At 37.5% G+C, this 126,794-nt stretch overlaps 4 protein-coding genes across 7 annotated transcripts; all 4 read left to right on the top strand.

Annotated features, from left to right (window-relative positions):
• Positions 1-3,563: 3,563 nt before the first annotated feature.
• On the top strand, positions 3,564-38,572 carry LOC306850067 (prospero homeobox protein 1-like). Of its 3 annotated transcripts, none has more exons than XM_079385495.1 (5): positions 3,564-3,655; positions 6,941-8,735; positions 12,350-12,458; positions 18,753-18,947; positions 34,466-38,572. In XM_079385495.1, the coding sequence occupies exons 2-5, from the start codon at positions 7,009-7,011 to the stop codon at positions 34,652-34,654; spliced, it is 2,220 nt and encodes a 739-aa protein (XP_079241621.1). In that variant the 5' UTR covers positions 3,564-3,655; positions 6,941-7,008; the 3' UTR covers positions 34,655-38,572. The 3 variants fall into 3 exon arrangements, with proteins under 3 accessions (XP_079241621.1, XP_079241620.1, XP_079241622.1); XM_079385494.1 differs by lacking the exon at positions 3,564-3,655 and adding an exon at positions 4,194-4,397; XM_079385496.1 differs by lacking the exon at positions 3,564-3,655 and adding an exon at positions 4,194-4,397 and having other exon boundaries at positions 34,469-38,572.
• A 17,003-nt stretch (positions 38,573-55,575) lies between these two features.
• Positions 55,576-68,376, top strand: LOC306850230 (N-lysine methyltransferase SMYD2-A). 2 transcript variants are annotated; one of them, XM_079385742.1, is made up of 12 exons: positions 55,625-55,943; positions 57,649-57,712; positions 61,766-61,876; positions 63,891-63,951; positions 64,359-64,483; positions 65,285-65,352; positions 65,447-65,549; positions 65,943-66,053; positions 66,283-66,406; positions 67,124-67,298; positions 67,425-67,533; positions 67,679-68,376. In XM_079385742.1, exons 1-12 carry the CDS (start codon positions 55,771-55,773, stop codon positions 67,760-67,762), a joined length of 1,308 nt encoding a protein of 435 aa, XP_079241868.1. In that variant the 5' UTR covers positions 55,625-55,770; the 3' UTR covers positions 67,763-68,376. The 2 variants fall into 2 exon arrangements, with proteins under 2 accessions (XP_079241869.1, XP_079241868.1); XM_079385743.1 differs by lacking the exon at positions 57,649-57,712 and having other exon boundaries at positions 55,576-55,943.
• A 697-nt stretch (positions 68,377-69,073) lies between these two features.
• On the top strand, positions 69,074-84,505 carry LOC306850534 (uncharacterized protein). The gene is made up of 20 exons (XM_079386210.1): positions 69,074-69,191; positions 70,120-70,325; positions 70,418-70,614; positions 70,774-70,886; positions 70,968-71,059; positions 71,151-71,415; positions 71,561-71,763; positions 72,180-72,305; positions 72,407-72,535; positions 72,681-72,803; positions 72,938-73,073; positions 73,182-76,324; positions 76,638-78,644; positions 78,734-78,886; positions 78,971-79,105; positions 79,333-79,494; positions 79,613-79,787; positions 79,935-80,372; positions 80,524-80,699; positions 83,751-84,505. Exons 2-20 carry the CDS (start codon positions 70,164-70,166, stop codon positions 83,952-83,954), a joined length of 8,139 nt encoding a protein of 2,712 aa, XP_079242336.1. The 5' UTR covers positions 69,074-69,191; positions 70,120-70,163; the 3' UTR covers positions 83,955-84,505.
• A 12,726-nt stretch (positions 84,506-97,231) lies between these two features.
• LOC306850657 (potassium channel subfamily K member 2-like) lies at positions 97,232-119,318 on the top strand (the record flags this gene model as incomplete). The annotated part of the gene is made up of 7 exons (XM_079386404.1): positions 97,232-97,271; positions 98,848-99,158; positions 103,002-103,119; positions 113,362-113,522; positions 115,135-115,321; positions 115,479-115,618; positions 118,995-119,318. 7 exons carry the CDS (start codon positions 97,232-97,234, stop codon positions 119,316-119,318), a joined length of 1,281 nt encoding a protein of 426 aa, XP_079242530.1.
• Between the last annotated feature and the right edge of the window lie 7,476 nt (positions 119,319-126,794).

Here is a 126,794-nt window from a genome sequence, read left to right on the forward strand (position 1 = left end):
CCACTGATCCTCTCTTTACCACTAGCCCCCAGGACATCTGTAATCCACAGAAGTGACATATGAAGCCCAGTTGATTTCTTTTTTCGCCTTGTTTGTTGATATTGCATCTGAATTGCTAATTTATTTGGGCTATCAACTTTGGTCCTTTGAATAAATGTATGCTCTAACTGCAGGATGGATTAAAGTTATACAAACCCTCTCTCAGTCAGTTATGCAAACCGCACCAGTTTACTATGAATAACTGAAGCATCTTGGAAACACCACAGCACAAATTTATCCTGAGCAAAACACAAAATAGAATAGAAATCTACTCTGTGTCAGCTGTGTTTCCGGATGGCCTTTAGACAACTACCCACAAAAGTGCCATGTTGCCACAAAAAAAAATAGAAGGATAGATTGAGCTGTTTATTAAAAAAAAACTGTTTCCACTGCAATTAAACAATTGAAAATACACCTCTTATAAAAAGAGATAAAAATACGTCAGAGTGGGGCTCAAATCATAAAATCTGGTTCAAAAGTAAATATCTGTCTACATTAATAATTACATAAACAAATAAAGCCTCAAATCTCACTCAGTTTTATTTTACTAAAATAATTAGGCCTACTGAAAGAATTACTAGCCTAACAAAAGTATGGTCCGAATTATGGGGGGGGGGGGGGGGGGGGGATGGGGGGGGGGTGTTCAGGAAGTGACAACAAAAGGTATTTTTTGTGCTTTTATATTTTTCAATAGCGTTTTAAACACCGTACAATTAACCACAACAATTTGATCACAAGTTAAGATTCGCTAAATGTAAACGTTCTAACTCGAGTAGTAACCATAGCAACAGCTGTTCATCGCTGTCAGTATCGGAGTGTACATCAACAAATTAAGTAGGCTACTGTTATCATTTATCGCGTTACTACATAACAAAATCGTTATTGTTTTGTTTAGAACATGGCTGTCCAAACTCGGTCCTGGAGGGCCGGTGTCCTACAGAGTTTAGCTCCAACTTGCCTCAACACACCTGCATGGAAGCTTCTAGTATGCCTACTAAGAGCTTGATTAGCTGCTTCAGGTGTGTTTAATTAGGTTTGAAGCTAAACTCTGCAGGACACCGGCCCTCCAGGGCCGAGTTTGGACACCCCTGGTTTAGAACATTTTAGAATACTTGGCGTTGCTCCTGAATATGCGCTAGGGGCGCCAAAAAACAATTCGGATTGTGCGAGACGAAATTCATCCGATCATTACTGACAGAATTTACCTTAAAAAAAATCTCACCCTCCTTAAAACCATTAAATAATTCGCACAGTGGAGAGATGCAGCCTGTACACCGAGTGAAGTCTAACTCTGTGTTCAGTGCAGTGTTGAAGCAGGAGAATGGATGCTGAAACCCAGACGCAGAAAGCAAATAAAGTTGCAATGCTCGGAATTTAACTCATGTCCTGCTCCAAATAGGCTACAAAAAAAAAATCTAAATTAAAATAAGTAATTTATATCGATGTCTTTAAGTACTTATTTTCTCCTAATATCTGTGGGCTGAGTGGGTAAAAAGAGGTCTGTGGAAGAGCAGGTGAGCACATTGTCTGAAACCGGTGTAGGCTAAAGATAAAGTTTCGTTCATTTTTTTTTTTTTTCCAGTCTCTTTGTAAATGTATTCTTATTGTCTTTCTAACTACAGTTTAATGCATGAATAGTCAAACTTAGCAATGGCATTGACAACTACTGAATTGTTGCGTAAAATGAAATCAACCACTTTCCGCACACATCTAACATTTATTATGATATTCGATATGACATTTAAGTGCTTAGTCTTTATCCCTCGCGAAATGCAAGCGAGTTCAAGACATCTAGTGACTGAGTGTCCAGCAGAAAGGTGACAGAGAGATCAGAGGTGGCCGTGTTAATAAACAGGTTTCCTCTACACCTAAGAGGCGTTTTCCTTCTCCAAACACTATTGCTTTAATGTTGGCATGTATTTTTCCACTAAGCTCGCACTCCGAGCGTGCCTTTGGGGAAAGATGCTAACAAAATAAGTTGGAACACCTGTTTTGGAAAAGAAATTCATTGCAGCTAAAATCCTGCCTTCCCAGTCGTTTATTCACTCACAATAACATTTGCTTGCGACATGGAAACTGAGTGAACAACACGCCTTTCCTTTTGTCCTCGTTCAAGGAAAAGAAAAGGGCTTGTTGCTGTGAGAGTGAATCCTGTTCTAAACTCGAAGGAAAGTTTTTTTTTTTTTTAAGTTATGAACAAAAATAAAAACACATAATCCAGTCAATGCTTGTACGTACTGAAGAAGGAAGACTGTCGGGCAAAAATACTCACCATCAGGTAAAAATCTCGAGGGATGCATGTTATTAAAAATAGGTAACATAGTAAAATCGTTAATATAGATAACATATGTGAATAATAATCGAAAATAATAATAATGCAAATAATAATTTGTATAATAATACAAAGTTTTGTTTTAAATGCATTTGCAGATGGCTTTTCTAACCCAAATTTGCTAAAGAATTTTGATCAACACGTACAGTAAATAATCTCATTAATAGGTCAAACAGCTGCGCTGCTGTCATTTGCTCTGACAGCCCAAGAATGCTTTGGAATGAATGAGACCACTGAAATGTGCTTTGGAGGATTTTTCAATAGCGGATTTTTTTAGGATACCACAATTAATTACGTCTTGTATCACATTAACTGCTTGATTTATTTTACATGTAGGCTGGCATAATATAATTTGTGTTGTATCAATAAAGATGTTTTAATCATTCCTCACGACACTGTGCAGGGTCACTTCACATTTCGTTCAAACGAGCTGTCACACAACAAAATGCAGTGGCTTTAAACCACAAAAAAGAAGAGGGGAAATCTTTACATTTACTGAGGAAAACCAGTAATGTGCTGCGTTCTAAATACACTTTTTAATTTCAACAAAGAGCAGGAACAGCGACTACAGAAAAGCAGGTTAAGGCTTTGAGAAATCTGCTTACATGCTGAAGCACCTGATAGGATGGTGAGAAATCAACATTTGATTGGCTAATGGCTCTCTAAATAATGTGTCCAAATAATCCTATGGTTTTTTCTTCCATAAAGCAGATCTTTATTTTAGCGTGTTAATTTAAATCTATGAGCAAGACAGCTGTACATGCAAGTTAATTGGTAGCCCAATGTTCACATGTTCTACACAGAAACAGTGTAAATTTTCTGTGCGTAAATCAAATTTAGGATAGACAATATATTTCTGTTCTCTTCTATTACAGATACTGTTTTACATCAGTCAAATGTTCATTAAGATAGGGACTGATTATAAAATGCTGGTTATTTATATATCCTTGCCTTGGTCATAAAAGCACACATGATTGATACATGCCTTATTTTACAATAAGAACTTCCCATGCGTTTTGGGGATAATCTAACGGTTTTGTCCTAATAGGAAGAAGTCTATTTAACAGTATTCAGATGACAATAAGAACATGTCAAAGATTCTTCATCTGTTGACTGTGGAGGCTAGGAGGTGGGATCTAAAGTAAGAGCAAGGTCTTAAGTAGAAAGAACCCCATAGCTAAAAGACAACCTTGGCAAGCGAAACTATTTTCACGAACCCAGGCACGCACGAGGTCGAGGCTGCGGTCACTTCTCGGGGCCTGCATACCACATACAATGAATGTTGTGAGTTGGGTCTTATTTTTAAACATGGTGATGAAATATACTATGCGCATTTATGAATTGCATGATATTATAATATAGAAATAATACGAGAGTAATTAGAAATATATATATATATATATCGTATTTAATTTTCTGGAAAAAAATTAAAGTTGCATTGCAAGTGCACTTAATAGCACACATTGATGCGATTTATATTTTAAATGCATCATGCTGAGCATGCATCTACACTGAAGGAGTGTATACATTTCAGTCAGCACAAACAGCGCTTGTATATAATGTAAAGAATAACTTTAACAAAATCCACACAGAGAACATATTTTTGAAAAAGTGCATATCCTTACAGATATCCCACAAAGGTCCCCGTATCATTCGTTTTTGCTCGAGCGGAGTCTTCAACTTCACTTGTTTTGTATTCCTCTAAATCCAGCGGACTGCTCTTATTGGTAGGTGCGAGCGTTACATCACAATGATTATGACGCGCCGTCTTCCTGCTTCCTTCAGCCGCGTCTTAAAGTGAATCTTGTTGGTGCGAGCGCGCGCTCTCAGCCTCCTCCTGGCCGCGTGCGCTGAGACATACAGTTTTCATGCAGAGAGAGGAGCGGCGCACAAGAGCTCTTTCGCTATCTCACTCTCTTCGCTCTTGCTTGTCCCGAGAAATTACAATATTCATCACAGGGCGAACAACCCTCTGTATTTTCTGTTACACTACCGCGAAGAAGCTCAATTCGCTCTCATCTTCAGAGTAAGTAACCTTGTCATTTGCGCTGGCGCTGAGTTTTGTTCTACTACTGATGACTTTTCGTGTGATGCGCTGTATCGCTTTATCCTTCACGCTCTTCGGTTGCTGTTAACTTTATCATAAACCCGTGTCATTTTGAAGGGACTGTATCATTACGTTTGCCTTAAAGTAAGTATAAATACGCTCTTGTGATATTGCTTGAAGACTTTAGAGAGGCGACGCGCGTTCAGTTCTGAACTTGCCGTTTATTCCTCGCAATAGGACAGTCCGTTTCGTGTGGTGTTAATGCCGTTTTTACATTTTCTGTATCTTTATTACTTCCGTTTGCGTTTTGTCAGTCGTCTGTTGTTTATGACAATAACAAATTACCGCGTCATTTACATAGATGCGCTCGCAGAATCTGGCAAAATTAAAGGTTTCGATAGAATAGGATTTCCAAACTCTTGTCATAGGAGAATCTTTTAAGTTTCACGAAGAGCTTATTATTCATTAGCTGTTTAGAAAGCCTGTTATAGCTACTGCTTTAAAGAGCCGAGAAACAACGACAGTGAAGTGGAGAACCTATAATGTAATATCAATAACTTTTTTGATCTTCCAAACTGCCGACTTCAAAATAATGGTTCTTGATAAAACGATAGCTATTTGCTGAAACCAAGGTGTTACCAAGAACCATTAATGAACCTTTATTTTTAGGAGCGTTAGCTTATACTGAGCCTCTGACTTTTACTGCCACTCCAGCTTGACGCGTTACTTCATCATCATCATCATCCTCGTTTTCTGACGTGAAAGCCAGCTACATCAAAGCTTTGCTTCAGTTTACGGGTACATTGAAATCGTATGTTTAGGAAAGAATTGCCGGCGAATATAAATCCGTAAAGTCTGTTTCAGATGTTTAGTGTCAAAATGAATGTCACGCACGTGGTTGTTTCTAAAATATTTTAGGTTTGAGGTGCAGCGTATTACCATATTCCTCTTAGGGCAGGATTTTCGATAAGGGCTCCGAGGAGAAAAATATAGCCTATAAAACATAATTTTCTTAAAATTTTATGACATTTATGACTAGAACTAATCTTGAACTTTCTAACTAAGGATATTTAAAACAATATATAAATGTTAATGTTTCTGGAAAAAAAATTACTAAAGGTGTTACTCAAATCTAGCCTTTTTAGGGGTCTCTAGGTTGGGTGGGGGATTCTTGGGTCTTTAAAGGTTCAAAACGGCGATATCCGAGAACTTGCTGGTGACTAAATGTTTTGGCTATTTAATACAGCAACCGAATCGTGTGCGTTAACATATATAGCCTGTACGTTTTGAATTGAAGTTGAACAGCTTGAAATTTTTGGAGAGAAGAGGTGCGCATTGGAAGCAATGGCCGTGTGAGGTGAAAGACGTTTAAAACGAACAGATTTTGTGGTCTTTTTTAGCTTGTCAGGTTTTGTGACAGCAAAAGCAGCATTTCCGATTTGTTTCATATTGTTAATGTAAACTTATGACTATGTTAATCGGTGCGTCTTGAAGCATGTTTTTTAAGTTATAGGCTCTTATATGGTGTATATCAGAATATTAGATATTTGTTGTAGATATTTGCAAGCGGATAGCCTATTTGTCATGGGCGTGCTGGTCAATATGAAGACACTATCACATTAAATTACTGGACTTTTTCTTTTCCTTATAACATTTTATTTGTATGTCTGGAGGAAGTAGTCGCGTTATTTAATACCTGCTTAGCAAAGCTGTGCACTTTATGCTCAGTGTGAGATGAAATACTCTAGTCTATTTAAAGTGCGTTACATTCATAACGAGCAAAGTTACATGTTTGCCTTTTTAATATGCACGGAGAACTCATACTTATTATCATCTAATATCAGCGCCATGCATAATGTTGGCCAAACTTAAATCATCGTCAACTTGTAAAACTAGCTGTTATTATACTATATTATCCACAAAAGGGGTTTGCTTTGAATTCATTTGATCAACCGTAAACCAATTGTTTTTGTAAACCCAGAATTTAATTAATGAGGTGTATTATAGCCTACTTGTTGTATTATGATTGTTTTAATTAGATGAGGGAACATATATGCCTGCTAATCTCCAAAAGATAATATTAAGGCCGCTAAGTGAGCATACCTCAAAACTTACCAAAGTGAACAAAGCCTGCAAGTTGGCTGTGTGAGCACAATAGTGGCAGGACGTCTGGCTAAACAGAGCAGAGTGATTTTTAACTGGTTCTTACATGAGAATTAGTTTTGGTGTGCAACTCTGCACAGATTTGGGTATGACTTCCATTTTTTTTTTTTTTTTTTTTTTGAATAGATTATTCAAATAATTTGAATGACAAGTTTGTAACTGATTCTTATTATACTTTTTGCGGTCAACTTCTTTGTCAATTTTTATTTAGTATACTATAGACTGACTTCAAATATTTTTAATACATTCTGTGTTGTTCTCTAGAACATTAGTCTATTTCAAATTGCATTAAGCATTGGCCACAAGAAACTTGGAGACATATAAAGAAAATTATTCATCAGTCCTTTCTTTTTGGCTAGGTTCCCAGGGTTCTCGAGCTGTGCCCAGCTGACAGGCTTTCAAAGATGGCACAATAACAGTTCCAGTGATGCCTGACCATGACAGCACATCCCTCTTAAGCAGACAAACCAAGAGACGAAGAGTTGACATAGGAGTGAAGAGGACTGTTGGGCAAGCATCTGTGGTTTTCGCCCGAGCAAAAGCAACCTTTCTTAGTGCCATGAATCCCCACGGTTCCGAGCAGGATATTGAGTGTTCTGTGGTGCAGCACGCAGACGGCGAGAAGTCCAACGTGCTTCGCAAGCTGTTGAAGAGGGCAAACTCTTATGAAGACGCTATGATGCCCTTTCCGGGGGCAACCATCATCTCCCAGCTTCTGAAAAACAATTTGACCAAAAATGGAGGCAGTGAGCCTAATTTCCAGGGAAGTGGCCTCTCGAGCACCGGTTCAGAGATCCAGCAGGAGGATGCTTGCAGCAATTCCTCACGGGGCAGCCCTCAGGAGTGCCTTTCACCATTCAACAGGCCCTCCATGACCCAATTTGAAATGGAGAGGCTAACAGATGAGCATCTTAGGGCCAAACGAGCCCGGGTGGAGAACATCATCCGTGGGATGAGCCATTCTCCCAGCGTCACGCTCCGTGTAGGTGATAATGAGCGCGAGGGGGCAGCCCAGCCCCCAAGTCCTCGTGAGAACTACCGGGAAAACAAGCGCAAGCAGAAACTGCCACAGCAGCAGCAACAGAGTTTCCAGCAACTTGTCTCTGCGCGCAAAGAGCAGAAACACGAAGAACGCAGGCAACTGAAACTGCAGCTGGAGGACATGCAGAAGCAGCTCCGGCAACTGCAAGAGAAGTTCTACCAGATTTACGACAGCACTGACTCTGAGAACGATGAAGATGGAAACATCTCTGAAGATAGCATGCGTTCTGACAGAATGGACAATCGTGCCCGTGACTCTGTCCCAGATCGCTCCGACAATGAGATGTCTGATGTGGATCCGGGGCACTTCCTGGATCGAGCATGCGCACTTATTCGGGAGCAGACCATGGCGACAGATGGGGACAAACCCAAGCGTGATGGCTCACGAGGAAAGAACCAGGGACCAAACTCCATGCATGCAGAGGGCAAACAGCTAGCAGAGACACTAAAACAAGAGCTCAATACAGCAATGTCCCAAGTAGTGGACACCGTGGTGAAGGTCTTTGCGAAGCCTCCACGCCCAGTTCCTCAGGTTTTCCCACCCCTGCAGATGCCCCCTGATCGTTTCACAGTCAATGGAGAAAACCCAAACTTCCATACTGCCAACCAGCGCTTGCAATGTTTTGGTGATGTCATCATTCCTAATCCCCTGGACACTTTTTCTAGCATGCAGGTGCCCAACTCGAATGACCAAACGGAGGCCCTGCCTTTGGTAGTGAGAAAGAACTCCTCAGATCAGACTGGGTCTCTTCCCACACCTGGGGCTCACCACCATCACTCCCTGCACCCCTCACCCTTATCTTCCACAATGGGCTTTAGTCCTCCCTCTTTCCGCCATCCTTTCCCCCTTCCTCTAATGGGCTACCCTTTCCAGAGCCCCTTAGGTGCCCCAACAGGGCCTTACCCAGGAAAGGATAGGTCTTCTCCCGAGTCTCTGGATCTGTCCAGAGAGACCACCAGCCTACGGACCAAGATGTCGTCCAACCACCTCAGCCACCATCGTTCCATCTCACCAACACACCCAGGGAATGAAGGCTTGTCCTTGTCCCTCATCAAATCAGAATGCGGAGACCTTCAGGACATGTCTGACATCTCTCCATATTCAGGAAGTACAATATCCTTTCCAAAAAAAAAAGCATTTTATGATTATTGTGTTTTTATTTGTTTAGATAAAAAAAATTGATACAGCTCTGATGAGAGTGCTGATTAAATACCATATGAATGACAGACAGATCTTGAAAGACGTAAACTTAATTTCAATGAATCTCCATTAACTGGCACATTCGCAATCAGTGTTCCTCTAGTAGCCCAAAGATTAAAAAGAGCTCAGTGGATGGAGGCTTTTAAGTGTGCGTTATATGGAGAAGTGCTGAAAGGCCCCGCCGTGGCTAAGATACCTCCCATCTTCTCTGTTCTCACACTATCACAGGGAGACTCACAATAAAACCCTCTCTTTCATCACAGCGCATGCAAGACTTTGTACATAAATGCTCAAAGCAAATCATATTTCAAAGCCAGGAAGTAAAAGGACAAGTGGGATCCTTTGCTTAGAGGCCCTAGAAAGTTGTGTTAGAAGGATGGTAAAAGATCTCTGTCAGTGGAGGAGCGCTTCATTTAGTAGGATTTGTGCTCAGCTGGTGTCAACAGCAACAAGGGTAAAATGTCCCTACTGTTGAGCTTCGTAATTTTAAAAATTAATTCTCCCTTTTATTTCCTTTTATTTTACATTATATGCGAGTTCAAGAAAACAACAAAGCCCATTTCTTATGAACACCACCAGCTTGCTTTAGGTAAAGGTACACTGATAGCTGTTGCCTGGCAGTAGGTCTTTCTTTTTATCCTGTTTCTCTGGTGTGAACAGGTGTTTGCAGGTAGCTGCGTTTCTTTCATCCCTTTCCCTCTTTTTAACCTTTTGCCAAATGGCTACTAGATCTTTGATAAGCTTTGAATCAAGTCAAAATGAACAAAACCAAATCTTCAATATAAAGTATTAAACAGTAATTTTTGAATCTGAAGATTAAATATTAAATGATTTTGTTATTAAATAAATGATTACATTATTTATTACAATTAACTGGCAAAATAGTTCATCCTAACGACGCAAAGAGAATTCACCAAGTAAGCACTCTTCAGCTCAGAGAGAGTCTATTATTACTGTAAGTATACTTGCACACCTGCACAGTTGGGACCTGAACAACAACTTCTCAATATTTGCAAAATAGGGTGTTTAATCAAATATGAATTTCTATTCAAATTCTAGAAGAAACAAGCAGCCAATTATCTTCAGCCATGGGCAGCATGATCTTCCTTGTCACGTGCTCTCTTTGCATCTCAAGAAAAATAGCCTTGTTCAGTTTCCCCCATCATTTGCATATAGAGAGACCGAACAGCTCTGGCACAGGGCTGTTGTAAGAATGGGGTGGGGGTGGGCGGCAGGTGAAGCCAGTTTGCATGTCTAATATAGTAGACGAGGACAGAGGTTCATGGTTGCACTTGTTCCATGCTCAAGTGCTGAGGCAGCTATTGCACGTAGATTCAGGTTTCATCAATTAAAGCGAAGCAGAAAAACGTGCGCTATGAAGACATCACTCAGATCACTTTTCAAACTCGCTTGCCAAAGTGGTTTAATAAAAGACCTTCTCAATTTCAAAATCACTTTGCTGGTGGAATGACACAATTCGAGTCCGTTCTAATTTATATATTTTTATGTCAGAAGATTGTCAAGTGATTCACAAAAGTGTTTTTTTTTCAGCCGACAATCTGAAAACGCTTCCTATTCTAAGTAAGAGCTAAAGTCTCTGCTGTAGTACATTTGTTGCTCTAATCTTTCATATTGCTGAACAGATGTCTAGCATTAATTTATGGATTTAGCATCCCTATGTTCTTTTTCCCTCCTTTCTCTCCTTACACCTGGCTGTTGGATCACGTTTCACTAGTTATTGTCTCCCTTACATGCAACATGCTTAATACAAAACCAGACCTAAAAAAGCCTGATGATGCAGTGCATCTACGGTGGCGTTGTTTATGTAGTATCTCATTTGGCTATAAACCACAGCTGCCCCATTTTTCTCCTCCCCTGAAATACTTCATATTCATGTTTGCATTATGTCCTTCATTCATGTTGACTATGGGCCGGCTTGTCTTACACTGAGTGGGCCAGTGTTTACTCGATCTATTTTGTCATTTCACATATTTACGTATCCTAGAAACAGCTGTATTTTTCTTGGAAGCCAGGTCTACTTGTAGGAAATGTGCGTTAGTTGAGTCAATCCCCGTCGAGTCATCCTCAACACATTGTTCCCAAGATCTGTCACTGTTTGTTTTATTTAAAAGTAAATGTCTTGAATGTTAATGGCACTAAGTAATAAGATACCTGGGATTTATGAATGTTGTTAACAGAGCAGAGGAAGTGCAGAATAAACTGATATAATCATCGCTCTGTAAATACTGCGTAGAGATGGAACAGTAGCAACTGCGAACGCGTCCTAACTGCTTTCAATGTGCGACGCCCATTAGATTAAAGAGCATCTTAATGTGATTAATCTCTCTCTCGGAAAAAAGAAAACTATGAAGGTGTTTATCAGCCCTCTCGTTCCAGACTCCAACACGGCCTATTATTCGCTCCATTTCATGAAGAAGCACTTTTCAGAAGTGGCCCCGCTGCTTGGGCTTTTCCCTTCTCTTGGTTTTTAAATGAGCCTTTAGGTCCTTGAAAAATCTGACTTGTTGTGAAAAAGACATCTTAACTCTCTCTCTCCCTCCCTCTCTGTCATTCACTGCTGTTATTTGCTGTATGCATTATGACAGATGGTAGGAAAGAGAGTAATGCTCTTTTGGTCTTCCCTATCAGCCTAATGGAGGTCACCTAGGGTTCTCCTCCTCTCTTGGCAGAAGGAACACGTCAATCTACATACACACCATTATTAAAGAGGCTCACTGTTGGAAATTGCACAGACAGTAAATTTTTAGTGTTCCTTACATGTAGATGCATTTATTGTTGTTCTTGTAACTTGCGACTGCTCCAGTGCTTATCGTTTTACATAACACACAGTGAGGTACCGTATTCGATGCGAGCTGCCATGACGGTGCCATGCTTTATAGTGAAGGGGGGGCGAGTGCTGGGTGAGCCTCTTAATTGACCTTGTGGGGGCCCATTGATTTAGCCCCACATGCATCTTCATTTTTGATAAATTATAAAGCCGTTAATTTGCAGAGGAAATGGCTGGGCCAGTCTGGAGCGCAGATGTGGCTAAAGCCGGCCTAACTGGCAGAGCGGGGGCCGTGCCAGGAGGCTCAGGGTGGAGGGTTGGGGGTTGGGGCTAATTGTAATGGGTAGATGGCTCTGGTTAGCCACGGTCTCTCCTGGGACCCCCTCAGCTGCCCTCTGTTTACCAATCTAGAGGGCAGTGCCACCTCCAGATAAATAGCGCTTTTATTGGGATAAGCAGACGTTTATTGACTTGCAATGCTACATTGACTGGGACTCTGTAGGTGTTAAAATGAAGTAGTCAGAATACGAGAATAATTAGGGATAGTTTGCAATGGTGTAATTATTAGCTTTTTGATAAATACATGAAAGATTTAATGTTGGCTTATATTATGTTTATATATAGTTTTATATATTTATTTAATATTAAGCCATCGTCAAGAAATACAATTGTGGTTTACTACTGGTGAATGTCTAAAATAATTCTATTTTAAAAAATTTCCTTGACCTTCGAATTTCAAATCCAAGAGGGGCTTTCTCCGAACCATCTAAAGAAGGCCAAGCTGATGTTCTTCTACACACGCTACCCCAGCTCCAACATGCTGAAGATGTTCTTCTCAGACGTGAAGGTGAGTTCACTGTTGACTGTTAACTATGTCGTGTGAAGTAGCGCTGTCCCACTAGTCCAGATGGGTCCTAAACAGACGGCCGGCTCCCCTACCCCTCCAACCCCCAATTAAAATAACTGGCCTTAATCTCCGAGAGGAGAACAACATGGCATAGCACAAGTCCCACTTTCCCTTTTACTCACTTACGCTTTCATTTTAAACACTGATCGTGAGATTAAATTTTTTACCTTTTTTTAGGGGGGGTCACACCACTACAGACAACTAGTCTCTGTTTCTGCTAACTTGTCGGGACGATAATTTCCGAGAGTTCCCATCCCCGACTGATCTGTGGAAGTGGGAGGCAGAGGGTGATAAGAGCTGAGAAAATTAGAGGTTCGGCAAAAACGAACAAACGAAAGCGGGAGGGGAAGGGGAGGAGGAGGGAGACAACAAACAAAATGGAGCACAACAACACAAACAAAACAATGGCAGCGATTGTCTTTTATTTACAACTTAATTTGTTGTTGATGCGTCATACAGGGAGCATACGGAGGAGAAATAATGTGACAGATTCAGGCCACATTATTTAAATGAGGAGAGCAGGGTCCTCTCACTCCCAGCTGCCCCTGTGCCGGGTCCAGGGTGACCACCTCATCCTCACACACATGCTTCTGTTGCATCCATCTAAATCTGCCAGCAGCTTAATACTCATGAGAACGTACTGCCATTCACCGCTCGCTGTTAGCATTTATGCTTTGATAGGGAATGATATAATATCTAGAAAATAATATGAATGTAATATTTGAGAAAGCTGATTTGTTGACAGACAGTCCTTTGTAAATTTGTAACCTAAGAACTTCTTCTAATTTTGTACCTTAATTTTCAGCCACAAAAGAGAAAGTTAATCAAAGCCTTAAATTAAAGACGGCCCAATTATAATTCCCCTTTAGACAAGGCGGTGAAATTCTGTACACATTAAATTAACATTTTGCAAAACAAGGTCAGTGTCCTGGGAGAGATGGTTTTTCAGGGCTGCTTAAGCAGACGGGAACAATGGGTGGCATGTGTTTGTTGGATCAACTAGTATGTATGTAAGGGAATTAAGCATAAATTACTGACTAATTACGGCTGTATAAGCCCACAAAAGTTACAGGAATTAGTGATTAAAGACGTTTAGGCACCATAATGATGGGATCTAAATAGGAAATAATGACTGTGGGAAATAGGTTGATTTGACAACTGTTTTACCTAAATTGTCTGTAATCGGATGAAAAAAAAAAAAACCTTCTGCCTTTATAGAGCAACTATTTAATGGCCTAATTAAGCAAAAATGTAGAATTAACGCTCTCTTTTTGAAAAGTACTGTAAATGTTTAATAAAATACAAATTATTAAAATTTGTTATTAAATAATATTTATAATTTATTTATAATTTAATCAAATACAAATTATTACATTAAAAAATAGCAAAAAATACATCTTACATTAATAGTGAATTGTATATTTGTAATAAGCTTAAGACAAAAAACATAAATGAAAAAAATTGAAAAACATACCTTTTTACTTAAATGTTTTTAATGCTATATACACACACACACAGAGTCAGTGCTGTACAGTCTGCTGTTACAGTACATGTACTAAGGCTAAAAGTGTGAGTCAAAGAGAATTTGACTTTAACCATGATGGTGATGATAGATTGTAACTCAGTCAGGAAGAGGAAGCTGCTTCTTACAGGTAGTGCGGCAGCGAGCAAGAACATTTCCTACTTATGACTTCACAGTGAGCCAGTGGTCATAAAGAGATTAATACAGCCTCCCTTCACAGGAAAGCTACAGGAAACTGTGACAATCCACTGATTTTAGCTCTTATGTAATGGATAATACTTTTGTCTCTCCTCAATATCTCTTTTTCACAGTTGTTCCTTGAATTGTTATCTGTTATCATATTTGTCACACAGAGTATTATAGGGCACACTCACTATGCTTGTGATGGGTCATTATCCTAATGTGATTTACTGCCAAACTACCATGTTCATCCTTTACACCTCGCTCGCCCCCCGTATTTCTTCCCAATTTAATCAACATAAATGTCATATGGCATATTCACATCATGGAGAGGTGGTCCACTGGGCTGGTTACAGTAGCCTTTGAGGGCTAAATAAGTGAGGGACAAAGGTTAAGAGGAGTATTAGCAGGAAGTTTGTGTGACACTGATTATGAGCAGTCAAAGCAAGTATGAGCGGGGGTTATGTCACCCCGAAAGGGTCGAGGCGTATATGTTTCAGCAGGACAGCTCCAGTAAGGTCAACCGTAGGTCAGGGGAATTATTTTAGCTGCTCAGACTTTGTCACCAGGCTGCCTGACTGCCTTTAAACATACAGCATACCATGTACCATTAACAGCAGAATATCAAGTAACCTACTGGGGCACTTAGCTTACTTCCCCCTTTAGAGCTCAACTTTTCCCAGATTCACAATCTAAGTGCATGCTGTGTGTGAGGGGGGAGACTTAAAATGCACAGACCCCCGTATAAGTAGCGTCCCCACCAGGCGTGTGTGAAAGCCTGTATTGTCCATAGCTAACAGAGGAAACGTGCGGAGTGACAGGTCAAGTCTTCCCCCGGTGTCTTGGAAAGAGCGGATCTCTGTCACCAGAGGAATAATCTTTCACAGGCCCGTGAGCAAGAGTGTGTGAAACGCTCTCGCTCCCGTACGCTGTTCTCTGAGTCAACTGCTGCCCGGACACATCACAGGCATCAGGCTGATTTGTTTTATGAATCTTTTGAGCGTGATCATTGAATATATAAGGTTTTTTGTGGGGGTAGAGAATAACAGGATGAGGTGTCCCATGGGAAGCATCGAGTTTGGTGTTCTTAGAACAGCACTGGAAATGATAGAATAATAGATTTTATTTTTTTTAAATGAAACTAGTGTGTTTGTGCGGGTGCAGATTTTTACATATACATACAGAAGCATCTTGCTGGTTCATCTTGCTGATCAAAGCATGTGCAAGTGGATTGTGATTGCAACTAAAAAAAGTAAATAAATCCTAAATAAAATCCTAATAAAGTTGCGCAGTTACTATAGTTAAAAATGACATGCTCAAGTCAAAATTCCTTCTAGACACCTTCATCAAAAAAAGTGACGTTCATTAGTCATCATGCTTGGATTATTTAAAATAAATATTTTATATTTTCATAAAATATTGTAAATATATAAAATTATTTTTTAGAAAAATATTTATAAAAGTAAATATTATAGCTAATATTATTTGACATTTTAATTTATAAAAAAGTATATTTTTTACAATTCAGTATCAAAACAATGTATTTGTTTATAATAATAATAATCTAATAATTAATAATAATTTAATTAATTCAAATTTATATGTATGCCACTTTCATAATACGTTTCATAATATTTTTTATGAAATACCAATGAAAGTCCTCACTCACGTGGTGCTCTAAACAAAATTATTATTATTATTATTTATTTATTTATTTATTTATTCATTTATGACTGTACATTTCATAATACATTTCATAATACATGCTTGTTTCAAAGTAGCTTCACAAAAAATGCATGTTGAAATGTACAGTCATAAATGAATAAATAAATAAATAATAATAATAATAATTTTGTTTAGAGCACCACGTGAGTGAGGACTTTCATTGGTGCTCCTAAAAAAATATAGGTGCATAAAATTATACCATGTCAACACTTTAAAAACTTTTTTAAAAGTTACTTGTAAAATTTAAGAGCTCGACTCAGAATGGAAAAAAAACTTATTGTTCAAAACAACCCGTCTCACTTTCTCTCCCACAATCCCATAGAGACAAATGAGTGTTTGCAAGTGTTTTTTGTGCTACGACGTATCATTTAGTGTTTCGTTCCATGGGGTGGCTGAGAGCTGAGAGAGCTAGACTGGTGATTTTTGTTTGACAAGCAGATGACATGATCCTTAATTGCTGAGTTGTCACGTTCCAGCAACGCGGCTCCATTGTCCCCCGAATCTCTGGTATTTCTATTCGGCAACAATGCTTTTTAAATCTCCCTTTATACAGCGCTGCCAAACGATGTCATGCGGACTTACTTTTCTGCGCTATCCATTATGTCATCCACTAGCCATTCTAGAAAAAAAATCCCCCCCTCTCTCGCCTTTTATCCGTCTCTTCTGCAAGGCCCACTCATATGAGACAATGTCTTATGACAATAGAAGAGCCTAATCTCCATGTCAAAGCAATTTTCATTCCCCAGTGAGCAGTCTGCTATCATTTTGTAATGTTTTGTTTCTTATTCTAAAAGAATTAAGGGGGTGGTGGGGGGCTGGAGTAAGTCGTCATGGGGGCCGGGGGTCCTTATCTCAGTGTCTGGAAATTTGGACAGTGCATTTCGCTCTGCAGATAAAGCGGAAAAAAGAAGCCCCTCGAGTTCAGTAGATCCTAATAGGTTTAACGTCTATTGAAACGGGGGTAAGCGAGAGATCAGATAGCCTTGCTTCTTTGGTTGTTCTTTTTTTCGCCTTTCTTTCTTTCTTTTCAACCCCTGTTCTTGCTCGCTGTTAGGCTGAAAGAAGGCAGAGGCGACAAACAGGCCAAATGGGTAATTCCTGGATAGGTTAAGTACATGTTTGAACTTCTGCAGACTGATGCCTCGGGATGATGACTTAATCATTTTCTGCTGAATTATGGGAGAAGAACTCTCACGGTGGCACGGTAATTATGTTCTTGACTGGCCTTTTGGGGAAACCTATCAGCCCGTCGTGGCTTCTGACTCTTTCTCCGACTCAGATTCCCTGCTATGATTTCTCGTACGCGTCAATATCTTAAATTTGCAAGCATGGAGACAAGTTTCTACACGGTAATTACATCTACCCTCGGAAAACATGGCCTCCCTCCCCCCTCTTTGTTCCTTGTCCTTCCTCTTTTTTTTTTCTCCTCATGCTCGATCTCTCTCTCCTCAGCTGTCATCTAAACAGAGGCCTGCATGTTCTCATGGCCACAGATAGATAAGTGCTCGCTGTTGATTTTTGATTAATGCTCTTTGAGGGTATGGAAGGGGAGGCAAAGGCAATGAAGGCTTGATGAACATCCATAATGACAAAAGGCAGGAGGCTGCATGTCAGAGCAGCCAACAGAAAGCCCGCTGGATTTATAGCTTTTAAGTTGGCTACATTCAACTCAGCTGTCCTGTACATTCACACTCTTGGCAGCCGTAGCTTTCGTGCACACACATGAACATAGACGTAGCTGCGCACACACAGAAAGGACCAAAGGCTGTCGCACAGGTCATTTGCTGAGGTCATGGGGCAAGTACACAGGGCACACAGAGTACTGTGTATTTACTGGTCTAGGTCTAGGCGCTCCAAATATAGCTCCCACAACAGCGTACGAAGGCCAGCTTTGAGCTGCCGAGCTGAACTATTCAACTACTTGTTGCAAGGTTTTTATGTCATTTAGATTTCTTCACTTAATCATTTACTTCACTCGATTATTAATGTGGGAAAAAAAACCTGAGGCATGTCAGAATTAACTCGGCTACTTGATATGTAAATTTGCCATTACTGCATTACGGGCTATTGACACAATTATAATTTCATCTACTCAACCCCGAACTGTTTGCATTTGCGCACAACAGCAAATATCCGCACCGACCGTGTAAGCCTTGTTGGAGGGAAAAAAACACCCCCTGACCAATCTGTCTCGGCTACGGGTTTGTTTGCTTACCCATCATCCTCAAGGACAATGTGAAGTAAACACGTTTGTAGAAACAAATGTCTTATCTGTTGTCCTGACATTTAAGGGTCTCACTGGCTAACCAGATTAGAGGTTAGTCACACCTGATTTTATTAGTTTTCAGTAAAAACAGATTGAAATTGTGGGAACCTTTTGGTATAAGTTTTTCCTGAAGAAAAGAAAAATTTAATAATAACAGATTATATATTCTTTAATTTAATTGTATTTTTCCATAACTTTTTAGTGTGCTTTTTATAAAAACCAATAAAACAAGTGAGACTAACATTAAATCTGGTAAACCAGTGGGTCCCTTAAATGTATTACCTGAAGGAAATTGTTGCTTTTTTATTCTTGTGATATTTTTCATTTAAATAGCTTGAGTATGAGTGTAAGGAAAATGCATATTATCAACAATTATCAAAATCCTTTTTTTTCTTATTAATAAATAAATAATTTATATCTACTGATGAGCACAAAGGCACTATGTAAATATCAAATGCATTTCTCTGTGCTGAACCTACAGCAACAAAAATGACAACAAGTGTTTCTCTTTTTTTCCTCCCACTCTCTCTCTCTCTCAAAGTTCAACCGCTGCATCACATCTCAGCTGATCAAGTGGTTCAGCAACTTCCGTGAGTTCTACTACATCCAGATGGAGAAATTCGCTCGGCAGGCCATCAACGACGGCGTGACAGGGGTAGAAGAGCTGAGCGTGAGCCGGGACTGCGAGCTTTACCGGGCTCTTAACATGCACTACAACAAGGCCAACGATTTTGAGGTGAGCCCTCGTCCGTTACCTCTGTTTCACACTACTGCATTCACCTTATCAGGCCACACTGTATTATGATGTGAAATTCACAGTGATGCATAAGGTATTACTTTGAATCCTTTCCATTAATGTTAGCACAGTTCAAAGCTTTAAAATTAATACAGCTAAATGATCTCTTTATATGATTAGACAATGAATGGCAAGCTGTTCATCCCATAAACCCCACCCCCACACTCCCCCTGCTCGCCGTACTCCTGGGGTAAAGTGAACAAGAATTTTTTTTTTCTCTCTTTTTTTTGGCCGAAACACAGTCATGCATCTGTCTGTTTGATGAGGCAAACAGGGAGCGATGCTTCAGGCCCAAGTGTCCTTGTCAAATACAATTTGCAGAGCTCACATTTACCGCTCAGCTCACTATCAATATCTGCCCACTGGGACTCTGGTCATTCAAACACTATTCTTACAACATCATCATCATTTAGCTGACTATTAGCAAAAATCTGCCCCCGTCCCCCTCCCCTCCCCTCGCTTTCATTTAGATCAGGTCAAAGCCAAGGTTTATTGTGATTGCAGGTACAGAGAACACACGTGCCACACCTTTCGTGACCAGGAAGATATTTAGGGACACGATCCCTATTTTCATATATAAATGCAAAATTTGCATGGCTGTGGAAGAAAGTGCAGGGCACCATGAATAAGACTGTTGTTGGTAGAGAAGTCGAACCGAGGGAGAGATTGTTTTGCATATCAAGAGCCACAAAGGCTGTACAGGTGTACAAGCAGGACGGCCTGAAAGACTTTCCCAAATGCTCATTTTCCATGCAAGGAAAACTCGATCTTTAATGCAAATTTCAGCGCCCTAGTCTGTTCCTTTTTTCCTACCGGCCCGACTCGCCTCACGTCGCGTCTCTTCTAGCGTGCGACGACATCCCACAGCAAGTCTGTGCCGCAGAGAGAGGTCACACAACCTTTAGCGGTGCAAAGGGACACTTCATGCTGAGGCTTTTTTGTACTAAATTTTCTCTTCTCCACCTGTCAGACTGCGAGGCATGAAACTGGAACCCTCGCCGATTCAGCAAGTCGCTCTTTCTGCCAAATTTAGCATCATCAAAGTTCCACCTTGCTAGCTCCTCCTGAATGAATATACCCTCTGTTGTGCTGATCGTTTGATGTTAATCTAGTCTGTCAATGTGCACCAGTAATGTGCTTCCTCCTCCTTTGAGACTTTCTTTTTTGTAGTTGGGCCCTGTCATTTCTCTCTCCCTCTCTTTCATTGCACTTCCTTTCGCTGCCTTGTGTCTTTTATCCTCTTCGAATGTACTCACCCCTCACTTTCCCATTACAAACTTTTTAATGACATAATTGTCACATTCCTCATGGTGGAATGAGCAAAGGCCATAATTAAAGGAGCTTCATTAATTACCTTCAATGCACTTGGTGTGTTTTGCTCACCAAGCTTGCTGTTTTCTTTCAAGTTGTTTATCCTTCATTCGGCTCCTCCTCTATCGCGCTGTCTCGAAACGCCATCGTTTCTCTCCTAATTACTGCTCTGTTTGTCTTAGCTGGACAATGGCACAAATGAACACAATCAAGGACATTTGCATAGACACAGCTTATGATGTCGGGACCCTGAAAGGCTCCAAAAAAAAACAAAAAAAAAACAAGAGAAACCCCCTTTCTCATCTTTTCTCCCAAACAGAGCCGCCAGCAATGTGGTAAGTGTTATCTCTTCGCTGAAGGGGTTTCTCTATGTACAAAGCAGATATGATCAAGCCTAACAGGCCTGCTTAACTGTTGTCTGTGAACATCATTTGTTTATCCTGCGTAGCTAAATGAACACATTAGAATGATATTTTATTAAAAGGGTTGTTCACATGAACATGAAAATTTGGTCACTATTTTCTCTCTCCATATCTTTGCAAACTTGTATACTGTTACTTTTTCCCCATGGAACCCAAATAGAGCAACTACAATTCATTCGTAGGATACAAAAAAAGGCAACATTAAGGTTGTCCATATGGCTTGTCTGATATATTCATAGTCTTCTGAAGTCTCATGATAGCTTTGTGTGGGGAAAAAAAATGAATTTACGGTGCTATTCATGAAAAATCTTAACATTTGCAATTATTAAATCTTAAATTTAAAAAATGAAAATTGTCAGTGCTTAATAATTTAACTCCTCATTTAAAGCTATTTATTGTATGGCTACTAAAGACATGGACTATTACACCAAAACTCGTCTGGACCACTTTATGGTGTTTTTAAAGCTGAACTGATCTTACATGGAAAAGAGCTGCATAAACATTCTACAAAACTTCTTTTTTTGTGGTTCACTAAAAAACAAACAGCATAGGGGTTTGGAAAAACAGGAGTGTGAAAAATATTTGGTGAACAAATCCTTTAAAATTCAAAGAAAAGTTACAGAGCATTTAATCGTTCAAAGTGAACACCTGTTAAATATTGCAGCACAGTTATGCATTGTTAGCCAAAGTGGCGTTTCCTAGCCCTGTAATTGTGGCATCTGGTTCTCAGGAGCCGTCTTCACACTTACTGTATCACATCACAGGCACCATTGAAGAGTTCTAAGAGGGGTGGGGTCCACGGGCTCCACTGGGATAAGGAGACATTTTTATGACAGCTCTGGGAAGGTCTCATCTTTCGGCCACAAAATAGTTCAAGGCTCTTCTGTCAAAACCCCCTGAGTGTCCTCCCCCCCAACTTGCCCCAGACCCGCCTTGTCTTCAGTCCTTGTACCCTCCTCCCACGAACCGGCTGAGGAGAGCATAGAGGAGGCTTAGTCTCTCGCTCTCTTTCTTTGGTCCCTGTGATCTCTGAGCCTTTTTGAAAAAGTGTTGGTGGCCATATCCACAGCACACTCACACAGACCTCCTTTGACTTCAAGAGTTCTCGTCTTGGTATCTTCAGGCTATCAGGTGTCTGTGGCTGTTATCACACTGAGTGAATGAAACTTCGAGACTTTGTTTGTTTCTCACTCACATATGTGTTTTGTTTATGTGGTGAAATTTCAAGGTTAAAAAGATACCGTTATAGTTGAGGGAATACTTAAAGGTGAAGTGTGCAATTTCTGCGCCGCTAGCGTCAACAAATGGAACTGCAAAATTAATGGCTTTAATTAACAAACTCTCTCCTCGCCTGCCATTGGTCGGTCAAACTGATTGTCCCCATCCACAACACATGCTATTGGTTGATCCAACGTTGCTGTTGTCGGGCTGTGCAAACAAACAGAACCAGTGTTTATACTTTTAGAAAAAAAATTAAATTCTAAGGCTTACTTAAAATTTCATATTAAGGTAGAATATTATATTAAAAATTCCACACTTAACATTACAATATCCACAAGTAAAGCACATAATGTAAATGATGCAATATAAGATGTTGTGACCAGCAACACTCTCCCCCTCGAAAAAGATCAATCATCCAACATCCAACACGTCCCCCTCTTCTCCAGGTTTCTCTTCCCTTTTGTTTCTTCTCTCCTCTCCTCTTGTCCATGCCTGGTGTGACCTACCCCAAAGGCCTTCATTATTAATTGTCCTTTGGAGACAGGGAAAAGTTCAAAGACTGTGCGGATGGTCCCTTTACTGCGACCGTCTATTGTCTAACATTCATCTCCCTTTACCCTTGTTCCAGGAGTGTATTATCTCCCCTGCCTCATGAGAAAAGAAGGTTATCAATAAGAGCGTAGAGAGCTGCCATCGTGACTGCCAGGAGGTCCTGGCCTCCCAAGTCCACACACAGCTCCCCCACAGAGGGCTAGTTTACTGTTGTTTATCTTTGAGCTGCTAGCTTGTGCCACGCTACACTAGCACATCTTAGGATCGGGCTCTGGTTTCACTTCTTCCTCTCTGACCTCACACTGACCTGCAGTGTGATCTGCCAGCTCACCTCACGCTCCCATTATAACGACACTCAAAGCTACAGAGGGTGCTATAAGATAGTGGTGGATGTTTAAAGGACACATTATGGATGGTTTAACTTGACCTTACAGTTTTAACCCCTTAACATCATTTTTTTCTGGGGAAAAGCAAAAAAAGTGTTTAGCATTTCATGTTTTTTTCTCTACAGGCCACTAGCATCAACATACTAAAGGACTGTTTTCATCACAGAGCCACTGTGTTTACGCTTTTAGAGGAAATCAACTTACAAATGGCTTACTTATGGTTATCCCTGCAACTTAAAAAAACAATTAACCTCACACATGCACATATAATGCTATTTAATGTTCAAATTAAATTAGTAATACTTCAGTTATATGCGTTTATCATGTATGCCCTGATTTGAAAGCACAGATAACCATGTCCAACAATAGATTAAAATTCTTGTGACATTTAACCTGCATCCAATATGCAGCAAAAGTATATAAAATATCTGCTTGAATGAAACTGAAGACAAAGTCGGACTTGATGCCCCATTGTGTGGCAGGCGCACATGCAGCTGGGATGGCACCCCTCACAATAAGTGTTCTGTGGTAAACCCTTAGCCCGTCATGTGATATCAAGAGTCACTGTGGTCAGATGATGCAGACTATTGTCTTCAAGGGCTCTTGGGTCACAATCATCTTCCTCTGTCTAATTAGATCATACTGTCTGATGGACTGACACTTACAATTACAGGATAAAAACTACTCTTTTTACAAATAAAAGATAATTTGAAAACATGTATTACTAATAATACAAATAGGATATAAAAATACTTCTATGCTTTAATATCAAGTACAATTGGTTAAGCGGTATGCTGCTAACAAGCTCTTATGCTCAGTGTTGAATCAATTCATCACTGGAAAGCTGACAGATAGGAGACTATAATGCATTTCCTCTTTTTTCACTACCGCTTTGCTATAAATGCCACGCTAGGCAGCTCCCCGTCACACTGTACGTCCCCAGCCAAACGTAATAGAGCTCTATGAAAACAAACACCCATCATATTAGCTTAGTTATTACCATGTTTCACGTCAGAGGACCTCCTGTAATCTAGTTATAGGACGACACTTGGGTTCTGTTCCCATTGCGGTCGCTGATAGAATAAGCCTCACACTCTTTATGTCTTTATTGAATGCACTTTAGGCAATATTTTAAAATTAGACTGGCAGATAGTGTGTTTAACAATATTCGGGTTTGACAAAAATATTTTTTTCTTTCACCTGCCATTTAAGGGAATATCCGTTCCCGTATCTCTGTTGATGAGATCACTCGCAGGGGCTGTGTGATTTCTTCTCATGCGGCTCTTGTGGGAACTGAACTTCCTCAGCGTGTTGGTTAATCATTAGTGGAGGTGACTTGGAGAACGCTACAGTACTGCACATTACATCCAATGGCCTTGACTGTACTTACCAAGGGACAGCTTAAGCGCTGCCATCAAATCTGCATTAAAGACTTATCTTTTGTTCGTTACTAGCACAAATAGCAACATCAACAAGGAGATTTAATTTAATAATTCATAATGGAAGGTGCAATGAAAACACACCTACTTTATACTGCTTCGCTTACCAAACACAAAGAGTTTTTTCAGCCTAACTGTCTGGTGATGGCAGTTTAGAGGGACTTAAAGCCAAACTGCTGTAGGCACTCTATATTGTATATTACTCAGAGAAACAGAGACAGAAATTAGATAAGAGTGTGTGATGCTTTCAGGCAATGTTTTTTTTCCAGACAAAATGACTTATTAATGGTCACTAAGTTGCACAGAGGGACCAAGCCCTGCAGTCTTTAGCACCAGCCAAAGAAAACTACTACACACACACACACACACACACACACACACACACACACACGCACATACAGAATAAATCATAGATGTAGTACATACTGTTCAAGTTTAATTCTTCCCCTCATGCAGTAAATCTAATATGAGTGTTTGATTTAACTAAGAATGTATTGACTGCATATCAAACCTGCTCAAGAACATCTTTTACACTACAAAAAATATTTTAGTATCTGTATCTTGTTTTCCAGTAAAAATATGAAAATAGTTTAAAATAGTTACTTTTTGTCTTGTTTTATGCATAAACCTCAAAACATTTAGTTGGATTTATGCTTAAAAGTTGGGATACACAATTTATTGTTACCATATTGATTATTGGCTCAAATTCTACATTTCTTTTATTGGTTTTAGATTATGTTGGATATTTAACTGTAGATGTTCATTTCCAGTACTTTTACATTTTTATTACCTTTGCCACCATCTAACACTTAAAGTTAATCTTTAAAACACAAATAATTTATTTAAAATGTTAAATGTTAACTTTAACAAATTTCACAATGATTATATATTTTTTCAAATTGTACATTAGAAAGTTTTATTTTTAATTTATTTAGGCAAAACAGTAAAGATTTTATTAACCACCATTTATTGGTCATCAGCCATAGAAATAATTATAGGCTTATCGATAACAGCCGCAATTTTACTATCAGTCAGAAACAAAATGATGTTATTTCAATATATGTTCTCTAAAAACAAGTCTTATATAAACTTTGCTTCAAATAACTTTTGTTGTTCAGACATTTTCTTTACTGGAAATCAAGACAAAAACTGATTAAGAGAAAGATTTTTGCAGTATATAAAATACTGTCAAGTGAGGGGTTTTTTTTCGGATTAAGAACATGGGATGAACTTGACCGTGTCCCACCAACAAACATCACATGCTTCCTGCCCTAAAGTGTGACATTGTGGTGCTGAATATCCACTTCCTTTAATTGCCTCTCAGCGTTAAGTGCTGCCTGCCATGGGCTGGAATTCTGTTGTCATGAAGGGACCTGTGACAGAACATAAACAGGGCGTTAAGTAGCTTCTAAAGGGCCTGCAAGCTCGCTGGAACTCCTTCCTCCTACAGATAAGTTCCTGAAGTGGCACAAACTGAGAAACACCTGCCGGTGCCAGTGCCAGTCTTTATGGCTCCCTACAAATAGCTTTTGATGGAAAGTTCTTCCATGGACTAGACAGGCCTTCTTTTTTTCCGCCCAGACTCCTTCCATGTTCTCCCCTGTCACCTTGTGTGCAGTCTGCTCAGTGACACCACTGGTGATTATGTCATTATTTTGCTCCAGGGGGTTCAAACACATCTGTAGCACTCGTGCACAGCTTTCTCCAAACACTGGCACATCTCCCACCCAACTGCCCTGTCTCTGTCTCCCTCCCTCTTCTCTTCATTAGTCTCGGTGCCAGATCCTTTCTTCAGCCAGACAAGAAAGACCCAACTCCAAGCTGCCTTTCTCCTCCTCCTGCCTGCTCCAGTCCTTAGGCCATTCTGTCCTCCCTCTACCCCCTCCTTCTCCTCCAGATGTCCCTCTTTCTCTCTTTCCCTCCCTCAAACACTCTCTTCTTTCATGGGGTTCAACTGCAATTTGAGACAAATGACTTCATAACCTTTAGCCCAAGCAGGTTTGAACCCAGACCCTCCTCTAGGTCAGGGACCTAATGCCCCTGAATTTGAAGTGCACATGTCATTGTGGCATTGTTTGCTTTAGTAAATGCAATGATATAGAAGGGTGAAAGGACATCGTGCTCATATGGCGAATCAGATTTGGCATAATAAACAGTCTTCATTAAAGGAATAGTTCAACAAAAATTATACATTTACTAGTCCCTTTTCAATGAAATCGCAATGCATTCAAGCTGCAAAAAGATATCATAAAAGTGTGAATACAATGCATCTGACAATTCTGTGTGACAAACAGAATAAATTATAAGCCATTGTTCACAGAATAACCATTCTGTAATATGGAGAACCAGACCAGTGCGATTTGAACTGAATCAACTTTACATTGAAAAGATCTGTCCCGAAAGATTTCTTTGTGGTACTTTTTTTTTACTTAAAGTGTTCTCCTTTTGTGTTTCAACAAGAAAAAAGCGAGTAAATAATGGCAGTTTTTTTTTTGTTTTGTTTTTTGGCTGAGCAATTCTTTTTATAATGCTTGTTTCGTATTCTGTGAGAAAAAAACTAACCAGGGAATGACCTTATTTAAAGGTGAGCGCAAATATATCCACTCACGCACACACTCACTATGTGCCAGCGTGCCTTGAGAAATGGGCATATGGTGCTTGCTCAAAGTTTTCTTAAGTATGAAAAATAGTTTTCATCAAGGCCAATGCAGAATCAGCAGCAGTACGCGTATGTTTGTACAGCATTTGCAGTGAGAACCTAGGCCTGCTTCAAGGTTGTCGGGACAGTTTGTGGAGCTCAGTTGCATCACAGTGGGTTTTGAAACAATCTTTATCAGAGAGGGAAACATGCAATCTGTTTGCCTGATTGACACTCCAGCCAAGAGTTTATCAAACTGCAAGGTTTTGCTTTCTATGTGCTATTGATTAGCTGGAGCCGAATGTCCAGCGTTCAGTGTAACGTTTCGCATTCAACGGGATGTTGTTCTTTTGAAGTTCAATCTAGCTCCCGGACAAGCAGTGATAGAGAGAAACTGAGAGCGAGTGGGTGGGAGGCGAGTGGGGTGGACTCTTATGCTTTCAGCCCCCTGGCCTTGAGACTTGTTTGCTCTCTGTCAATCCATTATCTCCTTAAAAAAAACTCCTGAAATAGTCTGAAGTATTTAGATGTTATATTTATTGAGATATGTACCAGTAGTGAAAGGGAAGTGTTCACTTCTCAGATTAAAGTTTGAGATAGGGAAATGATGGTTACGATGAAGCATGTTAAGAGGAGAACAACTGCACACTCACTTAAACATGTTTATTAACCAACGTTTCGGCTAGGAGCCTTTTTCAAGGTATAATTTCACAAACATGGAGACCAGTATAAGTAACAAAGATAATTATACACAGCTGATGAAGAAGTATGAACTGAGAGCGACAGGCAGTCCTTGGAATAGAAATTAGTGAAAAAAAGAGTTATTTACATAGTTTTATTATTATTATGATTATTATTTGTGCTGCATGATCATTAGATTATATATTGACTTAATTTCATTAATAATAATGCTGCATCATTAGCAATGAATGTAAATGTTTTTAGACTTGTGAGACTTGTTTCAACAATCTCTGAGAAATCTTACTGGCCAGCAGGTGAATTTATCACCTTTGACTGGACGGCTTGGCTTGAGCAAATACAAGCAGTGAGATACACCAGCTCCAAACAGAGGCAATATCAAACAGGAGCCGCAAAGAAATGGAAAGTAGACTCTTCCCCTTTAATGATTAACTCTGGTGAGGAAACCAGGACTTTCTTCCCAAGAAGAAACTCTTAGCAGGGACAGAGAGTGGACCTGGGCTTTCAGTTCCCCATGCTGTGGCATTTTGAGATACAGAAGTTTCACAGACCGTGTCTTCATCTGCGGTTCTCATCTATGACATTTCCCACACACGCATTCGCTCAGCCCTCCTCGCCCTCCCCACGCAGTCCTTGATTTGTATGGCAGTTATCAGGAGGTAAGTTTCTCCTCAATCAATATTTACCCAACAAACAGAGTCGATTCGGGGGCAGTTTGTATAGAGGGCCCAAGTGCACACGCAGTGGGGTGAATGAATGCTGGTTGAAGTACCGGGGCTGCTGATCAGGACTGCTGTACATGCCCCCCCCCCCTTCACCTCTTGTCTTGTGTTTCTCAGTGGAGGGGCGATATAATATCCCTCTTTTCATAAGACGGTCTCTGTGTCCTCTCATCCTTGGCAACAGCAGCGCTGAGGATGCAGTGCTGCCAGAAAGCTGATCAAGCTGAGGGGCAGGAACCAGTGGCTAGCTAGTCTTATTTGTAATGATACTCAAATAATAAAATCACGCAAAAGTGATTTTTCAATACAAATTGAGCTTAATTAACTGAATTTGTGGCATTTGTCCCTCAAATGTTATGATGAGGCCGTTATAAGAGAAGTGAATGTTCGGACAAATTTTTGGAGGATATAAGCTAGTAATTTTACAAAAAATATTTATGTTAAATCTTGTGCATTTGTCACTTGTATAATTGTCAGTTTAGGCTTTTAGAGTATATGACACTGCTTTGACAAGGCAATGAAGTTGTAAAGTTGCATATAACTTTACACATAAATGGTTTCCAGGCCATTTTCTCACACTTAAATTTTATTAACACTTATATTGATTACATTTTATGGCTATATCGTTAAAACTATGAGTATGTTCATGTTTGCATTGGCCCCATTCACTTCCACTTCTGTAACCCAGATTTCTGCATTAAGTCAACTTTATTTTTTATGGCATCAACATTATGCCACAAACGCTGTCATTTTGAACCCTGGACCCAGAATATTCCTTTAACTGATAATGTTGTTTCAGGGATATTAGTTTATTAATATGACGTATTACCACGTATAGCAAAGAAAATCGGAAGTTGGATCTGCTGGAAGTAATTGAGTAATCACTTACGCTTTTCACACTTTCACATCATCTACAGCCAAGAAGCGAAACACAGCATGACAGCGTGCACAAAACACGGCAGCCACCGTCACACGTAGTGTTTTCTTTATTAGTATTAATTTTCTCCGAGGGCTCTGTGGGCCATTTAAACCGTGCCCGACGTATTTTTCCTCTCAACTTGACTGAATCAGGAGTCCTAAAGAGGGCATATGAAATATTGATGTGGAATTGTCTGCCGTGCAATTCAGCTGTGTTTACCGCACAGCAGAGCGGCCTTAGAGGCTTAGCCTACACAATAGCCGTAACAAAAGAACAACAGCTGATCCGTGTGAGGCGAGGAGGTGACAAAACAGTTAAAGCATGCTGCTGGCTATGGGCAAGCAGTCAGCAGATGCAGACAAAAGGGTTTGTGACAAGAATAACTCTCCCTCTCCCTCTCTCTCTCTTTTCCTCTGTCTCTCTTTTCCTCTGTCTCTCTCTCTCTCTCTCTCTCTCTCTCTCTCTCTCTTTCCAAGGCAAGCAGTCAAGAGGATCCAAAATACCAATACCCTTTTCTCCTTGACATTGTCTTCTTCCCTAGTCAGCATTTTACTGCCCTTTTATGGTAAAAAAAATGAGTTGGAGAAATTCCTCACAGGAATATTCTTAGCAATGCAGCACTCCTGGGCTTTACCCTACGTTAGCGTCAGTGGCTACGCAAAGGAATCAGATTTTATGTGAACATATCTCTCTCACAAATAGGATAAAGACAAATCTATTAGCTATAAAATCTTCACATTAGCACAAAACAGGTGCACACACCTGCTTCATACGATGGTGTCTCAGATATTTTAAAGGGGATCAATGAAAGCCCTGCCTTTCAATTAAAAGAGCCAATCAAGTTTAGGACTTGCATGCGCATTAAATAAAAAAGTAGCTTAAAGAAACTGAGAGATGATTAAACTAATCAGTTAATCATTTTTTGAACCAGTTCACTAAAGTGAATCATCCAAATGAACCAACTTGCTCAAATGAATCAGACTGCCAAGAAATAGTTCCATGAACTGCGTAATGACTTAGAATTAATTAATATTTTTTTAACCGGTTCACTAAAATTGAATCATCCAATTGAACCAAATCACTGAAATGATTCAGACTTCATTATGCAATTCAAGAGAGACATTTTGTCAAGCTACACCACAACTTGTTGAAAACTCTAGCTTTTTTCTGTAAAATATATGCCATTATGCAACTAATTAACTGTAGGAATTGCATGTACATCAAATAATATGTAGCTTTTTAATAGAATTAAGCTTTTTATTGTTGAATCTAAATATTTTATTGGAACGCAGTCTTGACAAATAGATTTGAAAAATTCGGTCATATAGCTAGCCGAAGACATTATCAAGATGGCTGCCAACCAGACTGACTTGCCTTTAAGGGACTATGGTAGCATCCAAAAGAGATAGACTCCCTTCTGAGACCACACAAATTTGAGAAAGGCACCTTTATCACTTTTTTCTTTCTTCCTGTGTGCAATTATCCTGTTGTTTTTTCCAGAAAGCTGCTGGCCATTGTCTGAGGGGGTGGAAGACTTATAAAAGTGTGAAAAAAAATAGGGGAGAGGGTATGTTGTGAGTTGGGGTGTTGGGGAGGTTGGATATCTATAACCTTTGTAATCCCCCCCCCCCACCTCTCTTCTCTTTTTCTTTCTCACCCCCTCCATTCCATGTGACATTCATTCATCAGCCAAGTGCGTTTGGCAAGCCCTTCGCCTATGAGCGCTGTCCCAGTGACCACTAACCTTGGTATGTCCTGACACTCGTGATGAGTATCTGCAGGACACAGAAGGCAAGCAGGCTGCTATGTCAGGCCTTTATTGTGTACTGCCGAGGCTGGGGACAGTCAGCATAATCAAACAAATGACCCCTGAAGGCTGTGCCCCTCGGGGAGGGAGAAGTAGAAGGAGACAGAGCTCTGGCCAAAAGCACTTGGGCAGGATTTTTTTTATCTCCTCTTCTCTTCCCCCTCCCTTCCTATGATCTTGCCCCAGGAGAAAGAGAGGAGGAGGGGAGAAATTACTGTACGGCACTGTACAAAAATGTCACCCGTTTGAGACGGACAGAGTTCAGGCACAGCAGTGTTGCAGAGATACTTTGAAACAGTTGTAAGCTAATTGTAATTTAAAGCAGTCAAGATGTCTGTGAGAAAACATAGCAAGTTACACTACAAGGTGGAAAAGTATATTGATATATTTAAATAATGTAATTTATTGATTATATATATATATATATATATATATATATATATATATATTAGTGCTGTCAAACGATTAATGGTGATTAATCGCATCCAAAATAAAAGTTTTTGTTTACATAATATATGTGTGTGTACTGTGTATATTTATTATGTATATATAAATATACACACATGAATGTATATATTTAAGAAAAATATGTTACGTTTATATATTAAATATATTTATATATGATATAAATTATATGAATACAAATATATAAATGTAAATACATGTAAATATTTTCAAAATATATGCCATGTGTGTGTATTTATATATACATAATAAATATACACAATAAACACATATATTATGTAAACAAAAACTTTTTGAATTTTGTTTTGGATGCGATTAATCGCGGTTAATCGTTTGACAGCACTGATATATATATATATATATATATATATATATATATATATATATATATATATATGATTTATTATTGAAAACTTTAATACACATAAATTTACACTAAACAAATAACAAATACAACTAAACAACAGCCTATATTATCTATATTATCTAAAATGAGGGTGAGTAATTTATGACAGCATTTTCATTTTAGGGTAACCTATCCCTTTAATAATTTTAACCAGTTCATTAAATCATTTGCCAGAAGGAATCAATTCACTAAAATGAGTCAGACTTCCCAATGCTATCTGAGAGAAATAGTTCCATGAAGAAAACTGAGTGATGATTGAAATTAACCAAAAAATAATTTTAACGAGTTTTTAAGTGAATCATCCAAATGAACCAACTGAATCAGACTTCCCAATGCTATTCAAGAGAGGGCTACTTGTTGAAAGCACTAGCTTGTTACTGGAAAAGCTATGATATTTTGTCACACAATTCAGGTAGCAACGTCGCTACTTTTAGCTGTTTACTCCCTAACACCGGAACACATCATAAAAGGGAGGTAGGCTAGGGCACGTTACAGCATATAAACCCAATCAAGCCATCAACTACACTCCGGTGAATCATACCATCTAGTTTAACTGCCATTATAAGTTCAGTATTTATAGCCATGCTATAATTTAATACTGCATCACAACCAAAAGTCAAGCACTTATGATTGTGGCGGCAGAGTGAAACATCTTCCACACCGGTCAAGGCCTTTCAGACAAGGGTATGCCTTTGATGACAGTATATTTAACACACTTAATGGAAAAAAGGGAGCTGGGATGGTGTGGGTCGCATGGATGAGATTCTTTGTCCAGACAACTGCTCACCTGGCAGGGCCTTTGAGGAGCAGTCAGAGTCTGATTGATAGTACTGATGCCAAACTAAGCGCTGATCCCGATCCACGGGGGAGGGCTGCATTGATAAAACCAACTATAGGACTGCAACTTTGACCTTGCAGTGGAGGATGAATATTAGATGGTGTCATGAGCTTTGTTGCCAATACATTGATTCGGGATGGTTGGAGGAAAAACTGCTCTGGATCTTTCTACACACTCAAAAGCTTCTTAAATAGATAAATCAACCAAAAATAAAGAGTGGAACACAAAATAAGATATTTTGAACTGTCCATTCAATAAAAGTCAATGGGGTCCAAAACAACGAAATGAAGGTAAATAAATGTCCGAATGTTTTGGGTGAATTATCCATTTAAGCATTCCTAATGCATCCCTCAAATGCTAGGGCTTTTTCTGTGGCCTGTAGTAACACTTTTAATATGACAGCATTATGTTTTTGCAACCTTTGTGTCTGTTTCTGTGAGCCTGCATGCCTGCTTCCCCATCTGTGTTCGAGCGTGTGGGTGTTTGTGAGTGTGTGTGGCAGTAAGCACCATGTCTGGGAAGTGTCTTGTCTAGCTGTAGGGGAGGTGACTTAGTTCTTTGCCTGGCTAATCATCTCTATAGTGTTAGCGGAGAGGGACTGTCACTGGTGCTAAAGAGATCACAGGGCCAGTCTACAGTACGCCCCCGGTCTTGGCCCTCTCTCACGAACAACAACCTCACGCCAGAAAGGATGTGTTCTGGTTGTAGAGAACAAACTCCTCAGTAGCTCCCTACACGGTACCTGATTGCAGGAAAACACTGCAGTTAGAGGTCCAGACCTTGTCCAAGAGCACCGAGTTCAAGGATAACTTTCCTTGAATTCCTCCGCCTGAGATAGAGGCTACAACTTTGGTTTGAAATTTGTTGCAAAGCAATACGTGTTCGCTACAGAATCTAGTTTCACTGAAACTTGATAAGAAGCAAAGCAGAATTTAGTATTTTATGGACTGCTGTCAGTGGAAGAATCTTCTCCTTCCCCTTCTAGAAGTGGAAGCAAATTGAGACAAAAAGACATTTTATGAGACATTGTTAACAATCTTGTGTCAAATAAAGGGAAGTCAACAAATTATGTTTCGCTCCCTCTAGGAAGTAGACTGTAAAAGAGGAACAGCTCAGGTAATGTTTAACCCAATAAGTTCCTCTTGGTTACAACCTCACAAATTCTGCCACGTTCAAAACATTGACTGTAAGGTGTTGTTATGTGATGGTTTGACCTGTTTCGATGAAAAAAAACAAAAAACGTCTTGTTGCTTTTTTCACTGTAGCCATTCAAAAGCAATCAAGTACTTTCACGTCCCCTCATGGTGCAGTCAGACAAAAAAAGGAAAGACAGTTGATATAAAAGATTTAAAAGACTAAACACACGGGTATTTAAGTCAGCACCGCCAGAATGTTTTCAGAAACTAAAACAAAGAGGAATTAGTGTAATGACGATATTTGGGGCCGTTCTTTATGTCCTCTCAGATTTGGCAGCCCAAAACTCCTCTTTGCATTTTCTTCCCGAAGAGTCTCAGTACAGAATCGTATTTTCTTGTTCCTATTTACTTGTATCTTTTTCTTTTCTTTTCTTAATCAGAGACTTGGGATTGAAACCTAATATGTTTATTAATGTCATTGTCTCCTTGTGTATCAGCAGGTTCCGGAGCGATTCCTGGAAGTGGCACAGATCACGTTACGGGAGTTTTTCAATGCCATTGTGGCAGGCAAAGATGTTGATCCTTCCTGGAAGAAGGCCATTTACAAGGTCATCTGCAAGCTGGACAGTGAGGTCCCAGAGATTTTCAAATCTCCCAATTGTCTGCAGGAGCTTCTGCATGAGTAGTGATTTGAATTGCTTACCAAGTATCATCCCTTCTTTTCCCGAATCTTTACAAAGTAAGAGGTAGCATTTTTAAGTCCCGGCTACTTTTGAATGACTTGGCTGTTCATTTTTTTTTGTGTTTCTTTTTGGGAAAGTCTATAAAATTCTTGATTGTTTTGACTGTATTCAATCCTTACAACCTTTTTCCTTGCCTTTAAAACGGGCGTTACTATGTTTACCACATGGTGGTTAACAAATGGAACTGACACCCTGATTTTCTCTCTTTTATTGGTCATTTTTTGTTGAGGGCTTTGTTTTATCCCCGGATGTTTGCAATGTGTGATGGTTTTACTATTGCTGAAGAAGACTTGCATTTGTAGCTTGTATAGATGTAATTATTATTTATGATTAATATAATTATTACCATTAATGTTATTAATGCTTGCTGCAAAAAAGGAAGAAAGGAAAAAAAGACAAAAAAATGACATGTGGTATTCTTGCTTCTCATGGCAATGCTACAGAAAATAAATTATTCTTTGGACAAAAAAAATAATAATAATAAAGAGGGGTATACATTTTCTATGTGGGAAATTCATATATATAATATATATATATATATATATATATATTTGATGTTATTCTTGAAAGAAACAGCATTAACTGTTTTTTGGTTTAGCCATGCTTCTATGTTGGCTAGGGTCCAATGTTCTTGTGTTTTGTGTCCACATTGATAGCACTGGCTCTAGGGAGGGAGGCCTGCTCATAGGTTTTTTTCTTTTTTTTTCTTCACAGAGCAGCCTCTCCTGTAACTAAGCAACATGGCCATTTCATACTGGGGCAAGCCAGTTCGGCACAAAAAAAATGGACGCCTTCCCACTGAGAAACCATTCTTGCTCATAAAAAGCACACTGTCACAACTGCTCATATAAACACACACACACAGACCACTCTCATACAAACACGGTAATTCACAAACACAAACACGTGCTGTACGGCATCGAGACAAGGAATTGTTGTTGTTGATTTTCTCCACCTGCTAGCTGGGAACACCTCTATAATTGAACCGTAAATTTGGTAGATTATCTCAAGTTTGGTTTACACAGGCTGAAAAGAATTATTTGAACATTTGCGAAAGTAAAACTGTTTTTTCTTTTTTTTCTTTTCTTTCTACGTACTGGATTGTACATAGTTTATTTGTTAGAAATGTACAGATTTGCTTAATATTCACAATCATCTGATTATGCTATGGCAGTGTACAGTTTATCAGTAGTGAAACTTCATGTTAGTGAAAGACTTTGTTTGAGTTCAATTGTACATTTTTATGAATCGTATGAAGTTCTTTGAATTGAATTTTAGAAGCTAAGCCTGCTAAGAGATCCACGCAAATGTAACCAATTACAACGATTAGAGGGGAAAAAGCACAGTTTCTTATCAAAACAGTGTCCACAAAAGAAAAGAGGGCCTTCAGACTCTTTGTGCATCCCTTCCTAGTTCATAAATAAGAGTCGGCAGTAGAGGGCAAGGGCTGGACATGTGATCTGCTCTGGAAGCCTGTGCCGTTTGCATTGGGCAAATCCAGCTGATGAATTGAAACGCAGGCCGGCAATTATTGTCAGCACAATGCCTTAAAAAACCTGCTGACTTCTAGATTAATGGGCACAAAAGAGCATGAGGTGCTGTCATTCTGTCGCCAGGGCTGGCATCATCCACAGCCCCCGGACAACACACAAAACGCCAAGCTATTCACTATGCATTGTAAAGAGAAGGAAAAACAAACCCAAAACAAAGTTAGGAGATGTTTGGCCCTGTTCTATTCTCAAGTCTCTTGTAAGGCTGTGCTGACATACATTCTTCTTTACATGCATTGTGATAAATAAATGATTCTTTCAAATCGTAAGGAATTCTGTTATCACTATTAATTCATTTAAAGGTGATGCTTTGCAACTAAAAGTGAAGGTTGTGTCAATTTGCGCATAAAGTGGTGCTTAGTCGAATTCAGCTGTTCATATTCAGCTATACAAACAGGCATTGTGTGTTTTACACACTTAATGAATCTGATAATTGCCTGTGCCTAATGTTAATTACACCAGCGAATTATTTCTCTTTTTTATATTTGTATAAAGCATAAAATGTAACAGAAATGATACAATTTGACTACTAATCCTAAAAAAAATATTGAACAAAATAGCACAAATTGAAACTGAGGGGTATATTTTCTTTGTTTTGAAACAAAATGCCCTCAGTAATAGGTTCTGGGTAATGAACTACATGCAAAGTCCAGGAAAACACATTTTTACAGCCCATTTGAAGAAGAACAAGCATGACGCTTAGTTCCACATGAATCTGCTGTACTTTAAGCCATTTAACGTAGCACAGAGGCAATACGTGTGCATAAGTGTGTGTGCGTGCTTACCTGTGCATGTGCGTGTTTGCAGGGAGTGTGTGATATACACGCATGGTAGTACGTTAGTTTTAGTTCCCATAAGGACTTCTGTTTATTTTCTTTTATCTATTGTTTCTATTTTTGAACTTTTATTTGTATTTATCACTGTACTGCATCTTTAAGACAAACCAGAGGGAGGTTATGTTCAACATCTCAACTCTTTTTTTTTTCTTGCTATTGTACTGTAAGTGTTATGATGTTTTAAATGTTTCGAGTGGCTCTCAGTTGACTATTTTCTCCCCTTCATCTCACCACCTCTTCAGGTTTGCACGTCAAAGGTGTTCTCGATCGGTCTGCATTAATTTGATATTGAAATGAGATGGATCTGTTTGCGTGGTTACACAGGGTCATTTGATGCTTTGTGTGGAAAATCCTAAATGTAGCCGTGTACATTTCGCACTCCATTAAGGACTCTCTATAGAAGAAGAAAAAAACTCTCTGAATAACCTTGATTCAAAGTTTCATCTCACTTGTGATACACATTTGTGCATTTACATTTGACATAAGAATTTTTTATTTGTTTTCATGCATTGGAAAAAAAAAAAAAACTGTCATGTAGTGATCTGTACAAATCAATTGCCAAACTCAGTTTGGGACTGTTTTTTATTACAAAGAAAAATGTTACAAAGAGAAAAGGAAGAAAGAAACTTTGTATATGACTATATTTCTGGGAAGGGGAACAATTATTTGTACTGAATGCAATGTGTTGTACAAGACTCTTGACTCTTTGTAGATTTGATGCTGTATTTATGAGGTGTGTGCTCCCTGAAGGGTTTTAAACATGATTTCACTGGCTTTGACATGTATGTAAATACAAACCGAAAATGAGAAAACACTGCCTTTCTATGATTTAGCAATATGATGTAAATAGCATTGTTATGCTTTTTTTGTATGAAAGAAATCTTTGATTCTAGTATGGTAATTCCAGCTGAAACTGTTACAATTTTCTTTGATACGTTTTGAAGGATACACATACATTGTTAACGGGATAGCATTGTGGATTTTGTTGTCAATTTGTCATGCAGAAGTTTCATAATTTATTGGTTTAATTTATCATAATTTATTTGGTGATGGTGTACAATTTTTGGGATTTCAGGGGATGTATTGTAATATTATTTGGTAGACAGAGACAATATAAACACCCTCTTAAGCTCCTTAACTCTGTAGAGACATAAAGAGACACTTATGTCCAGGTAGCCATTGTAATTTCAGACACTGTAGTCATAAGAGACGCTTGGAAAAAAAAAAAAAAAAAAAGGAAAGAAAAAAGAAAAAAAAAACCATGTACAACAAAACTTTTCTTCTATCTTGTTTGGAAGGTGAAAAAATTGTGTGTTTTGAAGTTTTTATTTCTAATCACTTAATCAGACTTTTACCTTTGCTTTATACCACCTACACAATACAGTAGTCAAAGTGCCTCGTGTGCCTTCCATCTCCTCGGAACTGAATGTATGTGCAGTATATATGCAAGCTTGTGCAAAATAAAAACTAAGTCCTAGATCAGGTGTTTCCTTTTGCCATTTGTCATCATTTAGATCAGCATGTTAATCAGAGAAAAACCATGGAGATTGGCTGTGATGCCAGAAGAACTGATAGGATGTGAACGTGGAGATACTCTTATAGCCCTGTTTTGGGCTTAAAGTAATATTTTGGGTTCAGGTTTGTTGAATACCACAAAAATTCATTTAAAAAAAAAAAAAAAAAAATCTGGGTTACAATAGAAGTAAATAATGTTAAAATAGTCCAGTACAGCCAATTATACAATACTGTTTCAAAAGTGCAGCCAAGAGACTTTAACAGTGGGGGAAAAAACTCTTTTCTGTGTTGTTGTAGCCTATTAATTTTTTGCATAACACTTAAAACTCTATAAGGACTGCAAAAATCCAGAGAGCGACTTTACTGCTTAAATAAAACTTAAAGTTTTAACAGAATGATTACTGTAAGGTATTTCATAAAATGTACATTTCTGCTTTTAAAAAACATTTTTTTACTTCAATTATACGTGTCTTGCTGAGAAAACAAAGGTCTTTTTTAGATAATCAACATTATGCTTAGAAATGTTTCCTATTTAAATCTAATTCCCAATGAGGGCCTGTTATTTCACCAGTCTTTGATTTAATAGACCCACTGGTGGTTCACTTCATCAAATATCACGGTAGACGTTTCTTGATGAAGTTGTCTTTGTCAAAACACCAGAATAGTGTCATTTCAGCCAGATTAATATGAACAATCTGAAACGGAGATAAAAAAATAAATGCTTCAAACACACATCAACATTCAATCTTAATTGCAAAGAAAGAGGGCGGAAAAAGGTGCGCGTGGGGAGAAAAGTGCAGCGCTCGCGCTATTGTGGCTCGTGCGGCATTGTGGAGGGAAGCGGGGTGGCCGCTGCTGTAATTTATAGTCTGATACAAAGAGGCACTTTAGCGGGCCCGGACCGCTCCAGCGGCTCCACTGAACAGGAGGTGGGGTCAGCCTCCCCCCCACTGTCACCCTCCGCGCCATAATGACGAGCAGAGCCGCTCACCGCTCCCCTTCTGTTTGATTTCATCATCACGCCTTTGAAAAGCACATCTTAACAGCACAACAATAAAACAGCTGTGTTTGTGTTGGCCCATTCATTGTTGAAAATTTTACCACCATCCCCTCTTCTCTCCCCTCCCTAAAGAGATAACACGAGAATAATGTCGCTACCGTGATGCTCTCTCAGAAAAGAGAATGGAAAGATCGCTGTTATTAATTGGTTGTTATTAAGGCGGAGGGGGGATCAAGGTTTTGTTCGATATTCTGGCAAGCCTGTCCATGAGGTAGAATGAATTTTAATCGCTATGTTGTAAGCGTGTGTTATTTTTTCATGAAACATTGGAAAGAATGAAAGGCTTTTCTCTAGTTTAAACATCCTGAAGCTCATGTAGCTAGGCGGCGCACCGGCTGACCTCTGTCAGATTGGGGCATTTTGTTTTGGTTATGTAAAACTAGCACTAACAGGCGTGTGTGACCTTCCCTTTATCAAGAAGACAATGACCTCATGATTCCTTCTGGCTTTACATGCAACTTCAGATGCAGCTGCATCGGTTTGGATCCAGAGCTCATGGCTGAATCCAAAAGACACGGACAGACGCGATCAAAAGCACCAGGCTATCTTCTTCTGGGTTCTTTTTCGGTCTTTTCGTGAACCTCTGGGGCTTCCCGCCTCAGCTCGGAGCCGACAGGCTCCTTGCAGTTGGGCTGAAGCAGCATCCTTGCATTACACGAACAGTCTGCTTCATAATCAAATACCATCTGTCGCTACATCTGAACCCATTTTTAACATCTGTGCTTATGGTCTTAACAAAGCTTAAAAAACCAATTCACAACTTTCACAGCTCACCGAGCTGGATGTGTATATTTACTACCTTTAATACATCTTTTTGCTACTTTTACGAGGGCTCTGCTCTCTCCCAGCTGGGGGGCTGTTAGGAGGGCTGCTGGTGGGATGATTCTGCCTTGCTCAAGTACCAACTGGCCTGCCACGAGCAGCCAAGTGCAGAGCACCGCCGCACACCGGGTCACAGAGGAAAAGGAGCGAGACGGAGGGAGGGAAAACAAGGCGAAATGTGCCCCGATGAGAGAATGAACACCTTTTGCCAAAACAAGTTTTGTCCATTTGCCCCTCCGAAGAGGAGGCTTGGAGTTGATCACGCTTGAAGCCCTATTACTGGAAATGGCACTGCAGGCCGAATGGCAACCAAGGGGAGAATCAGGAGCGTGGAGCAGAAGTGTGTTCGGGGTAAATGGGTAAGTGAAAGGTCCCTCCGAGGACGAGCGGTCTGTCACCTCGCACATGCCGAGGAATCTGCCGAGTGTCTTCTACAACTTCGAACCCATTCGCCGCCAGATGTTACCGGTGAGGGTTCCAGAAAACATGATGGTATGTTCGGTAAAGCCAAAAGTAGATGTTAGGCCGATGTTTTCTATTCGCTACGCCTCATATTTGCTTGAGCTCGAGCAATCTCTCTATTCAGTTTGTGCTCTTATATCATAATGAACCCTTAAAGGATTAGTTCACTTTTAAAAACACTTTTGCTGATAATTTACTCACCCCCATGTCATCCAAGATGTCCATGTCTTTCTTTCTTCAGTCGAAAAGAAATTAAGGTTTTTGATGAAAACATTTCTCCATATAATGGACTTCAGTGGGACCCAAACGGTTCAAGGTCCAAATGACAGTTTCAGTGCAGCTTCAAAGGGCTTTAAACGATACCAGACGATGAATAAGGGTCTTATCTAGCGAAACGATCGGTCATTTCAAAAATAAATTAAAAAGTTTAAGTTTTATAAGCACAAATGCTCGCCTTGCTCTGTTCTGTGATGCGCGTTCGTGACGTCACGTAATACGCAATGACGTTGAAAAGGTCACGGTTGACTTAGGCGGAAGTACCGAGTCAGTAGGGTTTTTAATATTAAAACTCCCAGGATACGCACACGAAATGGGCATTTTAAACGATAAACTGACACAAAGACATTTGAATATGTGTATATGGTCCTCCTTCCGCACATTTGTAAACACTGACTCGGTATTTCCGCCTAAGTCAACCGTGACCTTTTCAACGTAATTGCGTATTACGTGACATCATGAACGCGCATCACAGAACAGAGCAAGGCGAGCATTTGTGCTTATAAAACGTAAACTTTTTAATTTATTTTTTAAATGACCGATCGTTTCGCTAGATAAGACCCTTATTCATCGTCTGGTATCGTTTAAAGCCCTTTGAAGCTGCACTGAAACTGTCATTTGGACCTTGAACCGTTTGGGTCCCAATGAAGTCCATTATATGGAGAAATGTTTTCATCAAAAACCTTAATTTCTTTTCGACTGATGAAAGAAAGACATGGACATCTTGGATGACATGGGGGTGAGTAAATTATCAGCAAAGGTTTTTTTAAAAGTGAACTAATCCTTTAAATGAGATTATATGAAACAAAATGACATTAAAAAGATGTGCTAAAATGCCAATGGTTTTTCAATTTTGTTCTCCAAGTTCTTAAAAAATAGACTATTTCTCTTCATGTTGGTTTCATATGGTTTTTTGAACTTTCAGGGTAATGACTTTATAAAAATGTCATGCGGTGTAACCATCAAGTGAAAAATATTTATTTTTTTAATTTTCCTTGCACCTTGTCAACATACACAGAATCATTATTTTCAAAGCTTTAAAATATTTTTTAAAGGTAAAAGTAAGTTTTTGGGAAGTTGCCCCAAATGACATTTTGACAACTTGAACTAGCCTTTTTTGTCATTAAAAAGGTAAAAAGGGAAAAAAAAAAAATTTAAAGGCTTTATGCCCAGGACACAGTCACGTGGTACTGAATGTACAGCAGGAGTCCTATTTGCAACCTATAAACATTTATAAATTCCTATATAAACTATATTCTCACAATGAACGCATGAATGAATAAACTAACGAACGAACGAATGAATGAATGGCTCACTGTGAGAAATACTGGAGTGCAAACAGAGTGATCCAAATGATAAACAGTTCCTGTCGTGATATTGGTAGAATATAAATGACATTTAATTCAGAAATTAAAAACATGCTCATCATGAAAGAGGTGCATTCAAGTCATTTTATGCACTGTTGAATAAACTAATAGATATGGAAAAAAAATATCATAATATCATTCACCCATATAACAGAATCTGATTCAAATGTTGTTCGGTATCATTTAATGTTACTTAATTTAATTACATAAATGAAGGAAAAAACACCTTTTTCTCCCTCTCTGCCCCTTATAGAAATGTTTCAGATAACTTAGTGACACCTGGTGGCAGATTCATTACCATGATCTCTGCTAATAGTGTCAGTTCCCACTCTTCCAATGTTGGGGGAGGACAGACCACAAGCCCGTCATTAATTAAGAGCCACATAAGATCATTAAAAAGTCAATAGGGCCTTTCAAGTCTGTGAGCGTTTTCAGCATGCCAACTCAAAGCCGGACCTTTTAAATCAGAGAGGCAGAATAGCCACAAGCATTTCACTTTCAACTGGCTTCTGTTTCACTTCCAAGTCCTCCTCCATTAGCATTTCCAGAGTTTTCTTATGCAAAGACCATCTCATATTTGATAATGTGCCTCAGTGGTATTCTCTAAGGGTGACTCTCTTTTCTTGATACGTATGATGTGTATGAGAGTGCATAGCCTTGGAGTCTGCCACAACTACTTGTCTGTGTTGTGTATTTGAGCAAAGACCTTCTGATGTGAAGACTTCTGGACAAACTATAGCTTTATTTAGCATTTTGTATCATGTGCTTTGAAACCAACGTGATTTACTTTGCGTTAAAATTCTAAGTATGTTCAAATGTAATGTTAAAGTGCTCACAGAGAAAAAGGCTTGCTTAAAGACAATGCATCAGCATTTGAGGCCTCTTCAGTATAGAAGTCTGTTTCCGCCTTAAAATAAAAAATGAAAAGGTAATTGAGCACTAACATTAAAAATAAGCAATATATTGTAAGATTAAAAATAAAATTTGCAATTCACAAGTGGGGATGCCTTGATATTATAATTGTAGCTGATACTGAAATGCTGATAACTACTTTCATATTAGGGCCAATATTACTAATACTATTTATTCCACATAAATTAAAACTAAAACACTAAAGTCAAAACTAAAGTGAATTTACACATTGCAACATATAATGTACAGTATGACAAATGGATATAATCATTTTTGAGATTTATTAAATTATTAGTGTTTTTGAAGATTAACTTCATTTAGTAATCTAGAAATGAGCATGTATAATTAAAAATCCAATACTGACCAATACCCATAAATAAAATCTCTAATATCCAACAATAATCAATTGAATGATGTATCATGCATTTCTTGTTGCTCAATACCATTACAACGGCAAAACAACTCTGATGTGGCAATTCATTTACGCAAAACCTAAACCTTAAAATTTTAACACTACTACACTGTTCAAATATTGTTATGAGATGTTAGGACACAACCTTTAAAAGTTGAGGGACAACTGTGTAGCATTTGAAGAGCCATCAACTCTCATTCCTCCTAATTGTCATGCCAGGCATTATGTTTCTCAGACAATGGATAAGAAAGACACAGGTGAGCTCTGAAGATGAGGAATGGCATGCTTGCAATGTGCCTAAGAAGTGTGTGCTTTATTTTCAACTTTTACAAGTTAGTTCTGGCCCTCCTAAGGAAAAACCTTGCCCTCCTCGTGTCAAGGCAAGGCATGCCTTAGAAGGAGATATCCTCTTGACAGAGCAGGCCTCTCATTCCTAACACACTCTATGGTACTCTTTTAACGCTTGGGTTACAGCCCCCTTAATCTGAGCTTCTCATGAGTGATACATTGATATGGTTGATATTTATACATGTTAGACAACCACAGGTCGAAACTCACAGTGGGCAGTGCTACCTTACAACATATTTCACATTATTGCACCAAAATTGAGGTTAGAAGATAGGAAAAACATTGTTCAGGGCTCCACACAAAAAAAGAGACAAGGGAGCCACTGGTTCCTATACTTATAAAATATCACAGTAATGGTTTCTGATTAATTTCGAATCACATACAACATGAAAATGACTCAGTGGTTCAGTGAGGAAGTCAGCAGTGAACTCAGGACTTTTCACTCATTAAATAGAAATGGTTCCTAAGAGTCATTTGTTCACAAATCAGACATCATGGCTCGTGCTGTGTTCGATGATGCATGAAAGAAACAATGGTACATGTAATACCATTGCTCTGCAAAAATTTTTGAGCCAAATCCAGTCGTTTCAATAAGAATCCGGGCTATCTGAAACTTTGTGTGAGGGCAAGACATGAGGTTCAAGTTTTTCATGTGAATTTGCAGCATTGACCAACAGAATGCTGCTTGGTTTGAAAGTGACTTTTGTTTGAGCGGTTCTTTGTGGATCTTTTTCACTGGTGAAATTTTGCTGATATTTCACTAATGTGACCCCACCTTAACAACATTATATCTGATGAATCCGCACACAAGTCTTCCTTTAAATTATTGTCCCAAATTTGAATTTTTGTGACATATTTGGGACAATTTAATTTGCACTCTGGAGCTATTTCTCTGCAATGTGAAGTATTGCCAAATAGTTCTAGTGGGTGGTCTCTCATGTAGCGAACATACTGTGATTAGATCCCCTAATTATATTTTCTAGGGGTGTTTCTGAAGATTAGCATATTGTGATATTATCATTGAAAAGACTGGGAGGCCCAGGGGGGCTGTAATATTGTAACACACACTCATGCTCCAGTCAACCCCAATAATTCTACATCAACTGGGAATTTACATACTGAAGATTAAATGATCATAAAGTATTAATGTGGGGAAATTTCATTAGGGTCCACGATAGTCAGATTAAATCTACTTGGAGAGTAACTAGATATTCAATATCAATTCCGACAAGGTTGTTGTATAGTAAATCCATTTTGTTTGCTTTCCCTCCTGAAACCAAGGCTAATTCATTTCAATTTAAAGAAGTCTATACAGACAAAACTCAGTTTATTATGAAACGGTGTAGTTTGTGGGATACAGACTATGCTGAGATGTCTAGAGATTATCTATGAAACCGCTGGCATCATGGTACTCTGAACCCACGCCTCTGACTTTGCCAATCTCCATCTGCATTAGAAATGCCACAATCAAATCTATGTGAAATCTTCTTACGAGTAAGCTAAAAAAGATTAATATCTTTTTAACCTTGCAGGTTATTACTTACCTTACAGAGGAGGGATTATTTCAAACCTGTCTTCTTCCCAGGAACTATTTCTGAGTATGATTATTTTCTATTGTAAGCAGGATAGGGTGACCAAAGAGAGCTGGACTTGACATAACAAGGTCTCCTGTCTTTAATTATACTGTGACCTACAACCCTCTTTGTAAGGTTCTGAACCTGTTTATCAAGAAGGTCTTAAAGGGATAATTCACTCAAAAAAATTCCTGACCCATATTTTCAATGTAATAAAAGTGAACGAGGACTCTCAAGCTAATAATAAATAAAATGAGGGCCAAACTAAAATTCAGTACAAAATACAGACTCTTCACTTTGATTTGTGAGTGAATCTTTGGTTCAATGCAGTGAATTTTTCTTTCAGTTGATTCAATTCACAGAACTAACTAAAGTCCCGTTCACACCAAGAACGATAACTATAAGTATAAAGATAACGATATTAGTGTCCACACCAGCGAACGATATCGTCTGTTTGTTCTAAGCGCACACGCGTCTGCCACTTTAAATTCTCCAGCTTGTGATAGTAGGATGGATTCTGATTGGGTGTCAATGTTTTTATCGTTCATCAGCTGGAAAAAATTGTTCTGAAAGTGATTCCAACAATATTGTTTTTCTGTGCCTTTATCGTTATAGTTGTGGTGTGGACTCTGCTATTCTTTAATATTGAGAATGATTTTTTTTTAACCATATCTTTATCGTTATCTTTATAGTTATCGTCTTTGGTGTGAATGGGCCTTTACAGTTTGTTTATTTATTTATTTTTTTTGTCACACAAAGAAATCGTATGGCTTCAGAATTCCCTGGAACATTGTGCGACTTGCATGGATCACTTTTCATGATATTTTTATGATTTTTTTGAAGTTTGACAACCCCAGTCCTCATTCACTTTCATTAGACAAGGAAGAAGCGACCAGAATATCCTTCAAATATTGACCTTTTGTGTTCAATGGAAGAGAGTCAGTCAGTCATACAAGTTTGGAAGAACAGTAAATGATGACAGTATTTCCATTTTTGGGTGAACTATCCCTTTAAGGAACCCCAACATTGGATAAAGCTTGGATCTAACCTCTGAAATATGGTTTCCCAGCATCATTATTTTTCCAGTTTAATGGCATCGCTGCTTGTGACAGGGCGTAATAGAACGTAGCCGCCAAAGAAACTACAAACTTAACTCCTTTTCCAGCTCACATGTCACCGCGCTTGACAAAAGGTCTTTGAGGTGGCCGACATCAACTATCTACGCTCTTTGTAACCTTTGTTTGTGGGATAAATGTGTGAAGGCTGAGGTGCCATAAGACAAGGGATGACAAGCTGGACAGCTGCAGCCTGCAAACTCTAATCTTTAAGCTGCCTGGCTCTCTCAGTCCAATTGTTGCGGGCATGGCCAAGGAATTTCATTTATCATGAAATAGACACCCCTCCAAGAACTCTCCTCCTCTGTACCTCGCTATAAATAACCTCCTTTTTCCTGCAGTAGAAAAACGGCACGTAACATATCAGAGACACAGCATTCCAGGTATAAAATAAAAGGGGGGGGAGAAAACTATGGGTGGGTGTCAAAGGACTAATTGGCCAGAAGGGATCGCAATAATCTTGACTATCTTTCGACCTGCTTGTTGGCTCCCGAATGACATTTGAGAATCGAAGAGTGGCGGTACCAGTGATGGACACGCCATCTGTCTTTGTTTAATCTTATTTTAGAGGATCACTGGAGGTAATAATTGTATAAACAGAGACGATCCCAGTAATACGCTAATGCTTGGGGTGAACCGGGACTCCTTGGATCAAAGTACGCTCAGGAGAAAGGATCAGCGGGGGTGAGGGCATTGGACGTAAATGTTATCTTTGAGAAGAGACTCACTAAGGCATCTGTGGCTTGCGTTCCTCGACAACTGTTGCCAAGCTAGTTAAGAGACAATGCAGATCAAGCCCAGGTATCCGACAGCTGTTAGCCAACAATAAATGGAAGAAGAGAGGCAGCCATGGAAGAAGTTACAGCATAGAGCATTTAGTCAGCCCCCTTTGCAGTTGTCATTTTGGCTTTGGCTATGTCCATCAAAGTCCAATTTAGGATAGCTATTGAGGGAGATGGACAATGCGGTTCTTTTTTTTCCTCCTTGCTTCTTGGGATGCCAGGAAGATGGTGCCGCTCAAACACACGGGCACACGAGCTCACACACACCATAAATAAGACAATGACACATTGTTCCCTTGAAACCATGAATGTCTGGGCTATGAGAAGGTCAGCCGAAGGAGAGCTCTTGTTGTGGAGGCATAAGCAACATGGAAAGAACACAAGAGCATGCCAACTGGCACTACGGCAAAGCACATTTTCAATCACTATCAGTGTGTTGACATGACGTGATACGTCCGCAAGAATCCGCTAGGAAGTCAGAAAGGTGCCACACGTCTCCTTTGTGAATAAAACTTCTCTAGCTATTCAAGAAGCTTTTTTTTCTATCTGAGTAATCTGATCATTATACCGTTAGGTTCCCTCGTCTTACATATTCTTGGCATCCTTACACATATCAATTATTAATGTTCTCCATTCGCCTTTCTCAAGTAGCTCTTATCAGAATATTGTCTAGACCCATAACAAAGCAGTTTAATACTTTCCACTGTAGTTGTGGATGAGGTAAAGAGGTACAATATAAGAAACTCAATGACCGGATTAGGAGACTTCAGCATCCACATATTGTGAAACATATTGCTTTTGAATTTTCTATGATCTTCTTATCTTATGAATCCAAGATTGAAGCACTAATCTAACCCAAGATTAGGCTCAGCTTGTACCAATGGTTTTCATCCACAGTGACCCCAATAGTATTAGGATACTTAAGAAAATATATTTTAATATAAAAATGTTGCTCTGGTTTCAAATACTTTATACTTTTTTAAAGAAATAACAAATTTATTCACTAAGGATGCATTAAAATCATCAAAAGTGACAGTAAAGACATTCATAATGTTGCAAAAGATTTCCATTTCGAATTAATATCTGGTAATAACAAGAAATGTGTCTTGAGCATCAAATCTAATGATTTCTAAATTCTGAAGTATCATGTAACACTGTAAAATGGACAAATTACATTTTCAAAATGACTGTATTTTTTTATCAAATTCAGCCTTGGTAAACATAAGAGAGAATCTTCTTTAATAAACATCAAAAAGATCTTAGCAACTTGTAATTTTGAATGGTAGACTATACAACATATCAGTATTTCTTATATAAGTAAAATTGTATGTTAACACAATGGAACATGTCCACTGTAAGTGCAATCAATCAATCAATTAATTAAAAATTGTAATAAAATAAAAAGACTGAAAAATTGGGCTACTATTATAATGTTTGCTAATGTCACTCAATTGTAAGTGAAGTTAATCGTCACTAAAATCCCTGTTTGGGGCCATTCCATATCTCTTTTCCAGATACCACAGCACAGTTTGTATCATTTTGCTCTGAGTTTTAAGTAAGCATGCCTGAATATTATGTGTTTGGACTCACATAACCCCTGAACAGCAACTGTTCCTTGTCAAATCATCTATTTTTGGGACCACTATGCAAAAGCGCTATTAGCTATACTCATGCCACAAACTTATACAGATGCAATTAAATTTTTGATGAACAGTATGAGGTTACACAACCTTCTCTTATGAACATCACCTATCCTAGGAGGACTTGAAGGGATTTCATCATGTAACAGCAATAAACTAAATGCAATCTAACCCAGACGCAATGAAGACATTTGGTAAATGTAAAATGTTCTGACGAGGATGCTTCGGTCTTTGTGTTTAATCCACAAAGAAGCCTCTCCCCCCCTCTCCTCAGACAATCTCATCCTTTTCATTCAATCAAAAGATAAGCACACAAGAACATGGTCAATTCATCAAATCTGTACTCTTGGACCAGTTCAATAATATTAGGTCCTTCTACTCCATGATGGGATGATTTTTGGAACAAGCCAAATGCTTATAAAAGCAAGTACAACAAAGCCTGCTTAAGTCTATTCTTCACGTCAACTGTGAGACATTCAGAAGACAATACGTGCCAGAAAAATCTGCAGAAAATGCTTAACAGAGAAACTTGCAACAACAAGAAAATTTTGTGCTAAGACAAAAATATAGCAACTTAATCGTTAAAAATAATTTATTTCCAATGTTGATCTTGTTAAACAAGAAATGTCCTCATCCATATGAAACAGGTCATATGAACATCTGTAAATGGTCATAAAACAGCATCTGTTTAGCACACATAATGGCTCGCATTTAAATGTCCAGATGTCCCGTTTTACCCATATTAATAAAATGATTGTGGTGGAGGAATTAAAGAAAACTGCCCTCATCAGCTCAGTAGAGTGTGGGCTTGTAGAAGCACAGCAGGGCTTACATTAATTCAAACGTTTGTCTTAAATTTTCTTATATGAGATCAGAAAAGAATATGAGCACCTACCCTTAGTTAAAACCGATTTCATACATGTGCATCAGCTTTAATGCTTTATGACATTTATACTAAAAATGGTCATTTCAATGTCCAGTATATAAAGTCAGCCTACATAAATTAGAATTTTTAAATCCCTTAGTTTTTAGTTGAATGCTAACATCAATGCAGGGCTATTAAAACTAAACCCATAAAACTAATGTTGTTGGTTTTTTAGGTAAAATAAAATAAACTTAAAAAAATTAAAAATAAACTTATTTTACTTCAGCTAGTTGCCTAGGCACCATTTCATTTAGTTTATCTTGATGTACTAAAAGAACTCAAACTAAAACTTAAATAGAAATTAATATAAACAATAAAGACATATTTTTTAAAATTTAATACATTTAAAAATAATAATAATAATAAAAAAGGACAAACGCTTACAGCAAAATAACTTAAAACTTTAGCTAAAATTAAAATGAAAAAGAGAAAATATAAAACTACTTTATATTACAATTATTATTATTATTTATATGAATATTATATCATATTAATAAAAACTAATAGTATCTCGATAATACTATAATAACACTGCATGGATGACAGGTACTCACATTATCACTAGCAGCTACCAGAAGATTTTACTTTAGTGACAACTGCAACAAAAGTTATGAAATAAAAATAGTTAATACTAATTGTTAATAATAATGATTGTTTGAAAATTGTTACTCGATATTTTAAATCTTTAAAATATATCATGAACATTACTTCATTAAAGTATAGTTGAAGACTGTTATTGAATTATATATTGATATTTATTTTTTAATAAAAGGATTTAATCCATTTTAAATAATTATAATGTCTAAACTATATCCTATAAACTATATATAGTACCAATATATTATTATTTTAATATTAATTGATAATATTATAATATAGTGCTAAAGCAGTGGTATTAATTACTTTGCAGCATAATCATATTTGAAATACAGCTGATCGTTATACAGGTGAGATGTTAATATACAGCAAGTTAATATATTAAGTGTTACAATTACCCCATACTGTAAATGGGGTGATTGTAAAATTCTTACTATTATTAAGTCAAATGAAATAAATAGTTTGACAATTAAATAAAGTATACATTTAAAATACCCTAAAAAAACTTTTTATATGATGTGCAGCACCTTTTCAAAACTCATATATGCAAAATGTAGAAATGTCACAGGTGTAAAGGTGCTAACTGTATCACACTAATTTTGTCACTCAAAGCATTTTGCACCTGTTTTGAGGGAATCAGGCAGTTGAGTTCAAAGCTCCACAGTGAAAACAGAGATCAGCGTGGTGATACGATGCTACAGACTTGGCACTCAATCTAAGCAGCCACCAATAACAGCACAGGCCTACAACTGCGGGGAATTTTCTTAAAGCACTTTATTGGCCAACAATCGCACATTACTCATGTCTGCAACAGCTGCTGGTAGAATTCTGTGAAACTAAGATGTGCCCTAAAGGACCTGTGGAAGAAGAGTGTGTGAAACAAAGACAGGAATTTGTTCAATGTGTGTGAAAGCACTGTATATTATTACACAATGAGATGTAAGTGTACCTGAACATCATACACGGTTGGGGGGTTAAAAAGGAAAATTCCAGACAATAAAAGATAAATAAATTTTTGCATTCAGGGTCCAAACTAAATGAGCTTGGAGTGTAGCGTTAACCCCTACGTGTTTGTTATGGGGAGATTTAAGGGTTCAGACTGCTCTCTGTCATCTGCACAGATTGAAGCATTTTATCATATCTGAGTCTCCTTGAGAACTAAATCTACTTATATATTTTTTTTTTCATTCCTTATTTTCTTTAATTCAAAATGACAATCCGGACTATCTAATCCATCTTCCTTTTATTAGAAAAAAAATATTATTATTATTCCCATAGGCTCTGCCCTTGCTAATATCAAAAGTGATTTAGTATTTAGGACATGACGACTAGGGGAATGCCAAACAGAGGGGGGTTTATGTCCCAAGAAACATTGTATCACACATTAATCAAGAAAAGAAATATAAATGATAGCATTATTCACAAATTGATAGGTGTATTCTTCTTTGATGGCATTATAAAGGGTTGTGTCTTTAGATTAGAACTACTAAGAAAAAACATTTTGATTGGGCAGCAGGGTTGGATAAATCCTTTAGGTGCATGTTTGTGTCAGATCCATGGATTTATCTGAAAGGTGATTTTATAACATTTTAATACAGAGAAGAATGGGGCAGAGAGGGAATTTCGTGAGTCATTTCTTAATCTTTGATCCTTCCCCTGTGTCTGCTTCATGAGTTGAAACTAAGGCATTGTGGAGTCCCACAGAATTCCCCTGTCAAATTTCACAGTGAAATACAACACAAAAATAATATTTGATAATGGAAATGTTCTTATTATAAACTGTTATATGAAAAGGAAAAAGAAAGCCTTTGCATGCTGTTTAAATAGTTTGAATGTCTAAAAGTATTCCCTTAAAAGAACACAAAATAACAAGCAAAAATAAATAAATTGGCCAAGAAAATGAAAAAGTCTGAGGATACAAGCACTGGGCACATTCATAGTCTGTAATGTTGCCATATCCAAACCATATAAAAATATATACTGATCCAGGAGCCAAAAGCTACTGCTTTTATTACAGAAAGACGAACAATTGTGATGAATTATTCAACTCTTCTACCTCACTGATCATAACTTAACACAAAGAGCTGTTCTGTAACTTTGCCAATCGGACTAATTGATGATTTGCATGTGAATGCTAGCCTTATATTTACCACCCTTTAATGTAGGATCAGCTAGAACCATTTAAAAATGAAAAGCTCAAACATCTTTGTTTTTAGGGTTTCTTTTTTATAAAAATCCCCAATTGATGCAGCGGTTAGTTTTTGTTTGTCATTCATGTATTGACCATTTGGCTCCTTTTCCTCATTATTATTGGAATAATTTCTCGACATGCAATTCTTTGCCAAAATATATATGGAAAACAACATTTGCGTTCACAATAGCAACTCCTCTGCCTTAAAAGACAAATCCTTTCAGGCTTTAATTTTCCTCTGATGTGGGAAACATAATTCTGATTTAATAATTCTTAAGTACAATATCCAGGACATGAGAAAACAACAATCCCAGTGGGACCAGAGTATTGGAGCAATAAATTGTCATCTGGTTGAGTGTAACTCGCTTTTACCAGCAGATGGAGGTATTGGAGAGCATGTTTCGGCATGTAGAAGTGCAATATATGGTCAGCAGATGGAAGCAGACATCAAAGAGCCACCAAGTGTATTATGAACAACTGTGGGGAAAACAGCATTCTTCTGCCTTTTTGTCTATCTGTCTCTCTGTCTGTCTATACTGTAAGGAAATAAGAAAGTGAAAATGAATTTCTAAGGCCTCTAATTTATTAACATCATGAAGACTGCGGCAAAAATGATTGTTGTACACAATCTACTACATGCTTTCTGCCTTCTGACTGATAGCTCATACTCTTTTAGCAAGTAAAATCCTTTTAGAATAAAATATCCACCTTGAGGTTGTGTCGCTTTGTTGTGAAATATTCCAAAAAAATGTAATAAAGTAAACATAAGAATAATTTTTATATTGCTATTATTGATATTTAAAGATGAACATTTACTGTACTGAAGCAACTTTGGTTTACTTGATTAGTAATTTCTTTAAAAATTGTGTTCAAATGTATGCATCAAATATTACAGGCTTTTGATGTACATTTGTTTGTATATTAATCAGCATTGTATTGCATTGCATTATGTTTTGTCACCCACAATAGAAACTAGAGCTTTGATCATAAAGCTAAACATTTAGATATCATCTTAGTACTATAAGGTAAATTATATATGGTGTACTGTTGTAGTTTGTTTTCACAGGTGTGAGCACTATAATTTAAGTAGGCCTATATGGGCCATAAAAGCATTATGTACTGTATATCAAATATGCCTATGATACAAAACATATGCAAACTGTTATACTGTTTTTCTGTTAGCCAATATTATACGGTTCAATTAACTGTTCTATTAAAATATATCAGACTATTATTTTATATGTCAGACATTACTGGGTATGGTTTGTATTTATATGAAAAATAAGAGAGCACCAGTGTCTTTTCAAAAGCCAGCTGAATGTATGAAAAAAAATCGCATCAGGGTCAAATATGTTTACATGTGTTTCACATCAACACTCACGGGCTGCGTCCAACTAATATTGTTTTCAAAGGCTGTGTTTGGAGGTAGAAAGGCATCAAGGCGCATCCCAATTCATTTCCATAACATCAAACTAAAAGATTAATTAATCTGTTCGGATTAGCAGGACTCACTGCCTAGATGTCCCACAATCCTGTGCGCTTATAATTATGATTAATTTTCTTCATTTATTTTCATGCCAGTGCCACACATTACTGCATTAATAAAAAATAATCAATACACACTGACAAAAAAATAAATAAAAATTAATTAAATGCATAGTAATAATAATGATACGGTGCGAGAATAATTAATAAAATAGATGTATATAAATATTACGACTTCTGTGTAAAAGCAAATGAAAATGGAGGAAAAGCAAACTTTCATATACGTAAATTTCTAAACATTTCTAAATGTTTGTTGCTTAAAGGTTTCCAACTAAATATGCCGTAGTTATGAATTAGTACATGAATTACATAAATGTGACCCTGGACCTTACGTCGCTTAAAGTATATTTGTAAGAATAGCCAAAAATATATTTTATGGGTCAAAACTATGGATTTTTTTTATGCCAAAAACTATTAGGATATTAAGTAAAGATCATGTTCCCTGAAGATATTTTGTCAATTTCCTACCGTAAATATACCAAAACTTAATTTTTTGATTGCTAAGGACTTCATTTGTACAACTTTAAATAATTTTCTCAATATTTGGATTTATTGTTATTTTATTTATTTATTTTTTTGCACCCTCAGATTCCAGATTTTCAAATAGGCCTAGTTGTCTCTCTGCCAATTATATTGTCCTATCCTAACAAACCATACATCAATGGAAAGCTTATTTATTCAGCCTATTTATTATTTTAAATCTCACAGATAGATCCTTATGACTGGTTTTGTGGTCCAGGGTCACAAATGTGTCCCATGGCATTAGACTGCCTTTGCTTTCTGGCGCAAGGCGTTGTGATTTTTTGGAGAAATTTTAGATCTATTTTACAATCAATCACCATTCCTCACTTCCGCCTGATGAGCACGCGATGGCGCCATGAGGCCAAATAACGAGGTTGCAGGTGGACTCTGGCTCGCGGACGGGCTTTAGGACCGCTGGGCGTGTGTGGCTCCGCCGTAAGCCGCGTCTCTGCTGAGCAGCTCGTTGTTCAGAGTCGTTTCGCCGAGCATGTGGTGTGGCAGTGGCGTTACTACACTTGCCGCAGTCACTGACTAAACCGACTGAGACCGAGACTCCGCTTTCTGACGAGCGCAAGGAAGTGTGACACGCGAGCAGCAGGTCAAGAGCGATGAAAACCGAGGGAATTGAGGGCACCGAAAGGTTTCTGAGCCCCGGTAAAGGCCGGGGACTTAAAGCCACAAAACATTTCAAAGTTGGTGATCTAGTGTTCGCCTGTCCGGCGTTTGCTTACGTGCTGACCGTGAACGAGAGAGGCGGACACTGCGAATGCTGCTTTACCAGGTCAGCGCTCCTTATAAGTCCACGTCTGACACTTCGTATCTTTCTGCACGAGACTAGAACCTCATGTCGTGTTGTTTACGGGTGTTTCATTTGACAGTGCAAGTACGCAAAGCAGCATAGTAATATTTATTAACTTTAATAATAGTTCACAATCAAATTTGTTTTGATAATGACAAGTTTGACAGGCAGATAATCTGCATTCACTTCGGGGCTGATTCCTCTTAAAGATGGCTGGCACATGCTTTTCTGTTTGCACTGCTGTTTAGATGCTGCTGGGTCATGAAGGGTGACCCACTTTGTATACACATCCAACATGGCCAGTGAGTGCTCTGGAGGAATGTTCAGTGCAATCTTTATGTCCAGGCAGACAGTCAGTAAATGTTTACTGGAGACTTGTGTGATGGGTCTATACTAGTTAAATTCTTAAGATGCATTGACAGTATATCTCTTCTGTAAGCAAATGTCAGTTCAGACTGTATACATTATTATTTTATGCATTTAAATTAAAGCTTTTGGTTTTATTGATGCATATAATTACAGCATAACGATTTGAGGTACAACAGAGTTACTTCGAGTTTAGAATCAGTGGATTTGTCAATTATGATTTGTACAGCTTTCGTATTGTTACACTGGAGAAAACCTGACTTTATTCTATGGAACAAGTAAGGAGATGTAAAATTTAGCATGAAAAAAAAATCAGCCATTTATATTTTTGAATGAATGATGTAGTTTTTATTTTGAACAGTTCAACCATGCATCTTTTCAAATGTTGTAACTTGATTTCAAAATAATCTAAGTTGATTTTCTGGTGATGTAAGTGGGACTTCTCCAATCATTTAGTCTGCTTAAACTCTGACTACATGTCAAAATCCAGTCAACAACTGATGCAAAGAACCAAATTCCCACTTTACTTTTTTTTTTATTAAATAATCTGTTAGACTCTGATCTGGTGCTACTTCCAGTTCATTGCGACTTCAAAAGCATAGCACGCTTAAAAATGAAATTTCTGTCATCATTCATTCACATTCATGTCGTTCTAGATCCATGTCTAAGACTGATTCATCTTCAAAACACAAATTAAGATACTTTTAATTAACTTCTTTTCCTCCATTGAAAGTCCATACTACCAAAACATTGATGCTTCGAGATGTTCATAAAAATATTCATATGAATTAGGTAATTTAATCCAAGCGTATAAGGCATAGTTTAGCTAAAATGAATATTTTGCAACCATTTACTCACCCTCTAAAAACTTACTTTCTTCTGTGGCACATAAAAGAAGATATTTTGAGATATTTGTGTTATTTGTCAGTGGGCACCAAAACGGGTTACAGACATTCTTCAAAATATCACCTTTTGTGTTCAGCAGAAGAAAGTCATACAGGTTTGAAACAATATCAGGGTGAATGATGATGATGATGACGGAATTTTTGAGTGAACTTTTAAGGAGAATGACAAACTCCACTTTTTATTGTATGGACAAAAGATGCAATAAAAGTGAAAGGTGACTTTGGCTGTCATTCTAACAGCTCCTTTTGTGTTCCACAGAATAATAAAAGTGCTATGTGTTTTGAAAGACGTAAGGGTAAATAAATGATGACAGAAATACATTTTTGGGTGAACCGTCCCTTCAACAATAGTGGCATGCTGAAGGGTGAATTGAGAATCATCTGACCAGTTAAACTATTTGTTATTTCATTCACAGGAGAGAAGGGCTGTCGAAGTGTGGAAAATGTAAACAGGCCTATTATTGCAATGTAGAGTGTCAGGTAAGTCTGTTTGTGATCTTAATGGGTTGATGAAGGAAATGAAATCATAGTCTCTGTGTGAATTTGCTCCATTGACTTTTAAAAAATAGTTCACTCAAAAATGAAAATTCTGTCATTATTTACTTCTTCATATACTGTGGAACACAAAAAGAGATGTTTTTTTTTAAAGAATATTCAAGCCAGACAGTGCATAGTGACCAGGCTGTAAAGCTCACAAAAAGGAATAAAAAAAAACTAGCTTTGCAACATCTGCTATGAATGCTGTGTAGTGATATAGTGTGAACTGGTCAAAGCTGTTATTATGTCATAGAATGTAATGCTGGGATGCTGTATTGACCAATCAGAAGCCACAGCCATAATGATCTGTTCTATAAAGTTAATTTTGCTCTGTCAGCATATATCAGAGCTTTTTTCCCCTATGCTTAGTACTTACACTACAGTGCTCTAATTGCGAGGATGGTCCCACTGGAGCAACGATAGCTGAAGTGCTTTGCCTGTGTATGAGTCAGAGTAGTACAGTCTCAGGATGAACTCCATAGATAATGGACTCTCTTCACCTGGATTCAGACCTGCAACCTTTGTGTTAGCAGCTCAAAATCAGCTGGACCTCCACCACTCTTTGCTGCATATTTTAGACCAATTTTGATCCATCAATTCTCCAAAGCAATCATCCTGTGTAGGGTCACGGGTAGCTGAACAGTTTTGATATACATGTACTAATTTGCGTCGATGGTAAATACTAGTTGATATGGTTTGATTTAGACAACATAGTCTGCAAGAGTGGCAATAATGGCAGTTTAAGTTTAAAGGAAAACGTACTACCATTCAAAAGTTTGGGGTCAGTCTGATTTTTTTTTTTAATTCAGAGAGGATGCATTAAATTCATTTATAAATAATCGGCATATTAGAATGATTTCTGAGGGATTATGTGATGTTGTGGGATAATGGATGCTGAAAATTTTGCTCTGCTATTAAAGGAATATGTTGTTTAAAATATATTGACAAAGAAAACATTAATTTCAAATTGTAGTAATATTACTGTTGTTACTTTTTTAAATTATAACATTTAAGAGACTTTTGAATGGTAATGCATCTCCCATCAATGCAATAATTCTCATATTGATTTTTTTCCTTTCTGAAAGGCTTTAAAATATTTATTTTATCTCATAAACGTTGTATAAGACCGCACAGTTGACTCATTTCCTCATTCATGAGTTCCTCTAGGATGAGCAACAGGGAAAGTGGTCTATGGAGACCACAGCCAGAGTGGCAGCTCTGTAATTGATCTTTGCTGGTGAGCGCCAAGCAGAGTCGAAAATCCAGCACTGAAAATAAAAGATCATCAATAATCCATTTGCACTCTACCACAAGGCCCTTCTGTCTCGTCCCTGCTGTTTTTGTGCGTTGTACAAGTTGTGGCATTAGAATCAGCCCATCCATCGTCCTACGGCTGTTTGGTGTTTCTGTTCAGGCTTGTCCCTTTATATGTCCTTGTTTTTCTGTCTGAACTGTGTTGCATAGTTACATAGATGAGCATTATATGTTAAAGAAATGTCATCCAAAAATGAAAATTTGCTGAAAATTTACTCCCCATTAGGCTTCCAAGATGTATGCAGGTTTGTTTGTTCATTGGAAGAGATTTGGAGAAATGTAGCATTGCATCATTTGCTCACCAATGCATCCTCTGCTGTTAATGGGTGCCGCCAAATTTGAGTCCAAACAGCTGATTAAAAGATACAATAATTCACAATGTAATTCACACGATGTCTTGTGAAGCGAATAACTTTGAGATGAACAAATCCATTATTAAAACATTTGAATTTTAATCCGTTACTGAGCTATATAGTCCACTATCAATAATATTGCTTTCTCCAGTGAAAAAGTTGTCTCGGCTGAATCAGGAGAGAAATATCCACAGATCGAGCACTGTTTACGAGCAAAAACAATTCAAAACTGTGGATTTTGATGTGAGAGGACAACAGCAGATGGACTGTGTCTCGGGCTTTAAAGCAGTGGTCTCAAACTCAATTCCTGGAGGGCCACAGCTCTGCAGAGTTTAGCTCCAACCAGCTCCAAATCATAACTGCTTAGACGTTTCTAGTAATCCTGAAGACCTTGATTAGCTGGATCAGTTGTGTTTGATTAGGGTTGGAGCTAAACTGTGCAGAGCTGTGGCCCTCCAGGAACTGAGTTTGAGACCAATGCCTTAAAGGAATAGTTCACCCAAAAATGAAAATGAATTAATTAATTACTCACCCTCATGTCATTCCAATCCTGTAAGACCTTCATTTATCTTCAGAATACAAATTAAAAGGGTTAAATTGTGTTCCGAGGACGGACAAAGCTTTTACAGGTTTGGAACAACATTGGGGGAAGTGATTAATGACAAAATTTTCATTTTGGGGTGGAGTATCCCTTTAAGATACTTTTAATTAAATCCTAGAGCTTTTTGACCCTGCATAAACATCAACGTGATCAAGGCCCAGAAAAATAGAAAGGACCTCGATAAAGTAGTTCAAGTGGTTCAACAGTAATATTATGAAGCTATGAGAATGCTTTTTGTGTGCAAAGCAAACAAAAATAATGACTTTATGCTTTATCAACTTAACCCGGATGCACTGCGCCTTGCTTAAAAGCAGATCTTCGTAAACATCTCTGAAGATTTCAAAAGAGAGGAAGACTTTGGAAGAGAAGAAATTGTAAAGTTGTTATTTTTGTTTTCTTTGCACACAAAGTATTCTCATAGCTTCAAAGAATTAGGTTTGAACCACTGATGTCACATGGGCTATTTTAACAATGTCCTTACTACCTTACTGGGCCTTGAACGTGTCTGTTGCTGTCTATGCAGAATCAAAAAGCTCTTGGATTTCATCAAAAATATCTTACTTTGTTTTTCAAAGAATGAACGAAGCTCTTACGGGTTTGGAACAACATGAGGGCGAGTAATAAATGACGTAATTTTTATTTTTGGGTGAACTATCCCTTTAAATTGATAGGCTGGATATTCCTTTGTTATTGTCAGGTTCTCCAAGGAGGAAATGTAAAGCATATTTATTTTGTCATCCCAACTATTATGCACCACGGTTTGCGTAAATGACTTCCAGGAAGTCTCACCCCAAAATCACACCATTGATTTTGACGTCTGACCAAAGTGTTCAAATAAACAGAGAAATGTTTTGATGGCACCACACTGTTTACACTCCTTAGAAAGGAAGCTACAAATGGTTGTCATTAGCAAAGGAAGAGTATTTTATTGCAGAAAAACTACACCCTTTTGTCCACTTAAATATAAAAAGCAAAAGTCAAAAAAGAACAGCAAACCAATATAGTTTAAGCACTGATCATGGAGCAAGTCTGCGTAGCCTGTTTATTTTAAGGGACTTGGTTGTTGCTCTATTCCTAAATTGAGCTGGAAGTCGTTCTGGCCGCGCTGTTGCTATGACAATCCTTCTTGAATGCATTAGGGATCAGTTTCTGTTTGCTCGCCAGAACACAGGTTTTAGTTTATTCGTTGCCCAGTAGCCTGTGAGGCAGCCTGAGACTAATTCAGAGTCTTATCTCTCAGGAATTCTCGTATTCGCCTTGAGGTTCCATTCAATTTGAAAGCATGACTCCTCAAACGGAAGCGAGCCGACATCTGATCTGTTGTATCAAAAGCATATCATTTCAAAAAGAAGAGCTGTGACCCTTCATACTGGGTTTTACTGAGCTCTGAGTGTGTTATGTTGTTCGTCGGAGTATGTGTTATGATCTGCCGATGCAATGTAAAATAAATATCACATAATACCTTAGTGTAGGCACCCATTCTCACTATTAACTAGTTGCTTATTAGCATGCTTATTATCAACATATTCACTGTTTATTAGTACTCATAAAGGACATATTCTGCATGAATATATTCTACATCCCTAATCCTACCCAATACCTAAACTTAACAGCTACCAAAAGTCGTAGTTAATGGTTTGTTAATAGCGAGAATTGGACCTTAAAATAAAGTGTGACCAAATATGCTATATTTGTGTGAAAATAAACATGTCCTTGTCCTTCCCTCAGAGAGGAGACTGGCCCATGCACAAGCTGGAGTGCTCAGCCATGTGCGCTTATGGAGAAAACTGGTGTCCATCAGAAACAGTGCGACTGGTCGCCAGAATAATTCTGAAACAGGTGAGGACGGGATACGTTTTTGGCATGACAGTAGAACTCTGTATTTATAATTAAATAGTTCACCCAAAAAATTAAAATTCTGAACTCAAAATAACACTTTTTTTTTTTTTTTTATATATATATACTGTTTTTTGCCCATACAATGACAGTCAGTGGGGTCCAACATTTAATTTTTGGGTGATCTGTCCCTTCAACACAAAGTGCCACACTGTATGACACATTCAGACACACTCAGATTGTAATATTATTACTTTGGTTGCATGAATGCCAAATGCTCTAGCAGTGTTGTTTTAGCATTCCTTATATACTATTAAAGTATTAATTATCATTTTAATTTTAGTTCAAGCTTTAGGAAATTTGTTGTGCTTTTGTAATTTTTTGCTTTACTTCAGTTAATGAAAACAATATTAATAGCTTTTGGTAACTTTTCATACACATGTACTAAACGCTATTATTACACTTATGATATATTGCAGACTAACACGCTGTCCCTAGTTGGACGTTTACAGTGAATTGACTAATTAAGGTAGTAATTCTATTTGAGTCTCTGCTAGAACTATACTGCCTGTTAGAACTTGGCTGTGTAACTGTGTTGAGGAGGCAGCTCTCCAGCTGGTCTGCTGTAATAATGTCTATAGCTACAGCCACTCTACTCATGAGTACTTCAGTTCACAGAGTAAGAGAGGTCTAGTGCAGTCACAATTTTCACTTGCCAATTACATAAGTCATTTTGCGGTGCCGCTTCTGTAGTTTAGAATAGTTTTAAGTCAGCAATGTCTTCAGATCCTGCAGCTTTACATGAAAAACAGTGATATTGATTATTTTCTCTGAATGTATTGAAAAAAATCATATCTGTTATAAGAGGTCAGAGAAGAGGCAGCTTGCTCAAAAACAAATCACTGAGGAATATAATCACCACGTATATGATTTGTACTATTACACATTTTCTATTTTAATATATTTTAAAAGGTCATTCATTTCTGTGATGGAATAGCTGTATTTTCAGCAGCTTTACTCTAGACTTCAGCGTCACATGATCCTTCAGAAATCATTGTGTTTCTTGAGCACCACATCAGCATATTACAATGTATTTATAATGTGGTAAACACTTGTACTGCTTAATATTTTTTGGATACCATGACTCATTTTTCAGGATTCATTGATGAATAGAAAGTTCAAAAGAACGGCGTTTATTTGCAATAGCAGTCTTTTGTAAAATTATAAATGTTTGTGTCACTTTTGAGCAATATATGATGGACATTGTTTTAGAAATTAATAAAAAAAAAAAAAAGTCTTCATTCATTCATAAATTAGCTCCTCCATCCGATGGGCTTTTTATTCATGCATTGAACACTCACACACAGTATTGTGGGAGATCATAGGCAGCGAAAACGGCACACATCTCTTCACTTGTCTTCAAAATCCAGCCTGATCAAGGAATTTCAGACAACAGGATGTTAACCAAACATTGGATTTAGATGTGGCATGTTGCCCTCCCATCTCCATATGTTGCCTATGAAGGCAGCATTTATCGGGGTTTCAGACACAGGCAGAAGGAGTATGAAGAAACTCAGATCTTCCGGCTGTACATGTTACATTGCGCAGATGATTAACCTTCACAGGTGTGAAAAGACTGATTGGTTTTCTTTTTTTTTTTAAAGGTCGCCAGTAGTAATATTTAGTCTTTTTTTAAGAATCAGTACAATCCAGTGTGCAGCTGATGATTTAGTCTAAGTTTAGATTTAGCTTGTTCAGTGCTGCTCTGGCACATATGGTGCTACCATGTGTTTTTCATGGATGTCTTTTTTCCTGAATGCATCAGCCCCGGCAGCTCTCTCTGTGACTCAGTTAGCCGACACATGGCGCTTTGTGTCACACAGCAAGCACCGTTAGACAGTTGGCTGGAAAACTGTTGTCTTATCAAACACTGAAACAAGTATTTGTTTTGCATGTTTGACCGTTTGCAAGGGTCACATCAAATCTAACTTTTTAAAAACATTTTCTTGTTTTTCAGAAGTGCCAAACAGAAAGGACTCCTTCAGAAAGAGTGTTGACTCTTAGAGAATTAGAAGCACGTGAGTGTCTAGTTGTTCTCTGAGTGAGCCAAACATTATCTTTATACAGTTTTAAAAATGCAAAGGCTTTTGCTTAAATGAGGATTTGAAGTCGAAGTCAGTAAAGCCAGTGACTTTCCACCCCTGTTTAATGACCCTTACCAGCTGCTCTGTTGGCTGTCTCAGATATATGACGCCTGGAGTAGGACTTCAAGCCTTAGTCTGTGTCTCAAATTGTAACTAGTGGAGCCACAAAAAAAAGTCAGACATTGTGTGGTTTGATGTAAAGAGAGCCGTTTCTGCTGTTGCCCTGAAAATTCAATTATATGTTATTATACTATCCAGGTTGTGGCATAATATGGATAATGTAAGACTGGAGTCTTTTGGAATATGAAATGTGAATTGCCTTTTCTGTGCATGTTTGTCAGATCTGGACAAACTAGATGATGAGAAGAATGAGATGAATGATACAGACATTGCTGCACTACACCACTTTTACTCCCGACATCTCGATTTTCCTGATAATGCAGCACTTACAGAACTCTTCGCTCAGGTAAAGCTACCTGATTTTCATTTCTGTATAACTTTGGAACTTTTTTACTAAATTAATATAGAGAAATTATCATTTTATTTGATATGATTTCATGGATATGCACCAATTGAAACAATGCATTAAATCGTGGAATAAACAGAAGTATTTGAAAATGACTCGCTTTTTTGCTACTGAATAAAAAGCCAAATTAAAATAATCACATTGCATCAAAAATCATACAGATTAAGTCTTTTATATATGAAATTAAGTTTTATATTGTATTCATTATTTAAGTTATGAATGCATAGCTTTTAAAATAAAATAAAAAAAATTCCCCCAAAATGTTTTTCCAAAATGTCACCCAAAAATAAAAATGATCATTTAGTCAACCTGTATGACTTGCTTGCTTCTATGGGACTTAAGAAAATTATATTTGTTTTCAGTGCCAGTGCTAATTAAACAATATCTTCTTTTATATTCCACAGAAGAAAACAGTCACACAGGTTAGGGAAAGTAATTGATGACAGAATTCTCAATTTTGGGTAAACTTTGAAAGTAATAGACTCTGTCATTCTCCTCTGTATGGGAAAAAGATGTGATCAAAGTGAACAGTGACTTTGACTGTCATTCAGTCTAGCATTTCATTTTATGTTCCATGGAAGAATGAAAGTATTAAGCGTTTTGAAAAATCAAGCATAAAATATTTTTCACTCCAATCCATATACTCCATTCGTGAAAAGTTCCAAGTCTGTGTGTCCATGGCATTAATGTGATGAAGGTTTCAGGCAAATGCATGATGATTCCTTCCTTTCTACACCATAGGTGAACTGTAATGGTTTCACCATTGAAGATGAGGAGCTGTCTCATTTGGGTTCTGCTGTATTTCCAGAGTAAGGTTCATAGAAATCAAAACCATTGCCATGATCTCAATATGTTAAATACTTAAGAGTAATTTAATGTTTTTATTGTTGTTGTTTGTGGTAGCGTTGCTCTGATGAACCACAGCTGTAGCCCGAATGTGATTGTGACGTATAAAGGTACAGTGGCCGAGGTGAGAGCCGTGCAGGACATCAGCCCTGAAGAAGAGGTGAGACAAGCCACACCATGAACATGAGTCAAATTAAAAAACATTGACTTTTTATTCATGAACATTGAAATAAGCATCACTCAAATTATATGTTCAATATAATGCTCAGTTTTTGCTGAAAAGCAACAGCTCTTCAGTCTTTACTTACTGGCCAGACCTAATATGATTTTCCATTGTGTTACATTCAAGAAGCCTTTGTTGTGTATAATTTAGCATTATAGCATGCATTGTCATTAAATTGTAATGTGAAATGTAAAATGCTTTGTAATATTTTCCTGAAAGTCAGTATTGAATTTCCTGACCTCTATAATCTTATAAGTATTGCATAATCATCTCATTGCTAATTTAATTGTGGTATATTGTGTGACAGTCCTCTTTGTTTGTCTTGAATAGATCTTCAACAGTTATATTGACCTCCTGTATCCAACAGAGGATCGAATTGAACGGTTAAGAGATTCTTACTTCTTCACATGTGACTGTAAAGAATGCACCTCTAAATCAAAGGTGAGTGTCAGTTTAACCCTGTAATAAACAGGTTTTCAGAACCCCGTCTGATGTAGAAAGGCATAGGAAATCGTGATTTTCAGTTTGTTGCACATTATTTTTTGTATGTGTGTGTTTGTGCATTTTAGAGCATGGACAAATGTGTAGTAATGGTTTAAATAAAAATTCATATTAATTAAAGAACTCAAGTTGATATGAGTGGAATAACAGCTTCTTATTTTATTTTTAGGACAATGCCAAAATGGAGATCCGACAGAAGCTTAGCACACCTCCAGAGGAAGAGGAAATCAAACAGATGGTGATGTATGCCAGAAATGTCATTGAGGAGTTCAGGAGAGCGAAGCACTACAAAAATATCCTTCATTGGCTTTTTCTCTTTTGGATTCTGGGGTGGGTGGGTGTTTGTAAATGTTTATAGTTCTGTGCTATTGCACAATATTTTGAATCTGGGACAATCCAGAGGCAGTGGGATATTTTTAGTCTCTGCTTGACTAAGCCGTGCTAGCCTTTGGGATATATTGTCACAAAACATACACTAGTGTTTTTTTTTTTTGTTTTTTTTACAATTCACAATTGCTTGTGAAGTCTGGGAAAAGGTAGACAGAAGCAGATCAATAGTGCTTAATCTTTGTAACCCCAAGCTCCCACTTTGTCAAAGACAATACACAGTACTAGTCAAAAATGTGGGGTCAATTTTTTTTTTTTCTGGTGAAAGATATCCATACTTTATTTAGCAAACATGCATTAAATTGATCACATTCTTCACAGACTACACTGATAATAAGAAGTCATGTTCCTTGAACACTAAATCAGCATATTAGAATGATTTCTGAGGGATCGTGTGACACTGAAGACTGGCGTGAAAATTCAGCGTTGCCAGGAATTAATTTTTACAATATATTAAAACAGAAAACGTATTTTAAATATTTCACAATATTACTTTTTTACTGTATTTTCGATCCAATAAGTGCATAAGAGACTTCAAAAATATAAAAGAAAAAATGTATATCTAATATCTTGTATATATCCCAAAGTGAAGGTTTTGTGGAAGTTCCTTAACTGCTAAGTACCCCCCAGTGAACTGCTGGAAATCTGTGAACTAAGCCTAGAGAAAATGGGTTCCATCTTTGCCGAAACCAATGTGTACATGTTGCACATGATGTATCAGGCAATGGGAGTCTGTCTCTATATGCAGGATTGGGATGGAGCAATGAAATATGGAGAGAAAATTATCCAGCCCTACAGGTAATGCTGGGTCCGAAGCATTTCCTTTCTAAATGTCTTAATTTTTTTCTATTTTACAAGTTGAATAATAATGAACTCATTGTGTGTCCACTTTATTAATAATATTCACTGCACATATCTTTCTAGTGTGCACTATCCACCTTACTCACTGAATGTGGCTTCTATGTACCTGAAACTTGGAAGATTGTACCTAGGACTTGAGAAGAGGACACAAGGAGTTAAAGCTTTAAAGAAGGTAAGACTAGCAGTGCTAATGTAATAATAATGCAGTATTAGATGTGGGTGTCCCTTTTAAAATCCAAAATGGAAAATATTAATTGCTGTAGATATTTTTAGATACATTCAGGCTTTACAAATTGTTGTGGATGAATTTGTCACAGGCTCTTGCAATCATGGACGTTGCCCACGGTAAAGACCACCCATACATCGCTGAGATTAAGAAGGAAATAGAAGAGCAGAAATAACGGGAAGACATGGAGGAATATGCATCAAACGCTGGCATGTGTCTTATACCTCTCCTGGGAATGTTAAAACAAAGTGATGTCAAAATTGTCTGTTCATCTGAGATGTCATTTAAATGACTTTTTGGTTTGTAAATAGATGGCCTGAGTCTGAAATATTGCTTGTATTGTCTGCACTTTGAACAAATGTGCTGCACTGTTTTCTGTGAAGAAGGGCTAAGAATTAAGAATCGTATCAATATATGCCGGGTTTTTAACCAATATTTTGCCCTCTCATGTAGCAACGATATACAAATGTAAATCATTTATATATTCTCAATAAGGCGAGAAGACTCTGATCACTGATTCTGTTTTACTTGCGTGTTTGCATGGATATTGTTTTGCGCTGATCAAAATATATCATGGATACTGTTAAGATATTGGACTTCCAATCAATCAGAGCATTTCATAGTGTTACTTTCATTATTGCTTATTTGTTTGTTAAATGTTTGTTTTGTTTAGTATTGTGAAATTTTGACAGGTAGCATGGGCAAAAAAAAAAAGGAAATTAAAAAAATATGCAGACTGCCACATGCAAAATTTTCATGTGACACTAAAGTAATAAATCCCTTAAGACAAAAACTGATTTCTTTGATTGCCATTTATTTACGACCATATATATGTGTATTAAATTAACACATTTATCTTTGTATCACTAAATGCATCCAGCGACTTGAAATCATCATCATCTGCTATTGTTTTTGTCATAAGTCTCTACATAAGCTGTGTCGCATCCCTGGCTGTAACCATGGTGATGAAATCCATATATGGCTCTCATACCATCTGCTGTGACCCAGAGCACGTGTTTGGCAGAGCCCTATGGAAGCGGTATGGTGCCATTCATCTTCCCGCAGATCACTGCATTCGGGACTGAAGTGTAACCATTCAGAAGTGCATAACAGCAAGGGATTAAAAACCATTGCACATAATCAGAAATCATATGTTGTGCATTTATTACGATCACCAGTGTGCACAAAGCCAGCAATAATACAGACAAGAACGATGCTTAAAATAGTCTTTTAATAAATAGGATTGTTAAAGAAAGAGGATGAATTCCTTTGAAGCGATTATTTGTCTTCAGATGTGTGTGTGTGTTATTTTCTGCATCTCGTCAGTTGTCTGCATGTTTCGACGAGAGCTATATAACTCAACCACCCGATTAGTCATTCATTTCAGGGCCGAAATAATTATTTTGAAAACAATGGGTGGAGTTACATTCGAATGGATAGGAGTGGCCAATCAGAGCCCGATATGTTCTTACGTCATTTGACAAACGTGCCAATAACGACGCTGCATTCAGTCAACAACGATGTTGAGCTCTTTTTGAATTTTCTACTCTAGTAACTGAAGAAGAACCTTAGGGTAACCGCGAGGAGTTCTTAATTTAGTTCTGGTAAGATTAACTTTATGTATGTTTTTGTAGAATGTAGTATATTATTGTTGAGAGTGGGATATGTCTATAGTCTGTCGTTATAAATTGATTTGATTGATGTGTTAAAACCAACAGCGTGATGGTTTCGTATTGTGTCATAATAACCGTCTCGTGTTTATTTCTAAATCAAATAAATTTCTTTATAATCTCTCACAACTGTGCCTCTACTTTTTTTAATTTATGGTAACGAAAGCAAACTCTTTTCATCCTAAAGGTCCTCTTTGCAAATTTCACACATATGAGTACAAAACAATTACAATAACGTTAGCTACATGTCCTGATGATATCTAAGTTATAAGGTTATTTTTTCTGTTCAAAGTTATTGTTACAATACATTTATGTACTAGTGAACTCTTGTGACATGTAAGCTCTGTCACATAAATAAATAAATGTATTAATTCCTTATTTTAAGTAGCTTCTGTTAGTAGCTTACGTAACTAAATTACTATAGCATAGATGCATAAAATGCGAAATATGATTATTTTGTGACCCCAGTAAGTTGTCAAAATCATAAGGTTTTTTTTTTTTTGTCAGACTGTGGTGATATTTTAATCGATTGTGCTAAAAATCAGTTTGAAATCATCCTGTATTCTCCATTCATTTACTGCACCGAATGCTATATTTGCCAATATTAATAATAATTTTTGTATCTGATAGTGTACCATATTAGGTGAATGAAAGACACACTTTATAAGAAAATTGAAGAAACATTAAATTGTATCAATTGTATTGAAATTTTAAATAATTTTAATTGTGTATATTATTGTATTGTATATATTATTTTGTTTCAGTTTTATATAGTCTGTTTAATGTTGTGCATATATGATTCAATAATGCTGCTTGAATGGGGGTTTGCAGAACAAATGTCTACCTTATTGCATTTTTTCAGAGCATGCCAGTGTGTCTTTGAGCAACACAGCATCTTAAGTAAGTATGAGCTGGGCTGTAGAAGAGTGGAAGGATGGCCTTCCTGCAAAGGTCTTACAAAAGATCCAAGAGATTGAAGGGCAACTTGACAAGTTAAAGAAGGAAAGACAGCAGAAACAGTTTCAGCTTGATTCCCTTGAAGCTACTTTACAAAAACAGAAGCAAAAGGTCAGTTACCTGAGAAACAATGGAGTAGATTTCCTCTTTAGCATCTTAATGAATGCAGTTAAATTTAATGTGTGTATTATATTTGCCTACAGATGGACAGTGAGAAAAGTGAAGCTTCTGCCCTTAAGAGGGAAAATCAGTCTTTAGTCGAATCTTGTGAAAGTCTGGAAAAGACTAAACAGAAACTTACACATGACATTCAAACAAAGGAGCAACAGGTGAATTATCTGGAGGGTCAACTCAACATGTGCAAGAAGCAGATTGATAGACTAGAACAAGAGGTCAAAAAGTAAGTGGACAGTGTTTAATAATTGTTGTGCCTAAGCTGTCAATATAATATAATGATTGTTTTTTTATGTATAAGTAAATAATTGAATAACCTTCGAATATTGGAACATATTGTAAACAATAAGACTCATCTTGTCTTAATTTCACCTTTTTCATTCAGGTACAAGCATGAATTGGAACGGTCCCAAACTTCACATGCTTCAGATATCCAGCAGTTTAGTACACCACAGAAAACTTTTGCAACCCCTGCGACACCTAATCATTGGCAACAGGGTAAGATATGAGTTAAAAAAAAAAAAATGCAGTTCAGAATCGATGCAACACACTGTATCACTGTAGTAACTGCATTTTCAGATTCAAAAATAAGTGACCTACAGGAAAAGTACAATCGAGAGGTTGAGGAGCGGAAAAGGTTGGAAGCTGAAATCAAAGTCATGCATGTAAAAGTAAGTAAAATACATATTTTTTGTTTGTTGCTAGTTATTATATTAATTTACTGAATAGTAAAAATGCATCTCTTTTTTTTAACACTTGAAGCTTCTGAACCAGTCTGCAGTGAGCCATAAAGACATTGCAAGACAGCAGGCAGGGTCCTCAATTTTCCCTTGGCAGCAAGACCAAACACACAGTCATCAGTCTCTGACTGTGATGGAGACCCCCTCTAGGAGAAGAAACGGACCCTCTGGGATGTCATGGTCTTACGATGACACACCAATTAAGTCCCACCAGCAGTTCACATCAGGCACTCAAAGTGACACAGCTGGATCACAGCAGATGGAACAGCTTAAGAATATAAATCAAGGTTGGTCTGACCTTACAGATTGATTTATTTTTATTATGCACATGAAAATGTGCTTTTGAGTATAGCTCTACAGTGATCATCTTCATATGCCTTAAGGTAACACATTCTCTTTCCTTCTTTTTTTTTCTTTTCTTATGCTGCTCAGATCTAAGGTCAAAAGTTTCTGAGTTAGAACTCCGTCTTCAGGCTCAAGAGAAGGAAATGAAGAATCAAACCAATAAATTCAGTGAAATTCAAAGTCAATTCGAAATGGCCAAGAAAGATCTGGCAGAAAAGGACAAACTCTTCAGCAAGTCCAGAGATGAACTCACAAAGGCTACAGGACAGTATGAGCAGTCAGTTTCTAAGGTATATGTCAGCTTAATGCATTTATATTTTGTTAATTTATCTTTTAAGCTATCTCTTGTTAAGTTGTTATATACAGTGGCCCCAGAAAAGTACTCGGGGACCTAAAACACTTAAAATATACAAATGTCTTTGTATTATATTAAAAAATATTAAAAGCACACTTTCAGGAAAATCGTTGCACAAAACTATTTTGCTTCAAAAGTGTGGTTGGTTATTACAAATAATTGCCACTTGGCTTGATGTTTTCAAATTGATTATATTTTATGTATAATGTATCAAGATATTCAAACGTTAGGTGTCCAGTTTTAGATGCCACTGTATGTATTTTATATGTTGTGTGTTGCGCAGTCTTTTGGTTGAACAATAGGGTAAATTGTGAATATAGTAGTTCATCTTTGGTTGGTTTGGCTCCTCAGTGTTCATCTCTTGAGATGAAGCTGAAGCAGGTAACAGAGGAGATGAACTGTCAGAGACATAATGCTGAAAGCGTGCATAGATCTTTGGAGCAGAAAATCAAGGACCAGGAGAGAGAGAGTCAAAAGGTCTTGTCTTACTGTCAAATATAATTCATTTAACATGTTTTATATTTCTGAATGTTGGATGAGTTAAAACTAAAAAATCTTTGTCCTCTCACTCATTTCAGGAACTTGCACAACTTCAAAGCTCCCATCAAGCTCTTGATCAGCAATTTAACCAGGTGAAAAATAAAATGAGTATGGAGATCCAGCAAGCCAAAAAAGAGTACAATGTTTTGCAGTCAGATATGGATAAGGTAATTTGAAAATTAATCTATGAATAATGTTGTAGCCATGTTATGAATAGCATGTTTCTGCTCATTATATTTTCTCTCTTAGTTTCTTTTTGAATTACTTAACCCAAACATGCATAATCACAACAAAATGTCACTGGTTTCAAAGGTAACTGCTCTAAAGAATCGACTGGAGAAAGATTTGGAGGAGCTGAAACAGAAACTTCTCAGGTCTGAACAGGCATCGCAGGCCAGTCAAGTGAAGGAGACAGAATTAAAGAAGAAATTTGATGTAAGTTGCCTGGGTATCTGTTATATAAGATAAGGTATTAGTTTGCTTGTTTTCGTTTAATAATAACAGATTTTACTTTTATAGAGTATGCAGAGCATGCCAGCATTTCAATGTGTTGTTTCTTCTCGTCCTAGGAGATGCAGAGAGAGAAGAATTCTCTCAGTTGTCAGTTAGATCAAGGAATGAAAAGAGTCAAACAACTTGAAGAGGAAAAACAAAATACTGAGCTAAACCTTGCCAAAAGCCGTACAATGGTGGATGATTTAAAAGGTATGTTTTAAAATTTTATTAAAAATGTATCAATTAAATGTATTACAAATATTTAAAAAAGAATCTAAAGAAATACTTCATCTTATCATTTTTACTTGCTACTTTCAGTTAAGACACAAACCCAGTGTGAAGAACTGACTGAGCTTCGCAAAAAATTGGACCGTCAAGGTGTATCATCTGCTCAAGAATTGGAAAATGCCAAGAAAACTCTGGCTGAAACAGAAGCAAAGAATATGAAGACTCAGACTGAGTTCCAAAAACTAGTTCATGAAGTTGAGCTCAAAACTAATAAGATTTGTGCTATGGAGAAAGAAAATGAAGACCTCAAAATGACCTCAAACTCCTGTCAGAAACAAGTTGCTGAGATGAAGAAAGAGTATGAGGCTCTTCTGCTGTGGAAAACCGAAAAGGAACAGTTGATTAATAACACTGAATCCAACCGTGAAGAAATGCTGAGTAAAATTGCAGATCTGGAGAATGATAAAGCCAAACTCAATGATGCTCATGATAGTCTCCAGAAAAGGCTGCAGGATTTAGAAAATGGGAAGATTTGTCTATCTGGTCAGATTGATTCACTCAAAGGTGAACTGCTTGTAAAATGTGTGGAGCTGGAGGAAAAAGGTAGAGTATATGAGGAGCTTCAACAGCAGTTACATGAGACCCATCAAAAACATAATAAGGAAATTGACAATTTGAGGCAACAAATCACTCTGATGCAGGAGCAGGTGAGTGAGCTTGAAGCTAAACTGCATCAAGAAACAAGTAAGGTGGAAGAATTGGAGAAGGCCCATGGTCAACTCCTTGCTGAATATGAAAGTGCTTGCGACCTGGCTAAATCAAAGGACTCTATTATTGAAATGAACAGAACTGAGGTTGAGCATCTTCAGGAAACCTTTGCCTTGCGAGAGCAGGAGCTAGAGAAATTAAAAGAGGAGAAAGACATGTTAGCTAAAGAATGTGAAGACCGCCTTGTACAAAACAAAGAGCTGGAACAAGAAAAACTGCATGTGGAAACATCCCTGCAGGAGGTACTTGAGAAGATTGCCCTTTTGGAATCAGACCTAAAGTGTCAAAAAGATTTAAATGCAGATATCCAAGGAAAGTATGGTGATATTTCTAAAGTCAGAGAAGATCTAGCAGAGAAAGTGTCTTTAGTGGAAAAGAGGGAAAAAGATCTTATTCTTGAAGTTGAATCTCTGCTTCAAAAGAATAAGTCATTCTGTTCTCTTGAAGAGCAGTTTAATTGTCTTGTTTCTGAGGCAGAAGAAACCAGAAGTTCCCTGGAAAAACTAAAGGAACTACAAGTTCAGACCACAACTGATTTGGAAAATCAGAAGACAATAGCTGAGAATCTTGAAAAAGATATAGAAGAAGAAAGAAGGAAGGCATCAAGCTTTGAGCATGATAATACACTACTCAAAGTGAAACAACAAGAGGTCGAAAATAAAGCTAATGATCTAGCAGAGAAGTACGAAAGCCTCCAGAAATTCCATGATGTTGTTTGCCAAGAGAAAGAAAATCTTCTTAAACAGGTTTCTGAAATGACAGGAGCACTTGCTGAAAAAGATGCAATGGCAGAAAAGATTGTGTTAATGCAAACTGAGCTTGAAGCCTCCAATTATTTGTCCACTACACTAAAGAATTCACTAGAAAGTCTTCAAAAACAGTTTGACTCATCTGCAGAGCTGAATTTAAGTCTGGAAAAAAATTTGCAAGACATATCTGAAGAAAAAGTGTTCTTAGAGGCAAGTATCAAGAAGCTCACTGAAAGACACAACAAGGAATCTGAAGCTCATGTCTCTGAAATTGAAACTCATATTAAAAAACAAAAGAGTTTAGAGGAGCACATCAGTGTACTTGGGGCAGAATTACAGAGCAAAAGTCTAGAGGCCAGAAATGCTTCAGAGAAACTAGAGGCTGCTCTTGAAAAGGTAAACTTGAAGCAAGATCTTGACTTATATAAGGATCGACTCAGGGAGGTCACTGATTCTCATCAGAAACTTGCAACGGAACTTGAAGACTTAAAACAAAGTGCATCTCCACAGGAGATAGAAAGTCTCAAAGCTGCTTTGGCAGATTTAAAAAGCCAAGAAGCTGCAAAATCCTGTGAGATTGAAACTTTGAAAAGAAAACTTCAGGAGGCTCAATCTGAGCAAGCTAAAGCATTAGAGGCACTGAACGAAAAAAACATTAACATGAGCAAAATCGAAGTACAGCTTGAAATGTTGCAGATGGATCTTGAAGATAATGAAACCTGCATTAATTCACTTGATGCACAAGTAGAGGCACTGCAAGGTAATATCAGTGTTCTTGAAACAAAGTTAGGTGAGAGTGAGGAACAGAGGTCCATCCTACAAGCAGAGCTCGAGTCCATCAAAGAAGACTATGCAAAAAGCGCACTTGAAGTGTCACAGCTATCTGCATGTTTGGAGGAAACTCAGAAAGAACAACAATCCAGTTCTGCATTATTCACTGAGTTGGTGTCTTTACGTGCAACCCATGAAACACTTAAAGTTTCCCTAGAGGAAGAGAATTGTAAGCAGGCAAACCTTGAAGCAATGTACAACAATCTTATGGAACAAAAGCTTAAGTTGGAATCCGATTTTCAGGAATTAAAAGCAGATGCCCAAAATTCCCGTAAGAAAATAGATAAATTAAAGCAGTCAATTGATTCTCTGGTATCTCAGATTGCAGGACAGCAAATTTATATAGAACAACTTCAATCTGAGAAGATTCTTGCAGCAAACTCTGATGCAGACACACTGAAAAAAGAGCAAACTGCAGATGAGAATGACCAAGATATTTGCGAAATGCCATTTGCTAACACATCTATTTTGCCCTTTGAAGAAGATATTGTCCTGGGTATTTCATCACCTGGAGAGCATCTTCATTCACAAGAAGAGGCCCAAACGTCATTGTCATCAGATGAGGATGGCCAACACATACCGCTGAAAGAGCAAATGCAAAATAATTGCAGGGAGCTTGAGGAGATGTCTCATGTTCTTAAGGAGACTATCAGAACCATGGAGGAGCAAACAGGAATTAAAATAGAACAACTCAAATTACAGCATGCCAAAGAGCTCCAGAGGATGGAAGAGCAAATACTCAGTATCAGAAATGAGTTAGAGGCCAAACTAAAAGAAGAAAAGCAACACACAGAGATCTTGTCCTCACAACTGGAGGCAACCATGCAACAACTGCAGGAATTGGACCTTGCATCATCCTCCTTGCTGGCTACTGAACCCTCCCAGGTAACCTTTGTATTTCACAACATAATGTCAGATTATCTCTGTTTTTAATTCAGAGTTTATGAACAACATCAGTTAAACAGCTTACTTAAAGGTGTATTTTACTTGAAGTAAATTGATCATGACTGACTGATCTGCACATTTTTACAATGGCACCAATACGAAATAAATTAGAAAATGACAGATTGCACCTTTAAATAGCTGCATTTTGAAAATGTACCTTGGTAAAATATAGGTTTAAAGCACTGCTTATATCAAGATCTATTTTATTTAATTTCTCTTCATTTGTATTGTTTTTTTTCCCCATCTTGATCAGGAAATGGAAAAAATGACACATGAAGCACAAGAGAACATACTGCATCAACCGGAACAGCCAGACCCCACTCCAGATATTAGCCCAGAAAGTAAAGCATCACTTGTGGAACTTGAAAAACTTAAGGAAACTCTAACAAAGCGAGAAGTGGAGCTTGTTCATTTGCAGTCCCAGTTTGAAGTCTTGGAATCTGAAATGGCAGTTAGAAAAGATTTGTGCTTGGACTTGGAGGGCAAAATTTGTGAAATTGAAATAGAAAAGATAAACGGCATAGACAAGTTGACGTCCATCACTCAAGAAAACAAGAAACTGAACAACCACATTGAAGAGTTGACAGAAGAGATTGATTCACTTAGACTACAGTTGCAGACCTCCAAATGCCAGCTCTCAGATGTTATGGAGATGATGGAAAGCTTAGAGATGGCAAAAGGTGAGTGGAATGAGAAGTTTTTCCAGACTAAGAGTGAACTAAAAAGAGTGCATTCGGAGAAGGCTAATTTAGAGAAGCACATCCTGTCCATGGAGGCTGACATAGAAGAGATACAAGAACAGAAGCAGAGGCACGCAGCAGAGCTTGAAGCAGCTAGGAGGACAAATTGCAGCCTTGAACAACAACTTAATATAACTATGGCAGAAGGTGGGCGACTTAAAGAAGAGCTTATTTTGTGTGCTGATGAAAGGGAAAGTGAAAATCTCTCCTTAATGAAGTGGAAAGAAAAGGCTGAGCTTTTGGAGAAGAGAGAAAACGATACACGAGAACTTATAAAAGAGCTAGAAGAGGACATTAGGATTGGGAAAAGAAAAAATGAGGAGACGGCTAACCAAATTGATGTTCTGCTGAAAGAAAAAGAGCAACTCATTCAACAGTCTCAAAACCTTGAGAATACAGTGGCTCTACTGAATGAAGACAAAAAAAATCTGATAAGTCAATTGAATGGCTTAAAGAGCAATGAGAATTTTGCTTCAAGAGAGTCTGAAAACATGTCTTCCAAAATCCATTCACTTGAGCATGAGAATATCAGGCTGTCCCAGTCACTTGAATCGTCCCTTTTGGAGAAAGGTGAAATAGCCTCTAGGTTGATCTCTACTCAGGAGGAGGTAGCTCAGATGAGACAAGGCATTGAAAAACTGAAGGTACGAATTGAATCTGATGAACGGAAAAAGAACCACATGAGTCAGCTGCTCCAAGCTGCCCAGAGGAAGGCAGATGTTCTTCAGGACAACATTGAAAAGCTTGAGAGAGAGAAAGAACTTTCTGACCAGAATCTAGAGGACACCATTCTTCAAGCAGAGACTGCCAAAGCCGAGCTTGAGGAAGTACAGGCTGAAACGCAAGAGCTTACCAAGAAAATTGAAGAGATGGTCAGTGAGCTAAAAGATCTCAAGGAGGAGAAGTATAAACTTGACCAAGAACTTCAACAAAAGAACAACATAATTGTTGAATTGCAGTTGTCCAATCAAGCAGCTACTGAAAAGCTTAAATCTGTGGAAGAGGCAACAGTGAACCAACAACAAATAATTGAGGACTTCCATTTAAATGTTGATGCCATGAAGGAGGAACTTCAACTCTGTCGAACAGAAGTAGAATCGAAAGAACAGAAAGCACAGGATTTGACCAATCGGTTGCTGTCTTTGCAATCAGAAAACAACAAGTTTTCCCAGAGAGTCCATGAATATGAAAGGTGTCAAGCAGAGCTTTGTTCATCCAACCAGTTGCTCTTGAAAGACATAGAAAACAAGCAGCAGGAGTTTAGCAAAGAAAACGCACAACTTCAGTCTCAAATTGCTGAGCTGCAGTCACTATCTTCAATTCAAGAAGAGCGAGATGAACTGAAAAAGGACAAGGTTGAGTTGCAGTCTACTATTGCACAGTTGGAGGAGATGACACAGATGCAGTCTACCAAGATAGAGGTATTGCAGACAAGTGTAACTACTCTGGAGAATAATATCCAGCAGTTGGAGAGCCAACTTGATGCTATGAAGCTCATGAACTCAGAACTAACAGAAAAGGTATGTTTTTGTCATCTTTAGCTGTTCTTATTTTCTTTTTGTTCTTGTTTTTATTTCACACGCATTCATTTATTCATATTCCTTTTCAGTTAAATGCACTACATGAGAGCAATTTGCATCTCCAAACACAACATCAACAACAACTGTGTGAGGCAAGGGAAAGACTAAATGCTTTGGAGATTAATCAAAATATATTGACTTGTCAACTGCAGGAGTCTCAAAAACAAATCGAAACATACAAGGTATGAATTCTCCTTTACCTTATTTTATACTGGTTCCGTGAATGTTCAGTCTCTGCTTATACTCCATTTTATTGCACATTCCAGCTCAGCTTAGAAGCACTGACAACAGAAAAAGATGGCCTACAGAAAAATGTATCTGATATTCAGGAAAATCATGATGTTCAGATAAAGGAAAACAACAGGAGGCATGAGGAGAACCTGAAACACGTACAGCAGCAGGTGGGCAGATGTAACACTGCAACAATGGCAGCAACAATGTGTTTTTTTATAAGAGTAGGACTGTGCGTTATGGCAAAAGGTGTTATGGTAACAATGCACAATAATAAGAATTAAAACTTAAATTTTAAAAAATAGAAATAGAAAAGAGTTATCTTGAACTGTAAAAATTTCACAATATTATTTCTCATTTTACTGTATTTCTGATCAAGCTCTGTTTTTATCCACAGCATGAGATGGAGCTTAATAAACTGAAGGAAGAAATGATTGTGGTTGAAGAAAAGGCTGCACGGTATCTATCAGACCTCAACAGCTTCAAGTCTCAAAATGCAGATGTGGACTCTACCTTCAAGGAGTTACAAAACAAATTAGAGCTTTGTGAAAAAGAAAAGGTATTGTTTTTATTTTTTCCCCATTCGTTAATATATAATAAATATTTTTAAATTATGTTCGATATTTAATTTGTCAAATAATTAACCCAGTCATATTTATTGGTCTTGGTCCCTGTAGGCAGACTTAGACTCAAAGGTTGTGCGCTTGTCCAAAGAGAAGGACGGTGCTATGAGTAAGATCAATTTGTGGATGAAGTCATGCAAACAGCTGGAGAGTGAGAAGCAGGCACTTCAGGAAGAACTTCAGCAGCAGGGAAAACAGATAGCAGCACTGCAGGCCTCACAGAAACAAGGTATGAACAAAACTCACAAAAAGATAAGCACTTGGTCTAATATCGTATACTTAACTTGTATTGGACTGTTTGGACTGTGGCAAAAAATAATTAAAATGATTAAATGTATATGTACCTGGAAATACAGAGCATCTTTTTTGTTAACAGGTGATGCCGACAGTAGTGAAGCCCTTCGGGAAGAACTACAGGAGCTGAGGGAAGCTCTAGAGGAAAAGAGCCGTGAAGCGGATGAAAGCATGGACCGATACTGCAGTCTCATGGTCAAAGTTCACAAGCTGGAAGAGACCAATGAAAGCCTCAAGAACCAGCTCAAGCAGTTGAACACCCAGACAAAGACCCCCAAGACCAGGAGGTCCCTCAGGTCTGAGAAGACTGATCTGGAGAACAGTAAACCAGTGGAAGACAAAGCCAACGTGCCAGCAGGAAAGAGACCGAGAGCAGCAGATGACACTCCTAACAAAGCACAGGAAGCCCTGCACAGTATCACCAAGAGACTAAAAGCTGCGGCTGCCACACCTAAAGCCACACTAGATGTAGATGATGAGGATTTCAGACCAGAGGGTTTGCCTGAACTTGTTCAGAAAGGTGAGAGGTTATCGCAATTTGTCATTCCATGTACTCCACATCAAAGGTACATTCATATTCATATGAGTTGTTCTCAATAAAGCTTTCACAATGAATGGAATGTGTTCTTGATTGCTATTTTTACTCATCTACATCACTTTTTTCTGTACAGGTTTTGCAGATATTCCAGTTGGAGAGATGAGTCCATTCATCATTCGCAGAACCACAGAGCAGCGCTGCAGCCCTCGTCTGGCCGCCCGAATGACTGCGGCTCAGCAGAGCACAGTTTCAGCAGAGCATCCTGTGCAAATCTCCAAACAGACAGCAGAGGGCAGAACTTCAAACATAGTGAGTAGAACTGCCTCTGTCTATTTCCTGCAACCACAACCAACTACATCTCTGATATAAACCTTTCCTTGAAATAGGTCCAAAATAAGATTCAAATTGATGATGATAGTATTGATACCATTAATGTTTGTGTAGTATTAAAAACTGTATGAGTCTTCTAATGGCAATATTCCATTGTGCACAAGCAAATAGGAGGATCTAATATTGTAGTAATTTTGTGCTTTCATCATTTTTATGAGTTACTTTTGTATTTTTTTATATGTGTGTATATATATATATATATATATATATATATATATATATATATATATATATATATATAAATTATACTTTTTTATTATTAAGTTTTTTTTAAAGTGAATTATAATAAACATGGAAGTTTCACACATTGGCAAAATGTTCGATACTGGATTGGCAACTTACAAGTTTGGAAAAAAAATTGTCATAAAGCAGCCAACCGTATTAGCAGTACAGTAATACCAAATTGTAAGAGTAGACCAGAATAGTTACAGAGCTAGAAGTGTTTTAAATTATTATAAGAACAAAAAAAATCTAATAAAAAAACTCACTGTGTAGCTGAAAACATTTAGTCATTCTTTAACCACAGGAGGGCATCACAGACTCTCAGAAAAGGTTACTGCAGTCTGTAGTTAACTCATTTACCTCTCTTAAAGTTACTGACCATGAATGCATTTACAAATGAAACTCTGCATGACATTTCAGATTAGATGGAAAGAAGTTAAGTGCTCTGAAGCATTAAAGCTCTACTGTCAGCTTTTGACTTCCTTCAAATTTCTAATCATGTCACCTTACCCCAGGTCACCATTTCCTGGAGATTTTCCCAGTTAAGATTTCAAAGGGAGTCAAGACCACATGCTGTAGAGTAACTTTTATGTCCCAGATATACAATTCACCACCTTGAATACCTGATTCAGAATGTAGTTAAGCTTTTATGAAGGCTGAAGTTCTACGTTCCTGCTTCCATGTGTCAATTTAAAGGAGTACTCTGGGTTCAGTTCAAATTAAGCTTAATCTACTCAATCTACAGTACTTATGGCATAATATGTAGGTCCGTGCACTTTTGCGTCCATTCATTTTTTCATTTTTTAACCCAGACGAAAAACATGAAAAAAGCATGGTTATAGTATTTTTAACTGCTATGCTGAAAACCAAAATTGAAATTAGAACCGTACACACAAAATTCTTCACGAAAAGGTCAAATATTGATGACTTTTCAGATTTTTATGAATTTTTGTACTTTTAATAAACATTTTAAAAATGCACAAATTAATATAGAAAAATGTCGATTTTAACAGGTTTTCTTTGGCCAAATTTAGTAATGCTTCTCCCGCACGTTCAGTTGAGATCTAGAGTCTTTGGAACAATGGAAAATATTTTTTAAAATAGATACAGGCAGAATCCTGGGAACTTTATCGTCATGAAATTACATCACGGTATCGGAGAGGACATTGCATGGCATGTACCTTACATCGTGTTAGAGCACTACACACGGTTTAATATATGGGGTAAAAATAGAAATATATAAAGTTGTAATCTGATACAGGCAGGCCAGTTTCTGAATCACTGAGGGTGCTTCTGAAATCAGTGACAGTACTCTAGCCTTAATATACATGTTGACATATTTGTGCCCTGTTAATTAATGCTGCATTTATATACAGATGTTACTCCCGAAACATTGCAGCTTGCAGCTGTCACTGGTCCAACAGCATCATGAAAAACAAAACTTATTCAAATGCTGAATGGATTAGCCAAGAAAGCGTGCAAAGCGATCTGCGCGCCCTATAATAATTATAAAACTGTCATTCATTTCAGTTTATCGAGATTTTCACAAAAATCCGTTATAATCAATGAAGATCTACACCGCACAATGAATATCTTATTTACATCATGTTACACTTTGTTTGTTATAATGAGAGACTCCTGGGGCCTGTTTCATAAAACAAGTTTACCAAATAAACCAGGCTTATTTCAGTTAGTCTGACTTATTGTCAGCTGATTTGGTTCAAAATAACCATAACTTTTTCGTTTCATTCCCTCTAGCACTCCCGTAGAACTTGCCCAGCATACAGTTATTTGCAAAGAAATATGTAATGAGCATTTCATACATGTTTTTAGGCGTGAAAAATGAAGATCATAAAAATATTGAAGCTAAAGGTTTTCATAAAGCAGTTATGGTAGTAGCGCGAGAGGGCGCTAGTGTCTGTAGAGACGGTAGAAATTAAACTTAGCATTTAGCCTATATACGTTGTACATTAAAAAAACAAACTTCATATAATTTTTATGATTTTTTTAATGAAATTGGAATTTTGAATAATGAAAATCTGTTTGTGCCTGCTTATTCTGTTTGAACCATTAAAGAAGAAACCGCATTTTCCATATTTCATTTGTGGGTTAAAAAACGAAAAATGAATGGACGCAAAAGTACACGGACCTATGTATTACTACAAAAATTAATTTAGACTTGTCACTTATTTTGGTTTATACAAAAATAGAATATAGCAGCAAGAATATGAGTTACTGTGAGGTACTTGTAAGTGAATCTATTGGCTGTACTTTTGAAACATTGTATAAACATTTCTGTGTGTAGACCCTCAAAAAATTGGCCCTTAGTTCCATAGCAAGTGCTTCACCATAAGTTACAGTTGTTCTACAGTTGGCAGACATATTTAATGGATCATAAAAGCTGAAGTTCTTAATGAACAGCTAAGCTTCAAGTGAAACAGATGCGAGCCGTTGGCAGGGTGCATGGGGAGGATAAGCAAACCATTAGTCAGCTTGCAGCACAGCCAGTTTTCAATTACTATTCAGCACTGGTTCTTCTCCTCAAAGTACATGTAAAGTGTATGGATTTGGAGAGGAAAGATTGATTGATTGCAAGATCTTATATTTATACATTTGCACTTGTCCACATCTTGACACTTTCCCCAGAGAAGTGCACAGTACGAGTTGTTTTATACATTGATATTGCCTCTGGGCATTCTTGACAGCTCTACATTGCTCGCTCCTGACATCATGTTCATGTACGTTTAGGTCCAGGTGCCTAAGGCGATCCAGAGCAATGCGGCTGTATTATCTCCACTCACCAACAGTCCACGGGAAAACAGCTGTGAAAGCCCAGTGCCTGCTTTAGAGCAGGAAATTAGCAGGCGCTCTCACAGCTTCAAAAAGACCCTGGAGAAACAAGAACGGGTCAGTGCCTCTCCAAAACAAAACGACAACTGCCAAGTTCAGTGATTAGTGGGATGCCATGTAAATTTCCCCTTTCTTTTTTTTTTATATTATATTTTTAAGAACGTTTATGCACTGGCTTTTTAGCTTTGTAAATAATATAAGGCCAGCTGTATCATATGTATTTGGTTTCTGTTACATCTCTGATTTCTTATCTTTTTTACTGTTTCAAAACACAAAATGATTGTTTTATCCTTAACACAGAATAGCTGTATCATTTTATTGTATGTATTATATTGACCTGATTTCTTTTAACCTTTTGAGGTTTTTTTTTCTTTCTTCTTTTTAGAAACATTACAACTAATCACTCCGATTTACTGTGTGTCATTGCTTTTTCTTACTACTTTACTAAAGTTCACTCTGCCTTATAAATATGTTTGTTTGTGTACTTCTGTTCTCTATAAGTGGCCTTTTGAATTATTACTCACACAGAAGAATTGCAGCTTTATTTGTAAGGAATGATAAATTACAGCCTGAAAGCATTAAGCTGTGTAATATGTAGAGATTTATATGCAGACTGTCTAATACAGATGTCTTTTATTGGACACGTAACGAGCAGCGATCTAATTCTCAATCATTTCAAGTTCTGACTCGATACATTTCTGCCCAGGACTCTTCAATCAATACCTTTGCTTTTAAACTCAGTCTGAAAATTTCCCCTGAGGTTTGGTTATGGTCTAATTGAGAGGATTTGGGAAGAAAATCCAGGCTTGTTATACTGTCTGATGATACAATGCACAGTGAGTGTTTCATCATGACTGTTTTTCAGATTTGTTCCCTGAAATGTATCCTTTTTATTAATGCCAATCTATTTTACATTAACTAACATCAAAAGCTGCTTGTTGTTGAGTTTAGTTTAACTATAAAGTAGCTGTAGACAAATGTATAGTCATCTTCTCTTTACCTAATAATGCTATTTTTCCAGCATGATATGATCAGTGTTATTTTAGTATTTCATATATATATATATATCTGGGTTTCCGTTGTCCGGTAATTGCCGGACATTGGCCGGAAAAAAAATGAAATGTCCGACAAAATTAAATCTCTCCGGACAAATTGTCCGATTAAAATGGTCTAATAATCCCGCCCCACTAACACAATCTGAATTTGAGAATAAGCCTAAAATGTATAAAGCAACAATACACCGACCTTTGGCTATGTTATAAAGGAAAAGGCTCTACCGTTTGAAAGTTATTAAACAACATCGCATGCTGCATTTAAAATAAAGCGCACGCCTAACGGGCCGCTCACATATCGCGTCTTTTGCGCGCTCAAGTTCGTTATTTCAAATGGAGACGCACGGTATGCGCGCTCATAATGGAAGCGACGCGGTCGCGGTGCGACGCGCTCGTTTTTTCCAGGCGCGTCCGCGCCGCATCTAGATAAAAACATCTCAACTTTTCAGAATGCCGCAAGCGCACCGCAGGTCATGTGACAAGAACCAACCAATCAGCTTCCTCACCTGTTCCGTTACTTTGTAACCTCAGCAGCGTTTTTGAAGTATGGGGTGCACCCAAACACTGCGGCGTTTTTTACTTTTCTTAGTAAATAAATCTTGTAACAGAATTACAGCAAGTGTTTTTCGGTGTTGAAAATCCATTGCTGAAATTTCCTTGCTGTAACGGAGAGCGCAGCTGATGGTTGTTTAGCAACCAACGACAGACGCCTCCGGAGCGCAGCCGCCCGAGCGCTTTGGAAAAAAAGAGAAAGCGGCGCACCTAGCGTTTTCCACGCGTTTTTAGGCGCGATATGTGAATGGCCCCTGAGACGTCTATTTATAATAAGCGCAGCATTCTTTTGTAGGCCTATAATTCTAATATCGTTCTCACCTATTATATTATCTTATGCTCTTCAATAATATGCAGAACCAGCGATCAGAAGGATTATTTGCCATTTTACAAGCATTGAGTCTGCGGACACCGCTCCTCTTATCGATGCCATAAGCCTGCGACGTGATGCCCTCGCTGTCATGACAGAGCTCCGTGGCTATGGATGATTGCATTTCTCCACAGCCTGCGAAGTCCTCATATGTGATTTCAACGAAATGTATCCAGAGTGGACCAAGCTCGCCAAGATAGCCTGTGTAATCCCTGTCTCGAGTGTTCCTGCAGAGAGGGGGTTCTCGCTGCAGAATCGGATCAAGACGAAGCAGCGAAGTCGCCTTGCGGAGAACAAGGTTACGCGCCTTATGCGCATTGCAAGTTGTGGAGAGACTCTGGGAAGTTTTGATTTTAAGTCGGCAGCTGCACAATTCAGCACTGCAAAACAGCGTAAAAAGTAGCCTAAAATGACAGTGTTATAGGCCTAGTCATTTGTTTGTTCCAGTTAATTTGACAAGGAGTCATTTCACGGTGGCCAATTTAAATGTTACCAGTTAAATGAGACATATTGAGAGTGTATAATTAAGTTCGCTTGAGTAAAAACAATATTTTATGTGGGGAAGGGGGATTGGTTTGTTAAACTATGAATGTGAAACCATAGTAAAAACAATTGGCGTTGATTGATGCCAATCGGACGTTCATGTTTTTTTCCGTCTATTTGAAAGTTAGGCTAATAAATGTTGCATTCTATACGGCCTGATTATGTCATTTTTGAAGTTACATAGCCTGCCTCCAGTTTTCCTCAACTTGACTAATTAAGAGGCGATATTTGACCGGCACATCACCAAAATGTCCGGAAAACGAAACCTCTGCCGGTCACTTTGACCGGCACCATTTTTTTCTAGCGGAAACTCTGATATATATATATACACACACACACCCTATTATAGTATTAATATTTTGAATTATTTCTATATTTTAAGCTTTAATTTGAGTTTACATTTTATGTGCTTTTGTAAGTTATATAGTAGATTTTAAATTATGCAGTTTTTTTTCATGTTTATTTCAGTTTTAGTATAGTCATATTTGTTTTAGTTAGTTACCAAGGTGGTATTTCAATGTAAAAAAAAAAAAATAGTTTTAGTACTATTTTTAATAGTTTCAGTTAAGGCAACATCAGTGATGATGTATCTTTGTTGGAAATAAATGCATACTGCACATTTTTGTCTTGCAGTGCAAAGCAAGAACGTCCTCCAGTGCACTGAAGTATCTGCTGGTGTGTCAGTGTACAGTAATACATCATGTCATGTCACTTTTTTAATAATTTCAGCAAAATGATACCACATATAGGGCCTATAATACTCCACAGATGTCCTTATCACATAACGTGTGAATTATTGTATTGATCGCATGAGGGAAATTGTGGTGATTTACCAGTCAGATACTGTCAACACTGCACAGTACAGAATTCTACATTAATATATGTAGTAAATTGAAAATGAGAACACAAGTCATTTTTATTTATACATTTTAACTTGTGCTACCAAAATTGCATGTCTCTTCCATAACATCACATTATTATATTATATTGCACCTCTTGCAAGCTTACATTTATAACTATTGTTTTGAATTTGAGGTGCTGCCCTTTGGATTAGACCATAGTTCAATATATCAGGACAGACAGCTTTAATAGAAAATATGGTAAAATTTTATTTCGATAGTCCACTTTAGACATTCTACTAACAGTAAGTAACTTTGCAACTACATGTCAACTAGCAGTCATTAGAGTATTAGTAGACTGTCTGTTTAATATCTTCTAACACTTTATTTTTATGGGTTCACAACATACAATATACTAACTATCAGAAACTTTGCAAGTATACGTCAACTTATTCTACTAACCCTAAACCTACCCTAACAATCTACTCTGAGAGTTTGTAGACATGTAGTTGCAATTTAATGAGAATTAATTGACATGTAGCTAAAAAGTTACTTATAGTTAGTAGCATGTCTAAAGTGGACTATCGAAATAAAGTGTAACCGAAAATATAAATTTGACTGTCCACAGAGACATTTTTAGAATCAGAATATGGTGCCATATTAAATCCCCTTCCTTCTGGTCATGACTAGACTGTGTACATTACAAATATAACTTGATCTAATCAAAAACAATTCACATCTGCTGTACACTGATCAGACACAGCATTAAATCCACTGGCAGGTGCAGTGAATAACATTGATTCTATTGTTACAATGGCACATGTCAACGGTTGATATAATACGAAGAGATTAATATGCAGCAAAATTCTATCCACATTTACTGTTCTGTTTTTAAGTTTGAATTTTGGTGTTACCTATACTACTGGACATGTAATTGTAAAGGTGTGTGGTTAGGAGTAGCATATGTTGTATCTTTTCACTGATTTTGAACTATTTTGCATACTAAAAGCACATGAAAAGATTTTTGTTTTTAGATTTCCAAAATCATAATCATATTAAAATAGCAGGCTAATCCAGATTTTAAAAAGCATTCTGCAGCAATCCTGGTAATTGAAGAACATGATGCTTTAGTACTACTGAGGAAAATTCCATTACATGAATGACTGTGCTGACTCTGCTAAGAATGATACTGATCAAAGTCAAGGACTGTGAGGACAACATGTTAAATGAAACAGTTTACAATCCGTGACAAACTATATATGTGCTGTCTACTGGGGGAAGAAAAATGCATCCTATACTTTCATGTCAATAAGGTGTCAAAACTGTTAACTGTCTAAAGACTGATCAGATCACTGCTGAGCTGCCAGTATATAGAATGGCTAGATGACAAATCAATATACACTTTTTTTGTCCAATCTAATGAAAATGCATAATCTAAACATTACCTGTACAAAACAGCAGTGTTTGTGTAAAACACCTATGTACAATGGCATGTAAAGATCTTTATCCACCCTTGTACCACCAAAAGTAAACACTACAGAAGCAAACTTAAGACAGTTCTTCATAAGTAGAGTTTTACACTGTGATTTTTTGTTTCCCAGTTAGTTCCAGTCCTCAAATTTGATTGCCTGAGTATCGTTCCCAAAGTGCTGATATACAGTACAACAATCAACCACAACATTAACACCATTGACAGGTAAAGTCAATAACATTGATTATTATAACATTACAATGCCACTGGAGAAGGGGTGAGATATATTAAGCGAAGTGAACAGTCCATTTGTAAATTTCACGTGTTGAAAGTAAAAAGATCTGAGTGATTTTTCTCAAGGACCAAACAGTGATGGCTAGATGTCTGGGTCAGAGCATCTCCAAAAGTTTTGTGGGGTGTTCCTGGTATGCAGAAGTTACCAAACGTGCTGTAAGGAATGACATCCAGCTCACTGATGCATGTGAGGAGCAAAGGCTGTCTGGTCCAATAACACAGAAGAGTTACTGTAGCTCAGATTGCTGAAAAACCTAATGCTGGCCATGGTATAAAGCTTTCAGAACACAGAGTGCATCGAGGGGGATTGTGTATGGGGCTGCATAGGCACACCATTCAGAGTGCCCATGATGACCCCTGTACATTTCCTGCCAGTAGCCTACTGAGAATCGAACCTGCAGCCTTCTGCTAACAAGTCTGATCTCTAACCATTAGGCTACAACTGCCCCAAAATGCCCTTACCCGTTTGTATAAAAGCAATGTTGCACTTATGAGCATGATGTTGATTGACACAAATATAAATTTGAAATATACAAATGTGATAGCTTTAAAATTACATATTTAAGAAGATTTTAAATAAGATTTTAATTTTAAAACTATGAAAGTATAACAATCTTTCATGAGGAAAAGAAAAAAGGTTTCTTATTTTTATACTTTTTTCATATTGCTGTTACAGAAGAACTCTATAGACATTTCTTTCAGTAGGCTCACAGTGTAAGAAGTCCACAGTAGATTTACTTGTTTGCATTCACTTCACAGAAAGAGAATAAATAACCTCCCCTTTTCCCTTGCTGCAGCCTCTGTTTTGAGTTCTCATTGATATTTTATTTCGGCCTCTTATAATGCTCCCCTTCACCTCACTCTAAGTCAGCAAGATCTGGGGGGAAAAAACAATTTATGCTGAGCCAATACATCCATCCAAGCTATAAATAGAACACACCTCACCCTAGTAATGGGTCAGTGAAATATTCAATTAATCTAAACACTTGCAACCTCTAGCTCCCACCTGGGATTCCAGCCAGCCGCCTGGTTAAAGCAACACGCACATACACAGAAAAAAAAAAAGTTAACAATAAATAAAAGATTAAGTGTGAATGTCAGAGAGAAATTCAAGAAACAAAATAGAGAGAAGCCGTGCAAGTGAGATCTGAAGTGGATCAAAAACAAGGCGGTATAGATGCTTCAGAAGGTTTTCTCTGGAAGTAGCAGTCCTATCCTTGACTGTACTGGAATTCAAGTCATACAGAATGTGCTAACTCCTCATCCCATCCAATTCCCATCCTAACCTTCGACTTCAGAATTCCCCGGTGGAGCTGTAGATAAGCAGAAAGTGACATGCAACTGGAAGTTCCTGATAAGTCTCATCTCCTCAAGCTCAGGCAGAAATAGGTAAAGGTGACAGCCAATCAACATTCGTGTGAACGGAGATATTTCTTCCAATCTGTTCCTGCAAACAAACAAGAAGAAAACCTCTTGACCCAGTCTCTTTTTCTGTAACCATATCTTCCACTTCACATTCAAGGCTATCAGTGGTATTTTCTGGAGGTGTGTATGCCTCAACAGCCCTGAATTTCCTAGAGGGCTGTAATGGGCTTTATAGCCATTTTAATTCGCACTGGCAAAGTGAAGGAGGCTCTTAACCTCTATGAAACCTTCTAAATGGTTCTGTATGTAAGCACACTTATATTCCACAGTCATAGTGCTTTGCTAAAGCAGTACAAGGCAACTGGTAAGATCACAACTGCCATGTGAAATTCAACATTAGAAGCTAATTCAGTGTCATCTTGCCTGATGTTGTCAAGCAAAATACAGTCAGCCTTTTTTTTTTTCATGATTTTCAAAACAGAAAAGAAAAATGCCATGATAAACTTGGAAAGAGAGTCAACAAAATGGAAAGAGACTTCTCCTGAGATGTTTATACATTGCACATTCTTAATAGACTAATTAAATACTACTACTGAGAGTGTGAAAAGTGTTTTAATAGAGCTTATTTTCTAAAAGTCTTGGGGGGCCTAAAGCCATACATAAATTAAGGCGGAAAAAAAATAATTATTTTCGAAATTATTGAAGTATTTCACCTTTGTCACCATATCTTTTTCAAGGTAATGTGTTTTGACATGGAGATGAACTGAAAAAATGGTCCAAGTTGATGTTTGCTCATGAGAATGTTCCCATTGACCACACTGTATGGTGACCCTTCATGCAATGTCAGTGTTTTTCTATGGCATAGCATAAGCTCATTCACGTGCATGGCAAACACTAGCCAAATATTTTTTTACTCTGGGTCAAGGGGTTGCTGCTCAAAATGTTATGTAACATGGATTAGAACGCTATCTTGCTAAGATCAGAAAACTGGCCTCTATTTATATACTGTGAGCCCCTAAAAATAATAGGCACTGTTTACATTTCCAGTGCCGGTGGATGTTCTCCCTGTCAATCAGAGAGATGCACACTGAGTCAGCAGTTTGACATTTGACCCGAGTGTTTTTTCAAGTAATCAAGTGAAGTGAAGAGGGAAAGCCAATAAATGGACAGATGCTAGTAAAAAGCTTAAACCCAAATGTCCTGTGCGTAAACATTACATTTTTTTCATTCTGCAAGGTGAAACAGCAGGAAGTAAAGGCATAAAACTACTGATAGACCAACAGCCCATGCTGATCTAACAGGTTTAAATTGACATAAGGGTGATTAAATGAATCTTCATTAACGATTGAACTATTCCTTTAAGCCACATTAAATTAAAGCTGAAAAACTAAACGTGATTTAGACACATTCTTTCATGAATGAGGCACACTGAATTCAATATAAGAACATTTAATCATTCATAGCGAATCTAATTCGCTGATTAAAAAGCCATGATACAACTGTAAAAATGATTGAAGTGAAGAATATCACAAATTAATCATATTAATCATAAAAACAAATTAACAAGACAAATGTGTGTTGATTTGTGTTACTTTTTGGTCTGAAATCTTTTATTTTGATTCCTTCTTATAGACTTTCATCACTGTGCAAATAAACACAGCCACCTGGTTGTTGAATAAAATTTCGGAAAACATTTTTGACATTGAAAGTGTCTGTTTTTTGCCCAATGATGTCTGTTTTTTGCCCAATGACTCTCATTTGCTCCTTCTTGGATTGTTGTAACATTCATTTTGCCATAGATATTCAAAAAATAATGAAAATCCTGCAGAAGAGCCCAGGTCTCTTACATGGAAACTCTCTGATGTTACAAAAAAAAAAAAAAAAGATATGTGAAAAATAATATTACAGGAACCCCATTTGCAGTGCATTAAAAGGAAGGATGTGCTATAAATAGAAAATGTGTCCCTGTTACCCTGCACCTTCTGACCTGAAATATAGCTTAGTGGAAATGTTAAAGTTCTGGAGCAGGGCATTGCTCATTTCCATTATGTTTTTTTGTTTGGTTTTTTTCCTAAAAGCTATACCACAAACACAGTCCCTTTTTTCCCCACTTTTCAGTATCACACTCACAATCATGCTTTTGTTCTAAATAATCAACATAACTGTGACCTGCCAGCCATAAATAAGATATAACTAGGTAACTGCATCTAACTGTTATCATATCTACAGTATGAAGATATTGAAAATACATTATATGGTAACACAATAGTGTGTGATAATCATCACTAACTGCTGTCCTGTGGCTAGCCTACAGTCTCAATACAATTGTCAGCCCTCTGTCATGTGTGTCATGTGTTCCCGCCTCATGTTTCCTTAATTGGTTTGTTTCCTGTCTTTGTTTAATGTGATTATTAGTTCATTCTTGTCCAGCTGTGTTTGTCTCATTATCTGTGATTAACCTGTGTATTTATAGTCCTGTCTGTTCTGTTAGATTTTGTCTGGTCTACTCGTTACTGTTCCTGTCTGTGTCAGCCTTGCCTTGCCTTGCCTTGCATCATTTAAGACTGTATTTTGAGTTTACATCCACGTCTGCGTGTTCCTGTACCCTCGAGTGTGCACCATGACAACAATAGCATGGTTAACTTCTCTTTTTTTTTTTTACATCTTGGTTACTGGCTGTAAAAATTGATTTATGACCTGTTATTGTAGGTCAAATTCTACTTAAAGTATCTCTAATTAGAAGCATGGTATAGTAAACATCACTTCTCTGCAGGAGTCACAGCACTTCCTTTAGTTTAATGAGAGCTAGTGTATGTGCTGCTCAATAAACTAAGCTGACAGGAGTCAAATGTCACTGTTTATACACTTCTTACATACTATTACTAAATTATGGGTTCTTGAAGATGGTGACAAGCACTACACCTAAGACTCATTGCATGAGACCGCATGTAAATGCTAAATATAATCTTTTACAGTTGCCATTGTATTTGGAAAGTAGAATTATTTTTTTTCCAATAATAAAAATAAAATAAATTGACTACTTTCCCCAGACAGGGTGGGCCAATTTACCCCACTATTGGCTTCTATGAGTAATTTAAAAAAAAGTTGTACAAATGTTTCTATTTCCTACAATAACACATTGGCTGGCGTATCATCATCATGCACATGTTAAACTTTTATCTAAATATATTATAATTTAAAAGTAAGTGCACATTGTTTTTAAGAGCTGCATATCTTCCCCATTCTTTACCCTATAAGCTACATATCTATTCAGCAATGGTCATACTGCATGTTACCAAAATTGATCCCATAAATGTGATACTTGCAGCTGGTTCATTTTGTTGGATATGAAAGATATGTTCACAGCGCTGCAATTTTTTTAAATAAGATTCATGCCAATATTATGGCCTATGTTTTGTATGGTGATTCCAAAATCAAACTTGCAGAGAATAACAGCGGCCCATGAAGGAAGCTTGAATACTGTGAGCATGGAATGTGAGTGCACGTGTGCCTTTGATGCACTTCTGTCATTGCCCAAAGGACCCATAAATTTAGCCTCCTCAGTGAGAGAAAGTACCATTGCCAAGGTGAAATGACAATGGGAAAAAGGAAAGGGAAACAGAAGCTAGCATATATGGGAAATGATGGTGACTTTTTTTTTTTTTTTTCAACACAACTGTATATCATCTCTACAGTTTGTGAAGATAACGCAAGTAGTTATGAAAAGTTAAACTCTTTAAAACTAATATATCACATGTCTATATTACATGGATGCATACTGCAAACACTCTGTATGCAGTTATTGTCATTTGGTATTGACAACCCCCTCTGTTCATGTTGAAACAAATATATGAGGTAGAATATTTCTTCCCTTAAGCAACATTGTGCCTTTTCATTTTCATCTCAATAGGAGATGTATTAGGAATGCAGGACTTTAATACATTCACAGCTGGAACATTACACACACCAAAGCCATTATGGAAATTTTGTTGAAGTGATTGGATGGTTTGAACTAGAATGACACATAAGAAGAATATGTATTAGTCAATGCAAGTTGTATAAATATTTGAAATGCGCACAAAATCAGCCTTGAACAGTTTTCTACTGCTTTGTAACTGGTGACAAGTTGTACTCTAAAAGCAAGAGAAAATATCTCTCATATCTTAGGCTATATAGAATAGAGCTATTCAGTGTAGTTCTCAACCCTCTATGGCAGGGGTCACCAAGTTCAGTCCTGGAGGGCCGGTGTCCCAGCAGAGTTTAGCTCCAACCCTAATCAAAAACACCTGAAGCAGCTAATCAAGGTCTTACTAGGTATACTTAAAACTTCCAGGCAGGTGTGTTGAGGCAAGTTGGAGCTAAACTCTGCAGGACACCGGCCCTCCAGGATCAAGTTTGATGACCCCTGCTCTACGGGATATCGTCATTTATAAATGACGCTAATAAAATTGCATTTAAAATACAATATTAATGTTCAACCAACAAAATTGTATTAGCCATGGGCTTCACATTTTTGGTAACTAAGCAGTAAAGGAGACATTAGCACATGTTAGGTCACATGCTCTCAAGGCTCCAAGTTAAGCTCATTTTAGACTACAAAATACATACAAATTCAAGTTATAAAAAAATATAATTGTTCATTCAAATGTGTTTTCTAAAGTCATTTTTAATGCACTTTTATAAAAACAACAACTCAGAGACCAACAAATCTGAGCGTCATGCATAACTGACAAAGTCCTATTATGTGATGCATATGTGGTGTAGCTGGCACTATTGACCAGCATTGGCAGGCAGTATAATAGCCTTTATGAATGTGTTTTAGATTCATTTTTGGAAGATGATGAGATAAATCTGTACCTATTTCAGAAAGTATTGATTATAGTTATATGAGTGCATCAGAAAATCAGGTTGTAGTAATAAAACAAGTTGTTGAGGACCAAGGAGGATAGAAGCAATGAGGGTGAGGGCAGTGATGAAGAATAGGTTGTTGTGGAAGTCAGGCATTTGGGTACATTATTGTGTGCCAGTTTGAAAGATGTGATCCATACAACAACCAGAGGTCAGGAAAGATGCCTATGTCTATTGGCATTGCTATACTGACAGGCAGCGATGCTCCAAGGATGACTGCACAAGTCAACATCTACTTATGTGTGGGATACACTGAAAAAGAAGAGTCTTGTTGACTTTCACTTGTGCTACCATAATTGATTTGAAATTCCAAGATGAAACACAATGTTAAAGTTGTTTTAATGCTTTTGAAACACTAAGACATGGTTTTCAGGCAGTGAAATTGCATCCGAATTTGTGTCAAGTTTTAGAAATGTTCACGCACGAGTTCCAAATCAAATATAGCAGCACAAGAAAAAAACTGAATGTTCATAAAGATTTTTTATGTTTTTTGAAACAGTAAGACCTTTTAACTTTTTTAAGATAGTGAAAAAGCATTTGATTGTGTGTGAAGTTTCAGACAATTTGGCAAAAATAATTTACCCTAATGGGACAATGTCAGTTATAAATGACGGATCCCTAGAAAAAAGTTCAAAGGTTAGATGAAGAAAACTAATTTTGGAAAATGATTTTAATCCTAAATATATGTAAAATATAAAGTCGATTATTTTTGAAGTTGTAAATTCACAAAAGAGAATCATGAGCTCTGCGGTTATTATTTGGAGATCTTTTCACATTTTTTTCTATATAAATTGCAAGGAAGCCCCAAGCATGAATTTTGAAGCTTGGGTGTTTTTCAAAAAGGAAAGCTCTTAGAAAAATGTGAATGTCCTCTCTGCTCTCCCTGTTGAAAAAAACAGCAAATGCTGGTTAGGTAGGTTTTGAAGTATGGATGCTGGTTTGAGCTGGTTTATGCTGGTCATGTGCTGGTCCTAAAATGGTCCTGACCAGCTTAGGACCAGCACATGACCAGCTAAGGACCAGCATAAACCAGCAAATGACCAGCATTAACCAGCTCAAACCAGCATCCATGCTTCAAAATCTACCTAACCAGCATATGCTGTGTTTTTTTCAACAGGGCTATTCATGATACACTTGCATATAACGTTTTGGACAAGACCACTTTCTCTTTGTTGACGTATTTCATATTGAAACAAGCTGATGAGGCCATGTTGTGTGACCAGTGCGGTCCGATTCCCGAACAAATGACTCTTATGAGCCGGTTCTTTTTAATGAATCAAAAATACAGCGCGGTGTAGTCCGATTCTCAAAACACTTCCAAGAATCTGACCAATTTCTGAAATAATCAGACTTTTAGTTTTAGTTTCGTCATTTTTGCCTCGAAACGAAGCAACTGTTGCTTTGTCATGTTAGCCGAAAACTCATGAGACTGATTTGTAAGCGTCGATTGGTTGTTTGTTTGTTTAACTGTTTTTTTAGATCTGAATTTAACTTCGCAACAATCTGAGGGTCCCAAAAGTCGTTCAGAAGAATCGGAACCAGAATAGTTCATTTCCTCGCGATTCCATATTCCCATATTTCTGACTGACATGAGATGTGGCCTGCGGCAGTGGAGTGACGCGCATGAAATCGTGAAACCTGCCCACAGCTCGTGAACACAACACACGGAGAGCGCGAGCGCTTGTGAGCGTGGAGAAGGACAGTGAGCGCGCTCATGATGAGAACAGCCAGTCCAATTATCCGTGTGCCTCCCGTGGACACTCCCTTCTCACTTCAGTGCTTACTCAACCACGAAATCCAGCGCTGGATTCCAAGATACTGCTCGCGTGGAGATTTAAAACTGGACAGAGTCATGATCCTCCAGAAGAGAAGACGGAGGGATGCGAGTGCGTTTGGTGCCTGGATTAACATCCAGTTTTTGCTTGTGTGCTCCTGAGAAGAACGGAAAGACAAGAATCCAAGTGGTCTAGCACTCAGGACAGCTGATGAGGAGCAGCAGGAAGACTAGATCTGACAAAGTAGTAAGTGCCCAGTGTTTGTTTGCATAATTGAATTGTTTATCATGTGTTGCATAGTAAATTTGGCATGATACTTAACCCATTCGTGCCTTAGTTATGTTTGCGGGACATCAAAATATGATCATGCTTTAACTCTACTCGAAATGTAACCATAATTAGTAACCAATCAAAAGAATTAGTTATTTTTCTCCATAACGGGTGGTATTCTAAACAGTAGTAAAATCTTGATAATTATAGATATTTGTTCAAGACAAAGTTGCAAAAATCATTCTAGCCTAGATTCGATTTTAAAAGGTGTTTTCTAAAAATAAATAATAAAATGATAAATATTAATTAAGTAATAGCTGGTATTCAGTATCTTTGAAAGCAGATAAAGTAAAAGAGTGTTGCAATACACTTGCTGCAATGTTGATGGCTATTAGATTGCATTCTGCAGGGTCTGAACCTGTAACCTTTCAGTGACCAGCTTAGATAATGTATCACAGCGCCACACCACCCACACCACTTTGATATGTTTCCAGATTTGTAGGAGGAATATTGCTGGAATCACATCTATCAGTTTTGCAGTACAGTACAGCCTCTTCTGCTTACACTGGGACCCATCAAAAATAACAAATAAACTCTTTAATGCAATATAAAGGATTGTCTTACAAATATCACCTTTTAGATTCAATGTAAACAGTCAAAATATTATGCATATTGTTATACAGTTCTGTTATAAAATGGGAACAAAAATATTTAAAAACAAACCAAAGAGAAGTGATTTGAATAGATCTGCATGGGTTGAAATTTCTAAAATCCTCTGGAAAAGAATGAAAAAGTGGACATGCTCTGCTGGAGCCCCCTGGGGCTGCAATAACTAACAGATCATTAATAAGCATTGAGATCTGAATTATGCACAGAGGGAAAATCTGCAGCTCTAAATTAGTGCTAAAACTTGTGTTGCCTTGCATAACATGCCTTGCGTACACACACTGCACACTGGATACTAGCGAGGAGAACATTACGTCCACTATCACTGGTTTGCTAGAGAGACTTTTCACACTTGGCTGAAACGCTGCAGAAGTCTGTAGAGAAAGAAACAATTAAAATCCTCACAGATGAAAGGCCAGTTTCACTTCTTCTGGGATGTTCTTGTATAAAAATCCATCCTAAAGTAAATTGTGATTAGAAATAATCAGTCGAATGTTTGAACATATATCATAAACACAGTGGTCCCAGTGTACAAATTCAAAATAATGACAAGCTAAATCTAAGTCCATAATCTAAATCATATTCATCACTGTTTTAAAACCCTGCAGCTGTCTGTGCTTTTCATAGCTGCTATTATTTATTAATGCTCCATGTGAATGTGTTTTCGTTCATGTACAAACACACATGGAAAAATGATATTCTAAACAAAGCAGAACTCATTAAATTGAAATGGAAATAGTTATAGAATTACTAAAGCTTCATCATCAGTCATTTCATTAAAATTACAGCTGTCTTTTATAACCCATCTCTCTCTCTCTCTCTCTCTCTCTCTCTCTCACTCTCTCTTTTCTCGCTCTATCTTGCCCTCTTTCTCCCTTTGTTCGCCCCAGTGGCTGCACCTGATCTTTTAGATCCTAAATCAGCCACACACAACACCAAACCCCGGCTGTCGTTCTCCTCCAAGCCCATTGTATATAACTCGGTGGATGATTGTGATACCATAACCACCGTAATGAAGTGGAAAACAGTAGTGGCGATCTTCCTGCTGGTTGTTCTGTACCTGATCATCGGAGCCACAGTGTTCAAAGCCCTGGAACAGCCCCAGGAGATCTCACAGAAGTACCTCATTGTGCAAGAGAAAATTAACTTCCTTTCCAGGCATACCTGTGTCAACGTCTCTGAACTGGAGGACCTGGTCAAGGTACAAACTCCAATTATTTACCAGTGTGCTTGAAATTAGAATTCAAAGTATCTGTTTGTATAGTAAAAATAGCCTTCTGGATATTGATTCAAAGCATATAGCGGTTTTGTCTGCAGGATGTTGGGTGAATAGACTAATCTTTGCCAAAATCAATAATGACAGCTCGGAAGTTGGCAGAAACGGTCTGTAATCTCATTAATTGGAGCCAGAAAACACTAATTGAACATAAATTGTTCTGTGCATGTTGTTCTGTTTCTGAAGTATGATGCAGTCTTTTTTCTTAAAAATTCTAAGATTGTAATGCGGAAATCATACGTATTTCAGATCAATTTGATCTGTTTTGACTGTATTAATATAATATTCATAGGCTTAATACACTTTATTTTCTCTCCAAATTGGGGTTGCTGGCAGTCGGTTCTGTTATAATTTTCTTGTAAATCAGTTTTAGTGAGTTCACTTAACACAAGTTCACCTGTGGGGAAATTAAATATGCTCTTGACATTACATCACTAATTAGCTCCGTCTTCTGAAGTCTGTGGTATTTACCTTTGTGCAAGAAGTAGCTTGAATATAAAGTGACATTTTATAAGTGCAGAGTTTATTGTCTGCTGCAAAATGTACTACATTATTCTAGCAGCAATTTAAAGGTCTTGGATGATTGTGTGAGCTTGGTCTCCATCGACATGGACAAAAACACCAGAATGTGAATTAAAGGTCTTAAATGTGCAAAAAATAGTAAACACTTGGGATGGAAGTGCTGCCTTATTCATGTTTTTTTGTGACATGTACTGTAAATAAATAAGTTTAATAATAAATAATAAGTTCAAATTTAATTTGCAACTTGGTTGGAAACAGTTAGTTTGATGTTATATTTATATATAATATTTCTTTATATGATTTGCATACTTCTAGTGCAGTTGTAGTGTGTTGTGATGTGTTAAAGTCACATCCAATCCTATCCCTGCTGTTCTCTGACAGCCCATAATTCTACACCCCCCCCTCCCCACCCTGGCCCTTACATTAAATTACATCCCAACAGACTGCGTTCACCTACTTCCCATCTCTTGATTATTGGTGTTACGACGCTCACACACCTCTGAACAAATGTTCATTCCTGCCAAGTTGCTTTGCTGCCAGCAGCCCAAGTCCAGTGGTGATTGTGCCGACACTTGGAAGGTGTTCACAAACAGGAAATCCTCCCCACGGAATGAATGTCATATCTGCTATACAGCATGTAGGCCAGGAAAACCTGCACACTCATGTGCAGATGTTTTTGACAGTGTTTACATTTCTCATTCACTGCTTAGTGAAAGTGTGCACAGTGTTTTTTTTTTTTTTCTAATCTAGTGAGAATATGGCTGGAAAATGGACTAGGTCAGCATGGCCAACACCTCATATACCCACTACAGAAATAAAACAGATATAGATACTTAAAGGGCTTGAATGTGTTGCAGTAACCTAATGTTACATAAATGAAGAAATTAAAAATATTTCCTTTTTTGGCCTGTTTGTGCTTCAGCACCGTTTAATCACCCCAAGTAAAAAGTAATATATTTAAAATACATTTATTTCATGCTATGTATAGTTCAAATCTATTTACATATTTATTGACTCGTCGAGACTCATTGATATAAAAATTATAATTCAACTTTATTTGGAGTACTGCTTGTGCGCAATACACATTTCTTAATATTAAGCCTAAAATGTGTTTTAATGTCACTATTGATGAGGATTGTATGATCTTTGGTTAATATCGGTCTTTAAATGCAAGATATTAAAGTGTACCTGAAGTATACTTGCAATAGTTCCACTTTAGCACAATCAAATATACTTCAGTATATTTTTGGTTGGACTTCAGCACTACATCCGCACAATTAAAGTGTATTAAGCACAAAATTAGTTGTTCCAATTTTTCAGACTTTATACCAGTATACCAGTTTAGTATAGTAAAAGTACATTTGCAGTGTATTTTATTAAATACATAATTATGTAAGTGTATTCGTAGTACACCTAGCATTAAGGCATTAAATAAATGTTTGTTTTTCACTAGGGACCTTTTTGCAATATTGATGTTGCATACTGTGGTACATTGTTGACTGTTTTTATTGGATTACACGTTTTAATTTTAATTATTTAATAGCAGCTTTATAACTTCCAACTTCATATCTTTATTTTTGCAATGCAATTTGTTATTTGGATATTAATTCCAATTTTATTTTTTAATGTTTGCAGTGCCATTTTTGTTATCTGGACAATATTTTCATTATTGCAACTTTATTTTTCAATTTTGCAATGCTGTTTACCATTATTTTAACATCTGCTTATTACAACATTATTTTCAGTCTTTGCAGTGCCATTTATTTTATTTTACATTTGGACATTATCTCATAATTTTTTACTTTTGTCTATGCATTATCTTTGCAGTGCAGTTTTTCAGTTATCTGGACATTAGGTGTCATAATTGCAACTTTATTTTTTAATTTTGCAATGTAATGTTCAAATCCTTTTCAATGTTCCATAATTTGGTTACATATAACTGCAACTTCATTTTTAATCTTAACAGTGCATTTTTTTTAATTATTTGGACATTACATCTTATTGTTGCAAATTTACCATTGCATGTCATGCAATTTACCATTATTTGAACATTAATTTTATTGTAATTGCAACTTTATTTTTTATTTTCCATTATTTCAACATACATATTGTAATTGCAACTTTTTAAAATTTTTCAGTATCATTTTCTGTTATTTGGACATTATATCTCGCAATAGTGACAAGATGACCATATTACATTCTTGCCTCATGTACATGTACAACCCCAAGTCATGTGTAATAATTGAGAGAGAAAGAGTAGTGAGCTGTAAGTTAAGGACCATGGACAGCTCCACTTTTTCTCCTTCACTTAGTTTAGTTTCTAAAATATGCATACTTATGAAATGAGTACAGAACTACTACAGCAAAGCTTTCATCTTCCAGTTACTTTTTGAGTAATTTGAGTTTTCAAAGTTTTAACTTACCTAGAGGTAAAATGAAAAAAAAAAAGAGCCATGCATTCCCTAAATTTGGAATCAATCCCAGCTACTACTAAGTCACTTTAGGTCTTCAGGAACTACAATGATCAGAGAAGGAGGAATATCGATCTCAATTACACCATGATCCTTTCATTTTTTAAAAAGGCAGTCTGAAACACAAGAACTAAAAGAGGTATAATATTATCCCTGCTGCACAAACACAGGCGCACACATTCGATAAGGCAGCCATTTACTATAACAGATTTGACACTGAATGAAATTACAGATCAAATTCTGTCTTAACTCCCATCTGACCCATGTGTGACGTAAAATCCAGAGATGCTGTGGAAGACTGATAAAGAACAGATCCGTGTCTTTGTTTGAGGCTCTGAATGTAGGTAGTTAGAGCCAGTCATCCTGTTCATTCAGAGACATGCAGTCTGCTGTAGATTTAAACATGTTACACACACTCACAGCTGGGCTTGTACTGGAAATAGCATTGTTGAATATGATTCAGAATGGGTGAATGGAAAATATTGCTGTCGCTTTCTAAATAAACATGTCTTGTATTCATGTCATACTTTACCTGCCAAGCATTTGTCATTATTTGCTCACCTTCATGTCATTCTGTCCCTGCAATAGTTTCTTTCTTTTGTGAAACATGATGGGAGGTACTAAGCAGAACGTCTCCTTTTGTGTTTCACAAAGAAAGAAAATACGGAGTCGGTATAACATGGTGGGAGTAAACGATGACTTTTTATTTTTGCGCGATCTATTGCTTATGGTCTAATGTTTGGAGATTATTCCTGACCAGTTTTCTCATCCACAGCAAGTGGTGATTGCTATCCGGGCCGGGGTCAATCCCTCAGGTCACCCCTCCAATGAGAGCAGCATGTGGGATCTCAGCAGCTCCTTCTTCTTTGCAGGGACTGTCATCACCACTATAGGTGAGTAACAGCTACACTCATTATGAATTCTCTAAATGATTCTTTAATTGATTAGTGACATTTTGAACTTCATTATCACTTCATTAAGGTGACAAAAGCAACTTGGGGAAAGCTGCTTGGTGAAATAAATTTAACTTGGGGGACCTTGAAATTAAATTGAATTGGCCACACGGCTGCATAATAAAAAATATTTTCGATTATAGTTGCTGCAATAATTAATTGTGAAATTGATAAATTACATTTAGGAATGTCAGTCAGCTTGTTTTAGAAAGAAGTCTCTTATGCTCACTAACGTATTTATTTGGTCAAAAACACAATAAAAACAAAGCAACACTTTAGAATATGGAACACATATTCACTATTAACTATGACATTTCCCTCAATAAACTCCTAGTTTGCTTATTAATAGTTAGTAAGGTAGTTGTTAAGTTTAGGTATGGGGTACAATTAAGGGATCTAAAATATGGTCATGCAGAATAAGGCATTAATATGTGATTTCTAAGTACTAATAAACAGTCAATATGCTAGTAATATGAATGCTAATAAGCTAGTTAATAGCGAGAATAGGTCCTTAAAATAAAGTGTTACCAAAAACAGTAATGTTGTGAAATAATCTTAAAATTTAAATTAACAGGGTTTTTTCTATTTTAATATATTTTAAGATGTAATTTATTCCTGTGATGGAAAGTTGAATTTTCAGTCTTCAATGTCACATGATCCTTCAGAGATCACTTTAGTATACTGATTTGGTGCTCAAAAACATTTCTGATGATTATCAATGTTTCTTTGATGAATAAAAATGTTCAAAAGCACATAATTTATTTTGAAATAGAAATCTTTTGTAACATTCTAAATGCCTTTACTATCATTTTTTGTTAATCTTAATGCATTCTGACAAAAAAAAATAAAAATCTTTCTTTCTTTCTAAAAAAAAAAAAAAATCCATATGACTACTTCAGCAGAACACGAAAAAATAATAAAAAGTTTGGGTGAACTGCTTTAACAACCACAACCCGAATTCTGGAAATGTTGGTATGTTTTTTTTTTAAATTTTAATAAAATGAAAACTAAAAGAATTTCAAATCACATGACCCAATTTTTTATTCACAATAGAACATAGATAAAATAACAAATGTTGCATGATGACATACTGGATCAGATTCAATACGTAGTGGATGTTTTACGCGCATGCTCAGTATTTGATTTTAATGCGCAAAGTGGAAAACCTCATACTGGATCAGATCCAATACGTAGTGGATGTTTTACGCGCATGCTCAGTATTTGATTTTAATGCGCAAGTGATTTTTACGCGCATGCTCAGTATTTGATTTTAATGCGCAAAGTGGAAAACCTCATACTGGATCAGATCCAATACGTAGTGGATGTTTTACGCGCATGCTCAGTATTTGATTTTAATGCGCAAGTGATTTTTACGCGCATGCTCAGTATTTGATTTTAATGCGCAAAGTGGAAAACCTCATACTGGATCAGATCCAATACGTAGTGGATGTTTTACGCGCATGCTCAGTATTTGATTTTAATGCGCAAAGTGGGGCTATCATTACAGCTAGTATTAAATGTAAGTTAAACTGTAATTACGAGATATATAGGTGTGTTTAACAGGCTTACACATATGATAGAGTACTGTTATTTTAAACCAGTAGTGCAGGCTATTGAAACTTTTTTTACGCGAGATGGCGTAGTTTTGAATGAACGAGTTTATTTTTTACTAGTTTGATTCGTTTTGGAAATACAAATCTACTAATTACAATTTTGTTTGTTCTTTATGAAAAAATGGGTTCTATTGTCTTGTTTTTTCCATAATAGTCTTATAGTTCTGTCAATAATTCGTTCATAAATAAAATATTATTTTTCGTTCTCACTCTCTGTGCTATAGGCCTACGTGAGAGAATATAAAAGTTATAGGCCTACTAAAATATGCGAACATCATTTTTTGTACAGTATAAAAATAAAAAGAAGAAAAACAATCCTTTCAGCTGGGGTTCGGTTAGCCAATAGACCCGTTATCCCGGGTTATACCGGATTTTTACAGTCAATCCTATGTCCTACAAATAAATACACACGGGCGGGGACAAGGAAACAAAGATGACCATTTCTATTTTTTGTGTGTTATTCATATTATGCAAGTTGAATCCCTGGCCTCCCGTGCGCCCTCTAATGTCCGCGCTACAAGAGCGCCCTCAAGAGCCCGCTCCCTCTGAGCGCCCCACAGAGCCCGCTCCTCCGGTGAGACCCCTTATGGGGAACATTCCCAAAGAAATTTTGGGGGGGGGGGCTATATACTTGTAATCCTAGTAGCCATAGTGGCCTTGCTAGGGACATTTGTCAGGGCTCCATGATCGTTCCATGTAACCCCTGCATACTCAGTACGTATAGGACCGAAGTATGTAAGGAACCCACCAGAGAGCTTGAGTGCTTTGCAGTCAAGAGTTCTTCGTCAGGGTTGTTCCCACACATATAAGTCTTGCTCACAATGTCCTCTGCACCTAGCAATGAACGGGGTGGGAAGAGGCTCAAGAGAGGCTGTTTGGCGGGCGGTCCAGCCGTGGCGGGACTCGGCCCTCTCCTCTTCCTGCCCTGCAGATCAGGAAGACGCCGTAGGCGCAGGGTCCAACACTATCCTGGAGTGTCCAACACTATCTCAAGAAGTGTTGCATGGCTTGTGACGCCTTCTGTGCCTCCGTGAAGCGCTCAGCGTCCAAAGAGGCCGATGGGGGAAATCGGGGCATCAAGGAAGCGAGTGCTGAAGTGGTGCTGCATGGCTTGTACGGGTGGGCGGCTTTTGCCTTCCAGCCGATGGCAGTGGGTGGGCAGAGGTGCGCAGCCACTGACTCATCCAATGGAGGCATCTTGTCGTACCCTTTTTCTTCAGCGCCATCAAGTGTAGTGAGGGCGGATGAAGCGGAGGTACGGAAGCGGGCGGAGTAGGGGGCGCGCCATGATTTCGTCAGCTCGTCGTGAACTTCAGGGAAGCTGCGACAGCTAAGGAAATTCAGGGTCTCACCAGCAATCCTGAAAACTTTCTATTCAGGGACCATAGAAAGTGTATTGACTCAGTGCATCTCAGTGTGGTATGAAAACAGCTCAAAACAGGACTGCAAAGCACTACAGAGAGTTGTGCGCTTAGCTGAGCGCATCTCAGGGTCTGCTCTCCCCTCTCTGCAGAACATCTACCTCAAACGCTGAAAAGTAGAGCTGTCAAAATTATCAAGGACTCTAATCACCCTGGTAACCGACTATTCACTTTGCTTCCATCTGGTAAGCGCTTCCGTATGCGGGAGGGCGGAGTCAATAGCTGAGCCTGACAGCTCCTCGGCATCCGAAGCTGCCAATGACATGCAGTCATCGGCCAGCTCTTCGTCACTTCCCCCGAACGAGACCAGATCACTTGCGCTTGCAGAGGGACGCTGGTCAGGCCGGGAAAAAAAGATGGGAGAAACCTCTCTCTGTGGCGAGGGCGAGGCACGCGGGACCTGAGCCGGCGTGAGCTCGCTCTCAACCGGGCGCTGAGATCCTCTGCCCTGCTGTTTTTTCCTCATATGTCCCTGGGAGGAAGAAAACGGGAGGGCGTGTGGGGCGGAGTCGCTCTCTGAAAAGAAAGCGATCCGCGAGCGCAGAGAGGCGAGACTGATGTTCTCGCAGTGAGAACAGTCAGAGTCAACGAGCACGGCATCCGCGTGGGATTTCCACAAGCAGGAAACGCACTCGCTGTGGCCGTCATTGGCGTGCAGGGGAGCCCTGCACGAGCTGCAATAACGGCGAGGCATTTGAAACAATGCCCCAATTTGCTCTTTTAGAGAAGCGTGAGATATCGCCGGATGGCGGCAGCGAACGAGGCCCGGGCTTCTGCGGTGCTGAAGCGCAAGGAAAAGGCGGCGTCAGCTTGCAGGTGAGGTCGCTTGTTCAGCTGCGAGGCATGTTCGACGGCGAGCAGGCTTCCGGGATCAGCGAGGCAAAGTCGTCGTCGCTGAAGGAGAAGAAATCTGAGGATCCTATGGCGAAACAGCCGCTTATATAGCCAGATAGCCCTGCCCATTCTGGCGGGCTTCGTCGCCATAGGCTCGTGCAGCTCCGCTGCCAACCATTGGTTCGTTTTATACACACTGTACGAACCAATAGGTGTGCAGTTTCACTGCGTGATTGAATAAGACTTCAGTTCAAGAGAAAAAAGGCTTTTTCCTATAGTGTCTTTAACAAGACGCAGTACGAGTGGAGTATCGATAGGGAACTATGTTTTTAACAATTCTCAGAAATCATATTTCTTCATTGTGCATTCCAATTAATCTCAATCAAACTGCAGTTGGGTTATTTTATTAAAAAAACAGCTAATTAACACAACAAAACACAATAAAAACAAAACATAATTAAAAACATGATTTTTGAAAATTAAAAAAAAATGGAGGTATCTGTTTTTGCAAATAAACTCTTCATATCATGTTACAGCACTGATGTGGGCATCCTGGCGATTAACATAAAAAAAATAACCTTTGAAGTCGCCAGTAAAGACAAAAACATTGTGGATGAATTTTGACATTAAAGTTTTTACATTGTAATGTAATGTAGGTCATCGCGTATTGTAATGTAGATCAAAAACCTTTAATTGCTACATGTACTGTTAGACTTCACTTAGACTAAGTCGCTTTGGATAAAAGCGTCTGCAAAATGATTAAATGTAAATAAAAATATGAATTTATTCGAGACCTATACAGCGCATACGCGTAAAACATCCACTACGTATTGGATCTGATCCAGTACGTCATCGTGCTACAGGCTGCAGCGAGGACCTCTTGAAATTAATTATAGGTAGGACAGTGGAAATTTGGCAATTAGATGTTTTAGTAATGAAAATGATCTACATTAAAAAATTGTGAGCTCAAACTATTTTGAAGTTAATGTACTCAGCCTTTGCATTGTCTGAAAAAAGTCACACCAAGGCAAAAGGCAGTAACTTCCACATTATCACTATTTTGTCGCTGATCACCATTTACAAAATCGTTATAGTAACACCTATATAAAGTCTAGTTATCATGGGCTACATCATCTCATATAGGCTATTGCATATAATAATGTGACTGTATTAATTTTAGAATTACAGACACACTGCCCCCTTGTGGCACCAGCAGTGTGGTAATAAGCAGACTAAATGTTAAACATGTGAGTGGATACCATTTTGCAAGTTTTGCAACCAATTTATTTGCTATGCTCAGTTACGTAAAAGAATGCTAGACATAGCATTATTGCTTATATTGACTTGAATGAAATAGCCTAACCTAAAAGAACGACTTGTGGATTTATGTGAACGCCAGCAAGCAGGCTTGCTCAGAAATGCATGTGGATTAAACATCGACGACGTTCAGCGCCATGGAATGATTCTATCGGGTTACAAGAAAAGGTAGGATATGGATTTAATTGCGAACTATTAGGCCAGCCAAACCCGATCTCACGGCAATTCGTATATATTTTATGAGGTGGCTAATTCTGATTTTATGATTGATCACGCTACTTGCCACGGCATTCGAGTCCACACACACATCCAACTAGAAGTGACAGCCTGGTGAATAATTACAAACAGGAAACTTTTTAAAGGTTATTTACGATTATGTATTGCTGCCAAGGTGTCTAGTCCTTACAGTGCTTTGTTATATGGAGCTGTTTGGTAGATCGCGATCTAATTCGTTTGTCTACACATAAATTAAAATGTGGCAGACTTTAATGGACAGTAAAAAAAAAAGGCAGAACACCGTATAACTCCAAGCTGGCACCGTAACTTCATATTGACGCACGGGTAAACAAAGGCACAACGCCGTAACTCATTTTGAGCGTTCCAAACAAAGCGAAAGAGCCGTTACTGGTATTATATGGTGTTCTGTCTAGGTTTCTCTGGGGCTTTTTGAAGTTACGGTTGAGACGACTCATTATTTTCTCGGAAAAACAACGAAATTGACTCAAGATACTTATGTACATGATAAAGGATGTCTTCAATGTCCCAAAAATATCAATAACTAATTTTTGTCAAAAATTGAAGTTACGGTCTTTTGCCTTTGCACGGCAGTACAGGTCTCAAAACAGTTGGGACAGGGGCATGTTTACCATGGTTTAACAGCTCTTCTTTTCAAAACTCTTCTACTACGAAGCCATTCAGAGATGCTGGCTTTTGAACTGAATGCTGATAAGATCTGTAAGGTCTCCCTCCTCTTTAGCCCGGAAGACACGGCGTCTGTGATTTCCAACAAGAATGTCAAATTTGGACTGGTCTGACCATAGAACACTTTTCCACTTTCAGTGGAAACAGTCCATTTTAAATGAGCCTTGGCCCACAGGACACAACGGCGCTTCTGGACCATGTTCACATATGCCTTCCTGATAGAGCTTTAGTTGGCATCTGCAGATGGCACTGCAGATTGTGTTTACCGACAGTGGTTTCTGGAAGTATTCCTGGGCCCATTTAATAATGTCAATGACAGAATCATGCCAGTCTTCGGCCTTGTCCCTTACGCACAGAGATTTCTCCAGTTTCTCTGAATCTTTTGATGATATTATGCACTGTAGATGATGAGATTTGCAAAGTCTTTGCAATTTGATGTTGAGGAATCTTGTTTTAAAGTATTCCGCAATCTTTTTACGCACTTTCACAGTTTGGAGAGCCTCTGCCCATCTTTACTTCTGAGAGACACTGCCTCTCTTAGACATCCCTTTTATAGCTAATCTAATTTATAGCTAACTTTTTCAGCCCTTAATTGTTGCTCCCGTGCAACTTTTTTGAGACATGTAGCAGGCATCAAATTTGAAATTAGCTCATTTAGTGGATAAAAGTGTAAAATTTCTCAGTTTAAACATTTGTTATGTTCTCTATGTTCTATTGTGAGTAAAATATCGGCTCATGTGATTTGAAAGTCTTTTAGTTTTCATTTTATTCAAATTAAAAAATGTCCCAACATTTCCGGAATTCGGGTTGTAAAATGGGTTGTTTACATTTTAATATAAATTCTATCAATTGTAATAATTGCATTTAAAATATCAAAGGTAATAATCAACTGGGAATAATGTTTGTCATAATAGTGTTGCAGCTCTGACTTATTTATGGTCATGTAGTGTTATTTATCTACACACGCAACATATTATAGATTCATTTATCAGTAAATAATAAGCAGCAGCATTTTTCATTTTAACTTCATCACTAAGGATGTGTAGGAAATTGTGTTAACATTATTTAATAAGCTTGATTAATGAACCTTAACTAATCCGTTTGACAGCTTTGACCGTTCTTGAATACATGTGTACGACACCTTTGAAACCTGCTGGAATGGAGCCAAGTAGTGGATTAAAGAGCAAGCCCCCCTTCATCAATCCCCCAGTGTCCCTCTTAGGTTGTGAAGTATAAAGTGCAACTAATGAACCGAGTGGGTCCGATAGCTTGACCTTTTATATGCCGATGACAGAGGCCAAGGTCTTGGAGCTGCCTCCCATTGCATAAGATCTCCACGTTTCGTACAAATGTTCAAAAGTCTGGGGTCACTGAGATTTTTTTTGTTTACAGAAATTAATTATTTTATTCAGCAAGGATGCAATTAATTTATCACAATCGACAGTAAGTCTTACATTGTTACAGTCCTTTTGAACTTTCTATTCATCAAATAATCTTTAAAAAGCAAATGTTACGGTTTCCACGAAAATATTAAGAAGCACAGCTGTTTTTAACATTGATAATAATAAGAAATGTTTCTTGCACATCAAATCAGCACATTATAGTGATTTGTAAAGGACCACTAAAGTGACACTCAAGACTGGAATAATGACACGTTAAAACAGGTTGTTTTGAGTTATTTTATTTTCTCAATGTTGTTTGTATTATTTATTTTGCACGACTCAACTTCATCCATCATCTTTTATTTGTTCTTGTGTCACCCAGGGAAGTCGTTCAGAGGCTTGGCCTTCAGAGCTCTAACTGTTAATTTGTTCGGCAAATAATCCTTCTTTTTGTCACCTACATGATGGCAAAATGGCTTTTATTGTCATTTGAATGAAGACCTGTCAACTCCCCCTGTCCATCCCTATCAGCAAAGACGCACGCTCACACAAGTACACACACATTTGGGAGTGTCCTTATGCGGTCATCTGTTGGTGAGGGCATCGCATTCAGTAATATACAGGCATCAGCACATGAGTGCCGAGCATTTGCCCGTGTCGCAGCCCTCACAAGACACACTTATGTGCTCATTAAGATCATTCAGACACTGTTGTTACATCAGGTTTGCGGCAGTCATCCAGTAAGTGGTGCTGCTTCACTAATGAGAGTGGCATGACATTTTTTTTCTCCTTGTGTCAAACTGACTTGTTTTGTGCTCAAAGTCAGCACATCATGTTCATTTCTCACCAAATTGGACCGAGATATCTGGCAGTTTATCACTGAGAGCAGATATTGTCCTGCTTTTTTATCTCATAATTTCAGTAAATAAACACTTCCACTCTTTCCACATTTCAATATGTAGCACATTTTCAATTAACATGAAGATGTAGAAATGTTTCTTGAGCACTAAAGTAATTTCATATTGCAATGATTCTGTAGGGGGAAAAAATAAGCTTTTCCATCATTTAAAAATTTTTTTTTAATTATATTTCACAATTTAAACTCTGTCCAAAACAAAAAGACTGTTAATGACCCGTATGTGATCAACAAATGTAGGACCAACTGTTGTGTATTCAGCATAAACTTGAGTCGAGGGTTGAGGATGCTGACTCATGGTATGTTGACCACACATAGTCACACTGTTTGCTTGTATGCAGCTTCAGTGGTTAGCTTCTAATAAATACACAACTTAATAAATGAGACACATCGGTTAAGCAGGGAGATAGTCCACTTTTCTTTGAAGGTTATGTTTTAATAATTGATTTCTCTTACTGTGCAAGACACATAGGCATAAAAATATTAGATATGACACAATCACTGCTGGTTTATTTTTGGAAAACGTTAATCAGGCAGAGCAGCTATTTCATTTAAATCAATTGGAGGGGTGCAAAAACTTATTTGCAGACCAGATTTGTCCCACCAGCCTCCACTTTGGGTTCTTATCTAGAATCTCTCATGTATTATCAATTATTACATGTTGTTTGTTTCTATTTAAGGTCAGGAAATTAGATTTTATCTGAACAATGATGAGTTTGCTCAGTGTTGTTTGTATCAGGAGAAAATAGAAATACTGAAGCCATTAACACACGTTATAAATTTTTACTGTTGAGAAACGTGCATCCTTATAGTTAATCTGCCAGAACAAGTATGATATTTTTATCCAACCTTGAACATGTGGATATTTTTTTCCAAGAGATTATGTGTAAAGATATTACATTTATTCGTCTGTGCCAGGTGTAATTAAGGTTGTCTCACAGAGAGCCAATTTTTATGGCTCTTTCAAGGTTTTTTTATTTAATTAGATTTCAAAGAGGAAAGATTGCATGAGGACTGATTGAGCCCAGTTAATGAGCTTCAAGGAAAATGGAGACATAATTGGATGGAGGCTTTTGCAGAAATGCCCCCCACTGCTCACTTTCACTCAGAGTGGTTCTGTCCAGTGGCTTAGCTTTTTGCTCTTGTAATTGCTTAAATTACTGCTGTGGTACAACCACAACTTCTGGGATTCTCACCGTTTCTGACTCTCCCCTTGTAAAACTTTCTCACAAAACCATCAAGTCACCTTTATTTCTATAGCGCTTTATACAAGCGCAATCAGTTATGGAAACTCAACTATGGAGACAGACCAAATTCTGTTATAAAACAACTCTAAAAGAAAATAGGGTCATTATTTTACTCAAGTCAGTTCGGTGTTGGTTCAGTTCAGAGGCTGAAATTCATCCCAATTATGTTCCATTCATCACGTTCCTTTTAATGATCTGCTTTGCTCTTGTGCTATAGCTAAATTTAGGTGTTGAATAGACTTCACTGGGAGATTCTCCATGTAGGCAGGATAATACAGCCCTAATGCATGCTAAATAAAAAAAAAAAATTGAATGCACTAGGGGAGTATGATTTAAACATTTTTTGCTATTTGGCATAAAATGTGCTGAATCGTCTGTTTGACTTAACAAAATATCTTACAAGCTTTTGAAGCAATGAAATAATGTTTCAGAGAGCACAGTATTGCCAGTTTGTTTTGGCAGATTATACCCACACATTATGCCTGGGATCATTAGAGTCTTCCTGACAGAATGACTTCTGTTTCTGTTCAGGATTTGGAAACGTCTCTCCACACACAGAAGGAGGCAGGATCTTTTGCATTATCTACGCCCTGCTTGGGATCCCACTCTTCGGGTTCCTATTGGCTGGAGTGGGCGATCAGCTGGGAACCATATTTGGCAAAGGAATCGCCAAAGTGGAAAAGATGTTTGTGGTGAGTGTTTCATTCAATTGAGCTAAAATCATTGCTTACAGGATATTCATCATTAATGCATGTTATAATCTACAATTTTAATCCTTGTGCAACATTTTCATACATTTATATAAAATATCAGATATTTGTTGAAACAAGTTAAAACAATTGAGTAGAGCAGTTCTGTGAAATATTTATAAAAATGTAATGTGAATTTACCTCTGTGGCAAGTCAAAAGATTACATCTAAAACCAATATTAATATATTATTAATTTAGAAAAACAGACTCTGCACCTCAAGTCCCTTTAATCAGAAATGTACTATGTTGTCTTCACTCAATGAATATTATGCGGCTCTAAAATAATGGTTGTTTTGCAGAAAGGCTTGCTGACTGCTCTTAACCTTGTTCTGTGGTGCTGTCACATTTGATGATTCAGTGTAATCACTTAAGTGCCTCTGGCGGCCATCCTGTTTACACTCGTTGCACATACACACTTTTATTCTCTGCTGAGCTGTTGTGTTTTTTGCGCTGGAACAATTTGGAATGTTGACGTGTGCAATGAAGAGCGCAATACAGTATCTGTCGATGCAGTCAATGCAGATTAGTGAATTATTTATTGCTGGAGCACTCATTCTTTTGTATAACACATAGTAAACAATTTCTTGAAGGCTGGAAGAAAAATCCATCTCTTTTCAGGGCAAGTGTTTATTTCTCAAACTCTACTGAACCGAGTGCAGCTTTCTGTCCTGTGTTGACACATTTTCACATTTTATGGTCTTTAGTTATATTATGCGTGATCGTTTATGCTAATGGTTGGTTGCAGCATTTGTTTGGACAAAACTGTGTAGTGCAGCAGTTCTACGTTTTCTTTGTCCATTTTTATGATCCGTATTTTGGTCCTTTTTCTATTTTTGCACATTTTAAATGTTTATGTATGCTGGAGTACGCTACTATATAAGGTTTCTCAAAGTTAACACACAATGACTTAAGCCTATAAAACTCTTGCTTTGATTTCATATGGCTTTTAAACTAGTTATAAGCTAATACTTAAGCCAGGTGGATTAGTCATCCTCCAGTATATTTGGCCATTTTTGGCCAATTGGGCAATAACTGACTGCTTGATATAATTGTGAACATGCGTAAATATTGTGCAAAATAAATGTGAATTTATTTTTTATTGTTAATTTATTTCTATTAACTATGACTTTTGTCTCAATAAACTCCTAATTTGCTGCTTATTAATAGTTAATAAGATAGTTGGTAAATTTAGGTATTGGGTAGGATTAGGGATGTAGAATATGGTCATGCATATTGTGCTTTATAAGTACTAATAAACAGTCAATATGTTAATAGGCATGCTAATAGGCAACTAGTTAATCGTAAGAATTGGTCCCTATACTAAAGTGCTACCAGTAAAATCTTACTAACCCCATACTATTGAACAGTAATGTCCTTCTATTTTCTCTGTTTCTCATGTGTGACAGTGTAAACTAAATGTGAGATGTGGCATAAGCGTGAATGTTTTCAAACGGTGTCTGGTCGAGTATTGTGAACGTCTGTCAGCCGTGATTATAATGAGCTTAATTGTATTTCCACCCAGCATTCTCACCTGCCTTCTCTGTTTTCCCTCAGAAATGGAACGTGAGCCAAACTAAAATCCGTGTGACATCCACGGTCCTGTTCATCCTGTTTGGGTGCCTGCTGTTTGTGGCCCTCCCAGCCCTCATCTTCCAACACATTGAAGGCTGGAGCACTCTGGAGTCCATCTACTTTGTTGTCATCACTTTAACCACTATTGGATTTGGAGACTTTGTGGCAGGTGAATGAAGTCGCTACTTTGCTCCTTCAGTCTTCATTTCAAGGTCTTGCGTTTGTTTTTGAAAGCAAATAAATGCCCAGAAAAATAACTCAAGCTGAAGTAGTCAAGTTTAGTCATGAGGTCAGTGGGTTGATGTGGGTTCACTTATCTCATTCAGGAGGCTCTGAGATTGAGTATCTGGACTACTATAAGCCCATCGTGTGGTTCTGGATCCTGGTGGGTCTTGCCTACTTCGCTGCAGTTCTCAGTATGATTGGAGACTGGCTTCGAGTCATCTCTAAGAAGACCAAAGAGGAGGTATGTGCTTGCTGATATGCTTTAAGGCAGTGCCGGGTCGAGAACTGCACTTCTCTTCCACGGTTGAGCAAAAATCAGAATTTCAGAAATGGCTCCCTCTCAAATCATGAGTGTGAATTGAATTGGCCATGAACCACAGGATATTGAAATACAATATAAACTGCAAAAGGAATGTACTGGATTGCACTTCAAAGACATTTAACACAATCACACAACAGGGGAGTTTTATTTGTCCAGCATAACAAAATGGTTGTGTTGGGAACTACATAAAAGACAAAAAACTAAATCTAATCATTTGACATGTAGGCCTATTAAATGTTAAAACTGATGATATATTTACCCATTTTATCCTCAGAAATCACCCCCAAAAAATCTATTTATTTGCAGGTATGGTATCAATTTCAGCAAAATAGACAGCACTTGGTTATAAAAGAAATGAAGTGTTTTTTCCATGATAAATGAAAGTGACTGCTTTGTATATATTCAAATCTTAAAAACAGGGATTAATATATTTTATACAATATAATTTTATACTTTTATAAATGCTTTTATACTTTTAGAGATAATATACTAACTTAATACTTTATATATGTCAAGGATGCATTAAAAATCGATCAAAAGTGACATTATAATGTTATAAATGTTCTATTTTATAAAAGAAATAAATACTGTAAAGTTCTAATAATTAAAGAATCCTGAAAATAGGTATCAGTTTCCACAAAATATATTAAACAGCACAACTGGTTTCAAAATTAATATCTAATAAATGTAGTCTTGGTGAATCAATAATTTAATCAATCAATCAGTCAATCAATAAATTCAAATAAATTCTTAAATGTTGGTAGTGTCATTTTTAGTAATTTATTATGTAATTTTGAAACTATACTTACAGCACTTATCCTATTCATTTCTTTCATTTCATTTCCATTTTAATCTCTGATTTGAATTGCAATTTTGCATTTTGTCGGTAACCTAAATTCAAATTCAGGAATTAAATGTGGAAATTTAGGGCATTCTCAATTCAAACATAAATACTGACGCACCAACTTTTTCTGTACATATGAATGTTTGCCAAGAAGTTACCCCAATAAAATACTTAACTATTAATTTAATATGTATTGAGCTGCTAAACAATATAAAAGCATTTGACTTTTATTGGTTATTTTGGATTTCTATAAAATTTATGTGGCAACCCCATTGTATATGATTTATGAGGCCTGTATAAAATGTTCCAGGTCATGTCAGAGAGTTCATTATGTGTTATTGTGGCTTTGTTTGCTATGCAGTTCACAGTGTAAAGTTCCAGGGTGCCAGGAGCCAATCACTGCTCAGCGCTGTGTTTGGCTTTCATTTACTCCAGTGTATGAAGTGAATGGGCTTCAGCCTGGAGAATTATGTGCTTGGATTAGCTGGAACAGAAGATTTGCTCTGTCTGAAACGCGTAATGAGACATCTTCTCCAGACTTCTTGTGCTTTTTTGATTTGATCATAAAAGTGCAATTTTCTGACATTCTATTCTAGTATCACAAAAGTCATAATTAGCGTTATGTTTAAGAGTTGTGATTTGTCTCTTACAAGAACATGCAAGGAAAGTCTTTCACAAAAAGGAGATTGTAGGCCTCGGTATTATGAAGCGCTGTATGAAGAATCTGAACCTGAAAATGTCTCACACTGAAGTCCATTATCACATCTCACCAGAAATAGAGGAGAAGGAAGTGGAGTGCAGGATTTATGTGAATGAAAGGTCTGAATAACCCACTTTTGCTACCTGATTCTCATCCATAATACATCACCTTTCAGGGTCTCTTAAAGGTGCTGTGTAGTACATTCTCATATTTTCTTCTACATCAGGAATAAACTTCTCAAATTAGAACTTTTCAAGAGTCCTGTAGGGAGCCAACTTACCATCTATTGACCTCATTAGAGAGGAAACCAAAGGAGAGGAAACCAAATTTATGAGATTTTCTCATTAGTTTTACTCCTTTATTCATTTTTTCCTGTTTTGAGAGGCATTGTTTCATAGTCCATCCATGAAAGTTGTCTTGATATCACAGCTCATAGTGAACTATTTCTTCCTGAGTAAATTATAGTGGTAGTTATAATATATTTTATGAGGCTTCCTGGTAGTAGCACATCAGGACAATTTTAAGCACCCAGCTGAGAACATTAAAGAGATCATTTCTGTACATTTTAGAGGTTTGGTATGTAGGTATGAGCTTTACTGGGCCTAAAATTGGGGTGCATTTTCAGATATACAATTACACTGCACTGTACAAAAAATATATATATTCACTACTATTTAAATGTCTGAAAACACTCAGATGTTTTTGAAAAGAATTAACAATTTTATTCATCTAGGATGCTTTAAATTGATCCAAAATACTGTAAAAGACATATATAATGTTATTTCTAGGATTACAAATGCTGTATTTATTCAAACTCTCGGTTCAGAAAAAAAAGCATGCATTCAAGCAATTAGTTTATGAACGTATTCAGCTGGTTTCATCTCAGCGATTCCCAGAGTTCAGCACTTCCAAAATGTGTTTGGGCATTTTTAAAACAAAAATTTGTCTTGAAGGTGTACAGCGAATGCAAATGTACTAAATACTTCAGTGACTGAAAAACACACAGTACTGCTGTTTCCACACTTTATTAGGCAGAACATTCATTTTCAAGAATGATGATAATAATAATAAAGGCGTCTCGTACTAAATGAGCACATTAGAATGATTTCTTAAGGATTATATAACAGGTTTCCTTGTAGATTGTCTTGACTTGGCTTGACTAATGGCTGGAACCTCTGCCTTCACAGAAATCACAATATCTAGAAAATAGTAAACAGATGTTTAAATAGTAGTAATACTTCATATAATCACATATTTAATTTATTTGTATCTATCTATCCAACCATCCATCCATCTAAACAACTATATAACAGTTTACTATACATTACAATTGATACAAAATTTGGAAAGAATAAGCAAACATTATGACAGTTTACACAATATGCCAAACTATTGTATATGAACTTTGTGAACTTTAGTAAAAGCCAGAGGCAGTTTAAAAGGAATTTACACACTTAAGTTGCACATAAGTCCATTAATAGCTATGTATTGGGATGAGGGGGTCCTAAAAATCCATAGCATGTCTGCACATGGTGGATGAACTGTACAGTCTCATAACACTAGGCCTGAATTTCTTTCTAAAACACTCCCAGTAGCATTGAGCTAGAATCAGCCCACATGCTTCTCGTTCCCTCGAGCTGAAACATTTTCACAGAAAACAGGTTTTTGAAGTTCTGATTTGCACCTCTTAAATGCTTCTAAACACATGTGACACTCGACTGCGTTTGGTCCCACTGAACATTCTGTTCCAGGTGGGAGAGTTTCGCGCTCACGCCGCAGAATGGACAGCTAACGTGTCAGCGGAGTTCAAAGAGACGCGCCGCCGCCTGAGCGTGGAAATTTATGACAAGTTTCAGAGGGCAGCATACATCAAGCGCAAGCTGTCATCAGAGCTAGGCCAAAATCCAGGTCAGGACATGATGCCGTGCAAGAGGACCCTGTCTGTAAACTTCATGGATGAACTTGAGAAAGAAAGTTTCTCTACCTTGACCAGAAAAGGCAGCCTGTACCTAAACGGTCTAACTCCGGACTGCCCAGATCACGGCGAGATCTCCATCATTGAACATCTCAAATAAAGCTCAAGCTTCTTCTGCACATGCGAAAACAGGAAGATACATTTGTGTCTACAACTATGTTTGTTCACAAAGCTCTATCAGAAGCATTCATATCTTTCTTGGATGTATACTGGACTCAGTGAGCGGGTGAATTTTATGCCTTGTGCCAGTCAAATGAATCTGTCTATACATTTTGTAGGATAACAAAGTCTGTATTCTCGACAGCAGCTTTTGTTATCCAGTGAATCATATTTGTGCCTTAAAATCACCAGGAATAGACTTCCCAGAAGCTGCTATACTGAATGATACTGAGAAATCTATTGGGTTTTTTTTTAGAGAATGAACCACCAATCTTGTCCAAACACTGACAAACTTAATTGGTTTTTGGATGTGTATCCCAAACCCAGCATGTGTGAGCGTCTGTTCAAAAACCATTACAGGGTATCAGGCAAGAATGGCTGAGCGTTTATGATATTGACACAGCTGTGATTGGTGGTTCACCAATTTAGTTTATATCCTGCATTAGCACATGGATTTTTTTTTTCAAATCCAGTTGTGACCAAAAAGATGTGAAACAGTGTTGGAGCTGAAGCATCTCAGCTTGTTTCATTGCATAATTTTAGATGTGATAGCATGATTCTGTAAGCAAATGCAATTTTTCTGATAGAATTGGTCGTAATTGGATATATGACCAATACACAATCATTAATCTTTCATTGCCTGCTGATTAAAGAAAGTTGTGTGTTAATGCATAAATATATTTTTTTACATAAATCTTGTAACATTGTATGGCAGTTATACTTGCCTTAAAGTGATAGCTCAACCAAAAATGACTTTCTGGCATCATTAACTCACCATTATGTTTTTCTAAACCAGGGTTATTATAGTTAACTAAAACTGAAACTAAAAATAAAACCATTAAAGAGATAGTTCCCCAAAAATGAAAATTTGATGTTTATCTGCTTACCCCAAGGGCATCCAAGATGTAGGTGACTTTGTTTCTTTAGTAGAACACAAACAAATAGTTTTTACTCAAACTGTTGCAGTCTGTCAGTCATATAATGTCAGTCAATGGTACTCAAGGCTTTGAGAGAGAAAAAAAAACATACACAGACAAAACCAAATATCCATTTGAGAGATGACGGTAATGGTCAGTTTCTTCCACAAGACCGATTGTTTTGTGTCTTTAGACCTCAATGTATCGCTACGAGCCGTAGGGTTTAAATTGATTTTGTCTATGTATGTTTTTGTTTTCTCTCAAAGCCGTGAGTACCGTTGACTGACATTATATAACTGACAGACTGCAACGGTTTGAGTAAAAACTATTCGTTTGTGTTTTACTGAAGAAACAAAGTCACCTACATCTTGCATGCCCTTGGGGTAAGCAGATAAACAAAAATTTTCTTTTTGGCAGAACTATCCCTTTAAAAACACTGAAATAAAAAATAATGTCAACTGAGAAAAATATAATAAAAAATTAACTATTTGATAAGGCAGCATGTTGCTTTAATTTAGTTTAATTGCATTTACGAAAATAACTAAAACTGAAATAAAATGAATTTTAAAAATGAAAATTAGAGAACACATTCACTATTAACTAAGAGTTTTCCCTCAATAAACTCCTAATTTGCTGCTTATTTATAGGAAGGTAGTTGTTTGTAGCGGTTATGTTTAGGTATTGGTTAAGGGACCTAGAATATGGTCATTTAGAAAAGGCTTTATTATGTGCTTTATAAGTGCTAATAAACAGACAATATACTAGTAATATGCATGCTAATATGCAACTAGTTAATAGTTGAATAGTGTTCCCTAATCTGTTATCGAAACGACTAAAAATGACAAAAACACAATAAAATTGCTAAAACATTCAAATTAAAATGGAAAATATAAAAACGGGTTCAAAATATTAATAAATATCATTCTTTTGATCTGGACTTTTTTTTTCAGTGAATCGGTTTATGATTCATTCACAAATGTCTTATGGTATTATGGTGAATAAATGATGACAGAATTTGACTTTTAGGTTAAGTTTTTCTTTACATTCACATACTTTAAAGCCAAATGAACTGTCACTTGATGAATGTGGAAGCTGGTGAACAGGGGAATGGCCAAAGATAGGTGTGTTTTATCACTGCTTGAGAAAAAGCTATGACGTTGCAGACTGTTCAGTTACAATTTATTTTGTCACAAGCAATTTTTTGTCATATGTTTTTAATAATAGCATACATTTGCCATTAAGTGATCCTTTGAGGACTAAATGTACAGGAGGAATGACCATGAATGTTCTGTCAAATGCATGTAGGCTTTGTGTCAATGCTAAGTGGATAATAATCGAGCCCAGACAAATAGTCTGCATATTACAACCCACAGTAGACTGACGGAGAGGAAAAAAAATCATCAGGTGTATAAAACCTTTAAAACATTTTTTTATTGCAAAAGCTTTATTTTTGACACAGGCATGAACTGAAACGTTGCCTGTATCATCTCCTTGTAGTGTATTATTAGTTTATCAATAGTACAGCAAGTACGTTTGGAAAGATTTTCAACACCAGCTAAACATCCAATTCATTACACTTTTTCAATGTAGAAATGTGGTTTATTCAAACAAGATATATGCATTTCATTGTGATGATATTTTCTGGTTTAAGAACGCTGAGAAACTTGAGATTGTACCACATTTGATTTGTCAGCCAATTGTCAGAGAGACAACTGTAATAACAGTATGTCCATCTTGCCTTTGCTCTGTCTTCACCACTCAACGCTAACATTTCTTGAAAACTGCTAGAAGTCTTGCTTGTTAAGCTCGGATTGTTCTTGTTAAGCTATCACCTTTGTATTTTTTTTCAGCAGCATTTTTATGAGTGTTCCCTGAGCATTATTTGTGATGTTTCTACACAATTTTACATCTTGGTGCTTTGCCTTTAAATAAGCAGAATAAACAAAGAATATTCTTATTCTTTAGAAGATTGAAGGTGTTTTTCCTAATCAGTGTCTTATAAAATTGACACTTTTAGAAAATTATTTTGTTTCAAGCCTTTGTGGGAAACTGGGCTGGATCGGGTCCTTGTGGGAAAGAGCGATGTTACCGTAAACAAGCGCCACAAACTCACAGATCCCGCTCTCGGTCGCTGATACAGTCAGAAGCTGATGGTAAGTCTTGCCGTCATCAAGAGCCAATCAGGACTCTGCATTTCAAGCATGAGCAGATGTTATGTAAGCATGTCTGAGCGTCCAAAGAAAACAAGAGCCGCAGTGTGAAAGAACATTTCCACTCATTAAATCCTGCTGCTATGCCACTAGTTTGATCAGAGGACATCCTGAACAAAAACAACACCAGACTTTTTATCTGTAAACACAACCTGTGTGAACTTCAACAACTCCACTGACTGATCCATCTGCCTGTCTGTCTGTCTGTCTGTCTGTCTATCTGTCTATATATCTGTCTACCTATCTGTCGGTCCGTCTGTCTGTCTGTCTGTCTGTCTGTCTGTCTGTCTGTCTGTCTGTCTATCTATCTATCTATCTATCTATCTATCTATCTATCTATCTATCTATCTATCTATCTATCTATCTGTCTATCTGTCTGTCTGTCTGTCTGTCTGTCTGTCTGTCTTTCCGTCCGTCCGTCCGTCTGTCTGTCTATCTATCTGCCGTCTGTCTTTCCATCCGTCCGTCCGTCTATCCGTCTGTCTGTCTGTCTATCTGCCGTCTGTCTTTCCATCCGTCCGTCCGTCCGTCTATCCGTCTGTCTGTCTATCTGCCGTCTGTCTTTCCATCCATCCGTCCGTCCGTCCGTCCGTCTATCCGTCTGTCTGTCTGTCCGTCTGTCTTTCCATCCATCCATCCATCCGTCCGTCCGTCTATCCGTCTGTCTGTCTGTCTGTCTATCTGCCGTCTGTCTTTCCATCCGTCCGTCCGTCCGTCTATCCGTCTGTCTGTCTATCTGCCGTCTGTCTTTCCATCCGTCCGTCCGTCTGTCTGTCTATCTATCTGCCGTCTGTCTTTCCATCCATCCGTCCGTCCGTCCGTCTATCCGTCTGTCTGTCTGTCCGTCTGTCTTTCCATCCATCCATCCATCCATCCATCCGTCCGTCCGTCTGTCTTTCCATCTGCCGTCTGTCTTTCCATCCATCCATCCATCCGTCTATTTATCTAGAAAACAATTGTATTTTTAGGCTTATTCAAACACTTTCATATCTATAGAGCTATTTGAAGGTAAAGACGGAATGTAAAGAGAAATTTGCTGGGAAATATCAAGCTGAACTTGTGTTTGTTCTTATTTATAATTTAGATGTGTGCGAAGAACTAAATATCATAATATATTATTTAATAAAAACTGACTGTTCCCATAAAGGATTATATTTTAACATGCACACTTACAAAAAGCAAGTAAAATTAGAACTGTCTTTAAAGGCGATTCGCTTCCAATTTAATATTTTAAAAGAAATAAAATAATCTTATATTTCATGTAAATACAGAAATTGGTGCATGTTTTAACCAAACAAACAATCTGTTGAGTCTGTGATTTACATTCCTATTTGGCACTGGAACAAAAGGGCTGCATAGTGCAGATGAATTGCTGGCTTTCTACACAATGTTGTTCTCTCTACCTTCTACCTTTGTTCACGGGTCTGTTCTGCTTCAATTGTACTGTTCTATTTTTAACTGTTACCATGGTGCTTTTGCTGACAAAAAAAGACAAAAGTAGCAGTCTTGGGTCATGAGGGTGGGAAGAACTTTTATTTGTATTTACAAGACTTGATTAAACTGTAGGCAGCCCCACAAAACAACAAATCAAGATCCAATTAACACATTAAGAGAAATGATATTACATTCCAGTTGAGCATTGATTTCCCTGGCCAAACCTCTGAGCCTGCACTTTGCACACTGCAAAAATCCTCTTGAGTTTGAAGTGTGGATATTTCCATGCAGCAGCAGTGGGACACCTCCGAGGGGTTCTCTAGTGTCCAGGTCTTTGATGTTACAGCAGAACAACCAATGCAGCACTATATCCCACATGCTTTTACATTTATTGCTTTTTGATATTCCCCTGATATTTTTCAATATCAGAATTTTACTTGATAAATATTATTTTAAATTTATATTTCAGCGATATTATAAGCTAATAAAATTCAGAAACCCTTTACACACAGTTTCGATTGATAAAACACACACACAAAATCCAATAATTACTTTTTTCCTCCTCAATCCACGAGCGGTTCCCTTAATGAGAGCCCTGAGAATGCTGAGTTACAGCAGCTCCCACTAGAACCCCGTCGATCGCTCGCTTCTCAAGGGAGCTGAGCGGCCCACTGAGGCAGACAGCCTGTACAGTAGCTTCCCATGATGCAGCAGACCTCCGCTGTCAGTTAATCCAGAGTCTGAGTGACAGCCAAGCGACACACTTCACACAAACACACAGCTCACTTTCCCAAAGGTGAAGTCTGATGAGAAAGCAAAACATTCACACACACTGCTACATGCAAACAGAGGAAAGCCGCTGTGATAAGATCTGCTTATATAAAAAAACAAACCTTCTTCTTTTTTCCTTTTTATATAACAAATTTTCTACTTGTTATTGTTGTTAACTGGTCTGTTATTAATTAATTGCTAATATTTTGTTTATCTCAATTATTATTTAAAAAATAAATATTTAATACGTTTTATTTTGTATATATTTACTTATTGCTGATTTCAAAATGTATATATTTTTAACAAAATAAGATTTTTTTTCCTTTTAAATAACACTATTATTGTTGTTTTGTTGTTTTTTAATTGTTTTGATCATAACTATTAATATTTTGTTAGTATTATTGTTGTTTACTTAAATTATTTAAAAATACTTAATAGTATTATTTAATGCAATTTTATTTATTTTATTCATCTTTTGCTGATTCAAAAACAAAACCCTAATCATCTACACATTCATCATTGTGACTAGAATAACAGCTGCCTTCCTGTCTATGAGAACTTCCTGTTTATTAATTACATTGTTATGATTTAATGTGCAATCATTGTGCTTTCAGTTTGGGTGTTTATTTAGCAGGATGACTACTTTAAAAAAGATCCTGAATGTAACCCAGCTGACCTCATATAACACTGAAGAAATGTCTGTCGCGGTTGAGCAGAACTTTCTGACCGGGCTCTGTTTGTGCTGCTCAACCCAGAGACAGTGGGATCGGAGAGAGAAAAGAAAAGAGCAGCTCATGCATAGTGCACAGAAAGGCTGTTCACACCAGTCAGAACAGTGAGAATATGCTCATCATCTTTATCATGCTCTACTTATCATTGGCAACAATTTCCTTTTTTTACAGAGAAGGGCACTAGTGCTCCTCTCTGGCTGCACACAGGCTTTTAATAACATATCTGCATAACTTATTGTGGTCATTTATTTAGTATCACATTGCATGGCATAATATTTTTATTTATAGCATGATCCGCATGAATTCTGATTGGATGGAAGGTGTGCATTAAAATTGTGTAGTGCACAGGTAGTCACAGTCGGTTTAATCATAGTTCTATATTAATGTACTGCATTCATTGACGCACACACACAGATACACATATGTAATACCACATTTTTTATATATCACATTTGTCAATTTTCACAACAACACTGTTAAATTTAATTAATACTTTGGTATTTCATTTGGAGCGATCTTAATAGTGTAAAATAAACTTGTTTTCCCTACTGGTTTCTTACATAGATTGATAAGTCACATGGCATTTACAGCTCAGGTGAGTGGCTCCCCATGAATAAAAATGATTTCCCATCACACACTTCTGTGGGGTTCTGCACCATCCATGCATGTGTCGTTTTAAGTATAGACCTCCTTGTTTGACTTTCAGTTAAATAATCATTCCTTGCAACTGTTTAATTTGTAGTTGTTTGTCACACTATTTAAGTTTTAGTCTTAGGCCAATCACATCTCAGTAGGTGTTACTGATTATTTTATTTTCAGGAAATATCTTGATTTATACCCATTCTGCCCCTTACAGGTTGTTTAAATTGAAGTAAACATCAAATTACATTTAACTCTACAATGCATCTTTTCTGAATTAGGCTTATGAAATCAAGTATTTTATATTTAATCTCTGTAAGGTTTTCCTTTAAATTTGCAAACATTTTCAAATGAATGTTCATATAATGTGCCATCGTTGAAAAAACGAGGTGTGCTATGTAGGTGTGTAGCATAAATACATTCCCGGAAATACTCCTTCTGCTTTGACCTGATGCCCCTATGATCTACTAACAACAACTGTAATATCAGTTTACTCAGGTGTGGTTAAACAAACAGAATTTAACCATAAGGACAAGCTTGGTTCCTATAGCACTGGATTAGAAGGATTAGCATAAAATTGTACATAATGTTTGTGAAAACCCAATAGCATTCTGGCTGAACTCTATATCTGGCAGTGAGGCAGAACAGATGGTACCGCAAGCAATACATGAAACAGGCACAGCTATTAGGAAATTGAACATCATCCACACACAAC

This window comes from Barbus barbus (genome assembly GCF_936440315.1).
Source record: "Barbus barbus genome assembly, chromosome: 30".
NCBI classification, from domain to species: domain Eukaryota; kingdom Metazoa; phylum Chordata; class Actinopteri; order Cypriniformes; family Cyprinidae; genus Barbus; species Barbus barbus.

Bases quoted from the DNA above. Each gene is read 5' to 3' on its own strand.
- LOC306850067 (XM_079385495.1), top strand. From the start codon at position 7,009: ATGCCTGACCATGACAGCACATCCCTCTTAAGCAGACAAACCAAGAGA. The intron at 12,459-18,752 runs GTGAGTTCACTG...TCTCTCTCAAAG, and splicing joins TGTTCTTCTCAGACGTGAAG to TTCAACCGCTGCATCACATC. The intron at 18,948-34,465 runs GTGAGCCCTCGT...CTTGTGTATCAG, and splicing joins ACAAGGCCAACGATTTTGAG to CAGGTTCCGGAGCGATTCCT.
- LOC306850230 (XM_079385742.1), top strand. From the start codon at position 55,771: ATGAAAACCGAGGGAATTGAGGGCACCGAAAGGTTTCTGAGCCCCGGT. The intron at 63,952-64,358 runs GTGAGTGTCTAG...CATGTTTGTCAG, and splicing joins TCTTAGAGAATTAGAAGCAC to ATCTGGACAAACTAGATGAT. The intron at 67,534-67,678 runs GTAAGACTAGCA...AATTTGTCACAG, and splicing joins GAGTTAAAGCTTTAAAGAAG to GCTCTTGCAATCATGGACGT.
- LOC306850534 (XM_079386210.1), top strand. From the start codon at position 70,164: ATGAGCTGGGCTGTAGAAGAGTGGAAGGATGGCCTTCCTGCAAAGGTC. The intron at 70,326-70,417 runs GTCAGTTACCTG...ATTTGCCTACAG, and splicing joins TACAAAAACAGAAGCAAAAG to ATGGACAGTGAGAAAAGTGA. The intron at 76,325-76,637 runs GTAACCTTTGTA...CATCTTGATCAG, and splicing joins TGGCTACTGAACCCTCCCAG to GAAATGGAAAAAATGACACA.